The sequence below is a fragment of the Carassius carassius genome, chromosome 3 (assembly GCF_963082965.1).
Source record: "Carassius carassius chromosome 3, fCarCar2.1, whole genome shotgun sequence".
In the NCBI taxonomy this organism is placed as follows: domain Eukaryota; kingdom Metazoa; phylum Chordata; class Actinopteri; order Cypriniformes; family Cyprinidae; genus Carassius; species Carassius carassius.
This window is the reverse complement of record NC_081757.1, coordinates 19,272,101-19,404,798: the sequence shown is the minus strand read 5'-3', so window position 1 is coordinate 19,404,798 and position 132,698 is coordinate 19,272,101. Positions and strand designations below refer to the sequence as shown.

The 132,698-nt window shown below is 38.4% G+C and overlaps 10 protein-coding genes across 24 annotated transcripts; 4 read left to right on the top strand and 6 right to left on the bottom strand.

Moving 5' to 3' along the window:
* The first annotated feature begins 16,191 nt into the window (after positions 1 to 16,191).
* On the top strand, positions 16,192 to 39,797 carry phf21aa (PHD finger protein 21Aa). Of its 8 annotated transcripts, none has more exons than XR_009426385.1 (18): positions 16,192 to 16,465; positions 21,874 to 21,928; positions 22,471 to 22,560; positions 22,734 to 22,766; positions 22,874 to 22,939; positions 25,367 to 25,522; positions 26,608 to 26,853; positions 27,112 to 27,195; positions 28,324 to 28,581; positions 28,753 to 28,911; positions 29,004 to 29,055; positions 29,131 to 29,210; positions 29,320 to 29,377; positions 35,101 to 35,123; positions 35,222 to 35,379; positions 36,133 to 36,208; positions 37,488 to 37,591; positions 37,779 to 37,913. XR_009426385.1 is itself a non-coding variant. In XM_059532712.1 (18 exons), the coding sequence occupies exons 2-18, from the start codon at positions 21,899 to 21,901 to the stop codon at positions 38,355 to 38,357; spliced, it is 2,274 nt and encodes a 757-aa protein (XP_059388695.1). In that variant the 5' UTR covers positions 16,192 to 16,465; positions 21,874 to 21,898; the 3' UTR covers positions 38,358 to 39,797. The 8 variants fall into 8 exon arrangements, 6 of the variants coding, with proteins under 6 accessions (XP_059388695.1, XP_059388701.1, XP_059388706.1 ...); XM_059532712.1 differs by having other exon boundaries at positions 35,200 to 35,379; positions 37,779 to 39,797; XM_059532718.1 differs by lacking the exon at positions 22,874 to 22,939 and having other exon boundaries at positions 35,200 to 35,379; positions 37,779 to 39,797.
* A 1,662-nt stretch (positions 39,798 to 41,459) lies between these two features.
* On the bottom strand, positions 41,460 to 45,885 carry zgc:110699 (uncharacterized protein LOC325371 homolog). 5 transcript variants are annotated; one of them, XM_059532769.1, is made up of 7 exons: positions 45,233 to 45,884; positions 44,949 to 45,026; positions 44,799 to 44,855; positions 44,597 to 44,670; positions 43,536 to 43,683; positions 43,065 to 43,158; positions 41,460 to 42,207 (listed from the first exon to the last, which is right to left on the bottom strand). In XM_059532769.1, coding segments are annotated over exons 1-7 (684 nt in total). In that variant the 5' UTR covers positions 45,234 to 45,884; the 3' UTR covers positions 41,460 to 41,975. The 5 variants fall into 5 exon arrangements, with proteins under 5 accessions (XP_059388752.1, XP_059388780.1, XP_059388770.1 ...); XM_059532797.1 differs by having other exon boundaries at positions 41,460 to 42,188; positions 45,233 to 45,883; XM_059532787.1 differs by having other exon boundaries at positions 41,460 to 42,165; positions 45,233 to 45,879.
* Positions 45,886 to 46,166: 281 nt separating this feature from the next.
* harbi1 (harbinger transposase derived 1) lies at positions 46,167 to 48,951 on the bottom strand. The gene is made up of 4 exons (XM_059520747.1): positions 48,899 to 48,951; positions 46,961 to 47,106; positions 46,755 to 46,925; positions 46,167 to 46,657 (listed from the first exon to the last, which is right to left on the bottom strand). The coding sequence occupies exons 1-4, from the start codon at positions 48,949 to 48,951 to the stop codon at positions 46,281 to 46,283; spliced, it is 747 nt and encodes a 248-aa protein (XP_059376730.1). The 3' UTR covers positions 46,167 to 46,280.
* A 3,466-nt stretch (positions 48,952 to 52,417) lies between these two features.
* atg13 (ATG13 autophagy related 13 homolog (S. cerevisiae)) lies at positions 52,418 to 64,788 on the top strand. Of its 3 annotated transcripts, XM_059532640.1 has the most exons (18): positions 52,418 to 52,609; positions 53,626 to 53,706; positions 53,814 to 53,894; positions 53,997 to 54,116; positions 54,230 to 54,276; positions 54,402 to 54,542; positions 54,661 to 54,701; positions 54,785 to 54,881; positions 58,108 to 58,206; positions 58,901 to 58,994; positions 59,688 to 59,786; positions 60,185 to 60,280; positions 60,467 to 60,606; positions 60,697 to 60,784; positions 61,417 to 61,494; positions 61,621 to 61,734; positions 63,477 to 63,605; positions 63,989 to 64,788. In XM_059532640.1, exons 2-18 carry the CDS (start codon positions 53,638 to 53,640, stop codon positions 64,064 to 64,066), a joined length of 1,611 nt encoding a protein of 536 aa, XP_059388623.1. In that variant the 5' UTR covers positions 52,418 to 52,609; positions 53,626 to 53,637; the 3' UTR covers positions 64,067 to 64,788. The 3 variants fall into 3 exon arrangements, with proteins under 3 accessions (XP_059388623.1, XP_059388641.1, XP_059388632.1); XM_059532658.1 differs by lacking the exon at positions 59,688 to 59,786 and having other exon boundaries at positions 58,901 to 58,955; XM_059532649.1 differs by lacking the exon at positions 59,688 to 59,786.
* Positions 64,789 to 64,956: 168 nt separating this feature from the next.
* si:dkey-23n7.10 (SPRY domain-containing SOCS box protein 3) lies at positions 64,957 to 67,086 on the top strand. 2 transcript variants are annotated; one of them, XM_059532687.1, is made up of 5 exons: positions 64,961 to 65,224; positions 65,483 to 65,649; positions 65,969 to 66,100; positions 66,383 to 66,573; positions 66,666 to 67,086. In XM_059532687.1, the coding sequence occupies exons 2-5, from the start codon at positions 65,490 to 65,492 to the stop codon at positions 66,867 to 66,869; spliced, it is 687 nt and encodes a 228-aa protein (XP_059388670.1). In that variant the 5' UTR covers positions 64,961 to 65,224; positions 65,483 to 65,489; the 3' UTR covers positions 66,870 to 67,086. The 2 variants fall into 2 exon arrangements, with proteins under 2 accessions (XP_059388680.1, XP_059388670.1); XM_059532697.1 differs by lacking the exon at positions 65,969 to 66,100 and having other exon boundaries at positions 64,957 to 65,224.
* Positions 67,087 to 67,220: 134 nt separating this feature from the next.
* arhgap1 (Rho GTPase activating protein 1) lies at positions 67,221 to 88,763 on the bottom strand. Its single transcript, XM_059532672.1, has 13 exons — positions 88,614 to 88,763; positions 74,740 to 74,884; positions 73,596 to 73,688; positions 73,424 to 73,511; positions 72,533 to 72,664; positions 72,360 to 72,446; positions 72,132 to 72,230; positions 71,909 to 72,019; positions 71,640 to 71,716; positions 71,341 to 71,418; positions 71,123 to 71,251; positions 70,806 to 70,909; positions 67,221 to 69,088 (listed from the first exon to the last, which is right to left on the bottom strand). Exons 2-13 carry the CDS (start codon positions 74,873 to 74,875, stop codon positions 68,918 to 68,920), a joined length of 1,305 nt encoding a protein of 434 aa, XP_059388655.1. The 5' UTR covers positions 74,876 to 74,884; positions 88,614 to 88,763; the 3' UTR covers positions 67,221 to 68,917.
* Positions 88,764 to 89,486: 723 nt separating this feature from the next.
* Positions 89,487 to 94,560, bottom strand: f2 (coagulation factor II (thrombin)). Its single transcript, XM_059520735.1, has 14 exons — positions 94,485 to 94,560; positions 94,200 to 94,357; positions 93,890 to 93,896; positions 93,574 to 93,699; positions 93,350 to 93,455; positions 93,036 to 93,166; positions 92,411 to 92,725; positions 91,856 to 91,966; positions 91,622 to 91,748; positions 91,368 to 91,535; positions 91,070 to 91,243; positions 90,014 to 90,192; positions 89,830 to 89,900; positions 89,487 to 89,733 (listed from the first exon to the last, which is right to left on the bottom strand). The coding sequence occupies exons 1-14, from the start codon at positions 94,558 to 94,560 to the stop codon at positions 89,578 to 89,580; spliced, it is 1,905 nt and encodes a 634-aa protein (XP_059376718.1). The 3' UTR covers positions 89,487 to 89,577.
* A 766-nt stretch (positions 94,561 to 95,326) lies between these two features.
* znf408 (zinc finger protein 408) lies at positions 95,327 to 98,989 on the bottom strand. Its single transcript, XM_059532629.1, has 5 exons — positions 98,881 to 98,989; positions 97,927 to 98,114; positions 97,640 to 97,704; positions 97,287 to 97,540; positions 95,327 to 97,184 (listed from the first exon to the last, which is right to left on the bottom strand). Exon 5 carries the CDS (start codon positions 96,806 to 96,808, stop codon positions 95,612 to 95,614), a length of 1,197 nt encoding a protein of 398 aa, XP_059388612.1. The 5' UTR covers positions 96,809 to 97,184; positions 97,287 to 97,540; positions 97,640 to 97,704; positions 97,927 to 98,114; positions 98,881 to 98,989; the 3' UTR covers positions 95,327 to 95,611.
* Positions 98,990 to 108,796: 9,807 nt separating this feature from the next.
* syt13 (synaptotagmin XIII) lies at positions 108,797 to 120,065 on the bottom strand. The gene is made up of 6 exons (XM_059532616.1): positions 119,667 to 120,065; positions 116,699 to 116,903; positions 115,550 to 115,687; positions 113,721 to 114,037; positions 110,829 to 110,952; positions 108,797 to 110,255 (listed from the first exon to the last, which is right to left on the bottom strand). Exons 1-6 carry the CDS (start codon positions 119,838 to 119,840, stop codon positions 109,951 to 109,953), a joined length of 1,263 nt encoding a protein of 420 aa, XP_059388599.1. The 5' UTR covers positions 119,841 to 120,065; the 3' UTR covers positions 108,797 to 109,950.
* Positions 120,066 to 121,695: 1,630 nt separating this feature from the next.
* fbxo3 (F-box protein 3) lies at positions 121,696 to 130,016 on the top strand. Its single transcript, XM_059532604.1, has 11 exons — positions 121,696 to 121,826; positions 122,854 to 122,943; positions 123,078 to 123,241; positions 123,929 to 124,043; positions 124,654 to 124,858; positions 125,920 to 125,965; positions 126,061 to 126,145; positions 126,931 to 127,053; positions 128,453 to 128,568; positions 128,884 to 129,074; positions 129,189 to 130,016. Exons 1-11 carry the CDS (start codon positions 121,735 to 121,737, stop codon positions 129,315 to 129,317), a joined length of 1,356 nt encoding a protein of 451 aa, XP_059388587.1. The 5' UTR covers positions 121,696 to 121,734; the 3' UTR covers positions 129,318 to 130,016.
* Positions 130,017 to 132,698: the final 2,682 nt, after the last annotated feature.

Sequence of the window (132,698 nt, the reverse complement as noted above, 5' to 3'; positions counted from 1 at the left end):
TGTTTTCTTCATTAATCTTCAAGAGAAATTGATTCTATATAAATGACTCATAGAATTATCAGTGAAAGAGTCCCATAGTGGGTGATCAATGACCAATAACCTACCATACTGTCTGTAGTCCTCTAAAATGTGCATGTGATGCAGGTGAAGCTGTGATATTTTGAGCTAAACTGCATCGTCCTTATTTCCACAGATTAAGAATCTCTCTGACGTCAAACAGCCTGTAAACACTGGAGAGATCTCTCTCTCTTTGAGGTTGTCGTGGTAACCCTCACACCTCGTCAGCTCTCCTGTCCGCATTGTTTTTATGGTCATGTGAAGCTTCCGTCCTCCCCCTGTGCAATAAACACACACACATACATCCCATAAACAGTATGTGGAAGGTGACATGCTGGAAAAACACCATAAAGTAAAGCAACCATGAGGTTTCACTTTATTTACTGCCTTGTGTCTCCACATGGTCTGCAAATTCCAACCCCCTATCCACATCCCCACACACTCCTCTCCGATCAGCACCTTTTCAGTCGCGCTGTGATGTTCTCTGTAAACAATACTGTTAAATATTCTATTACGATCTCAAAAGTGTCATACAAACCAGCTCGAATAACAATTCTAGGTAAATCACGGTATCAGAAAGTAAAATAAACCTTTTGGTTAAATAAGGCTAAATACAATAGTGAAATCCCTTTTTGTTTAACTAAAGTTTTGAATAGATTATCTCACTTTTCAACTCTCAAATTTTTACTTGTTTTCCATTTTCACTAGTTTCAAAGCGTGTAATTTTTTTAAGTAATAAAACAAACAAAAATATAATAATCCATGTGACATCAGGGCTTCAACCTTAATTTTAAGAAGCTACAAGAATACTTTCTGCAAAGTTGAAACATTCTTCAAAAGATCTATAACTCCGACCTATAATAAAGGCATGAGGTTGGGTAGAGATTATATTTTCACTCAGCTAGCGGCAGGGGGAAGTGTTTGAAAAATCTGCTTGGGAAACCTGTTTGAAAACCTTTGAAAAAATGTTTTTGTCATTCTGTTTATGTAAAAAAATGTTGCCAAAAATACACACACTTCTCCTTTATCGAAGGATCGATGGAGTTTCGCTATCCTGTTTTCATAAGGGTGATAATGGCATTACAATTGTGTGACGAAAATACCAGTGAATAAGAAAAAGAATAAGGAATCGAAATTCCAATGAGTTGTTGAAAAAGCTTCATTTTCTCTTCTCAGAAAGCAATATCTATGATTTAGGTTAAAATAGTCCACAACAGATGTTTTTATGAACACTCTTCTTGCTTATAACAAACACACTAAAAACAGATTAAACCATCACTGTACTGGTTTAGTTTATCAAGTAAATGTGAGGTGTTTGTGATGTCTGCAGTGCTAATGGGGGACACTGGGAACAGGCAAAAAAAGGAGAACATTCAATGCATAATCCACTCATGCTTTTTTGTCTTAATTAACCAATTAGATGTCTGACTAATATGCTTACTGCTCCAGACCACTAATGCTAATGTAGGCAAGGTGTAAGGTTATGGTTGTGCGCTCTTTGCAGGTCTTTGAGGGGTGTGTTGATGAGAGTACAATACAACTGAGAGTGGCATCAGTGTGTGACATCTCTGCTCTCGGTTCCCACAGCTTCATCTTATTCATTCATTATCTCCACTTCCTCCGTTCTTCATATTCTTCACTAATCAAGCACAGCCATTTACACTCACATGCACTGCTATCCAGAGGGCACGGGTGACACTGCAACGCACACCGCAAAGTGAAGGAAGCAGAGATGATCATCCCTTTTTCAAAAAGCACCATTGAGCCTTCGCTGCATAATTAAAGACTACAGTGCACATTCTGAGTGGGATGTGATTATAGCATTACTCTCTGTGTCTCTGTGTGTGTGTTATGGTTGAGGGCCAAAACTCTTTGCACCTGTGTCACCCTAAACACAGCAGAGTCACTCAGTTATGTAGAAAAACACTAAAATAATTAAGATCTCCTGTCAGGTGAGAGGTTATCCCCCACAGGACTCAAAATGATGATTCAAACGCTAGTTTTGAGCAGTGTAGAGTAGTGCTTGTTGTTTGTCATTTCTCCGATCACAAATGGAGACACGGTTTAATGTTTACGCGGCGTGATGCAACAAATGCGTCATTTTGTAATGGTTTTTTATTGGTTGTGTCTCATTACGCCGGGACAATGTTAAGGGGCATTTCCGTCAAACGCTTGAAGTAGCCGGCCAATCACAATGCACTGAATAGTTGGCCAATCAGAGCACTCCTCACTTTTCAGAAGGATGAGCTTTGTAAAAAACAACCCTTTTCAGAAAGGCGTGGCATAGAGGAGAAACATTATAGCTTGCGGCATTCTGAAAAGTTGAGATGTTTTTAACTCGATGCGGTGGGGATGTCAAGTATGCACATTAAAATAATAGAAGTGCAAATCTTTCACACACTCAAAACAAAAACACTTATGCGATCTAAATGTTCAGAAATGTTCAGTCTCTCCATTCTTTACTTTATGTGAGGTAACATCATAGCCACAGGTGAAGGAGTTTCCATATACCCAATGAAACTGGAGAACTGAGCCTGGGTACTGAAGACAGGAAGGTCAGGACACACAATCAGCGAGCAGCCTCCGAGAACAATCCTTCTGTACTGCCACAGCTTCAGGGCCTCTGACAAAGCAGGCCTGTGAAACCTAGCCTTTCTTGCTGAAACAAGCAGAGCCGATAGCCATCAATGTAGTTCAATATTTCAGTGAGTCGGGTGTGAGTAGCTCATTGAGACCAAAAGAAAGAAATGTCCTACAACACAGGGCAGGTGTGGCTTAGATCAAAACAATCTATAAATATTTCAGTTTCACAGACTTTCAGATGAAATCCATTGAGGATAACACTGAATTTTTGTTTGGGAAAAACAAAGTGCCTCAGTAGTTTTGTGTTGATGTTCTAACATCTCACCCCCACATTTTATATGAAGGCAACATGATTTTTATTGTACATTTTCTGGCTTAGATTTCGTGAAAGTCTGTCAAGGATAGGTACTGAATCCTTTGGCAAAAGCAGCGCTGCATTGCACAGGACTCAGTCAAAGTTAATGAGACCTAACAGGTGCGCTGTTAATAGCTGCACTGGTATGATCTCGCCTCTGAGGCGGCGTTCTGAGATTCCCAGCCTTGTTCAAAATCCATGACATTCTAACTAGCTACTGTATCCATGACGACCACACTCACATTAAAGAACACGGGATCGGTTTGTACCGAGAGGGTCAGAGAAACTGCAGAGCAGTCAACTGCATCGAAACAAGATCAGCCGAGTAAAAAATAATGACAAGAGGAAATGAAAACAAAAGATAATAATTTTGTTCATGTCGAACATATGTTTAATGTACGCTGCATTGATCCTCAGTGTTTCCATGACGTTTGGAAGCAGGTGACACACTGACCGGACCTGAGTCATGATGTCGTGACCATAGCTGCTGGTAGTTTATGAAGCAGTCCAGTGTAAGAAGAGCCAGTGGTACTATGACAACAGCTAGAGCAGGACTGATGAATGAACATTCGAGCATGAAATGAGAAGAAAAATGCACAGAGAGAGAGAGAGAGAGAGAGAGAGAGAAGGAAAGATAGGATGAAATAAAGAAGAAGACAGAACAACAGAGATGATGTGTTAAAGGATCTGAATCAGAATATTCAGACTCACAAAAGAGCTTTATCAAACAAGTGTAACAGTGTGCAAAGAGGAATCAGTTAGCTGCACTAACTTCACAAAAACAGAATTTTCTGAGCTGGTGGGTTGCGACTCAAAAATGTATGACAGCGATAGCAGGGAATAACAATACTGAATACAAATAACCAATCATACAATTACAGATAGGATAACAAAATAAATTACATTTTTTTGCTACTGTTAGGGTTTAGTTTTTATCATATTTTTCATTGTGTCATCATTTAGCCTGTTCCCCTGTGACCTAGTCTCCTATATGCCATTCTGTTCATCTGCGTTTGATTAATTAACTCATCAGTTCCTTTGTTTGCTCCCGTACTTAAACCCTCAGTTCTCTGTTAGTCGGGGTCCGTTCTCATTTATGTTATGTTTGTTAAAGTGCCTGTACTTGTGGATTTGCCTTATTAAAGGACTTTTGTTTGATTTGGTATTGTGATTGTACCATTTGTAGCCTATCACCAACTGTAACAGCTATTTCACTGGCTGAATATACAATAGACTCTCCCTCACTATACAACACTACAGAGTTAATCCTACAGGATTTCAGGTTACATTTTACCAAAAAAAAAGAAAAAAAAATTGATTGCATGAAAATAAATCTACTTTGAGGACCTTGTTTTTTTTTTACTTTAATTTCACCTTATTTCCACACTAAATTTCCCATTAATTCTCACTACTGAAATTGTTATATTCAGAGTCTCATTCTCAAAACATATATAATGCATATATGTAATGCATGAACAAATAGTTATGCTTGAAAAAAATATTGATAACAGAATCGTGTGCCACTGAAGAATGGAATAATGGCTTCTGATAATTCAGCTTTACCATCACAGGAATAAATTACACTAAAACTATTTTAATACAAAACTATTTTACCATTTTAATAAAACTTCAAGACATGCTGTTTTACTGTATGTTGAACACACAAATGTTGATTTGATGAATATTAATAATGTACAAATAAAAATGATACATTACAGTAATATAAACTTTAAACATTACTTAAAATAATAAGACCATAGTACGTAGACATAATACATTATAAATCACTGTGGGGGGTAAAATGTGATAAATTGTGCTAAACAATTGAATCATACAAAATATTCTAAGACTGCTAAATTCTAAGTTTTTCCTTATGCAAAAGATTATACATTACTTCAAAAAGAGTTTATGTTATGCACCCATGCCGTCCATGGCCATTTCAATACATTTCAATGTTTGGTTTTCAGGACATTTTGCAAACTTCTGTATGATAAACAATGCTGGTACTGTTATGGGTGACTTCATCTAAAATCTTGGTTAAAACCAGTTGAGAACCACTCTTCTAATGTAATAAATAGATTGTACGGTTATCTTCAAGTGATAGGGCTAAACATTGAATCACGTTTAAAAATAGACTATCAATCTGCGAAGGGGAAAGAACATACTCTGTTCTGCTGCCTCTGATTAATGCATCTTTTAGCTGGGTTGCAATGTGTGCACAACAGTGAGTCAGTGTGTTAGTCATCACCGGGGAGGTTGTTTTTTTTTCGGGGTAAAACATTGTTCTGGAAGAATCTTGTTTCAGGCAAGCACTCTTATCACAGACAAATTCAGAACAATATGACATTGCTACAAATGTAGTTTCATAAAGGGATGTATTTGTGTATTTGTATGCACACGTAGGGGGTGCTGTGACAAAATAAGTGAGAAAAAAAAAGGAAAGAGTAATGGAGATGACAGCATTGTACATGCCCTAAGCCAGATACTTGGAATATTGTAACGTTTAAACAACATTATGCTGTGACCTAGACACAGTTTAATTTCAGTGCATCTAAACATGTATTCCCACAGGGTAATGCACAGTGACCTGAGATTTCCTGCAGTCCTGTTAGGAGCCTGGAGATATTTGCACATAATCACATTCATACAGAGATGCCATAGAAAACGGCAAACATCATTTTCTCCCATCTCTTCTGTTTGCCTCCTGATTCAGTTCAGACCAGCAATATCCTGCTGACGTCTCTTCACAAAGTGCAGCTTTATAAATTGAAACATCTTGAAAAGTAAACATTCGTTGTGTCTTCTTTGCCCAGTGCTAGTTACCTGGGTTGAAATGTTAGTTTGTCTATGTGATAATTAAGCAGAGGGAAATTCAATGAAATTCAGTCAAGAAACTGAGATGAAATGTTATGGTATGTTTATTGATCGTAAAATATAATGCCATATTAAATGAAATGCTTGCAAATGCATGAACCTGTAACTGAAACTCAGTGGGTTGTATGGCTGCTGTGTACACTAGCATAGAAAAATGTAAGCACTAAATTAAGTGTAGAATTAGTGTAGACATATTTAGTGTGCATTAGAGTAACACTGAGCTGTTTGCCACCTACAGTGCCTACTGTGACTGTGTGGGAACACTTATCGGGTTTGATTCATCCAGAGTAGGGTGAGACAGAGACAGAGCCAGAAGAAAAGTGACAGAAGACAGGCGAATGCATGTTTGTGTATGAATAGTTCATCAAAACATTGGAATAATACAGCAAGAGTTCTGAACTCATGCAGAAACCCATTTTAGCGTGTTTTGCTTTCAACAAAGTGAAAGAAAATTTTTTTTTAACAGAAAATAGTTTTGTGTGTTCGGTACATATATCACTATGTGATATGTTTCTGAGTTTAGTTAGGTGTATGTGTGTGTGTTCAGTATGATCTTTAAATGTAATCATCAGCAGGACAGAGCCAGATCAGACTCAGAGGTCACAGAATGCGCAGTGAGGGGGTGACCTTTTCATGCATGTGTGGATGTGTGATCCTGACATTTTCCTATGATGCCTGTGAGAACAGTGCAGTTTGATAACACATAAACAACATAAACAACACATAAACAACATGGAATATTTTAATGTGACTTTGTTATTGCAGTGGGTGGGATGTATCCTAGAATCAATGGGAAAGGTAACTCATCTTACAGAAACGTCATGTGTTAAAAACACTTGATGTATGTTCCACTTGCCTGATTACCCTTATGTATACAGTATACAGGTGCAATAAAACACACACACACACACACACACATATATTTATATATATATATATATATATATATATATATATATATATATATATATATATATATATATATATATATATATATATATATATATACTCTATGTATATATTACATTTAATATTTTAAATATATTAATATGATCTCTTATTTTATATATAAAATATATATATATATATATATATATATATATATATATATATATATATATATATATATATATATATATATATATATATATATATATATATATATATATATATATATATATATATATATATATATATATATATATATATATATATATATATATATATATATATAATTTATATAGTCAACATTTGAAGTGGATCAAATCAAATATCCTATGACAAGAACACATTTTGATTTTAGGTTTTAGGACAACTTTGATAAAAGGTTCAAATGTTGGCTAGTGTATATATACATTTATAACAACTATTTGTAATGAACAAAATTAATGTTATAAATATGTTTATATATGCATTGTCATAACGGGAATGAATGTTTTTTTTACATTGCAATGTCTCACAAAAGTACTGTTTTTATTGCTTTCTTAATTAAATAAATGCACGCATGCACACACACGTAATAGCATGTCTATATATCTACATTTAGATGATAGATAAACAGACAGACAAATAGTCTGTCTTCAGAGTTTGTGTCCTTTCAGCTAAAGTGAATTCCCTCTTCTTTCTAAATTCTTCATTGTCTCAGACGCACACCTTACATACCCTCTCCTTCTCTCACTCGCTCTCTGTGTCTTTTATTCTCTGAGGTTTACTGGTTATTTCGGTCAAAAGCCAAAATGAGATGCTTCAGGCAGCAACCCCAGAAGCAGCCAGCAATAAGAGGGATATTTATATCAATCCATGGGGTCAGTGTGTCTGCCTGTCTGAGAGAAAGAGAGAAGGGTGTGTCTACTCTCTGCTCCCACAGTCCTGTTCAGCAGCAGGCTACTGCACACTCTTCTGAGGGTGGAGAACAGAGCACACGGCCGCATTGTTCTGATGTGGTGGTGTGTGTGTTGGGGGGGGGGGGGGGGGTAATAGCAGAAGACTGGTGGGCTGGTCTGCATGAGACGGATGGCAGGAGGAGACTGAAACCCCCTCTGAAGCAGCACTGCGCACAGACCGAGAAGCAGTCCACTTCACTCTGAGCTCTGTCATTTTCCTAAGTGATTCACGAACCACACTGTCCACCAACCATGAGAATAATCCTTAAAATAATAAAGCTACAGCTCCCTTTTTAATCAAGGCATTGTGTTCCATTCCTCTTTTAGTTCAGTGATAGTTTTTTCCCTTCATTTCTCAGCGTGAGGAAAGTGGTGTCTGGATTCTGGTAACTTAAATTAGGTTTCTGTCTAGTTTTACTGGACAACACTAGTTACAGTACGGTGTAATAAGACAGAATTTAACTCTTGTCAAATATTTTAATCCCTTTGAAAAATGCCTGCACAAAATCCCTCAGTAACATAAAATTGTAGAAATAGTTTGCACTTGATGAAGCATAGCAAACGCAATCACAGGTCATATGCATATTGACTCTATAAACATGCACAATTTCAAACTGATTAAAATAGATATGATTACAAGTGTTTTGAGTTACAAGAGTTACATTGAGTTACAAGAGTTTCCATGAAAAACCAACATACCACCATTATTCAAACTTCAAATCTCTCATTACAAAGAATTAAATATTCAAACGTTCTACATAAGATCTAAATTACTTTCAACCACAAAAGATGCTTGCCTCTTAGTCAAGGCTGTTTTCCCATTCTTAAAATGGTGAAAAAAGTGCAACAGCTTAGTTTATTCCTCTTTTCCCTGCACACCAATCGGACCACAAAATGACTAGCAGTTAATGCTATTTAGCCTCCCAGAAGCGTCCGATAACATGCGTAACATTGCAATGTGCTGTGAGGAAACACAATTCATCTATTATGACAAATAAACTCCTCTGCGTATGGTGTGTGGGGTCTGGAGATTTTTATTTGAAGTCTGGTCTTGTCTGATCTGGTTTCTTCATCAGTGTTCTGCAAACAAATGTAGATGAACTCAGCACGAGTCTGGGCAACATTTTGGAACAGATGGAGAGATGACTAGTAATAAAGCTATCAGCCCTCTTTACACACACACACACACACACACACACACACACACACACACACACACACACTCACACACAAACTGCACAGATGTACCTGACTATTCTACAATGTTATGATTCAGACTTTCCCTCTTCTTTTCAGGACGGTATGCTACAGTGTCATTTGTGTGAGGCTGTGTATGATTACTCCCAGGATAGACAGATGAACATAACTCACAAAGTGTGCCTGTACACACATGCACATACAACTATACACACAATCTATACCAGAAGCCCCTGCTGGATGTTAGCACACACTGACATGATTTAGTGTGTCACCACTGTAAAATGAGTCAGAAATTACTCCCACAAGAGAAATCCCTGCCTTACTAAGGAAGTCTCAATGCATTTTCCTTAGGGATGGCTAGAGCTCTGTCCAAGTCATCAGGACTGCCTCAGTGCTCTTATATCGTAATTATATTTTCCGAAATCAAAAGGACTGGAGAAATTAAATATTTCTAGAAATACTGCAAATTATAAGTTGTTTCATTTTCTAATGCAGAATGCATGCAGACAAGTTACGGTAAGTAGGCTCAATTATACAAGCACTATTTTGGTCGAGACTGTTCGAACATCTGTACTAAGCATAGTAAAAACACACACAGACACCTAGACATGTACATACAAGCACTAATGGAAAAAGACACAGGAAAAACAATAGACCTAATAACTGAATGTGGAGAAGGGATACAATTTGTTCTAGCAGAAACATGCACAAGTGATGTGTCTGTTTCCAAGTGAATAATTCAAATGATTTCATATTCTGGGGCTTTCGTGCGTTATTCAAAAACCACTTCACAGCAGCCTTTCTTATTTGAGTTTCAAACATACAGCTTGTAAAGAGTTCTGCTATTGAGATTTCTATTCATTAAGTCTGTTGCAAACATTAAGGATGAAATATGAGCAATTTAACTGTGCTCTAAAATTCACACAATTCACACTGGAAAATCTCTGGGGAATTGCTGGCACTTGTGCTGGTAAGAATCCTGTCAGCTACAGTTTTAAAAAATTTTCTGTGGGAGGCTAATTCATACGTTGGCATAGTACAGTTTATGTAGAACTGTTTCCATTTTTCAAGCATTTAGTGCACTGGTCTCAAACTCAGTTCCTTGTGGGCCACAGCTCTGCACAGTTTTGCTCCAACCCTAATCAAACACACTTGATCCAGCTAATCGAGGTCTTCAGGATTACTAGAAACTTCCAAGCAGGTGTGATTTAGAGCTGGCTGGAGCTTGGTCTCAGTCAAAGTCATCATCGGATTGGATGAATTCTACAGGATTTCCGGGAGACATGTGTGCCGTGTTCTTTAATGTTCCGCCTGGAAACAAAGATGACATGCCACCAAACCCCCTCACGAAAGAAAAAAGACATAGTGTTTACAACTGTGACGACGAGCGCTTATCAGGATCAACTAAACACTGGGTTTCAAAAGTATGTGAAATATTTAAAGTTTGCAGTATAGAATATTTAAAATGCGTCCGAGCGTTTTACACACCGGTCTGTTATTGGTGCGACATTTCCTTGCCTTGAAATGTGACGCTGAATGAAACAAACTGTGATTGCCTGTTTGACATGTCAGTCAAACGGCCTCATGGGGGGGCCTTGGCCAATGAAAGCTGCCATGAATTCCAGACCTTCAGCCATCAGTCTGAAGGTCTGACTATGTGAGACTAAGAGCGCTCTGATCCTCCATAAACAGCAACTCATCTACTAAGTTCAAAGCCCAGAAAGGTAGTAAGGACATTGTCATTGGCTACATGAGACTCGTTGGAGCTAAACTCTCAGAGTTGTGGCCCTCCAAGAATTGAGTTTGAGACCAATGAATTTTAGTGTAATAATCCACAGGCTAGACTACTGTAAAAAAAATCTTAGATTAAATAAATATGTATATTTTTTGTCAAATCTGTCAACCCCCCACCCCCCCCCCCCAAAACCCCCAAAGATTTACTTAATATTTTTTTTCTATTCAGAAGTAGTTTTTGTTCATTAAAGGTATAGGGTAGGTGATTTCAGAGAGGCTAGCAATAGCTTTGAAAGCATAAGATCCAACTCTCCCTGCAAATCTCTCTCCAAAGCCTAACCTCCTCCAAAACACATGAATGCGCACAGACAGACCAGAGGCTAACCAGCAACACCATGTTGGTTGAGGGTTGAATGCAACACTGTCAGATTACCTCATGTTTCATTAACCAGTGAGAAATCATTTTAGTACAAAGGACATAATATGTAAGGAATAATTGACCTGTGGTGTGCATTTTTTTGTTGTTGTAATAATTCAGGGTCTGGAGACAATTAGTCTGCTTATACTATGGTTACCACACTCAAGACGTCGGTCAGATGATATATTTATGAGGCATTCGTTCGGTTTTACTTAAAATGCTATTGTGATTCATTTCTTTAATCTCATCCAATGCCTCTGTTGCTAGTTCCATGTCATTTTAGACCTAGTAACCGAGGCTTGAGTCAATGATAGCAGACTAATGCAGGTAATAACTTAGTCATTAGAAAGAGAGAGAGAGAAAAAGCGTGTGAATACCTCTCTAAGTTTGTCTGTCTCTCAAAAGTGTTCAGCATCTCTACTAACAGGTAACAGTTAATTTTCTTCACAAACAGCGCCGTTGTTACCTCGCTAGTGATAAATGTCATGTAGCTTTTAAGTTACTAAATAATTTTACTGATAAAATCTAATAGCTAACAATGTTGGCATGTGTATTATGTTTCTGTATGCATGTCTGTAAGGAAATAAGGGCGGGAGAAATAGAGTATGAGCTTTATGTCCATTATAAAACGTAATTTTGTGGCAAAACATGGGAATGATCTGTTGTTTTTATCCTATTGCTTATTATATTTTTTTGTTTGGCCAGTGTTGTTGTGGGTTTTGTCTCGTTTGCCATTGTAGGCTGTAAGGACCTTTGAAGTAACTGAAATTATAAGAAACCGAAGTGATATGGAACTGTAATGCGGTCAGGAGAGCTGCCTGGAACTACGTTCGTTGTGCGTTTCCCTGAAAATAATTTAATTAACCAATCAGATTCAAGCATTAAACAGCCCCGTAGTACAATACAATTAATTAACTGACCACCAAACGCAACTTTCAGATCCCCTTAATTTTTTTAGCTCAACCGTCACAGAATGGAACGAACAGGATTGTGGGATATCATAGGCAGCGAAGGATAGCCTACATCTATGCTGCCTTCAAAATTCGAACAGAAGACGTCTGCGCAAACAGGGTGCGTGGGTAGGCAAATACATACGTTGACAGCAGGGCTATCGTAGCCCTTGGACCGAGGGGTATGATTGGACGAATATTCCTTCCACAGACGATATAAATGCATTTAAACTTAACTTAATTATCAGGATGTGAAGAGACATTTAACAGGCATAACAATAAATAAATAAATAAATAATACTAATGTTTTTGAACCAAATCGTGCCTTTAAACAGTAAGCACTTCAATTTCCACATATATTTCATAAAGAAGACGTGTGGAGAAGCACATATTAATGAGTCATTTCTTGACAACTAGAATTCCTGAAAATATTTAGAGTTTTTTTGGCTTGCAAACATTTCATGTTTAAAGAATAAATTACCTTAAAATAATTAAGTAAATTAATTCACTTCAATAAAGCTGCAAGCTGTTTCCTTATTTTACAGTGTACCTCATCACCATTCATTCTTGTTTTCTTCTTTACTTTCCTAACTGTTACAGTTTTATTTCTTGTCCAGCGATCATGACAAAATACACTACAAACCATACTTCAGTTGAAAAGAGAATGACTATATATATAAATATATATATAAAGAGAGAAACAAAGCCAGCAAGAAGGCAGACAGTGATTACTGGGTATATAAGAGACAGAAACATACAGTATGCAAAAAGGGCCCTGCGGTAAGAAAGATGGAAGGAAACCATCTCTTTTCCTAATTCTATCTCTCTGTGTGTAGTAAGGTCAGAGGGTTTGGGTCAGTGAATGGAGTTCAGAGTGAAGGATGTGGTCATCCTGATGAGAGGTTTAAGGCAACAGTGGTTCAACTATATAGTATAGTAGCTTCAGCATAGATGTCAGATCACAGCACTCTCCGCAACTGAACAAAGCTTTCCTTACTCTGTGCCACTCAAACTAACACCACGCATTATGTCTCTCTCACTATTGCAGTCTAGCTGTCAGAGGAAAATGTGTATCTGCTTGTTAAGTTGAATACTGCTACTCTGTTTCAAGTGAGAATACTATCTCAACAGCTGTTTATGAGCACTATTCATTTATTGCAAACCTTTAAACCCGAGTGACACCATCCTGTAGATTTCAGCTCCAACCACAATCAAACACATCTGAACCAGCTAATCAAGCTGTGCATTGTTTCTTGATAATTTCAGGCAGGTGTGGTGGAGCAGGGTTGAACTCAAGTCTGCAGGAAGGTAGCTCTCCTGGAAAAACGGTTGAAGATCCCTGCTTTAAGTTTTTTTAATTTTTACTTGTGGTGCACACTAGTCTTCAGGATGAAAGTGTCCTGGACACAAATATTTTAACGATTTTGGAAAAGTTGAATCTCTTTCTGACAAACTGAAATTTTGCTATGGAGATTTTTTGGTAGTATCACAGCACGAGTGTATATGAGCACTGTTTGCGTTTGGGATCTGGAAACTGTAAAGTCATATCAGACTTAACTATCAGAAAAAAATAAAAAAGAATTGAACGGAATAAAATAGAATAGAAAAAGTGGAATAATTACTGCCACATAAACCGTGACAAACAATTGCAGTACCATTCAAAGCTTCTGGGTTTTTAAGATGTTTTTAAATCTTTCCTGCTTACCAAGGCTGCAGTTGATAAAAATACTGTTAAAAATAAGAGTAGAAAGAGTTTTTGTGGAAACGGTCATGCATTGTTAAAAATAATCTTTAATGACTATTTTATTTGCAATTATTTGAAATAGAAAACTTTTGTAACATTATACATGTCTTTACTGTGACTTTTGGTCAATTTAATGCATCTTTGCTGAAGAAAATAAGTAATTTAATCTTTCTGACCTCAAACTTTTCAATGGTAGTGCATATTATACTGTATAATACACTATAATAACGCTATAAAGTATATAACAGCAATCAAACTTCAGCTGACTAAGGCTGTCAGAAAGAAGATCTTGTTTGATTGTAATGTTTTTGTAGTGACTGACCTTTTATTGATCATGTGTATCAGTATTTTGTTTGTTAGGGTGTCATGCGTCAACTGCATAATGACTGTGTAAAATACACCGTTTGGGAAAGAGATGCTAAGCACCTTATCATGCGCCCTTTCATTAACTCTGAGAGTCTCCTTTGCGCTTTACTTTATGTAAACTCATGTTGACAAAAAGAATGTCTGACTCAGTCTCTGGCAGCGTGGGACTTCCGGATAAATGGAGTCTTGATTAGTTCAGTCACCTCGGATTAGTCTGGAGGCGCAGTGCACAAATCAATTTTTATACTTTATCATTGTCTTTCATAAAGATCACAGACGCAGCAGCCAATCACAGTCAGCCAGAGAGGAAACAGCTCAATGATGTCCAATGGCACAAGTGCTGAAGAGGATGAGTCACTGACTAACAGCTGATCTTTCATTGTGTTAGATGAAATAAAAAAGAAGATAAATAGCAGAAGCTACTGAGGATTCTGATGGCTGCCATCATGCACTGCTGTGCAATGGATAGTAGGGTCGAGGAACTTAGCAAGTATTGTGTATTCCTAGCTTCTTGTGTTTACTTTGCTATGAATGTCTTCTGTGAATGTCTGTGTAAAGTAGCCTAAACGCAATCAATCAATATGTATGCATATCCCAAAATAGCAAACAACTACTTTCACTGACCTCCTGGAAATGTTGTGCTTTATTATAAGATCGATGCTACACAGGCGTCCTCAACTCTTCGTGCCTCCAAACCAAGAGTGCTACGAAAAGAAACAGAGGAACATCAGAGCTCTGTAATTTAACACACACGGAAAGCATTGATTTGGTTAAACTCACTTGCACATCAATAGCTTGTTTGACATTATTTTCGGTTCTTTTTGTTTACAATTTAAATCATCACTTTTTATTTTCTTTGAAAAAAGTTATCCTCTCATCTGATATATTAATTTTAACTGCTTCAGCATGTTATGTTTGCACTGTCTCGTCGATGATGTCACTCTTCTGTATTTCATTATTAAATGGATGTAAAAAGGTTGAGGCTTGTACTTCTTGTTCTTTTTATGTAGAGTGATAATTCAAAGCGAACTGCGATGACTCAGTGGTGCTGATGACAGAGAGTGTGGACCAGTTTAGGAGGCAAGGGCCTAGAAAAGAAAACGGTGCTGAAAGCAGGATCGATCTCTCCAAAACACAGCACTCTGTCTCCCCCTTCCGTTCACTGCACGCGACGGGTGCCACGAGAAACCCGGCCACAACATTTCTGACAGTATTTACAAACAAATAAAGAAAGAAAATAAATTTTGGCCGAATTTTGTTTGTATTCACTAATCACTCTTTATATAAAATGACACCATACATAACAATTTCACAGTATGGGTGAACAGTGTTCCACACTAACTGAAAGGAAGTAGGCAGTGGAAATGTATTATATTAAATATAATATTGTATAATGCATAGCAGAGCATTTGTACAAGACTAAATTGTAAAATGCTAAATTACCAGAAATATCCAAAATACATGAGGTAATGCAACACAGCTAGAAATAAAATGCGTTTGAAATGAATTATTAAAACACTTTTGGGTTTATCGCAATGTGAACGTTTGTGTTTGCATGCGTCTAGCAGCTCTGACGGCTTGACGCGACGATATAATAGGTTGACTTAAATTATCATGGATAAACGTTAAAAAAATACCGTCATTCATTGAATTTGTGAGCAAATATATTTCCTAACAATATATCTGGCCCACCCACGCTGGTTCCACATTATTGTAACTTCACTCAACATGAGTTTCACCGAGTTTACATCCGGGGCTTTTCCCTAGGCAATGCGGGGCGCACTTCAACCGTTCCTTAGGCAAAGTGAAATAAATTCGCCGCACCGTTACATAAACTAGTTCTCTACTTCTAAGTATTGTTTCGCGCTCGGCAATAATCATTTCACCCCGGTTTACGACAATATTAAAATTTTTCCCAACGTGACGAAAAATTTATTCTGTTAGACGAGTTATTTTGTGCGTTATACAGCATGGTTTTGCTGTCCCATTATCTCTCCCCTGCGCGCATTGATACGCCGAGCGCACAAGCTGTGGGTGAATGGGATGGAAGAAGAGTTCTTGTTTTGTATATCAGTTTCTGGCTTTTTATGTATTTTTGGTTCAAAATCGCGCGAACAAAGCGAAGATTCCTTCTATTACACTGAACAAAACTTTAAGGCGCTAAAGGGAGTAAATTCATCCGCGGGGCAGGGTTGTAGTGGTGAAATGCTCGGCTATTTGTAGATATATATTTTAATAATTGGTGAGTGTGTGTAAGTGTATGAAGATCGGGGTTTGACTGCTGGAGGAGTGTGTACAAGGGTAAGTGCACCTCGGTTTTTTTCATCTTCATTTTATGAACTTTTGGGAGCGGTGTCTTTGAACTCTTTTCGTGTTCTTTATGTGATTGTGTTGGTAGTGGTTTGGTGGATGTGAAAGCGCAGAGGCAGCGCAGGGGGGTTTTGTTCATTTCTCTTTATTGTAGGAGTTGCTGGAGAGAGAGAGAGTGCGGCTGCAGTCAACGAAACCTTATAACTTACAGCCGTTACACAATAACGCCTCGAACGGCACCGAAACACCCTAAAAACAACACTTGGTCAGCAGAACTGCGCTAATATGGATGAAAATGCGATTCCAGCGCGTGCCGTAGTTTTCACACCAAGCCATCAAACAGTCACGGGATGCCATTATAAATGCACTTTGCGCTTACATTCACAAGACCGAGGGACGAGATCTCGAGCAATAAACCGGATAAAGTGTGTGTGTTTGTGTAGTCTCGATGTGTTGAGCTCGAGCAGCTTGTGCAGTGTTGAGCTACTGTTATTGTTAAGAGCCGCTAGGGCGACAAGACAAGACGTGTGATCGTGAAAGATTTCCCCAGTTCTTGTTCTCGGCACCACGCCTTGACATATCAGCTCAAACGCGAGCTCGCTGTGATAAAGTCTCATTCTATCTGCTCTCTTAAATCTGTAAGGAAAGTTGTAGGCCCTGTGTAGTGAGTTTGATGTGTGATTGTGTGAGTATATAAAGTGATGGTGCTGTTTCCGGTGTGGATGCGCTGGAACGCTAATGCTGCTGCTGCTGCTGCTGCTGCTGATGATGACCTTCTGAAGCTTTCAGATGGCGCTCGCTCCGCTTTCACGACCGGACCGACAACAGCTGCTTTATAACTCTCTCAGTGCGTTTCACTAAATTATGTGTTTTTTTTTGTATTCGTGCTGTTTTAGTGATTAGCTCAGCTGGTACTGAATAGCCGTATGGTTGATTTTCATCAAAATCACACCCTGTTTTTGATCATTTTTATTTTTCTTTCTTTTTGTTTGAGCTTCAAATGGCTACATGTACCAAGTTATTAAAGAATACAGGATTCTCTTCTCTTCAGTTTTGCTATGTTTAATGCATGTGTAGCTGTGCTCTTCCATTATCAACTATGTTGACTGTACAGCCATTTTTTCTTCTCTCCACCTGCTTTTTTCTGCGATGAATTCATCCTGTAAAATACTTGACGTCTCACTGCTCTTCTAGGATGAACTTATCATTTATGTATGCATTATCAAATGATCCAATTTCGTGCTTTTGTTTGAAATAAAGCTTTTATTTTTAGTTTCACAGTTACACACACACACACAGTTGTATTCGTTGTGTCAATAACATGTAAAATGTCAGCTTTTACCTCCATGTTAGTACTCTTCTCACTGCATGCTGCCATCATGTTACTTTAACATAAAGATGGTGAGTGGATGCCAGAGTTTTTTATACCAAGTCACTTGACCCAAATGGTTTCAGGGCCCCCTTTTCAGCATTTTTTTTTCTCAGACATAAGGCCCACACATTCACTGCCCTCCCCCCTCCAACCTCTCAAATGTCTGTTTCCCCCAGGAAACAGAACCCATTTACGGATTAAACATGTCATAGATACTCTCAATATGTTTTCAGTTAAATATGTTCATATTCGCAGCAGTACAGTGACAATGTCCAATCATATATAGACATTAATGAATGTTCTCTCCCAGAGTAAATGTTTACCGCTAAAAAGACGCCCTAAAATTTGTGATTAAATAATTGGATGTTAGTCCTCAAACATTATTGCAGTGTCTCGACTCTCCAGTTACTGGGACAGGCTCCAGCATCCATGGAGAAAGATGTTCTGAAGAGTTGGCTTCTAAACAGATAGACTAATTGATGGAGTGATGCAAAGGTTACAAAGACTTCATTAAATTCCGAACCTGTCAGTTGCAACAATTTCTCTCTTTCACCTCATCTCCATTTTGTTTTGAATATTTTTGCCCTATAGTAATAGAGTCCTGCAGTAATAATGTATTTTGACAAAAACCTGATAGGATTTTTCCATTGGCTTTTGGATTATTGCAGCAAATAAGCTCTGTTAACAACAAAAGTTTATCATAAATAAACACTACCTATATTAATTTTGAAGCCTAAATACAATTGGCAGCAGTAAAAAGCTAAACAGGCTATACGGCTTCCGAATCTTTCGGTCTTAAAAAAAAAAAGTTCAATGTGATGACATTTGATGTCCCTGATAACCTCTGTAGTCCCATTTAGCAACACACCTAAAAGCTTTAAAAAAATCACTAAGGGGCTATTACTGATGTATTTTGTTGTAGAATAAAATGAGATAATATCTTGAGTGTCAACCACAGAACTTAGTTCAGACATTTAATCAAAAATCCATTTAAACAAAATAAATACATGTACTTGAATCCGATTGAACCGGAAGTGCAAAAATACTAACTTATTTCAAGGTTGTGGGCTACAAAAATATATATAATCCCTGCAGCAGTCTTTTAACATATATATTATTATATTAAGCATTCCATTTAAAAAAAATAAAAATTAAAGCAAACCATTCACCTTCATCATGAATGATTACATCAATATGTGAACTTCAGAAATGAAACATAGCCTGCTGGGCATATATGAGTGAATTAAGTGTTACAGTTTTTTACAGACGCTAGGACACATTTCTCAATACTTAGGTCACTTTTGCAAAACTCTTCACACAGTTCTCCTAACCAACTTTCAGCCTGGCAAAGCAGTTCATTTCACATTCAAAATGCACTACAACTACCAAAACACTCTCTTCAGGTCTCAAATCAACTCATTCTTCCAGAACACTAGGAAAGGTTGACAGCCGACAAACACACTTTGTCACCCACAAAACAATGACCTAAAAAACACTAACAACATGTAGCATTATACAATGTTTTCTTGTGTAAAACAAGGACACATCTCTGTTTATAATTCACTGCAACATTTTACTGGAATGAATCAGACATGATGCAGAATTCATCAATATTTTATGTCGTTTATTTATTTATTTTTTGCACTGAGTAATTCCAAAATACAAGAATTTGTATACACACCATCCACTGATCCACTGTTTTTAGAGCATTTAATTTTAAGATTTAAAATATATTTCATTAAAATATTACTGTAGAAATGTAGCAAATTGCTGTCTTATTCAGTTTTGTATTATGTTATGGTTTTGAACATAGGTTTAACAGTTTTGAAAACAGTATGTAAGCATGTGCAAATTGGCCTGTTTGTACAAAGAGTTTTGGCAGTTGTTGTGTCTGAGTGAGAAAAGAATTCATGAAATTTGAGAGATGTAGTCAATGAATGCATTTTGTGCCAAAGCAATGATAATTGATCCTCAGTTTAGCCCACATAGACTTCTGTTGTGCTCACTGTGTGAAGAGTTTTGCAAAAGTGACCTAAGTATTGAGAAATGTGTCCTAGCGTCTGTAAAAAACTAATATACAGTTGTATATGTGAAAGAACACTGCTTTGACCGGAGGCCTTGAAAGTTTGGTTCAGTTTGATTAGGTTTGAGTGCAAGTGTAGGACAGAGAATGAGAATGGGTGTATCATGTTCCTTTTCTCTAAGGAGTAGATCTGAATTACTTGTGCTTCAGCCTGTTTACTGAGCCAGCAGGTGAGGGTTTGGTGCGCCAGTCTGATCAGGCAAGTGTAGTGTGTGTGTGTGTGTGTGTGTGTGTGTGTGTGTAAGTGAGTATGAGTGTTATGATCACTTTGGCTGTTTGCCCTTACTGAATACAGAAGTCCCAGAAAATTGCCCTCTTTTGCTCTGTTGTTCTGCTGTGGACACTTAAAATGCAGGATCTGATGTTCTTCATGGGAAAAATATAATACTTTCTGTGGGTTTCCAAGGTTTGTTATATCCATTTTTTTAATTCCTTCGTCCTGAGGCAGATACATCAGTGACTGGTGGGACTATAGAGGGTGGCACTCTGTAGATGAGTGAGAAGCTCTCAGTGTGTGGAGTGCCCATCTGGTAGTCTCTGCTTTCATTCCGATGAGAAGAGAGTGATGATCTGTGGCAAAGACAGAGACTGATTCTGTGACACACAAGTACTGAGAGCAAAAAATAACAGCTCAAACAAACCAGAGAAAGCAGGAAGTGAGTGAATTTGCTCTGGCATTATTTAATTCACCTCCAAAGATGGAGACAGTCCACTTGTACATCTATGAATGAGGACAAATTACAATGTTCAATATATAGTGCCTGGCTATAGTCCTGTATTAAACATTTTGATGGAGGCATTGCAACTCTCAACATGGCAACTGTTAAATAAGCTAATTGTTTTTTTTTTTAGTAAAGAACGTACTTGTTATTGGCTGGAAAATAAAACTTTGAGTGTGTTGGCCTTAATAAGCACAATTTATAATTATACTTCTGATTCGAATTATGTTATTGAAATATAGATATAGGTCTTTTCCAATACAAGATAATAAAGCTGGAAATAGCCAATATGGCCGTCAAGTGAACTGACTTGTCTTCAAGGGACTATGTTGTGTCTCTGTAAAAATGCTGGCATTGTACTAGCTCCTTATTTTTTTGCAATGATTTACAGTCTGGAGTAGTTGATGCTATTACTGAAAGACAAAGCCAGTCTGAAGATTTGAGTTAAGACAGATTCCATTGAATATCATGTGGTGTATGATGGTAACACACTACAATTTATTTATTTTTTTTAGCTTCAGTCTTTAATTCCATCCAGTCGGAGGAGATCAAACATGTCTGATATTTTGAGCCGATTTTAGAACACATATTGTTTTCATTTGATAGCTTCTCCAAGCAACACTGTGCACATGCTGCGTGAATTTGTTGTGATTCGAACGACTTCAAAGTCTGGTAGTGTATGATTCTCAGTCATTAAGCGTAAGATGGACAGTTTTTCCTCATTGACTATTACAAAGTCGTAAGTTTATGATGCCCAGTGTTTTAAAATCTGTTCTGATTTTAAAAGTAATGTAGTGTATTCCAGCCTTTTAGATGCATGCTTTTTCATAGAAGATTTTCATAGAAGCAATTTATAGTTCTTCCATTTCAGGAACCTTGATTGAAAGGAATAGTTCATGCAAAAATGAAAACACTGTTAAAAAACCAACATGAGGGTATTTATGACAGAATTTTTATTTTGGGGATGAACTATTCCTTTATCAAAGAAAGAAGCATAGTTTTATTTTCCAGTAAGCCTCCAATTTTTGTGTCCTCTCAAGATAGGATTGAATCTTTGCATGCAGCCTGAATCTTTTTTTCCACAAAGCTTCCACTTTACGTGTTCCTGCTGATATCTCTTCTTCAATATTGTTCTGTTGTAGATTTGTCACTAACAGTCACAGAGCGCTGCTGTGTGTGTGTGTGTGTGTGTGTGCTTCTTACCATCCTCTCTTGTCTATTCCAGCTCCACCCCCCACTCTGCCAGTTGGATGGTGTTCAAGACGGCAGACGTTGGGAAGGTATAGAATAAACCATTGTCCTAAGGGGGGCGCACATATTCTGACACAGCTGTGATGGTCAGCTTTATGGTGTTTCACTGGCTAGCTAATTAGCTGAAATGTTTTCCTGAACTACACAGTGTGATTATTATTCAAAATCAGCAGCAAAGCAACACAGTTCAGAGGAGCTTACTTTACAACAGACTCTCAGAGGCTGGGAGAGACGGAAACAGTTAATGCATGCATCAGCATCATTTCCCCCAAAGAAGAATGACAGAGGGAGAGAACAGGATTGTGTATGTGCAAAAGAGCTCTGTTCAGTTTGATCCGTGGTGTTCAGGCAGGATTTGATGAGAGTAGTTCTGATTGAATCAGTACACAGAGATATATCCTACTCACACTGAGCAGATTTACACACACTCGCACAAGCAAACTAACAGATCTGTCATGGCATAGTCAAGCACACTGTGAGACCTAAAAAGTTATTTTCTTTTTTATTTGTAGTCATTCAATGACATCTCAGTTAATTAAAGAATATCTGCTCTCTTCCTCTAATTCGCCAGGCAGCTGTGTTGGGTTTTTGGAAGAAGAGATCGATGATGGAACTGCAAAATTTACAGGAAGCACTCAAAGTGGAAATCCAGATCCATCAGGTATCCCCACAGCCCTCCCCTCACACCATATGGATGGAGTGTGTAATTGTTGAGACTGCAGTACCCTCACCCTCCTCTAGAGGTCACTGCATCGACATGTGTTTCCCACTCTTAAAAATGCTAAAACTTTCTCTCTCTCTCTCTCTCTCTCTCTCTCTCTCTCTTCCTTGCAGAAACTCGTAAGCCAGATGAAGCAAGATCCACAGGTGCGTCTCCCTCACTGAACATTTCCATTACTGTTTGATCGATACGCTCTCATATACAGGCCGCTGGACTAGTGTATCAGGGAGGAGTGTGTGTGTTCTTTGTACAGAATGCAGATCTGAAGCTGCAGCTCCGTGACCTGCAGGCCAAGATCACAGCGCTGAGTGAGCGGCAGGTGAGAGCTGCTCTCTGAGAGAACCCCTGCTGCCGTATCACTGTTCTCTACGAGCTACACGTGTGTCTTGATCAGTTCAATTACTTGGGGTCTGAAAGTCCTTGTGTGTCCCGAGAAAACAAGGCAAACTTGTTAGGTTATGAAACCTGTGTTGCATCATGGCATTGTTTTGTGTCGTATTGTGCATTTGAACATTTGTGGTGTGATTTGTGCGCTGTGGTTTTGTGTTGCCAAATGAACAATTTGTCAACGCACAAATCTATTCTCCCCTCTTTTATTTGACATTTCAGTACCTGATGATTAATGTCTGGGGATGATTACGTGGCATACCGTCCATCACTTGAGCTTACTGTACAGAACCTGAAGTTCTGTGGAGGAGATGGAGAAAAGATGCGTTGTAGACTGCAGGCAGCGGAGAGGAATTTTAATTAGTGTCACAAAGCTTTTTAAAGTAACAGGACAGAGTAAAACACACACCTGAAATCCTTCTGCAGACAAAAAGGAAGAAGTGAAACAGCCCTATAATCACTGTGACCAGCCTGCAGCGCTGTTTAATAAAGTGCGCTGCCTTCCTCGCATTTCTGTGTCCGGTGGAATTCTCCCAGATCTAGGAGTGTGTGAGTCTAACAGATGGTGGAGGGAGCCTGTTAAAGCTGTATTCAGTGAGAGGACTGTGCTGGGGGGGCGGGGGGCTTGTGTTCATATTCATTAATGTATCTGTCATTCTGTCTTCACTGGTTACAGAATCAACACATACTCAGCTGAACACAAACAAGCTGTATTGCACATTTGTAGCTTGCACTGAGTAAAGCCAGGCACTCTTACAGCCATCTGAAAGTTTTAATATCTCCCTCCTTCTGTCCTCACTTTATGATTGTTATAGATCCATACTCTCAATGTTCCTTTGTGTACACACGGCTCATGTGTATGTGTGTATGTGCAAGTTTTTTGATGCCAGACTGTAACCCAGACAGTAAATGGCTTCAAATAAATTGCATTTGGAGTATGTAAGGAATGATTGTGTTCACGATTTTAATTCATATTCTTTTTTTCTGAGTAGAGTTTCTTATTTGCACAAATATAACTGAGCTCAATAAGTGTGTAAGTATGCAGATTGTTTATTTTTCATTCTTCTACATATGACTTCCATTTCTGTCTCGTGCATTGTAAGGTGATTGGTAATCTGTAAAGAACATATTTTTAAAAATGTTTTTCATTAGAGTGTTTTAAGCTTATTATGTAAATGTAGGACTCAGTGTAAATGCTAATGGTCTAGTTCTTATTATGTGGCAATCTTTTTAAAATAGAAAAAGATTAGATGGCATTATAAATATGAACAGATGAATGTTTTAACCTTTAAAGGTGAATGTATGTTCTATTAGCAGAGCCCAATAAAAATGTATAACTTATGATGTTTTCTAACAAGTTAACCAAACACCCGTCCATTTATCATTTAGACCGTGTTAATTAATTAGTTCACCTAAGAATGGAAATTAATTCATCTTCTACTCACCCTCGAAGCATCCTAGTTGTATGTGACTTTACTCTTTCAGAATAATCCAAAAAGTTATCTAAAAAATGTGTAGGGTGTGTAGAAGATGAACTAATTTCCATTCTCGGGTGAACTAACGTTTAAAGTCCACTTAAAAAATTTATAAAAATTTATAAAAAATACTGTTACTCTTGTGAGGAATACAACGGAACAGAAAATATATTTTGAAGAATGTTTCAACTGTTTTTGTTCATACAATTGAAGTAAATAAGGTCCAAATTAACTGAACTCATCGACTTTCATTATACAGACAAAAAAAAAACACACTGAAACTATCTTCAAAATATCTTCTTTAGTGTTCCACTGGAGAAAGTCATACAGGAATAAAATGACAGGAGGGTGAGTGAATGATGACAGAATTTTCACTTCAAAGTGAATGATCCATTTCACAAATATAAGGGTATCTTGATAATGGTCTAGAAAGGCAGAGTTTTAGACACAGTTTTCACAATAATTCAATATATCTTTCCCTAATTACTGAGGTTACGCTTGATTTGAAGAAGCATTGCTTTCAGCTGTGTACTGGACATAGTTCATAGTGACAACTGATGCTAATGGAATAATATATTACTGCTAAATGTTCCTGTTATGCCGTAATCCATTTGTTTTTTTTTAATCACTTTTAAGAGGTTGTTTAAGGCAGAATACTGTTGGCCCTGCCTGAGAGAGAAAGAGACAAAGAGAGTGATGATCAGCTGTAGGGACTCTATGTTCCCTCTTGCTGTCAGTGCAAATGGGCCCAAATCCAACATTACAAACTCTCTTATCAACAGCAGGCAGAAAGAGAGGTTGTGAGTGAGAGAGACTTCATTGCAGGTACGAGACAGAAGACACAAAAAAAATGAACAGGCGCTTGTTCTCTCTTTCTCCCTCAGAAAAAGGTGGTGGAGCAGTTAAGGAGAGATCTACTGGTGAAACAGGAAGATATGAAGCTACAGACACTACAAGCCGATGGGCAAACGTCTACCTTGCTCATCACACAGACACAGACACAGACGCCTCTGCCTGCTGCCAGCCTCATTACTCCACAGGTACCCACACAAAACACAAGAAGGAATACTTCACTCTGTCAGGTACAGTAGGACTCCATACAGGACCCCTCTAAAAGCAATGCCATTTAAAGGATTAGTTCACACAAAACTAAAAGTTCTGGTGTTAGTTACTTGCTTCCATGTTGTTCCAAAACCATATGTCTGAACAAAAAAAGGTTAGCAAGCTCGAAAATTACAAAGACGCATCATAGAAGTTTAAAAAAAAAGGTCCATATAGAAATATTATTCTGAGAAATTTTGGAATATTGTGTTGGTAATGCTTTTTCATGCAGCTGGGCTAAGCAGGGGCACCTAAAAGAGGTCCATGTGACTCCTGAGGCCATATCAAAGCTTGGTGTAAAGAATGGGCTTATAGTTTAATTTTGTTATCCACTTGATATTTGCCCTAATTCTCTTTGACATATTCATGAAAGTCAATGAGAGAGGAATTGGTTGTTTTGAGTCAGCGGTCTGAATTATTTATTCATGAATCAAATTGATCTTGTTTTTGAGACTTAATAGCTACATTTACACACATCCAAGTAATTGCATTAATGGCTCAATTGGACTAAAAAACCTTCATGTAAACACTTCAAATAATCAGACAGTTTTTTCAGAAATACTTTGTGCACAGTTTATATCTTAGGAATGTGTGTATGCTTATTTCCATCTTATGAACAGGACATAAGAGGAGACTGAATATTAACATATTTAAGTATTTGCTAAAAATACTAAAACCTCTGACATATGTCAGCTTTCTTTTTAGATATGGCAAGTACACTCACTGTAGCTTTGGTACCTGTCATCACAGTGGCTTTTTTTTTTCATTATAAAAAGAGTGACCCGAATATTCTGCAGAGCATTATGTTCAGTAAGTAGACTAATAGAAGCCCATTTCGCCACAGGGTAATTGCGTATATCTCGCATTTCTGAATTTATTACAGGTAATTGCAAGTTTCTATCTCTCAATTCTGAGAACCTTTTTTTATTCTTTATTCGGTGGCCTGAAACGGGCTTCCATACCTGACCTATAAAAGGAAAAAGTGGACACGTTGACAACAGCGTATGTGTTTGTGCCCCCGCAGAGCTCTGTGGTCCCTGTCATTGCTTCAAAGACTCTACCTCTGGTGCTAAGAGCGGCCACATCCACCTCACCTATCATCATGACACCAGCACCTACTTTCACCGTGGTTACAACCCTCGGCAGCACACTCCTGGCAAGCACTCCTAGCTCAGATCCTCAGAAGTCCCCAGTAAACTTCCAACCGGTCATCCAAACGACCAATCAGGGAGCAGAGCCGGTGCGGGTCTTACCCAATAGCACCGTTGTTGTAAGTATTTCTCGAGTTGTTTTGACTTGCGTATTAGAACAAGAAGAGTTTTGTGTTCTTATTCTCCCTTGTTTTGCAAGCAGCATGTGAGTTGGGAGGCTGTTTATTTTAGATCAGGATTGGTTTGGTTGATTTTAGACACAATTGTTCCATTGCATCTGCCTCTATTTATGACTTAAGTAGTTAGTTATTTGTTGTAGGATGTGTGTTGGAGAGGTTAGTGAAGTAAGGGTGTCTTAATGGGCGGTCTTGTCACAGGTGCAAGCTGCCTCCCAACCAATCAAAGTTCCTCAGTTTGTCCCACCAATCAGACAGACAACACGACCAGCCACTCTACCGCAGGTTTGTTTCCATAGAAACCCTTCACACCCTACTGTCTGGCTGGACTAGTGAAAACCCCTCACTGCTGAGTGTTAGTGTGCATCTATATGTCTGCAGGTGTTACTTTTATGTGTGATATTTTCTTCATGCTCCACCTTGTTTTCTTGAACTGGATTTAATTTCTTTGTGCTTGCATAGTGGTGACATTTGCAATCCCTGCTTTGGCTGTTGCTTTTGACCCTGCAGTAAACTGATCCTTAACCCTGATCTCTCTCCAGCAGTATTTTGTGCTGTTGTATTCTGTTGTATATGCTATTTGTTTGCGTGTCCATATAATGCCAGGGTTGGTTGGTATAAATCATGCCTCACATAGTATTTTTATATTACATATTGGTATAGAAGTTTGAGGTCTGAATTTTTTTTTTTTTTTAAAGTCTCTTATGCCTAACAATAATGCATTTATTTGATCAAAAAAATAATTCATTAAAATAACTGATTTCTATATATAAAAATGTAATTTATTACAGTCATTACTCCAGTTTTCACTGTGACATGATCCCTTTTTTTTCTTATAAATAGTTCAAAAGAACAGCATTTATTTAAAATAAGAATAATTTGAACATTATAAATATATTTAAAAAGTATTAATAAAAAAAATAAATCTTACTGACCCTAAACTTTAGGTAGTGTACGAATATCACACAGAAATATAGTCACTTGGAAATGTATTGAAAAATGGTTCCTATTATATTAAATAATAAAATGTTTTTTTTTTTTTTTATAATTCAGTACATTACATATTTCACAAATAAATGGTACTTCATTTCATTTGATTAAACTCGATGGATGCAAACTAAAAGATACAAATAATTTCATAAACATTATTATAATTATAATATTATTAAATAATAGACAATAAGTAGACAGCTTTTAATTGTGTCGGAGAGGAGCTGGTGTTAGTGGTATTGTGGAATGTACTGTACTGTAAACTGAAATGTAGATGTGAAAGTGTTGCTGTGTTCGAATGCTGAGTTAAGCATCACTTTGCTGATACCCAAGTCATTTTTTCACTGCTTAGGTCCACCTTTTATTTTCTCCAGTCATTCCACAAATAATCATTCTCTTTTTCCTGTGTGTGTGTGTGAGCAGGTCAGGCCAAAACCTCCAGCATCTTTGTCTCCAGCTGCTGGTCAGGTTTCTGTGCACACCTTACAGTCACCGGTGTTACTGAGCACAGCCCTTCCTTCCTCTGGTCACGTCCAGCAGATGCAAATCCTCAATGGCCTGCCCTTCCCCAACAGCTCTAGCAGCACAAGCATCCTGATCTCCCCATCTATAAACACGCTACCGTCTGCGCAGACACACACACAGCAGTTACCTCACAAAAGCCCAAGCTCTGACAACACGGTGAGAGAAATGTATTTAGCTGTGTTCTTAAACATTCATTAGTATATAAAACGTTTATTGAATTTGTGTAGTCATGGTGAGCACAGGAGACTTCTTTTAGAAACATTTAAAACAACTTTACTGACCACAAACTGTAGTGTATGTATTAATACATCTTTCTTCCTGCTTCAGATATGCGCAGTGGAATATGGGACAGAGCCAAAGACTTCATTGCTCATCTCTCCAGACACACCTACACACACTTCACCTCCACTGTCTTTTTATGCGCCATCTTCACCTGCCCCCACCAACACACACACGCCTTCCTCCAAACATCAGGAGAGCCCTCTGGTAAAATACACTCATGTTTACATCACAGTTTATAATGACGATAATGATAAGTATGGTGATGTAAATTATAATGGCACTCATTCTTTCCACAGAAACTGGCCTTCATGTTGTCTCTGGGACTCGTCACGCGCGACTATTTAGAAGGTCAGGAGAAAAAAACTGTGTGGGTTTGTTTGTATGCATGCATGTGTATTGACCTTTCGTGCTTTGTTTGTGTAGAGATTCAAAGCAGGCGTCAGGAACGCAAAAGACGTACAACAGCAAATCCAATATATAGCGGAGCCATGTTTGAACCAGAGGTAACAAACACCCACATTAAACAAGAGCAGTTCTGTGCAAACTGATTAGAAATATCCAATGGAATGAACCATTATTACATTTACATATCCATGCTTCTGTGTGTTTCAGCGGAAGAAGAGCTCAATGTCATATCTGAGCTCCATAAACCAGTCCAGCAGGAAGAGAGGTGAGCTTTCTGTGCCTATATTAGATACTCTGCTTGCAAAAATCCAAGTGCAGACATCACAAGTTGTTAGATGTGTTTGCTAAGGCAAGCATCACTGTTGCTCTTGCTCATACTTTAGGGATTGAACTTCTCCTCCGTTTGTGCTACTGATATTAAAGGGATAGTCAATGAAAAATGAGAATTCTGTCATTATATTGGCGTTCCAAATCTGTAAGACCTTTGTTCATCTTCGGAACACAAATTTAAATATTTTTGATAAAATTTGAGAGCTTTCTGACCCTTCATAGACAGAGATGTAGGCCCAGAAAGGTAGTAAGGACATTGTTAAAGTAGTCCATGTGACATCAGTGGTTCAACCGTAACTTTATGAAGCTACGACAATACTTAAAAAAAAAAAAAAAAAAAGTCTTTATTTAACAATTTCTTCTCTTCCATGTCAAACTCAGACGCACGTTCACGACATTACCACAACACATTCAGGCCGATATTAACCATTGGGATAGGTACAAGGAGGGGGCCCATGATTGGCTGTGGGGTAAATTGACTGGTGTGCTGATCACCAAAGCCACCACGCCCCCCACTTATTAATGCTGTTATTTAGTTGAGCTTTTCCGTAAATTCCATGCATTACCATTTGAGATTGAAGCCTAGAGACTGAAGTTTTAGTTTGGTTTACCAATCAAATGCATTTATTTTATATTTGACATTTGAACGATATGTGTACAGTCGTGGCCAAAAGTTTTGAGAATTACATAAATATTGGAAATTGGAAAAGTTGCTGCTTAAGTTTTTGTAATAGCAATTTGCATATACTCCAGAATGTTATGAAGAGTGATCAGATGAATTGCATAGTCCTTCTTTGCCATGAAAATTAACTTAATCCCAAAAAACTGCATCCACTGCATTTCATTGCTGTCATTAAAGGACCTACTGAGATCATTTCAGTAATCGTCTTGTTAACACAGGTGAGAATGTTGATGAGCACAAGGCTGGAGATCATTATGTCAGGCTGATTGCGTTAGAATGGCAGACTTGACATGTTAAAAGGAGGGTGATGCTTGAAATTATTGTTCTTCCATTGTTAACCATGGTGACCTGCAAAGAAACGCGCGCAGCCATCATTGCGTTGCATAAAAATGGCTTCACAGGCAAGGATATTGTGGCTACTAAGATTGCACCTAAATCAACAATTTATATGATCATCAAGAACTTCAAGGAAAGAGGTTCAATTCTTGTAAAGAAGGCTTCAGGGCGTCCAAGAAAGTCCAGCAAGCGCCAGGATCGTCTCCTAAAGAGGATTCAGCTGCGGGATCGGAGTGCCACCAGTGCAGATCTTGCTCAGGAATGGCAGCAGGCAGGTGTGAGCGCATCTGCACGCACAGTGAGGCCAAGACTTTTGGAAGATGGCCTGGTGTCAAGAAGGGCAGCAAAGAAGCCACTTCTCTCCAAAAAAAACATCAGGGACAGATTGATCTTCTGCAGAAAGTATAGTGAATGGACTGCTGAGGACTGGGGCAAAGTCATATTCTCCGATGAAGCCCCTTTCCGATTGTTTGGGGCATCTGGAAAAAGGCTTGTCCGGAGAAGAAAAGGTGAGCGCTACCATCAGTCCTGTGTCATGCCAACAGTAAAGCATCCTGACACCATTCATGTGTGGGGTTGCTTCTCATCCAAGGGAGTGGGCTCACTCACAATTCTGCCCAAAAACACAGCCATGAATAAAGAATGGTACCAAAACACCCTCCAACAGCAACTTCTTCCAACAATCCAACAACAGTTTGGTGAAGAACAATGCATTTTCCAGCACGATGGAGCACCGTGCCATAAGGCAAAAGTGATAACTAAGTGGCTCGGGGACCAGAATGTTGAAATTTTGGGTCCATGGCCTGGAAACTCCCCAGATCTTAATCCCATTGAGAACTTGTGGTCAATCCTCAAGAGACGGGTGGACAAACAAAAACCCACTAATTCTGACAAACTCAAGAAGTGATTATGAAAGAATGGGTTGCTATCAGTCAGGATTTGGGCCAGAAGTTGATTGAGAGCATGCCCAGTCGAATTGCAGAGGTCCTGAAAAAGAAGGGCCAACACTGCAAATACTGACTCTGTGCATAAATGTCATGTAATTGTCGATAAAAGCCTTTGAAACGTATGAAGTGCTTGTAATTATATTTCAGTACATCACAGAAACAACTGAAACAAAGATCTAAAAGCAGTTTAGCAGCAAACTTTTTGAAAACTAATATTTATGTAATTCTCAAAACTTTTGGCCACGACTGTACGTATCTATCAGGTGATCGCTGCCCAGTAGCCTATGTCTGCAATCACCTCCACTCTTCACTTCGTTCTGGAGTAATCTGGAAATGGTCGCACAAAGAACAATATTTGATAAGTAGAAAATGTCAGCAATTCTGAGAGAGAGGGGCTCAAAAAATGAAAAACTTTACAAAACAAATACAAACAACAGAAGAAAAAGTCAGTAAAATCCCCAGCTATCTAGGTAAGCTATGCTATTTTACTAAAGCTGATGATGGTGTGGAAATAACTTCAATAAACTGTGTTTTTAGAACAGCAAGTGAATTGGGCACATGGAGCAGAAAACAAACACACAACATCATCTTCTACATAGATTTTAGGTTAGTTTAATTATTAATTGGATGTATATAATTTTTTTGTTTGAACAAACTCTATATATATTCATTTAAAGGATTAGGAGATAATCGGGTAGAAATATATCAGTCGTTTTGCGCGTCATGATGTAGGCTAAACTTGTCATTTAAATGCGTTTTAAACAGGTTTTTAAAACAAATGGTTTAGACCGTTAATGAACATCAAGCAGTGGTAAATACGTGCATTAAGATGGCTTCAGCGCACACCTGCTCATATTGCAACTGACCAAACTTATCGCTTCTTGTGCTTAAATGTTCAAATACACAAATATGTGCCAAAAAATATTGTATTTGCGATTATCCTCGTAAACACAGTTATTTGTGTCTTAAATGAACGTTAATAGTTAAAGTTAAAGCGTGTGTAGTGTTAGGCTAAATGAGATCCTGGATATGATGAAATCTTAAAAGGATAGTTCACCCAAAAATAAAAATCTGTCATCATATACTTAAACTCAAATTCTTCTTAACCTCTATAAAAAAAAAAATTATCCTCCAAGATAAAAGTTTCTGGTCCCCATTGACTCCAGTAGTGTATTTTTTTCATACTATGGAAAGCATGGGGGCCCAGGAACTGTCTGATTACCAGTATTGTTCCAAATATATTATTTTGCTTTCAACAGCAGAAGGAATCTCATACAGGTTTAGAACAACATCAACAGAATTTTAATTATGGGGGGAACTTTTCCTCTAAAGCAGCCTAATATAGCTGCTGTTGCCATTTGTGTCTAATGTAAATCAAACATCAGAAAGAAAATAATTTACTGTCCTGGACTGAATCACTTTTGTAAAATAAATAACAATGAATGTGCATTTCTTATTATCTTTGTTCTGTTGTAGCCTAATTGGTAACTGTTTACTTGTCTCCAGTAAGCTTATTTTTACTCATTTTTACTAGGTAAAAATAATACTTAGTATTTTTTTTTTTATATTGAAATTGGTAACACAAATTATGAAATTTCAGTGCATCAACAATTTTGATATGGGATAAAAATCCTATTTCAAGCTTTATATCATTATTGTGATGGGGGCCTGCAGTAAGTCATAGCCCCAGGGCCTAGTGTAGTCTTAATGCGGCCCTGGATGCATTAATGACAGAATTACATTTTTGAGTGAACTATCCCTTTAAAGTCACAATTCAACTTATGAAGGAAGAAATATTTTCTTCCATATTGTAACACATATCCAAGTATAATGGATTATTGAAAATAAAAAAGAGACTTGGTTCTATGCATTGGTTGTTGAGTGGAGTGGAGGCAGATCTGATTGAGGGTTTGCAGTAGTTTGTAAGAAAGGGGCAGGGTTTAAGCAAAAGAGATCTGTTGTTTCATTGGAAGCACAAATTACAGCATTTGGTTGGAATGTTACAAGGACAAAAAAAGAGAAACATTTAGTCAGAAAATGCAAAAATTTAATTTTGCACGTTTTCAGGTTGAAAACTATATGCAACTGAGCGCATCACAACAGATATTATTCATAACTGTGAAATGTGACTAAACATCCACAATGAATTGTCTAGTTTTATTGCTCTAAAAATCACTAGCCAGCTATTATTCCGTGCTTTAAGCCCCTTTTCTACACCTCTCATTCTGAACTGATCCACTCTGCTTTAGTCCCATCAGTCAGTCTCTCTCGGTCTCACACAAGCACACATTCAGCAGTGATGACTGTTTGATTATGTAATGTGCTTACAGGCACTCTGCTGTGGAGTGGCCCTGGAGTGCATGTGTGAGGCAGAAAGAAATGACCCTGCAGTGTGTTAAGTGGGATAATGACTGTCTTCAGGCTTCTGTAAAAGTGTATACATTAGTAAAAGACTCAGACAATGTTCACAGCCTACTTTATAGATTTACAATTAGACACGTTGTGCACCTCCTTAAGGTGCGACAATCCTGCATCATTAGTGTACCATTAGTACTTGTATAGGACAGACTCGAGTACAGAAACTCAAAACGCAACATTTACAGTTGACCAAAGTTATCTTATTGATACTCTTTGATTTGGCCAGGCTGAATTGTCCACCCAGAAATGAAAGTAGCCATTATTTACGTACCTTTATCATGTTGTTCCAAAATCTGTATGACTTTATTTCTTCTGTGGAACACAAAGATATTTTGAAGAATTTTTCAGTTGTTTTTGTCCATATAATGAAAATTCAGAGATGTCTTAAACAACATTGGACCTCCTGACTTTCAATGTGTGGACAGAAAAAACAGACATTCTTCAAAATTTCTTCTTTTAACACAATGGTGAGTAAATGATGACAGTTTTTTCATCTAATGGTAAACTTTCCCTGTAAGTTATATCCTGAAAGAACCGAAGCTGTAAGTGGCTTGGGACAAACATATGTCAGAAAGTATGTGAGTATTAATGTGATCAAAAGACAGAATCAGAATAACTTTAATTTCAGAATATATTTTTTTTTTTTTCAAATGTATGCTTCTTGGTTTGTTTGAAGGCTGGTTGAAAGCCTCCTTCTCCAGTAACTTTTCTGTGTTTGTTGAGAAGCTAAAGGAAATATTTCTGTTTTGGACTTTTGGCACCAAGTCTCCTGCCAAGTCATATTATCAACTATATTGTTTAGTTGTATTTAGATATTTACGCGTAAAATGATTAGAGCTCACTTCATTTTTTTTTATATGATGTGGAAACTTTGCTACCCTGTGTAATGTAATAGTGCTTTTAGTACCTGTTGATAAAATACATCCATACCTGGTTTGTTATGCCCAGTGCACGCATAAATGTGCAATATCTGTTGATATATGATGCTGCATATTCACTTAAAGCCTCGTCTTAACTGTTGACAGCATCTGTGTTAGCTGTAGATGAAAATAAGCTTCTTGATGCCTGATAAGCTTCTTTTGAATCATTGCCCTCTGATCCTTCTTTGTTATTGGCATTTCTTATCCCCATCTGCCTTTATCAACTGATTTGAGGCCAGCTTTTGCAGAATGTGTTGTTACCCAGCATGCAATGCTTCCTTTTGTGATCTAACGTTGCTCTCTCCCTCCCAAACTCTGTCACACCACCCCCACCCGCTCCTTCCTGCTACCCTAGCCAATGAGGACAGCTTGTCAGAGGTATGCTACACCAATGTTATGTCTGCCTTTTCCTTTTCTTTTGTGTTTTGTTTGTCCTTTGTTCCATCTCACCCAGGTCGCCTTTCTAAAAACTGCAGTATTGTGGAGCGGGGGGCCCCTCCCCCCAACCACCAGCAGCCATCATTCTGCCTCCCCAGACCTTCAGCGGCCCACCACGGGCAGCCCATTCTCCCCTGCCCTTTCACTCACCCTTCCATCACATTCACCCTCACCCAGCCCCAGCTCGGCAGGGGATGTAAGTAGCTGTGATAGTCCTCTACAGTTACTGAGACACAGTTCAGACTCCCTTATCCCAATGTTCACCGTGCTCACCAGCGACACCTAGTGGTAGCGGAGGTGAATTAAAGGTCTCAGGTAACCGAGAGATTCATTGCCGTTCACTCTCGTAACTCATTTCATTTTTTGTACCATGTCATGTTTCACTTCTGTCACTGGTCTTACAAAGTAGACAGTCTTTATAGAGTTTTCTTAACTCTTTCCGGTTACATTCTTTCAATATAGAGGCTATTAATATTAACGGGATTGTAATTTCAGAGCAAAATTAGACAAAAATTGAGGATTTGCTCAGACCAACCAGAAATCTTTAGTTTAGATTGGAGTAGACACTAAGTTTGAGGTTTTGATTGACAAGTGAGTATTTAGTGACTGCTGTGGGCAGAATCTCATGCGATACTTGCTAATCATCTGGGCGTCACGCAGCTCTGCCTAAAATGCCAGAACCAGAAGCAAGAGCCCACAGTTCTGCTGCTTAAGACCTCTGAATGATGCAGGACCTAATGTTTATTACAAATACTGAAAACCAGAAATTTACATCAAGACTGCTCAAAACTTTGTAAGTTTAGGTAGCCTTATTTCTTTCTACTTCATTTGTTTCATTGCTTTAAATTCATTTTCACATTCATTTTGAGTGTTTTTGTGTTTATTGCTTTGAATGTAGACAGTGAACAATTGTGTATTTCAGTATTATTCAGTTGCATGTTTTCTTCAGATTTTGCAGAATGAAGATGCCATTGAGTGGCCAGGGACTCTTGCTATTGTCCATTCCTACATCTCCTATAAAGCAGGTTAGGAGCTTCACATATAACTAATGTTAGACAGTGAACCTGCAATGACAGAATGGTGTAAGATTACTTAAATCTATATTTAGAGTTTAAATTGGAACAAAGTCTCTTTTTACGAGTTTATGAAATGCATCAGGATCTTTGGAAAAACGTAATTCTTAATTCAAGTCATGAGCCAAACTAACCAGCTCTGAGATGAATTATGATATTGCACTCTTTGAGAAAAGCAGAAGTAGTATATGACAATCAGGAGAAAATCTTCTTATGCACTACAATCTTTTGAAGCATTGCAAATTATGTAATCAAATAATAACAGTGGTACATTATAAGACTGTAGATGGCAGTGTATTTCACCACCTGGAATTTAGCAGTTAGCCTAAAGACCATTTGTTAGTCCAAAGTTTGAAATTATATTGACCCAAGGCCTGTCCACACTCAACACCAATTTGAATGTTTAGTTCAAGTCCAATTTTCATATGCAATTTTAATGTTCAGACCAGTGCAAAAAAAAAAAAATGCATTTTCACACTCTGACAGTAGATAGCACTTAGTGAAAAGCTGAAATACAGCCAGAGACATGGACAGAAGTATAAAAATTGGATTTCGTTTTTTTAATTCCTGTTTTTCTCAGTATTTGATTTGCTTTTACTATCATACCTATAATTATGTTCAATATGTTACAACATGCTACAATAAAACAACAAAGGCATGGTAAAAAGTAGCCTACATGTAATATAAAGCTTTGCTTGTAAATATAACTTTTCAATAGCTCTGACTGATTTTGAATTGTAATATTTGTCACCCCTGAAATTGGTCATACCATTTACAGTTGAGTAATTATGCTTGAAAAGACAGCTTTTTCAAGAGCATGCATGGATGCATGGAACGAGAAAAAACATAAGCACTTTTATTTTCACTTTTACTATTAAATATTAATACTTAATTATACTACATTTATAATATGTAGTATTATTAAGAATTAGCATGATCTGACAATGAACAAGAGCATACAGGTATTTATAAATTAACATCAACCAAAATGGACAAATGTGTGAAAAAGATCCCCAACCCATTCTCTGATTCCCCTGACTGTGCCGACTAACAGCTGCTCCAACAGAAGCCTCTACAGCTCCTCTCATGGTAGATCCGTTTCAAAAAGGGTTCTACAGAATTGTTAAAAATCAGTTTCTCTGTGGGGAAAATTAACGAGATTTTTTTTATACTTCCAGAACCCGACTTGTGCGTTCAGTCGAGATTTAAACATGCACTTATTTCCCTACAGCTAAAGAGGGGGAGAAGGATCGTCTGAAAAGATGGAGCACAGAGTTGCGGCAGGAGAGAGAGACGCTGGAGCACAGAATCGGACAACTCAGCAAATCTATAACAGTGAGAGAATTCTTAAGTTCATATCCACTTTTGATCTGCACTATGAGTCATACCACTGAAATTACAAATCTAACTGATGCATTCATGTATTATTCCATACCTCCAGAAGGCCACTATTCCATAACTATATAATGATGAGATTTTGGATGTATGAGTCAGCAACACTGTATCCTCTCTCCCCGCACAGAGATGTATGGACAGCAAGAATAGCGTATTGGCCCAGCAGAGAGAGATGGAGGCTTCGCTTGAGAAAATGAGAGGGCTGGTGCGTCTGATCAGAGGGATCCAGTTCTCTCCCTTCATCTGTCCCGGGGCCATGGCTAACGGAGAAACGTCCCACAACGGAGCTTCCAAACCCAGCAGCTCTAGTGCGGTCACCACAGACACAAACAACAACACAAATGCCCAAACAAGCTCCTCGGAAGCGACAGTGATAATTAGCACCCTCACAAACCCAAGCGATACCTTAAAGCAGATCGCCATAAATAACAACCCAGAGGCTGCAGGTGCAAAGAGCAATGAGGGCAGTGAGGAGAGCGCACAAATTAACAGCATGTCCAGAATCAAAAGCGAACCCACGAATGCAAATGCTGCAGCCTTCAGCAATAACAGCAGCAACCAGGCACTTCTCGGTACCAACGGAACCGTGTCCACAGGAGAGGAGAATACAAAAAAACACAAAAACAACAGCGACCTCAGTGTCATCCCACAGGCCCTCCTCAGCTCAATCGTACCCCGTACAGAAGTGACAGAGGGGGTGAAATAGCATCGACTACCCCGCCGCAGTTGGGGCGTAAAGCGTGCCAGTTAGCAGTGTTGTTGATTTGTGTTGTTGTTTCATCTCTTGTATCTATGAGGGAAAGAAAATCCATAGTGCCATTTACTACATGCAGGAAGGAGGTTCCTAAAGTACCAGCAATGTGTATGCTCACGTGTGCACACAGAAAAGATTTCTACAAAGAATAATGATATAGAAAAGAGTAATAAAATTTTAAGATATCACACCATTGTGTGCCTGATACAGTTGCCATAGCACCTCTGAGTGGGAACGCTTCTGAAGGCTGGATCGGGGTGAAGGTCTCGTCCTGCTAGATGAGTAGTGCAGCTTCCTATCAGGTCCTGTAGCTCAGATCTAAGATACGACGTGTTGAGGAGTTCAGCGTCCGTTTTGTCTGTGAAACGCAACCGAGGTGCAGTTGTTTCGTCTAGTTTTCAGTTGTTGTGTCTCCAGGACGGAACTTGGAGCGCAAACACAGGTTCTTTATCACACACTGACAGAAATACAGGTCTTCCAGGCGTTCTTCTGGGGGTTTGACTAGTATCATTTGCATTTGTCTATCTTGTGGTGTTTTTAAAAACCGAGAAAATAACTTTCTGTAAATATGTTTTGCTATTTTTTACACATTATTTATAATTTTACAATAATATTCCGTAGTTCAGTTCTGCCAAATAATGGATGCCACAGGGAACTCTTCTTTTCGATTACTCTGAACATTAAATAGATATTTAAGAGTAGTAGTGTAGTATTTGTAGTGTCAGTCCTGAAGTGTCTGTGAGGTAAATTCTGACCATGCCTTATCTACTAAACAGATGTGATTTACTGAGAGCGCGGTTCATGCGCCGTCACAGACGGGAATGATCTGAGATGTCTCTCACATCACTCTCGCTCCATTTCCACGTCCAGAGGATTTTTTTATTTCCCCAAACTGTAGCAGGGGTCTCATGCCTTGTCCAACGACTTGGGAGGAATCATGCAGTCAGAAATATCCCATGAAACCGCTATGCCAGTAACGTTATGCTTATGGGCCAATTTAAGGGCTTCTGTTCTGTATCGTTTTAACACACTTTACTACACTGTTCACTGTAAACCTGTCCAAAAGCACAACACGGCAGACGTTTTACGTGCCTAGTGCAACTACTTCTACCAGTGTCTCCTCTGTTAGCGCTTTATTTACCATATCGGAGCTCTCTCACCGCTGTGTATTTCACAGTGTGTGACTGCACACGAACAAGCACAGACAAACACACCAGACCAGTTCTAACACCTGTGCCAAGATGACACTTCCATGGTGTTAAAAAAAAAAGAAGAAAAAAGCACAAGAAATAATCCAGACACACGTTGGTGTCAAATGCTTTTGATAAAAGACAGAAATATCTACAGTGTTTATATCTTCATTTGAGGTTTGTGAGTGTTTTCAATGCTAAACATGCAGCTCTGGCCTGCTGTAGCCTCTGTGTATTGGTTGCCTTAAGTTCTATAGACTATGTTAGGCTGTTTCATCGTAGTGTTATGACTTGTCGGTGTCATAGAGTCAGTTGTCAGCAAAATGAGTGTGTATTTTTCCCTTTTCGGAAACAGAATCTACTTTATCATCTAGTGTGTGATCATTCAGGTTGTGTTAGTGAGGACGGTGGCTGCGCTGCCTATAGTGAATCTGACCACTACACATAAGAATACACTCTAAAGTGCTTGAGTCTTATATCAAAACATGAAATAAATTGCTGGTATGTTCGTTCACCTTTTTATGAAACCGTTTATGAAAAAACTTCCCATCCCAGTATGATGACCCCCTCATATCGCATCTGCATTTCAAAAAGGTTTTCAGCAATCAGAAACATTTTGTCTGATGGAAGCTAATACTGAAACATTTAATCACAATTGCGAAAAATTCCAAAGTGACATGTAGAGAAGCTGCATTCTGTTTGGTGGTTTAATGGTATGTCAGGTTTTCTAATGTATTGAAGAAAAAGAAAAGGGATGAGAGCCCTTACATAAATACTATAATAATAAATCAGATGTGACATTAGCAAATGTCATCTCTCGTCCTTTAGAGCCAAGAATCCTGAGGCCAGATGTGTTTAGTAGGACTGACAGTGCTTCTGTGACAGATGTAATCTGATGAGATAAATAAGAATCTACTGTGTCTCCTCATTCATGTTCCTTACACATGAGAATTGGGTATTGTGTCCTGAAGTGTGTGAAATCTGATCTCCTCAGATATTAATAGTGTTTACCGAGAGCTCAGGCTTTTGTTCATGTTTTCAAGATGCGCATATTAATGCATATGAAGATTCACATTCTTACACCTCATGCTGTTACCTCATTCAGGTTTATGAAACCCTCAAGAAAAATCAAGGATAGATTATAGCAACGTGAAAACAAATCAGTGCTTAATCTAATGTCCTTAACTACAAATTAAGAACACAATTTACATCGATTTGTTGTATAAAAAGTGTCTAGATTCTTTCATATTAGTTTTTAAAAGAGATGTGTATTGCTCTTTTGTTTCATTTTACTTTTCTACATTTTGTACGTTTCGTTTCTTAATCTTGTGTGTTGCCTGATGTCTGTTTACCTTTTCTCATAGAAGTCCATGTGTAAGTTATCTGAATATATAACTTCATGAATTCTTTCTGTTGAGGAGGCTGGATATTACTGGAGCATTTGATCAATTTGTATTTATTTATTTTTACCATTTTTGCTAAATAAAATTGTAAATTTAAGTTGTCTTTTTTTTCTTGCTAGATCTGTTTTAAATTGAAGCAGCAAATGGATATTAACACTTTCGTACTAATGTACATTTAACCAAATACATGCACAATTAATAATACAAAGTTTAGCATTATGATACATTTTGAAAACATTTTACTCCACAGAGTGGACTGTGCACAAAGGCAGGTTGTAAACAGTCTAAAAACAGCTGTGTAAGATAGAAAAACAGCATGTAATTGGTTCTGTTCCCTCCTGACATTTCAATCTCATAGAGGCATATGAGAATGAAATTGGATCAAAAGAGCATCAAAATACCAAGTCAGAAGACAGATCATCTGCCATTTTAAACATGACAAATCACACTAGACAAGCGCAGTCTATCAGAATAAATTTGGTGCCTATAAACAAGCATTTATGACTTCTCACACATAAAATTAATTTTAAATACAGAATGATTATTGCACTGGAATGACATCATTTACAGTGAAATTGATGCAAAATAAGAGGTACACTGATCTCAATTGGTCAAATGGATCCATTTCAATTTTGAAATACTTTATAGTAAAACGGTTTAATGCACACAGAGGTTGGCTTACTGTAGAATCTCAACTTTGTTCTGTTTGTTGGTCCAACATGTCAGCTTCTGGTTCATTCAGTTACAAAAGTTTACGGTGAGACTACCGTTTGTCCAAACAATGAAAGGGAGAGTTTTAAGGGAGCCAGTGCACATTTAAAAACACAGCTTTTGCTGCTTAATGTTTTCTGTCATACACACATAGCAATGTCCATGACACTATTTGGAAATCCATAAGGCACTTGTTCTCCGAAAGGTTGTTACGCCAGGATACAGCACTACGGTAGTCATGTCTGAACTGCGTTTACTCTTTCTGGTCACCACTGCATGGTTTTACTCCTTGTGAGTTTGTTTTTGAGTGCATGTCTCATCTGCAGCATCCGTGAGCGCTTGTCCATAGCCAGCAGGTGGCGCTGAAACTCCTGACGCACTTCACGCACGAGCTGCGCGCACGCGGCCTCCACTGCTGAAACGTCCTCTGCCACAGACAGCTCAAAGAAACTGCACCTGCACCACCAGTCAAACCCTGACTTTAACACACAGCAACGCCTTCAAATTCAAAACATTAACTGATGTGATTCAGGCATTTAAATCAAACTGAAAATCATCTCAGTGCCTTCACAATCTGACGGTTAGTGAGGTGGATAAATCAAAATGTTTGATAAAAATGGATAGTAATAAAATTAGGACAAAATCTTGTAGTAAATAACTGGCTTTTTTTTATTTAAATTTTTTTTGAGTAATCAATGGAGTGTAATGAAGTTCATTATAAATTATTATAATTAAAATGCAGTGATGATCAAAATTATTCGAGCACTAGCATTTTCACAAAAAAAAACTTCTTAGTCAGTTATTTCTATCTTCTGCAGTAGTGTGTCAGTAGGTACCGGTAATATCAGTTTACATGTCTAAACATTAATTTTTCCATTAATCATAATAATGCAGTGAGTTTTTTGTTTGCACAAGGAGTTTGACAACAGCTAGTGCTCCACACAGAGATCTGATCTCATCATCATCAGTCTGTCTGAATTAACATGAAGAAACAGAACAAACTGAGACAGACTCAATCCAGAGGAACTGTGGCAATGTCTCCAAGATGCTTCAAGAAACCTGCCTTCAAAGCTACAGTACTGTTACTAGTTTTAGGCACTTACATAAAAATGCTGTTAAAAATAATGTCATAAATATATTTCATTATTTAATTTACTTCTATTAACTAAATTAAATCAACATTTGGTGTGACCATCCTTTCTGTTTAAAGCAGTTTTTGCCCTTGCTGCACTTGCACATAGTTTTTCAGTATAGCTTTTGCAGGTTTATTGAAGCATCTTGTAACCTATATTTGTATTTATTTCATACTATCACTTATAACTGTGGCGATATCAGTAAGAGCAAAGCATACTGACCTCAGGTCTGAGGCTAAAGCCTGTCCCTCATCTGTCCTCACCACACGGCCGTTCTCCATGTCACATTTGTTGGCAACGATGACTGCTGGAATACCTGGAAGACACATACGCACACACAGACACAGAACGATGTAATGGATGCTGTGGCTGTGAAGAAGAACAGACTGCCATTAAAATGACAGTACCTGGAGATGGATGGCATAATAAAAGACCGCAGTGTTGTGATCCTCTCTCTCTTTATCTCTTTCCACATAATCTATCTGTCATTTTCAAACTTACACTCACAGGCTGTATTGTTCTATATTAAGAGTTCATGCCTGAGGTGAAATCTCTGAACTGAGACCAATTAAGGCAGGCTGAGTCACACTGATGGATAACAGTGCTATTCGCTGGTTGGAGGGGCCAAATACATAAACATGACTACTCGCAGTAGCACTAAGAGCAGAACATCTGATCAAGTCTTAACCTTACCAAGCGTTTGTTTGACGTGGTCAATCAGTCTCTTCAGGCGCGACACAGCCTCAAAACTGCTGCGGTCCATCACGGAGTACATAATGAGAAACCCATCACCCCATTTAATGGAACTCTCCAGAGAGGATGCCGCAGGACCTACACATTCCTAAAAACAAACAGATCTGTGAGGATAGAGCTGATGCACATCTGGACTTTCAAAGATATGATTCTTAAAGCAAATTTGAAGCACAAGGGATGTAAATTAAATCCACAGAACAAAAACATCCTGGTTCTCAAATGCAGTCGTTCTTAATCATGTGTCCTCCAGTCGCAGCACTGCACATTTTGGATGTCTCCATTATTTAAAAGCATAATTTCCCAGCCATAAAATGATTCAGAGTGCTGACAGAAATTATTTTGTGCTCCAGAAAGAAAGAAAGCCATACAGATTTGAAACAGCATGACGATGACAGAATTTTCATTTTTGGGTGAGCTATCCTTTTAACACACCTGATTTATATCATCAGTGCATTAGTACAGGCTCCAAGACGTACACTGGGTGTATCAAAGTCATCCAAAACATCAGAACTGCTAGACTACTGCATTCACACAGATGGTAAAGATTCAGCCAAATCCTATGACTTAACAAGTGCTGCTCTACTGTGTAACATGATCAATAGCAGGCGGGCTGTTAAAGCCGCTCCACCAGCCTGAGATTCAGCACAGCAGACATGAAAGGAATGGAATGGTTCAGAGTCCTGTGTCTCATCAGCTGTATGACAAGGCAAGATCATCCTGCTGTCTTTCTTTGAGTCTGTGGATAAATATGACTGTATAAACAGCACGGCGGCAGATGCACAGCGACAAAGAGATACACAGGGCAACTTTTTTGAGCAATGTTGCTTGAGCACTTTCCCATTGAGAATGGGTAACAAATTTCTGTCTGGATATTTTATATCGGTTGTGGTCCCTGTGTCTCACCTGGTTGCCCATTGACGGCAATATTTGCCAAAACTTCCCGGCAACATTGCTCAAAAAGTTGCCTTGTATATCATCAGCCTAAGATCTAGGCTCTGTACCTTATTAACAGTGTCTAAAATCTCCAGCTCAATCGTCTCCTTGTCCACAATTTTCTGACATCTGTAGGTGACCTCTAAAGACACAAAAGGTATGTGGCATGTCATATGATGCAGATTACTTGACTACAATGCATTTGCACAAATGTTTAGAGCATGAAAACAGCTTTACAGCATCAGTGAGTTTGTATTTCATTTGTTTTACCCCTTTTATGTTCATACTCTCCAATGAAACGTCTGGTGATAAATCTGACACACAGAGCTGGAGTTCAAAAGAGAAAAACAGATAAGTTAAGAGTCATTGAGACCAACCAATAGTTATTAACCCCCCCCAAAAAAAACACAGCAGTGTTACCTGTCTTCCCACAGTTATCTCTTCCCAGCACCACGAGCTTCGCCCTCAACATCTTCCGTACAGATTCTGACATGATCACTGTGGATATTATATCTGAATATAATAATAATAACACTCTTAGAGATAGGGCAAATAAAAGACCGCAGCTACTGTTTGTAACAGGTGTTTTTTCTCGGGATAATCTTGACTGCACTTCCTCGACGATAAAGATGATATATAAATGCGGCGGAGCAGAGATACAACTCTGTAAAAAAAAAAAAAAAAAGTTCCCCGGAAATACTTACTTTGCTCCCCAAAGTTGTTAAAAGTGCGAACAGTGCTTGACTCTATATCACTGTGTTCCAGTGGAGACTCTTGTTGAGTTCATATGCTGCAGACTCTGCTGCTTCTGCGCTCCCCGTCTGTCTGCTTTTAGTAATGACATTAAAAATAGCGCGCGCGCGCGCGCACACACACTCACACTGTGGAAAGCACGTCATTGTTCAGCGTGGTTTCTCTTCTTATTCCACACATTCATATCCGGGTGCGAGACTCATTAATTAAACAACCAGCTGATTTATCGCCTTTGACAGTCGAGCCCCAGGAGCAGCAGAGACAGACCATTCGCTCTTCCGCAAACAAAACCATTAATTAACCCGGACTAAAATTAAAGCTTTATATTTTTGCCCTGATATAGGCCTATCTTTTACTCAGATTACAGCATCAGTGGATACCTGTGAGAAAGAAACTTCTAGTATGTAAGCGTTACTGATGACATGAACTAAACATAATTAACAATGTGAAAGAAGTTCATAAATAGCAAGAGGTTTGCCTTGTTTGGCAAGTCAGTTATTCCTGGCAAATTAAATTTTTGAAACAAATAATGCACTTGGCAGAGATATAAACAGACACATCTACTGCTGAGGTGTTCTTTATTGATTAAATAATTTTACAGGTCTATCCGTTTTCAGTAAAAATATATGCGGTATAAAAAAACAACAAAATTAAAAAGTCAGTAACTTGTAATAAAAGAACCTGTCCATTTTCATGTCTCGTTCCTTTTCTGTGGAACATTAAGATATTTAAAAAAAAATCTCATAGTTTTTATTTATTTATTTACTTGCTTTATGATGACATTGGTGGTGACCAAAATATTCTTCAAAATATTATATTTTATTTTCCACAGTAGAAACTGAGAAGTTGAGGAGACTAAATTATTAAATTATGATTAAATTACAATATTTATTTATTTATTTTTGGTGGAATATTCTTTAACAAAATGTTAGCATCCAGGAAGACAATAGCATTTGTATCTTTAAAATAAAAAATTTAATGTTGAATTCCATTTTCATCTTAGCTGAAATGATTTTCGATGAGTTCCTGTCGAACTCTGAGAGCCTCTGGGTCGACTGTGTCAATGGGAGCAATATCCTCCCCTGATTGGTCTGTGGCCTCAGTCCTCTCAAAAGTCCAGGCATCGAGGCCAGACTGCAGAGAAATATTATGTAGCAAACAGCAGGCCTGGATGATATGTGAGCATTTCTCTGGAGAATACTGCAGGTAACCTTTTGCCCCATCCAGGCACCGGAAACGTGTCTGAATGGCTCTGAATGTGCGGTCCACAATCTCGTGTGTCGTTGTGTGAGCCAGGTTATAGCGGTAGTCAGCAGGGGACTCCGGATTCTGCACTGGGGTCATCAGCCACTGTTTTATAGGGTAACGATTGTCACCTGGATGCGAAAAAAAGAAAACATACTTAAATTTTCAAAGGATTCTTTGGCAGTGTTAAGAAAAGTCACTACGGCAACCAAACTTTGTGTGTCTCACCTAAAAGCCAACCTTCGTCATTGTCTTGCTCTTCAAACAGCTTTGCCACACTGGATTGCTTAAAGACAGTTCTATCTGTCAGACTACCTGGCCAATGTGTCTCAGCGCTCAGCAGCAGTGAACATCTGGGCTGATGGCTCGTGACCTCTGTGTCCGTCTCAACAAGCTGTCCTTCAGCAGTTCCACTAGGTAATAAATGAACTCACGTGGGAAGCCGAATGTTGTCAACAGAAATTCATCCGTCACTGTCTCGATATCAAATCGATCAAGTGTTTTGTGCCCCCGGCCATGCAGCAGCAGATCACAGTCTAGAATAGCAATAGAGATTGCCATTCCACATACTCCAGAGGACCTGTGGGCAAATGGCACATGTGAATGTCACCTAGTGTCATGTAATGCCATGTCAGTAACTAAAACATGATACATCCACATTTTCACATTTCTGGGCTTCTCAGAAGCAGAAGTCATCATAGTTGGGTAAATTTATATAGTGGTGGATGAAAACAACAAATATTATTTTTGCACACATGTACATTGTGCATGTGTGTGTGTGTGTGTGTACCTACATACACTACACACACACACACACACACACACACACACACATACATATATATATATATATATATATATATATATATAATAATTATTATAGTCATTTAGCAAACATTTTTATCCAAAGTAACTTACAAATGAGGACAGTATTAGCAATCAAAACCTCAGTCTCGGTTTGCCCAGCGAGCACGTAGCAAAGTTTTTTGTTGTTAATATATATATATATATATGAAGATGGCTAAGGATCAGACTTGGGCAGGTCATTCCACGGGGAGGGAACAGTTATTGAGAAATTCTGTGAAAGTGATTTTGTGCTTCTTTGGGATGCACAATAATGCGTCATTCACTTGCAAATCGCAGGCTTCTAGAGGGCACATAAGTCTGAAGTAGTGAATTAAGGTAAAGGGGTGCAGAGCCAGTGGTGGTTTTGTATGCAAACATTAATGCCTTGAATTTTATGCGAGCATCTATTGGCAGCCAGTGCAAATTGATAAACAGTGATTTGACGTGCGTTCTTTTCGGCTCATTAAAGATTAATCTTGCAGTTTTGAATTAATTGTAGAGGTTTGATAAAATTGGCTGCAAGAGAGCATTGCAATAGTCCAGTCTGGACAGAACAAGAGCTTGAACAAGGATTTGTGAAGCATGTACCGAAAGTAAGGGTCTGATCTTCTTGATGTTGAATTAAGCAAATCTGCAGGACCGAACAGTTTTAACAATGTGGTCTGAGAAAGTTAGCTGATCATCAATCATAACTCCAAGGTTTCTGGCTGTTTTTGAAGGAGTTATGGTTTATGTGCCTGGATGGTTTTCTGGAACCACAAGCTGTTCTGTCTTGGCATGGTTGAGTTGAAGGTGATGGTCCATCATCCAGCAAGAAATGTCTGTTAGAAAAGCTGAGATGCGAGCAGCTTTCATCGATTCATCAGGATGGATTGAGAGGTAGAGTTGAGTGTCATCAGCATAGCAGTGGTATGAAAAGTCATGTTTCTGAAGGACAGAACCTAATGATGCCATGTAGACAGAGAAGTGGTCCAAGAACTGAGCCCTGAGGCACCCCAGTAAAAAAAAAAGTGAAAGTTGTGACATTTGCCAAGTATGGTAACCCATACTCGGAATTGGTGCCCTGCATTTAACCCATCCAAGTGCACACACAAGCAGTGAGAAGTGAACACACCGTGAACACACACCAGGAGCAGTGGGCAGCTATATATCCAGCACCCGGGGAGTAACTGGGGGTTCAGTGCCTTGCTCAAGGGCACTTCAGCAATGGGTACTGAGGGTGGAAGAGAGAGCTGTTCATTCACTCCCCACCACCTACAACTCCTGCCAGCACAGAGACTCGAACCTGCGACCGAAGTCCCACTCTCTAACCATTAGGCTACAGATGCCCCCAGTAGCTAGATGTTGCAACTTGGACACCTCACCATTCCGAGATACCTTGAAGGACCTATCTGAGAGGTACAACTCAAACCACTGAAGTGCAGTTCCTGAGATGCCCTTTGCCAATAGGGTTGACAGGAGGATCTGGTACAGTGTCAAAAGCAGCAGACAGATCCAGCAAGGTAAGTATTGAAGTCCACTCTTGCCAGTCTTTGGGCTTCAGCAGCTGAGAGCAAGGCAGTCTCGGTCGAATGTCCATTTCGGAAACCAAATTGGTTGCTGTTGAGGAGGTTGTTCTGTGTGACAAAGGCAGAGTTCAAGTGTTTTGCAATCAAATGAAGAAAAAATCTGGGTTAAAAGTGGGTTTCTTAAGAAGTGGGGTTATACATGCCTGTCTAAATGCTGAAGGACAAACTTAAGTGTTAGGAGTTCTGCAGGAGAAATGGCTTGAATGAGATGAGACCGAAAAGGATCAAGCAGAAAAGTAGTAGGATGATTAGAAAGAATGAGTTTGGAGACTTCTGCCTCAGAGAGTGAAGAGAAGGATGTGGACGAGTGTATGTTTGCTGTTAAGATGTGTTTAACAGATTTGGGTGTGGAGAATTGTGCACTGATGGTTTTAATTTCGTCACCTGTTAGAGTATCTTAAATTGGGGGGTCAAAGAGCATGTTAAAGTTAGACGAATTGTTCAATTTATTATGATAGTATGTATTTTTAGCAGTGGAGACTTTAGCAGAGGTATATATGCTAATTGTTTCTGCATGTAACATTACCGCTTAATTGCTTTCCTCAGTGTGTTACAACACAAGGTTAAAACCCTGTTTAGGCCTAGTCACATATTTTTTATTACAGCATTTGTATATCAGTGAATCTGAGCTGGTTATATAATCCAGTTCGTCGGCTGGTAAGCAGCTCAGTAACGTTAAAGTATTTTACACAAAACCGACCGCAACCAATCCTTGAACTAAATTATCTCAAGGTGAAAAAAATATTTGTGTATTCCATAAACACAACGGTAGTGGAATATAACACACTTCTTGATGAATTTTATGACTACATTTACCTGTTTCCTTGAATTTGAACTATCATTCAATATATTAGTTATATTGAATTCCCGGCAACCTACTGCTTGAAGATCTTCCTTAAGAATCCTCCTTTCTTCTTCATATGCTTTACATTCCTTAAAAACATGTTCTACCGTCTCATCTACCAAACAAACCTCACATAAACCTGTGTTGTGCTTCCCTATAATGTGTAAAGTGTAATTTAAATTAGAATGTCCTGTTCGTAAATGTGTAAAAATAATTTGTTCTCTTCTACTTAAATTGAGACTTATTTTGCTTTTCTTTACCGTTTTTTGAATCCTATAAAAATACCGCCCCTTATGACATGTATCCCAATCTGTCTGCCATTTTCTATTGCACGCTTCTAAAATTAACTGTTTACCTTCTGATCTACTGACTGATATGTTTATATTTGGTTCTTCCATTTTTAATGATTCATTTGCTACTTTGTCTACTTCCTCATTCCCTTGAATTCCCACGTGTGCTGGTACCCACATAAATCGAATTATAATTCTCATTTGTTTTAAACTGTACAACCTGATCATGATTTCTATTAAAATGTCAGTTCTATTTGTTTCGAAGGATTGTAGACTGTTAAGAACAGCCATTGAATCAGTACATTTTATTACTTTATCAGGTCTAACTTCATAGACCCACTCAAGTGCCATTAAAATCGCTATCATCTCACCCGTATATATTGATGTACCATTTGTTATTCTTCCAGCCTTTTTCACCTCAAACTCTGAAACATAGAAGGCAGCCCCTGTCCTGCCATTATCTACATTCTTTGATCCGTCTGTGTATATTTGAAGAAATGAATAATGTGTGTTTTTGATATATTCACTTACATATGTAATTAAACTAACAGCTTCACTCATTTCCCTTCTATTCTCGTGTAATTGTGTATCTATTTCAGGTTGTGCTATTAGCCAAGGTGGAATTGGGGACATTATCACTACTGGAGCAAACAATATCAATTCTAAACCACCTTCATTAACCCACCCCTTTATTTTCCAAGCAAATCCTTTACCGGTTACATTTAAAATTTCCCAGCAGTCATTCAGGACTTCCCTTACAGGATGATTATCCCTTTGTCCCTGAAGATTTATCCAGTATGCCATAGCTAATTTCTGTCTTCTTATATATATTGGCATTTGTGATGTTTCTACTTGCAATACTGCAATTGGCGTGGTTTTAACTGCTCCTATAATAAGTCTTAATGCCTTAGCTTGCATGACATCTAGTTTCTTTAGCAACGTTGATGATGCTGACTCATAAACAATGCATCATTAATCTAGTGTTGATCGCATAAGACCAACATAAATGCCCTTTAATTACTGTTTGTCAGCCCCCCAGTCTTGTCCTGCTACTGCCCTCATTAGGTTTAAAACTTTAGCACATTTCTTTAATATATAATCTATTTGATCCTTCCAGGTTAATTTATCATCAAACCACAATCCTAGATACTTAAATTTTGACACCTTAGAAGCCCCATATAATTTTAACCTTTTCTCCCCTTTAATTTTCTTCCTAGTAAATATCTGAATCCCCATTCGACTGAACACTTTTCAACTATTTCTATGGCTTCCTGAATTTTATCTGTATTAAAAGATATATTCCTTCCTCTTTTCCACATGATTCCATCATCTGCGTATAATCCATTGCTGATTCCTGGTGCCACATTTCCAAAAATATCATTTATCATAATATTAAATAATATAGGACTAATTACACTTCCCTGAGGTGTTCCATTTTCCACACTTTTGATCTGAGATACTTCACCACCGACTTGAACTTGAATTGTTCTGTCAAATAAAAAACTTAAAACCCAATTAAACATTCTTCCTTCTATTCCAATTCACTTCATTTTAATAAGTAACCCCTCTTTCCATAACATGTCATATGCCTTTTCCATATCAAAGTAAACTGCCACTAATCCCTCTTTAACTGCTATAGCTTTTTTTATATCCATTTCCAGCTTTACCAAAGCATCTAATGTTGATCGACCTTTCCTAAAACCATATTGATTAGGTGCCAATACTCCCTTACTCTCAAGTATATCATTTTTTCCATTAATTTACATAGATTTGATGTAAGTGCAATTGGCCTGTAATTCCCTGCTATCGATGCATCTTTACCTGGTTTAGCTATAGGAATTATTATTGCATGTTTCCATGACTTCGGCACTCTTCCTTCTACCCATATTTTATTATATAAATCCAATAATACTTTAAGTATTTTATCATTTGCATATTTAATCATAATATAATAAATTCCTTCTTGTCCAGGTGCTGATTGTTTTATTTTGTGTACTACTCTTTTAAGTTCCCATATTTTAAAATCAGTATCCAATGCTCCTTCGCCATCAGGTCGTTTATTATAAATGTCCTGATGTTGATTTAAAATTTCTATGGCGATTGTTTGTGTACGCCGACATTGAAGTGTGACGTCATTCACGTAACAAAATTCCTTTTCAGGGACTGCACTTTCGATTTTTGTAATGGTTGTTTAAAAAAAAAAAATTTGAAAAAAGATGTAACACATATATGCATATAATTTTATTATATCATAATTGCATACACTTCTTCATTCAAATGTAAAAAAATAAAACAACGAAAGTGGCGTGGCTGAATCAGTACAGGCAAAACGTCATCCCTGACCTAGCCAAATAAGCAAAATAAACAAAAATGCGGCGCCTGTCAATGTGTGACGTTGTGGTGCTACGATGTGATTAATTGAAAATACTGGATCGTTTAGGTTGTATTTTATAATTTCACGTAATCGGCCACGGTGTATCGGACACTTCCTCTACGTTACGTGTTAACAGTTGAATCTCCGCTCTGTGATGAGCTGTAAGTATATGCGCATGTTTTGCTAAGGGCTTAGCACTGGCTGCACACACACACAGATAGATAATTGTAAACAATCTGAGATGTTGTGGCTGTGAGAAACAAATGGCAGGTCTACAGTTTTCAGATATTGAGTCGGATAAACTGGCAGCTGTCATTTGACATTGATTGCTATAAAGGTGTTTTAATGTTGTGTTGTGTAACTTGTTGTTTTCTATTCAGAACATGTTTAAATGCTTAGAGGCGAGCTGCCGTAAAGATGTTACAGTACTAATGACACAAAGACGTCAGTAAATTAGTTAATTATTACTATTAATAGAGTAGGATGGTGCAAGATGACACCCACTCTTTTTTTCCCCTCTTGACTATGGAAGCCTCACAAACTCTATAGAATAGTATTTGAATATCGACACTTTTAAGAGTTTGTTAGTCAAAACACTTTTGAGGTTAACTCAAATCTAATTTGGTATCTTTGGTAAATAGTGATCTATGACATTGCATTCTGTTGAATATCAAAGATTTTGTGTCCATTTGTATATTAGGAATTTGTGGACCAAGTTTTTACATCCATCCATCCATCCATCCATCCATCCATCCATCCATCTATCTATCAGTTCTGTAGTGGTTTTGCCCCTAGAATTGGCACAGAAAGTTATAATATAATGGTTATTACTCTGAGTTATATGTACATTTCCGACACCTTTGCTATTCATTCAGTCCTGCTTTGTCTGCCATCAGTCATTCAAATATTCAACAAAATTGTCAAAGTACAATATTATATAGATGATGCAGTATTTTACATTATAACACTCATCTTGTACATGTTGTATCTAAATATGTTACTATTTTAAAATATGTTAAACGTACATTATTATTAAGTGAGCTTTTTCCCCCATCTTATCGTACTAATTGACCTGACTTTCATTTAAGTATATTATGTACTTTTTCAGTCATAGTGTTATTTGTAACTGCTTTTTCACTGTGCGCTGAGGAAACTCTCTTTAATTTGTATATCTTAGGTGCGTGCGGCAATGGATGGTGATCTGAGCCCACAGGACAAGAAAGACTTGGATAAATTCATCAAATTCTTTGCCTTGAAGGTGATTGCATTAAACACTTACAGTACTAAGGGTAACATTGCATGCATGAAATCTGGTATCCCAGGTGACAGGGTGAGTATATCCTTTGCTTTACGTGTTTCTTTCAGACAGTGCAAATTATAGTTCAAGCCCGGCTTGGAGAGAAGATCAGCACTTGCTCTTCTTCATCACCGACAGGGTCAGACTGGGTAAGACACATCCAGGACACTTCACATACAGCGGTCCTGTTTGTTTACATCATAACTAACATGAGCTCTGCGCGTCTGGTTGTTTTCATGATTTTAATTCAGTTTAATCTGGCAATAAAAGACATCCCAGAGGTGACTCATGAAGCAAAAAAAGCTCTCGCTGGACAACTGCCAGGCATCGGCCGATCCATGTGTGTGGAGATCTCCCTCAAAACCTCAGAGGTCTAGTCTTTCTTTCAGTTCATCATCAATATAATAAAAGGATCATGACAAAATGCCCAACTTAATGAAAAGATGTTTACCTGAGTATTAAGAAGTTGTGTTTACCCATGCAGGGAGACTCCATGGAGCTGGAGACGTGGTGTTTGGAAATGAATGAAAAGTGAGCACACACAGTTCCCCTATATAGACAGGAGCTTAAAACTGCTCTGTGTTGAGATTGATACATTATCAGCAAGTCAATATTTACTTTACTGGGGCATAACTCGGGTTTGCATTTTCTTCCAGGTGTGATAAGGACATTAAAGTGTCCTATACAGTTTATAATCGGCTGTCTCTGCTGCTCAAGTCTTTGCTGGCCATCACAAGGGTGACACCTGCTTACAAGCTTTCACGTAAACAAGGGCATGATTATGTCATACTCTACAGGTACTCAACGGACTTTCTTCTACACTCCACAAAGCCTTATATTGCCTGATACATGAGTTCATAGAGGGGGGAAAAGGATATCATGTACAGTCAGATTTGATTAACATCTCTTTGATAGGATCTATTTTGGAGATGTCCAGCTGACAGGTCTCGGGGAAGGTAATAGTTTGAAGGGCTCTCTTCAAAGTACTAAGAAAGGATGTGTAGATGTTCTGTAGTATCTTTTTCTCTTCTCTCTGCAGGGTTCCAGACAGTGCGAGTGGGTATCGTAGGCACTCCCATAGGCTCCATCACTTTGTCCTGCGCATATCGCACTAATTTGGCCCTCATGTCTTCAAGGTATGCATTACGTCTTCCTGTATGCAAGTGCTGGGCGATAAACTGTTTTGAATTACACAACCATTATGACTTTTTAAAAACCAGCATACTGGTAAAAGTGCCTAAACAGCGTTGCAGCATTGTGAATTGAGAGTTGACCAATAACTCAACATGCAAATATTGCAGCAGCCTCGGATAACTGTTGTTTTACATTCACAGCACATTAAAACGTCTTAACTACTTGACCTGGACAAACTGTTTGTCATTAGAAAGATTTCTACTCTTATAGTAGAACATGGTTGCAGTGACAGTAATTGTTCTAAATAAATAAATCTTGATTTATTTCAGGAGTGCAAAATAATGCATGATATTTTGAACAGAATAAAAACACTTATCCATATTCAGTCACATCTGCTGCAATTTATTTGTATTCACATAGCTTCACTGAACAGGATCTATTATTAGGGCTTATAGTCCAAATTGTGCTTACTTGAAGTGTTGATATATTTATACATGTCTACTTCATATTTCTTCATACATAATCATTTTTATTCATTTTCTATTGATTTATGCTAAATTACGTTTTCTACCTATTAGATTTTTTTATTAACGTCTACAGTCGTGGCCAAAAGTTTTGAGAATTACATAAATATTGGAAATTGGAAACGTTGCTGCTTAAGTTTTTATAATAGCAATTTGCATATACTCCAGAATGTTATGAAGAGTGATCAGATGAATTGCATAGTACTTCTTTGCCATGAAAATTAACTTAATCCCAAAAAAAACTTTCCACTGCATTTCATTGCTGTCATTAAAGGACCTGCTGAGATCATTTCAGTAATCGTCTTGTTAACTCAGGTGAGAATGTTGACCAGCACAAGGCTGGAGATCATTATGTCAGGCTGATTGGGTTAGAATGGCAGACTTGACATGTTAAAAGGAGGGTGATGCTTGAAATTATTGTTCTTCCATTGTTAACCATGGTGACCTGCAAAGAAACGCGTGCAGCCATCATTGCGTTGCATAAAAATGGCTTCACAGGCAAGGATATTGTGGCTACTAAGATTGCACCTAAATAAACAATTTATAGGATCATCAAGAACTTCAAGGAAAGAGGTTCAATTCTTGTAAAGAAGGCTTCAGGGCATCCAAGAAAGTCCAGCAAGCGCCAGGATCATCTCCTAAAGAGGATTCAGTTGCGGGATCGGAGTGCCACCAGTGCAGAGCTTGCTCAGGAATGGCAGCAGGCAGGTGTGAGCGCATCTGCACGCACAGTGAGGCCAAGACTTTTGGAAGATGGCCTGGTGTCAAGAAGGGCAGCAAAGAAGCCACTTCTCTCCAAAAAAAACATCAGGGACAGATTGATCTTCTGCAGAAAGTATAGTGAATGGACTGCTGAGGACTGGGGCAAATTCATATTCTCCGATGAAGCCCCTTTCCGATTGTTTGGGGCATCTGGAAAAAGGCTTGTCCGGAGAAGAAAAGGTGAGCGCTACCATCAGTCCTGTGTCATGCCAACAGTAAAGCATCCTGACACCATTCATGTGTGGGGTTGCTTCTCATCCAAGGGAGTGGGCTCACTCACAATTCTGCCCAACACAGCCATGAATAAAGAATGGTACCAAAACACCCTCCAACAGCAACTTCTTCCAACAATCCAACAACAGTTTGGTGAAGAACAATGCATTTTCCAGCACGATGGAGCACCGTGCCATAAGGCAAAAGTGATAACTAAGTGGCCCGGGGACCAGAATGTTGAAATTTTGGGTCCATGGCCTGGAAACTTCCCAGATCTTAATCCCATTGAGAACTTGTGGTCAATCCTCAAGAGGCGGGTGAACAAACAAAAACCCACTAATTCTGACAAACTCCAAGAAGTGATTATGAAAGAATGGGTTGCTATCAGTCAGGATTTGGCTCAGAAGTTGATTGAGAGCATGCCCAGTCGAATTGCAGAGGTCCTGAAAAAGAAGGGCCAACACTGCAAATACTGACTCTGTGCATAAATGTCATGTAATTGTCGATAAAAGCCTTTGAAACGTATGAAGTGCTTGTAATTTTATATTTCAGTACATCACAGAAACAACTGAAACAAAGATCTAAAAGCAGTTTAGCAGCAAACTTTTTGAAAACTAATATTTATGTAATTCTCAAAACTTTTGGCCACGACTGTACACCTACACCAACCCTGAACCTACCCCTTACAATAATACAAAAACAGTAATTATTGTTGTACAGTGTGTTCCCAGTAGCCGCAGCTGTATCTCTTCTAGCCTAGATCCTGCTTCCAGTGCTGTCTGTCTGTGTTTTCTCTTCCACGATCGCTGTTCTGACTCGGAGGAAGCTTCTTCGCTGCTCATAACGTCAGTCATATCAAAGGGACTATGATCATATTATGCGTTCATAACACGCCCTCCCTCTTATGACGAACTTCCACTTGGTGGGTAAATGTAGGGTAAATGTATACTGGGTAATCCATGTAATGCCAGAATAATGGCTGAATAAAAACAAAAGAATAATGATGATTATTCTCATACCTGGCAGGTGTCACACTGTAAAGAGGAGAAAATGCTGTAGCAGGCAGAGCAAGCTCACTGTTCACGATGAATGAAATATTGGAAGATAATCATCAATACTGAATTGGGAGTGGGGGGTTATATGAATGTATTTCTGACATGAGCCTCATTCTTCAGAAAAGTTTAGATGGTATTTTTCTTTTCGTCCTGCCTCCATTTAATGGATATTAAAATAGTTTCATAAAGGCAGCTCTGCTTTGTTAACAGTAGTAACCAGGGAACCGCTAAACTGCTGCTACCCCTTAGCGCCACCTGCTGTCAGAGAGAGAATTTGCATTCCCATGCAGCCCATTTGCTATTTTTGTTTCTTGCAGATATGTTTTATGTAGTACACTTTCAAAAAGCTAAAGTCAGCCCTTTCTATTTTTGCTTTAAATTGTGAAATTATACCTAATATATCTAATTTAGATCAAAAACTGCTCCAGCATCATCTTTGTTTGGATTGTGATTAAAACCCAATGGTTGCATTTCATGCATTCTGATTCATATAAAGGCACATACAAAACCCCATGATAAAATGTAAAACTGCCACAATCCTAAAAAAAAAAAAAACTGTGATACAGATTTTTCGTCAAACTGTCCAGCACTAGTGCAACACATTCAAGCATTCAGATATTCTGGATCGTTTTGGAGTTGTGTTGTAAAGTATATTGTCCTTGTGTGTCTCGCAGGCAATTTGAGAGGACAGGCCCTATCATGGGTATCATCATTGATCATTTTGTGGAGCGTCCCTTCACTAATATGGCACACATGCATCCCTGCAGTTACAGGTGTGTAAACACATAGATAAACACATAGATACTTGTGCTACTATTCAGAGGTTTGGGGTGAGAAAGTGTATTACTTTTTCATTATTATAATTTTTTTTTTTTACAAAAGCACAAATTGATCAAAAGTGAAAATGAATATTTTTACAACGTTACAGAAGAGTTCTATTTAGAATAATTGCTGTTCTTTCTATTCATCAAAGAATATATAAAAAAACCACAATATACAAAATATTCAGTAAGTACTAAACAAAAATAAAATTATAATATGAAATGTTTCTTAGGCACCAAATGGGCATATTAGAATGATTTCTAAAGGAATGGCAACTGAAAATTCAGCTTCATCATCACAGAAATAAATATTTGTATATTAAGATGGAAAAAGTTATTTTAAATGGTAATAATATTTCACTTTATTACTGTTTTAACTGTACATTTGGTCTAATATATTTTGACTAATTTCCAAAACATTTTAAAAATCTTACCAACCCCAAACTGTTGTGTATACCGCAGTATCACCTGTATTGTTATTAAAAGCATAACTAACAATTTTTAGAATTCAGAATAAGTTGGAATTAAACCATTAATAATCATAAAAAAAACAGGTTTGATAGTATTGATGGAACAGGGATTCAAACTGATGACTCCGCTTTCTTGTCCTGGCCTCTAACCAGCTCTTTACTTTTTTCTCTCTTAGAGCGCCTGGAGAAGATGAGGGAGGGACATATGCAGGAATAGAAGACTCTCAGGAGGTGTGCAACACATCTTTTTCCACCTCCCCACCATCGCAGGTAATGCCGTCTCTATCACCTTCCCATCTATCCCATTAAATAGAAGCCTTCAGCACCTTCCCTGTACAAGCCAGGCTTCAGTCCAGGTGCAGTGCAGCCAGTCATTAAGAGGTCAACTTTTAACCTCTCACAGTGGATACGCTGTTTTCATTCACGAGTCTCTTTCAGCAGTTCCCCGATGAACAGCTCTCATTTTTTAATCATGATTTATAGTTTTTATATTCCTCCAGCCATGAATATGATTACAGTACAAGTACAGTACATTTCCTCCCTATACTTAGTTGTCTTTTCATTTTTTTTCTTTTTGCTGTGTTTGGTTAGTCTGCTGTCTTGATCAGTGTTGTTTCTGTTAGCTAAATTCACTAATTTACAAAGCTGAAATAAACGAAGGCAAAATAAAATATAAAATTTTTATATATTTTAAAGTATATAAATAATACTAAAATAATACTGGCCTTGGTGTACTTCCTTTAATACAAAAGTGTTCAAAAATCTTCAGACTAGCGTTAAAATCATTTATCTGAACATAGAATCCGTTTCTCTCTCTCCCCATTATCACTTTCTGTACTAGTGCTCTCATTGCTGTTGCCCTTGTGTTTCTTTCTTTCTTTCTTTCTTTCTTTCTTTCTTTCTTTCTTTCTTTCTTTCTTTCTTTCTTTCTTTCTTTCTTTCTTTCTTTCTGTGTGCACATAGTGTGTATGTACATTAAGTCAGGCACATTTTAAGACACCTAAGTCGACTCTGATGGCCACACTGGAGGTTCCCCTCTTGGGGCTTGGCATCTCACAGCAAGTGAGTCCAGTGTGTGTGTGAGAGAAGTGTGTGTACACGCATGCAGCTGATAGATTAATTAAAATAAAAAGTGTGTGTGGCCTGCACCAGTAACCTACACTCCGTTGCTTACCCTTCATAACCTTGTATAACCTTTTAATGAATAGGGTTATACAGTATCACTCAACCAAAAACTATTTAAGCACTGCTCTGACAAAAGCCCACAATCACAGCTGCCTTCTCCTTGAGCTGACCTGTCTGCTGTTTTACTTGAAGCATTTGTGTGTTTGCTCTGATAACTACTCTAATCCTTCTTGCTCTCTGCTCTGCAGTGAGGTTTATAGAGGACCAGACTTAAAAAGCCCTCTTGTTCTGACATTTGACTCTTATTGTGATCTGAATCTCTCTCTGTCTCTCAGCTGTACAGCTCTCGTCTGTCATATCAGACTCCTGCCCTGGGAACTGTGGATTTGTGCCATCATACGGCTTGTACTGCTGCTGCACATCCTCACCAGGTACAGCACACAACAGTGCTTACGCATTATGCACATGTAAAAGCACCACTTTCCCTATCATAACTTCATGCACCTCATCCCTTCTGATGTAGAACAGCTGCTTGGAATGATTTGCACCTGTTTACAGAAGTGTGTGTTGTTTTGACCTGACCTGAGGTGACCAAGTATGCGTGTCTTTCTAATCAGATGGTTGTGCCCGGCAAAGAAGGTGGAGTCCCACAGGTGCCGGCTCAGCCTACTCATGGCACTGCAGCTGAGCATAGTCGTATCCCTTCATGCCCCACTGGACAGTCCCCTCAGCCGGCACCGCCCACATCTTGTAGTAGGTGAGCGTGTGAGAAGAATCAGACTGTTCAATGCTGATCATTCATTTGACATTTCAGCAAAATGTGATTCCATGTTTGTGTGTGTGGTAGCGAGGTGAAGACTGTGTCCCCCTCTGATGCTCTAGAGTCCAACTTCACCAGGAAAGTTGGAGCTTTTGTCAACAAACCCACCACTCAGGTTAGAATACATTAATAATATATAATAACTTAGAAAACAAAAAATTATCTTCATGTACATTAAAATAGTTCTTACATTCTTATAAAAATCTACATGAACTACTGAGCAGTTAAGCATACAGTTATCATTCAGAAGTTTGCGTTCGGTGAGGTTTTTGAAAAGAGTATCTTATCCTCACAACAGAATTTTCAGCATCATTACTCTTCAGTTTTACATGATGCTTCAGACAACAATCTAATATGCAAGAAAGCTTTCCTCTTATTATCATTATTGTCAGTGTTGAGCCACATAGCACACCTGAATTTTGTGAACATTTCTTTCTGAACTGTTTTAATGAATCAAAAGTGCAAAATAACAGAATTTGTTTGAAATAGAAATCTTTTTGTAACATTTTAAATGTTGTAACTGACATTTGTTAAGCTGAGTGCATTCTTTATGACTACATTTTTTTTTTAATTGTAAAGACCCCAAACCTTTGAAGGGTAGTGTATATATTAAACTTGAATTTGTTAATACTATTAAGTCAACACTTGCTAGTAACTAAGTACATAGTATAAGAAGTATTACTGATAAGTGCAAAGTCACTGTCATGTTCTTTGGGAGGTGAAAATGCATTCTGATGTGTAACTCAGGTGACAACAACCAGTTTGGATCTTCCTTTTGCTGCATTCGCTCCAAGAGCCTGTGACCTGCAGGAGAATGACCCAATGGTATTAAAAGCAAAAAACACCCATACTTAAATATACATTTCAAATGAAGAAACCCCGCTGCATCGTCCCCTGTCTTCTCATGTCTTTTTGTGTGTGTGATTTAGAGGTGTTTTTCTCTGTTTACAGGTGCACCCTCCTCCATCCCCGGCTCCTTCATCTCCTTTGCAAAGCAGCCTGCACTCGAACAGCTCGAGCCACAGCGGGGGGCAGCCACAAGACGACTTTGTCATGGTTGACTTTGTAAGTGCACCAACACATAATAAAAATACACTTATCAAGATCTACTTTCCTCTCCAGATATTGAGAGCTATGAAATATTGAGCATATTGAAAGGCACTGCATCAGTACATTGAGTAAATGGGAACTGCTGAGTACCAGAGTGGTGGGGACTGGTAGGCATTATGTTGTTTTTGATTCCTCTTGTGAGAGGTTTGACAGCAGAAAAGAGTTTTATCAAGCCCTTGACAGAGCATCTAGCAGGGCTTCCTGTTCTCCGGCACCGTGCTGGATTTCCAGCATGCAGCATTTGGCTGCGGAAAAAAATAATCCTACATTAAAAAAGATTGAAATCTTGTTGATTGTTAACACTTTTCGTTCATGCGTTCGCCTACCAATGGTATGAGAGGAACAGCTTTGACTCTCAACCAAACTAACATTACTAGCCAATCAGAATGTTTTGCTCTTATAAACACAAGACGTGCATAATAGTATTCAGTTGCATCCATAGACTGTATAAAAACAGGTCACATCCCTGATGAATGGAAAACACAACAAAAAGCTGCGAGGCGCAATGGTCAAAGATGTCCATCTAGTGCATATTTACATAGAATAGTGAATTTTAAAGCAGTAAAGCTTTGTAAACAGCTCAGAGTAATCATGCCATCTCCATAAGAACCATATGGTTGCCAGAACATATTCACCGGGGTTTTTTTTAAACGGTCCTGTTCACACACGATCTATTAATGGTAACTTACCGGTAATTTACCAGTGAAGACTGTATGTGTGAAAGGGGCTAAACTCTCCTCTGTATACACGCTGAATTTGTATTGCTTAACTTCATCTGGAAAACTGTGTGCATTATCTCACTAGATTTATAATGTAAATCATTGAAAACCTTTGCCAACACAGGAGAATACATCAACCTATGTCTAAATATGCCATGTGTTGTGCATTAGGCTTTCAAAATAAACGTTTCTGCACGTGGCCAAATATGAAAATGTAATGGATAACGCTGTAGAGAAAAATGTCACCAGGCCGTTGGCGCCCTCTCCAGGTATTTGTTTTAATACAGAATGTACTTAAGTTGGTTTTGTTCATGTTATTTATAGGTATATTACATTAGGTCAATTATATATTCATGAAAAACAAAATCATTTTGAATAAAGAAAGCAATAACTTTGCCATAGTATCATGTTAAAGTTTTCACAGTCATTGCATGCTTTACATGTGCTGCCCGGCCCCCGGAAAAAAGTTCTGGCTCAGGATTTTTTTTAGTTAACCTTTGATCTAGTGATCCAGAAAAGTCAAATATTCATCAGAAAAAAGAAACTTAGACTCTGACCTGAGAGAAAGCTACATATGCCTGATGCCTAATGAATCTGAAGAAGACCTTACTTTCCTTTTATTTTTATTTCATAAATGCTGCATTATACAATGCCAATTTGAAGATAGTGAGGTGATGTTGCATAAGAGAGATCCAAAGAGACCTGCTTGATCATGTTATTTTTCTGAATGACAGAGCAGCACTGTTCTGGTGTTGATCAGAGCTCTAATGTTGGGCTAAAATCAATACAAATGTTTCTAGAGAAGTAAAAACAAGAAAAAAACTAGCTCTTAATCAAACAAACATGAAAATCTAACTTAAATCTTCAGAATTGTTTGAAAATTACAAGCAGTTGAATTTGATTAATAAGTGTATGGTAAAAGCGAAATATGGTCCATATTTTGTTTAAAGATCAGTTCTGTGATTGTGTGCCAAACAGAAACCAGCATTCTCTAAGGATGACCTTCTGCCAATGGATCTGGGAACTTTCTATAGAGAGTTTCAAAACCCTCCTCAACTTGCAAGCCTGTCCATCGATGTCAGCGCTCAGTCTATGGCTGAGGATCTGGTGAGAAACATAACAACAAATTCTTGTCAAAGCACATACTGAACATTTTTGCAGTCTATATGGGACAGGTTGACCTTTAAAGTTAGAAAGGCATACAAAGAGAAGAAACACAGAGAGTATTCATATACTGTAGGTATAATTACATTACAGATTTGACAGTTTTTAGCACCAAATCAGGGTTGGTGTTAAAGTCTTAAGTAAAACGTTTTAATGTGTGGATAATAAAATTAAGAACCATTGAAATAAATGCAAGTATTTTTTATATATAGTTGACTTAGACAGAATCTGTGTACAAATTATACATAGGGTGACTTATTCACATTTATGCCATAGTAACATTGTGTTCATTATTAGTTGTAATAATGTGAACATGTACTTTGCAGGACTCTCTTCCAGAGAAACTGGCCATTTATGAGAAGAACATTGACGAGTTTGATGCGTTTGTGGACACGCTACAATAAAACAGAACCGAGATTGCATCCTTCACAACTTCTTTACTCCTCTTGCTTCATTCACTGAAGCATCCCTCACTGGATGTCTACATTAACCATGTTTTGTGTCAGTTTTTCCTTGTGCAATGAGCTATGAAGAGAATCGTCATTCAAGAAAAATAAGTGAACTGTATAAGGAGAAGCAGCATCTGTTACAGAACAGAGGAACATTTAATTTCCAACCCTTGTATTTATTAAAATAGCAGAAGTGTGTAAGTAAAGCTCACTGTAATGAATGTATAAACCTGTACCAGCCTTTATTTTTGTTTTGCTCATCACAACATCATGTGCAGTTCACTGACTTGTCACTGAAGCAGATTTCTCTCATTCTACCATTGGCACCATCTGAATTCTCTCACAATGTTAATTCAAGGGAAAAAACGTGAATTATCTAAGAATATGTCCAGTTTTTGTTTCATAGGTTTAAACATGAACAACAATACAAGTGAACACTGAGCCTGTGCTTACCTGCTTCCTGTATGTGCATTTTACCATAACTTTTCTTTTTTTTTTAGTTAGGGACAGTTTATCATTACTACTCATCAGGTCTTTAAACGCTTTTTTTTAAAAAAGCTTATGCTGGCAAGTCGTTAGGAGCTGGACCTTCTTTTATTATTTTAAGTGTCTTCTTTCTCTCTTCGCTTTGTCAATATGGCATGTAAATGTTGTGTAATAAACTGATTTATTTCAAACGGGCCTTTCTTTGTTTGTTTGTTTCCCCTATATGCTGAACTGGTCTTAAACATTGTGTCTTCTTTAGGCAACCCTTGGAGTTCACAAGCTAATGAATATTCGTTCGCTCGACGTTCGCCCAGCGGATTGGCGAAGGCGTGGCTCATGAATATTAATTAGGGTGCGTTACTGGAAGGCCACCAAGCAGCGTCAGCATTGGCTTTTTTAGAATTCATAAGCGCCGAAATACACGCCTACTTCCATATTTAGATAAATCCAGTGTTGTTTTGACAGCAGTTGTGAAATGTTTTTCTATCCTCCAGCTGTCTGAACACCCACATATAAAACTGACTGTGCCGTCTTTATTTCTTTTTAAAAGCGGATTTCAAGTGCCTAAAAGAAAGTTTTGGGTTCTTCTTCATTACATATCGGATTACATAACTTAGTGTACACTTGGTAAGTCACGTATGTTTTCTTTGTAGTACATGTGATGTGTACGTCGTGCTCACTCGTCTGAATGATCTCCGCGCTTTGAAATATCAAGAAATAGGTTAGAGTTTTGTAATAACTTATGCATATTAACTTGGAAATATTCAAATGATAGCAAACTAGTTTCTTCTTTTGGTAATGGGGATATTGGGTAACTGAAAGGTTTTGTTGTTGTTGTTTAACTGTAAAGTTACACTGATATGTATGGTATGCTGTGTGTTGTAGAGAGCAAATGTTGCGCTCTTTTAGAGGTCACTCTTGGGAGAGTTGGGAGTGGGATCCGGACAGTAAATCTCCTGATGCTCATCTGTCTCTGTGCCGACAAGCCGTCTATTTTCATATCAGTCCTCTGCTGGACAGTCAAGGGACTGCTGGGGTCAGAGGCACCAAAGGTGAGACTAGCGAGAAAACAGCGCTGCTTTTGTTGTCCATAAGTCAGATAGTTTTATTATTGTCAAATACAGTGTTACATTTAATCAGGCTGATACTGTTTTAGGAGTATAGTGATAAGTAGTTGTACATTAAGTGCTAGGTTCCTTTGCATCAAGCCTGGTTCAAGTTAATTTTTAACCAGCAATTGTAATGTTAGTAAGGCTTTTATAATTCTCTAGTAGAGTATTGTTCAGTAGTCCTGAGGATAACTATCATGTTGTGATAGAATGTTCTCATAATAATTGATTACCACAGGATAACTCATATTTCTGTGTAAAGGTTTCACTCATGGTGAGCATTACTGGGAGATTGAGTTCCTTGAGCCTCCATATGGAAGCTCTGTGATGGTGGGGGTCGGTACCCAAAATGCACTTCTGCACACAGGGGATCAAAAATTTGTTAACCTTATAGGTGAGTCATGTTCCTGTTAGGAATGCTCATATTCTTCTTCAACCAAATCAGCCCAGCCCAGCTCCACTCAGCACACACATAAACTCCCTCAGGTTGATTGTACTTGGCAACCTAAAAATGAATGTCTAATTATCAAACAGGAATTTTGTCCCATCAACGCTGCATAGATAAACAAAGGAGGAAAAGAACAGAACAAGCAGACCGCACAAAAGCACACTAAGTTTTTCTTTGAATCGTTGAAACTTTGTTATTGTTCTGATTGTCCTGTTTCTCTCTTCAAAGGCATCGACAGTGAGAGTTGGGGTCTATCATACAAAGGCTTCACCTGGCATAATGGGAGGAGTCGAAAATACACAGAGCCTTTTTATGAAAGAAATACAGTGCTTGGGGTTTTGCTGGACTTGAGCGCTGGAACACTGACGTTCTTCCGGAACGGAGTGAACCTCGGGGTGGCCTTCACTGGCCTGGAGCAGGTAAATATCACTGCACTGAGGATGTGGAAGCAGTGCATGTAAGTTATATGTGGGGTTTTAGAATGCTCCTGGAACTTCTGTGTTCCCTGCAGGTCAGCGAGGCTCTGTATCCTCTGGTGAGCTCTACAGCCCCTGAAACTGAGCTTCAGCTGGGTGTGAGGAGCCAGAGAATCTCCTCTCTACAGGAACAGTGCATTCACATCATCACACAGTCCCTCTCACATTATAGACATGCACATGAATTACCATTACCCACATCTCTGCTCTGTCAAATACACACACATTCACATTTATAAGCACGACCTGTTTCTCCAACTTCAAATAACACATAAATTATTGCTTAAGTTGAACAAAAACAGCATGTATGACCTTTAATGTAATCATGTTGGCGTTTGTATTCTTAATATGCCATTTCTGCTCTTGCTAGATGTCGTTGGCAATTGTTGTGTTCCAAAATAAGATATAATTACTTGTATGTATAATTAGTTTTTTTATACTCACAGGGCAGTTATTTTGGAGACAATTATGTAAAATATATAATTAAATATATCTTCTTGCTTTTATAAGAAAACTGTGGTAACGTTTTAATTTCCTCCCCACAACCAGGGGATGTTCTGAAGCTTATGAAACAAACCCACAGAGGGACATTTTTTTTTACACTGTCTCTAACAATTTTATTACTTATGAAATCACAACATGATATACAAAAGTAAAGATTGCAAAAGCACAGAATACACTTTAAAAGCCAAAATGGAAGAACCTTCACAAAAGAAGAAATGCAAAGTTTCACCTGCAACCCAGAAATACACCACAGTACAGGTAAACAGGTAGATGTTTGGATACAGGTACAACAAAATGGCACAAAGTTCACAGATCTGTCCAGAGAATGGGAATTTAACAGCTAATATCATCGCCAGTTCACTCCATTAAGGCACACAGACAGTTGGGTGTGAGGGAGCTTGTCTAAAACTATTTAAGCCACTGGTCCACATGTCAATGCTCGGATGGATTGACATGAACAGGAGGTTAACATGACACAGTAAACAGTTACAATTTGATATCAAGGCATATGACACTTAACTTATTAGTGCTAAAGAATTTGTGCCCAAGTACCTGCTTTATGGTTCTTTTGGAATTCAGACCCATGAAACAGACTCAATTCCGTACGCTTCAAATCCATTAATCATAAAATGAAAGCGAACACGTACAGAGCCCTGGGGTACAACTAAAATGTTGCTGTACTTGGATTTAATGCACTTCAGTAATATTTAATTGCACTATGATATGGTTCTTCATAGATAAAACCACAGTTTTACTGAGACGACAAAATTACATCAAATTGTTCTTTGCTATTTCTGTCTTCTGGCTTTTGTTTCAAATGTGCCCATGTGTAATGGCACCATCCCCAACAGGCAGTACATCTTCTGGTAACAAATAAAGTTGATCACACAAACATTTTAACCATATAATCTTTGGCCAAAATAAATATGTACGGGGTAGAATAATTCAACAGAATTACTGAACAGACCACACACACAAATTACACACAACTCCACACACACAGATAGAAGAAGCGGAGGTTTTGATCAGAAAAATAACTTTTCTTCTCTGTTTCAGCATCAGGAAATTTGTGCTGGCCATAAAGCATCTGCCCTGTTTCTGGAATCACTGAGATGCCACAAAAAGACGAAAAGATTCTAGAAAAAATAATATAATGATATGATAATATAAACTGAATGAAAGTTCTTTGAGACAATACATAATACCATATATTTTATGTAATAAGCATGTGTAAAATAAGTGTTTCAAGTTTGAGTAGTAGTGCTTTATACTTGTCCATAAGCTTGTGCCAACTATGGCTTACAAAAATGAGGACATGTGCATGTACTCTAATTTTACTTCTTGGAAAAATAAACTGAAATGAATTTGGTCATGTGGAACAAACAATATCCAAACCAAGCTGATGAGCTACCAAAACATACAAACTAATGCAGCTACCTGTACACTGTTGCTTTATTGATTTAGACCACTGCTAACAGACCATATAAAAACTCTTGTGCCTATGCAGCACCATTACGTCTGACAACAGCTACATGACTTCAGCAGGAGAGAAAAGGAAACGATTGTCAGAATTTGATCACAGCCTAAACCTATGTGACAGCTTGACCGCTCTGTGCCCTCTAGTATCGTTTTTTTTTTTCATAGCATCAACCTGTTAAAATACTCATGCATTTGGCAATACTGAGAGAGACAGAAAGGACGGGACACAGCAACAGAGGAGCAAAGCTATGGACCGGGGAGGGACAATAAACGGAGAAGTTCTCGTGAAGAGTTCTCCCGCTCCTCACTGGGTGAAGACCTCCTGATGTACGTCGAGCAGGATGCGGGTGAAGTTGTTGATTGGTCCGATCGCGCTGAGTGTCATGGAAGCATCCTGCCCCCACAACAAGTTGGGCCCAAACACCACAGCCAGGTTGGCATTGGTCATCTTATTGACTTCACTCTCTGCAGACACCTGTACATCAATAACAATGAAGATCAGAAATAAAACTTAAGGGCTTGAAGGAGAAAGTAGGAAAGAAATACTCAGCTACAACAATTAGAAGGGCTATTTATTGCTGCCTTGGGGTTTCCTGAATAATTATCAGCTATTATTGCTTTCTTTTTAAAGCAAAATAAATACAAATAAATGTTAAACAATAGGGGTGTAACAATTAATCATGAGCCGGTTGAAAATTGAAGTATGTGACGATTCAAAATTTTTATGAGATGCTAAACAAAATCAATTCATTTAGGGGTGGGAGTTTATATAAATGCATGTCTGAGGGGAACTTACTGTCTTTAGAAAAGTTTAGATGGTATTTTTTTCTTTCATCTTGCCTCTGTATAATGCACATTAAAGTTCATAAGTGCAGCTCTGCTTTGTATACAGCGGAAACAAAGGAAATGTTTTAAGCGCCAACTGATGGCAGAGACTTCATCTGCGTCTCGTTCAGCTCATCCGCTGTTTCATGCAGATAAATGTGTAGTTTCACAAAACAGACAAAGCCTGTTTGTTTATACATTACATTTACATTTACTCACTTAGCTGACGCTTTTATCCAAAGCGATTTACATTTGCCACATATGTCAGAGGTCGCACACCTCTGGAGCAACTAGGGGTTAAGTGTCTTGCTCAGGAACACATTGGTGTCTCACAGTGGATTCGAACCCCGGTCTCTCACACCAAAGACATGTGTCTTATCCACTGCGCTAGCATCACCCCTTTATATGAAGAGATTTCTTTTATTTGTGTTATTTTTTTATTTGGGGTTTGTTTTAAAATTTCTATTTAGTTTTGTTATTTACATTTACACTATTTAAATTTTGTCACTTAGCAGTGCTTTTATCCAAAGCAACTTATAAATGAGGAAAATAGAAGCAATCAAAACCAACAAAAGAGCAATAATATGTAAGTACTGTATTAGAATATTATTATAGTTATATTTCAATTTCACGAAGAAATGTACAACATTTTGTAAAAGGCAATACATTTAGAATAAAATAAATGTAAAATAAAATTTATTAAAATAAAAGGACACATTTAATTCATAATTTGTCTAAAATATAATTTTGTTAAAAAAAACTCTGAATCGAATCGTGAGTTTTCGTGAGAAACAATAACAAGTTACATTAAAAAATTTGATGTAAATATATAGAAATATATGTAAATATAGATACAGTGCTGTTCAAAAGTTGGGGAAAATATTATTGCAATTTAAAATAACAGTTTTCTATTTTAATATACTTTAAAATATATTTTATTCCTGTGATGCAAAGCTGAATTTTCAGCATCAATACTCCAGTCTTTAGTGTCACATGATCCTACAGAAGTCATTCTAATATATTTCTATATTGAATAAATGCTGTTCTTTTTAACTTTTTATTTATCAAAGAATCAAAGAAAAAAGTATCAGAAGCTCCATAAAATATTAAGCAGCACAAAGTTTCAACACTGATAATAAATCAACATATGAGAATGATTTCTGAAGGATCATGTCACACACACACACACACACACACACACACACACACACACACACACACATATATATATATATATATATATATATATATATATATAAAATGATATGTAAATACTAAAAATATGTATGAATTTAAAAAAAAAAAGTTAATACATTTTAAAGTAAAAATTCTTATTGTTGCACATTGCCGGTTATGTTGAGTGTTACCTGAGCAAGAAACTGTATGAGGAAGCGCAGTGATGTATAGTTCTCCTCAGGAAGTGACATCAGCATGTTTTGAATCCTTTCTGCCTGTGACTCTTTGTCAACATCTGATAACACAACACACAAGGAATGCAAATTAAGGTTGTGTGAATGTGTGTGTGGCCGTGTCACTTTCAAGGCTCATTGTAAACAGTCCACATGCAAAAACTGTGGTTTTAACAATTGATTAACAAATGTCAGTATAGTAGGCGGACAGACGTGTGTGTGTGAGCTTTCTGGAAGCTGCTGGTGTTTGCTATGCAAGTGCGTTGTGTTCTCACTGTGGAAGTTGACAATGTCGTTGTAGAGCTGATAGGTGAGCAGCGGCTCTGGCAGTTCTCTGAGGAACATCTTTAAGATCACAGCTGCCAAGTGAACATCGTCCAGCTGAGAGAAACTCACCTCCACTCCTACAGACACACACAACTAATGCCAATCATTCTTGTGAACAGGAAATGTGTGAGAATTCTTCCGCATACAGAGCATCACACAACTTTACCTGAGTTATATTTCTGCTTAACTTCCTTAACCAAAGAAACATTAGCAGAACGCCGGAATATTCCCTCTGTCTTAAGACCTACAATAAAGAAGGAAATAAAATTCACGTTCTCAAGTTCACACTATTCTACAATAATATTGGCCAAGTACTACTACTCTACTACAACCCACTGCTGAGGCTAAACAAAAAGACTACTATTAGTATATCCACCCTTATGTGGATAGATACAATACATTCATGTTTAGAGGTACGTAAAAGGTTTGATTGAGCCATAAATCTGACTTGACTAAAAGACCTACCATTCTCTTGCAGGAATGCAATCGTGTCAAGCATGACTAGTGGAATTTCCTCGGGTTCTGCCGCTCTGTGTCTCAATCTGATTGCAAACAACAATATAAAACAGCTCATATCTAAATATGAGTTTCTCATAGTGCACAATCGAAATGTACAATTGTTCCTATAAACTATAAACGAGATCGTAGTCTTCAACTACATTAAGTCCAAATCTTAATTTCATGCTTTCAGTCAGTAACAGATTGTAGCTGTGTGAGATATGAGAGGAACTTACTCTGACAGTGAGACCCCAAACTGCTGGAAGGGAAGAGGAGGACTATGAGCAGGAGAGATCGGTCCGGAGACGACAGACGGCTTCAGGGACAGACGGATCTTATCATCATACCTACACAAAGAAAACTCTTGAATGCGCCTCAAAAGAACTGTTTATCTGGGCTGAGAATAACAGTGTGATCCGAGCACATGTATAACTGCATACAGTATATAGAATTTCTTACTCTCGGACTCTGTGGGGGATCACCAGCTGATCACATTTCACAATCTCCTCCAGCTCACTCAAATAATTGATGTAGTTTATCTTACGGCCGAACTTAAAGCTGAAAACGGAACATGAGCACATCGGTCTGTTGTGTATTATGAAGTACAGAATAAAGGCTGTAAGATTCAGATTACACTCTACACTCAATGTGAGAATAAAATAATATTGAGCATAGCGTGGCACTGACCTGATGATGGGTTTGAAGAGAATAAGGATGGTTCTGATTAACATGGTGGGATGGACAATGTACAGCGCCTTGATATTTTTCTTATACCTGCAACAGACACAGCGATACTGAAGCTTGACAACCAATGAGGTTTGCACTCTGAGCCTCTTACTAACAACAACACCATCACTCACTTCCTGTCAAACTCTCGATAGGCATCTCGAAGCCAGCTTAGAGAGGGCTTGTTCTCGGCGGTCAGACCATGATGGAAGTAGATGAGGGTATAATCACTCTCCACATACTTATCAAGAGTCTGCTTCATATACCTGCACACAAATATCAATAAATGCAGACCAAATCAAAACTCTCACTTTAGACACTAAAACAGACAGAAGGTGCATCTGCACTTAATCAGTCACTTAGACATTCGGTCAAGACACATGTTCTAGATTTCATTACACAAGCCATACTCTTTTCAGACAACAATAAGGAACTAAACTAAGTCTTGATTTCACTTCATTAAAAACTTCATTGTCTTAGGACACTGTCTTATGGTGCTTTGACTCACTGAACACAAGATGTGGTTGGCATTCAAGCAAAAGAATTGAGGAAGGAAAACCTTGAGAATATGACATATCATACATTTAGATAAAAAGGCAAAACGACAATTATTTTCAACAATTATTAAAATATTATTCTAAAATGGACATACCCTTGTATATTTTTACATTGAACTGAACAAAAAAAATAGGATGTAAGAATGTAATCAATATTTCAAACATAAATTAAAAACTAAATATATTATTAACCAAATAAACTGCACAAATAGAAAAAACATCAGCTGATATGACAAAAGCGCTTCTCTCCTTGGATCATTATCAATGTTTTTTTTTGTTCCCTGCACTTGACCTTGATCTTTAAAGTGTCTTGTGCTCATCTGCGTATGTTAGTCAAACCAGGTCAACTAAAACACCCATATAAGGCGATGCAGAATTATTAAAAACATAGCCGATACAGTGTATTGAGCCCAGCTTAATATATTTATTAATGAACCACATAAATGAAGTAAGAGCAGCGATGCCTACATGAGAAGTTTATGATGGTCCAGCTGATGATGGGGAGGCATGCGGCAAGCATTAAAAACGATGACCTTCCGACCAAAGTTATCATCACCTACAAAGAAAGGGAAATATCAGAAGACTTCAGAATTAGAATAAACACTAGCTGGTGATGCTTATGCGTTTCATAACATCTCACCTGCCACCTCCACAATCTGATGTCTGGCAATGTCATAGAAGGGGTCATCCCAGGACAGATGTGAAGTGCCACCAAGGCTTTTGATATCGGAAGCTGCAGGAAAGAATAGAATGAATGCTACATTGCAAACAAAAATGTAAAAAAATGTCCTCCAAACAGGAGCCTTTAACATCAAAACAAAACATAACATAAAGAAGGCTGCACACAGGAAAAGATCAATTTACATACACTGGTGACACATATGAAATATAATAATAATAATATGGATGATCCTCTCTCTTTCACCTTGCTGCCATAAACTTGTGAACAAGAGTACAGAATGACGCATCCACTGTGGGATACCTGCTTCTCGTTCAGTGTGCGACTGAACCCTCAGGACACAAAACCACTTTTTCTGAACCATTCTCACTTTTCTTTTTTCATGTAAATAGAGGAATACATTCAGTGTGCTGACTTTTGTGATATAATCTGACAGTCTGCTAGTCTTTATAACATATACCACCAAACATTCACTCTGGAGTGAGCTATAATTGGAAATTACAACAAATGACTCAGAATCAGGCTTAATTACTAAATGTTTTCAAATCCAAGCAGTGATTCTGATTTTTATTTATTTCTGTTTATTTCTGATATTTTTGTTTCAGCTAGCAGAAATTCTGAATGACCAGGATCTTAATTTAGTGGCCAAACTGTCAAAAATAAAAACAAATAAAAACAAAAATAAAAGTTATTTTCAAGTTAATTACAAGTTAATTTTCAAGTTTAAAAGTTAATTACACTGGACTCCACCCACGACCGCCCAGTCACAGTCATCATCTGTAAGAGTGGTAAAGTGTGTCGTAAGCGTGTATGTATCTGTGTGTGTGTGTGTGGTGTATGAGTAATGCTGCATGACTCTTTGAGTTCTCTGCTGTGTCTTAAATAGACCATGACAATTATGTCAACTGGAAGGTTTCGGCTTCACTTGTCTCTAAAAATATAGCAAGCATATGATTGGTATTCATGAAAAAATGGTAGCGTTCTCGGCAATTACTTCCTTTTTCTTTCACTGCTTTATTCTTTGAAAAGATCAGTACGATTCTGCAAACTGAAACTAGATTCTATTTATGAATAACACGCAGTATTCCCACCCCCATGCACTCACCAGATTTGCTCAAGCTAACAGGGTCATCTGGTAGCCACTGTTTGTCCTGTACCAGTTTGAGCTGGTCCAGGGCAGCGCTAGGAGAGTCGTCTCCTCCCAGATCATCGTGAAGGTCCACCAGCAGGTCAGAGGACATGATGGTCCTCTAAAACAACACAATTCACACACAACAGTTAGACACAGAACTGCACATTATAATAACACACAATTTTCTGCTGAGATCTGTGGAAGCTCCGCTGCCTTCGCATTGGGTCTGTCCAGCATAAGCCTGGGTAGATGTAGCCTTTTCACACGTGCACGCTTGCATGTTCAGTGAATGACTGACTCACATGAGTGACCACAATGACAAATGCTAAACAGGTCATTTGAGTTTGTTTCCTAATCTTGCAAACTATGAATCTGCTCCCATGAGAACTGTTAAACACAAGATCTTTTCACAATACAGCACATTACTGACATAACACATCACTACAAATGGGCTAATATTAGCTTTATTTTCTGGCTTAGATACCGGTTTATACTTTATATACTGTATAATTTATAATAATGCAAATATGTGTGTACACGATCATTTAATCCTTTTGTGATAGTGAAACCAGCATATAAATGAATAATATCTGTATTTTTTAGGATAATTCTTTATTCATAAATGTCACAGCTAACAGGCTAGGAAGCATCTGCAGAATTAAGTGGGGGGGGGGCGGGTATTTGCTTTAAAAATATCTTCTTCATTGCAACAATGTCACATTCAAAAAATCAGGTAAATTGTTGCATTGAATTTGTTTTAAATTAGCAAACTGGGTACGATAAAAAATGATTAATTTCCAGATCACATAATCTGCTCTTCCATGTGCACTCCATCGTAAACAAACCACCACCAAAAGTTAATGAACATTTGTTCTTTCTAAAGCAGTACATAATGCATTCATTTGAAAGCTTGCCAGTAGATATCATTGAGAAAATCGTGTAGTGCAGTGGTTTTCAACCTGTGGGCCGCGGCCCCCTAGTGGGTCGAGGTGGTATTGCAGGTGGGCCGCCAATTACTAATAAAATAAATAATATATTTCATAAAATTAAATAACAAAAAATAAATATTAAACTGTAACTATGCTTCCACTATTCGAGCTCGCTGATTGGTTTAAGAATAAACCGCCAATTTATCTTAGATATTTTAGCTGCATATGCTACAGAACAACAAATTCAAACATGCATAAATGATGTCAACATGTCTACCTGCTACCGAGCTCTGCCTGGATCTGGTTTTCCCGTTTTGCTGAGCGGTACAGCCCGAGTTATTTTCTGTTCATTTCTAGTTCATTCTAGGGCTGTGCGTTTAATAGAAATCGTCATAAAATAACGATTTGAGCCTGCGCGATTTCTAAATCGCTTTATAGCACGATGATTTTCCGCGGCCCTGACCTCCCGCAGTATGCTATCCGAGCCAATCAGAATGCATTGCGCCTAGTGCGAGAACAGAACAGACTGGGCATATGCGTAACTCCAGGTTCCCTTATCGAGTCGGTCTCTCGACATTACGTATGGGGAAATCCATTTCCTCGAAATTATGAAGTCTGATTGAATAACTCTTTTGCTTGCAAATAGCCAATGGCGCCCTCGCCCTCACCTGATTGGCTGACAGCCATCAATATAGGTGACGGCGGGCGCAAAAAACCTCAGAATCTTTTTTCTTCACTTGAGTCTGGTTTCGCCGTGGATTCACGCATACAGAGCGGAAAATTGTGGAAAATTATCCCCTCTCGCGTTCCGGTGATTTTTCTCTTATAATGTCTCTTTGCCGCATGTGTGGTGGGCCCATTGATTTCCCGGACGCACACGAGCAGTGTGTGCTGTGCCTGGGTCGGGCTCACGCAGAGGCGGCATTCGAAGGTTCGGGATGTCGTGCCTGTGAGGAGCTTCCCATCAAGATCCTTCGTGCAAGGCTGGCCGTTACCCGCAACGGTGGCCCTGTATCTCCTGCCTCTCCCCCGTCCGCCGCCGTCGAGCCGCGAACCGGGAGACTGCAGAGAGCTCCGTCGACAGATTCTGTCGAGGTACTGGCGTCGGCCCAATGCCCACGCCACCCTCACGTGGAAGATCCCCTCTCATACTCTGAGGCTAGTTACCGCCCTCCACTTGAAGCGCGGGAAATGGTCTCGTTTGGATATGACGAGGACGACGCCATGTCTACTAATGCCTCAGACCCGGGAGCGTGGTCCGAGGCCCCGTCTGAAGCTGCCCCCACATCGCTGGATGCCGAGCTTATGGCGATCCTCACGGAGGCGGTGGCAGATATGGAATTGGAGTGGATGGCCCCCAAGGAGCTGCCGTCTAAGAGATGGATGGACGGTTCCTTCCTCGGCGCGGGCCGCCAGGCTGAAGCCCCACAGAGACCCACGCCTTTTTTCTCTGAGGTCCACGAGGAACTCACCCGGTCATGGCGCTCCCCTTACTCAGCCCGAGCCCATGCACAGGGGACCCAGCTGCTGACGACGGTGGAAGGGGCGGAGAAATTGGGATATGCGCGACCGCCTCCCGTCGAGGATGCTATCGCGGCCCACCTGGCGTCTTCTCCCGGCTGGAAAACCGCCTCTTTGCCTTCTAGACCATGTCGAGAAGGCTTACATATCGGCTGGACATGCAGCATCTGCCCTCCACACGATGGCAATCCTGCAGGTCTTCCAAACTCGGCTCCTGGGGTCCCTGGACGAGGGAAGCCCGGACCCAGAGTCGCTCAGGAAGCTGCGCACGGCGGCGGATCTAGCACTCGCGGCGTCGAAGAAGGTCGCGCAGGGAATCGGCCGCAATACGAGCAGCATTGTGGTCCTGCATCGCCATCTGTGGCTGACGCTGTCTGGCATGCGCGATGCCGAAAAGAGGCAGTTCCTAGATGCACCGGTGAGCCCCACCAGTCTTTTCGGTGTCGCGGTGGAATCGCTGTCGGAGAAATACGCCGAGACCGTCAAGCAGTCTAAGATGATGCCTCATCTCCTGCCGAAACGGTCTCAAGCCCCCCCTGCAGCGAGGTCCAGGTCTTCTTCAGCGCAGCGCCCGGCGGGATATACCAGGCGTGCGCTCCCGAGCGCGGTAGAGCGTCGTGAGCCAGAGCCACCGTTCCGCCAGAGGCAGCCCAGGAAGCCCCGTTTTGGCGCTAAACCGGCCTCTAGCAGCCAAGAGCGCCCGGCGGGCAAGAAGGAGCAGCGTTCCTGATGCTCGTGCCAGGGGGAAGAGAGCGCGGGACTTGTTCGTCGGACCCGCAGCGAAGAGGGCGTGTTCCCGCCCAGAGTTCTTCAATGATGTGAATGTTGTGATAATGAAACCGCTGTGTTCTGTTTCAATAAACATGCATTACATGCCTCTGCAAAAGAGCTTTCTTCCTCCCTCTACTATTACCCGCTACATAAGCGAAGCCTCTCCCCCGAGAGACGTTTCGCAAAGCGGATGCTCGGGGAAACCCGAGGAGGTGGCTTTGTATGCTCCCGTGCAAGAAGCCGCGGACGAGTCACCTGCCATTCATATAGCGGTCAATGCTTCCCCGGTGGCTGGCGCGCAGCCCCCGCCGCAGCATGCATTAATACCATCTGTATTGAGTCATCTGAGCGCGTGGGCCACGCTTCCCGCGGCATCTTATTGGGTGATCAACACGATAAAACGCGGCTACACGCTCCAGTTCGCTCGCAGACCACCCCGCTTCGGCGGTGTGATTATGACAGAAGTATCAGAACAGAGCGCCCCGCTGCTACGAGCAGAAATATCCTCTCTCCTGGCCAAACAAGCAGTAGAGATAGTGCCCGAGGAACGGAGAAATTCAGGGTTCTACAGCCGTTATTTTCTAGTTCCGAAAAAGGACGGAGGTATGCGCCCCATCTTAGATCTGAGATTACTGAACAAAGCGCTCGCGAAACGCACGTTCAAGATGATAACTGTGAAGCAGATCCTCGCGCACATTCAGCCCGACGATTACTTCATTGCAGTGGATCTAAAGGATGCATACTTCTACATCCAGATAGCCCCACATCACAGGCGCTTCCTGCGTTTTGCATTCGAGGGGGTGGCGTTCCAGTTCAAAGTGTTGCCGTTTGGGCTCGCTTTGGCTCCCCGTGTATTTACAATGTGCATGAATACAGCGCTCGCTCCCCTGAAGCTCAGTGGAATGCGCATACTGAACTATCTCGACGACTGGTTAGTCATCGCACGGTCGAGAAGCACTCTCGAGGAACACAAACACAGACTCCTCGCCCATCTGACAGGTTTGGGGCTGTCTGTGAACATTCAGAAGAGCACGCTGCAGCCGCGCCAATATATCACATTCCTGGGTATGATACTGGACTCGCGCACTATGATCGCGAAGCTGTCAGAGCCGAGAATCCAGTCGTTTCACAATACACTAGCCCTCTTCGTTCAAGGCAGAGCTATCCCCTTAAGAACGTTTCAGAGGCTGCTCGGTCTGATGGCGGCCGCAGCCTCCGTCTGCAGACTGGGCTTGTTGCACATGAGACCGCTTCAACACTGGTTACAGAGCCGAGTGAAGCCGCGGGCGTGGAGAGCGGGAACGGAACGCATTATAATAACGCGTTCATGTAGTGGTCACCACGGATGCTTCAATATCAGGCTGGGGAGCCCTATGCGATGGCAGACCAGCATTCGGTACGTGGACAGGGGACCAGACGCGCTGGCACATAAACTGCTTGGAGATGGAAGCGGTTCATCTAGCGCTGCAGAGTTTCCTTCCATTTGTGAAACACCGTCATGTTCTCATCAGAACGGACAACACGGCGGTGGTGGCGTACATCAATCGCCAGGGAGGTTTACGTTCGCGATCCCTGCAGGGATTAGCGAGACAGCTGCTGTTATGGACAGACAGGGTACTTCTGTCGATTCGAGCAGTGCACGTACCGGGCAGTTTGAATTGCGGCGGTGACATGCTGTCCAGGGACGGCATTGTACACGGAGAATGGAGGCTCCATCCGCAAACGATAAATATGATCTGGAATCTGTTTGGCAAAGCGGAGATCGACCTCTTTGCGTCGCAAGAGAACGCCCACTGCCCTCTGTACTTCTCGCTGACAGCATCCCCCCTGGGGGGAGACGCGCTGTCGAGCCGCTGGCCCAAGGGACGGAAGTATGGTTTTCCCCCAGTCAAGTTAATGCCGCTGGTGCTGCAAAAGATCAGGGAGGAGAGATGTGCGTTGATCCTGGTAGCACCCAAATGGCCCAACCAGCCGTGGTTCCCGGAACTGGTGAACATGTCGCGGCTTCCCCCGTGGCGGATCCCGCCGAGAAGGGACCTCTTGTCCCAGGCGAGGGGCACCATATGGCACCCCAACCCAGAGCTTTGGGACCTGCATGTGTGGCAGATCAGCGTGGAGTATATCAGCGAGTGCTGCAGACAATAGCAGAGGGTAGAGCCCCTTCCACGAAGCATTTATACACTCTGAAGTGGAAAGTATTTGCTAACTGGTGTGTTGACAAAAATGAAGACCCCAGCAGTTGCGATATCTCCATTATTCTGACCTTCCTACAGGAACGTCTGGATGCTGGCAGTACCCCATCTACAGTGAAAGTCTACGTGGCCGCTATCGCCATTTTTCGTGACTTGCTAGACGGCCATTCAGTGGGGAGGCACCCCCTGATAACGAGTTTTCTTAGGGGAGCTAGGCGGCTTAATCCACCCCGCCTTCGTCAGATGCCGGTCTGGGACCTGTCGTTAGTGCTTAGTGCGCTGTCCGACCCACCTTTTGAACCAGCCGAGTTTAGCGACCTTAAAGTGCTCTCATTTAAGACGGCGCTACTGCTCGCGCTAGCTTGCGGGAAACGAGTGGGAGACTTGCATGCCCTGTCAGTGAACAGCGCGTGTATGCAGTTTGGACCGGACGATTGTATGGTCAGACTTTTACCCAAACGCGGCTATTCCCCTAAAGTACTCTCAACGCCGTTCAGAGCTCAGATAGTTACAATTCAAGCATTTCGCCCCGAGGAGGACAGTAATTGAGTGTCTCAGAAGTGCGATTTGTGCCCCGTGCGTGCCCTACGTGCTTATGTGAACAGAACTAGCCAGTTTCGAACTTCAGACCAGCTTTTCGTCTGCTACGCGGGTGCCAAGAAGGGCAGCGCGCTGTCGAAGCAGAGGCTATCACACTGGATAGTGGAGGCTGTGCGACAAGCTTATGTTTCCCGGGGAACCGCCTGCCCAATCGGAGTGCACGCCCACTCCACAAGGAGTTTGGCGTAGTCATGGAGTTGGGCGAAAGGCATGTCTATTCAGGACATTTGTTTCGCAGCGGGCTGGTCGTCTCGCAACACGTTTGCGAGATTCTATAAATTGGACATTCCCTCGTTCGCATCACATGTGCTGTCAGTGCAGGAGGAGGGAGTTGAGCAGTCATTGGACTAGGTTATGGCACGCCTTGCCTGGCGCGTGCACTAGCCATGGCTTCGACCAGGTCATATAGACAGCGTCAGTTGTTTTAGCAATAGCTGCGGTTAAGGTATTCATTCACTATCTAGTGTGAAACCTTTATTATGCCCGCATTATAAGCCGGCAGTGTATTCCCAAGCACCAACATATTGCTGCATTTTCCCCATATCACACCAGTGTTGTTTATCTGGGTGCACTGGGTTACGATGGTGTAAGAGCTGATTTGGCTCTGTGCCAAAAGGGGTTTCAACCAGGTCCGGTACCCGATCTAGAGCTAATGCGCTGTAGGAACTAGTGTATGCTCTTCTGTGGCTCGATGTGAGCTGGGCCGGACAGTATTTCCCACACGGCAGGGGTTTTATTGTTCCCCATACGTAATGTAGAGAGACCGACTCGATAAGGGAACGTCTCCGGTTACTCACGTAACCTTAGTTCCCTGAGAGGAGGGAACGAGACATTACGTAACCTGCCATGTGGAAAACCTTCCAGCCTCATAACTCTTGTTCAGTCGAAGATTCTGAGGTTTTTGGCGCCCGCCGTCACCTATATTGATGGCTGTCAGCCAATCAGGTGAGGGCGAGGGCACCATTGGCTATTTGCAAGCAAAAGAGTTATTCAATCAGACTTCATAATTTCGAGGAAATGGATTTCCCCATACGTAATGTCTCGTTCCCTCCTCTCAGGGAACTAATGCTTGGTTCACATGGGACGATTTTAAAATTGTCGGCCGATTTTCCAAACCTGAGAGACCCCACACACCGCGATAAAAAATCACGGGTCTAACAGTGTTGATCATACAGTGTGTGGTGTGCAGCCACACGGCAAAATCAACACATCACACACGAACCGATTTGACTCCCGAGCATTCCCAGGTCAGACGGGAAATCTCGCAAAATCCCTCGAGATCTAACGTGACTTCAGAGTAAACAATCATGGCGGACGAAGAGGATGCAGTGGCCATAGTTTGTCCTTTGTTTGTAACCGAAAAAAAAACATAAGAAAAAAAAGAAAAGGCGATTGTCAAAGAAGCGGAGACAAAGTCCTCCATCTCCGACGTCCACCGGACTTTCTGGTGCGCCATGCCGCCGGCTGTTTTGATTTTGTTTCCCGGTACTTCCTCGCCGCCTCGTCACCTCGCTTTCTGATTGGCTACACGCCACAGTCCACAGGCTGCGTGATCGTTTGTCCTCGGGGGACACCACACACGAGAAGAAATCGGGCCAAATAAATCCAACATGTTGGATATCCCCGATTTGAGATCGGAGCGGTCCCAACGTCCTTCCGAGCAGAGGAGAGCAGTCTTAACACACCACACACGGCAGGAATATCTGATCAGATTATTTTACGATAATCGGAGCATCCTTAAGATGTCGGAAGGTGTCAATCGGGGCTAAAATCGGCCTAATTATCCTGCCGTGTGAACCAGCCTTAAGGTTACGTGAGTAACCGGAGACGTTCACACACTGTCTGTGATGCTCCTTTTTTCCGAGCCCATGTTGACGGATCAGAGCGTTCACACTGCACGCGGTAAAAGGCTAGAAATAAAAACATGCGAAAATAATTAATATCTAGCACATGAGCATAGAGAGAGTTGTGAGTGCACAGGATGCAGTTTAAGTGAGAGGAGACACTTTTAAGTGCGCACTCTCTCACCGGGTGAGAGCAGCGTGTATCTGAGCAATCACGTCTGGTTTTGTGACAGAGCAAAAGGAAATCTGCGTGCGAGCGGAGAGATTCGCGCTCGTGCATTATTTTAATGTGCTTTCGCGTTACAATAATGCGCTCTCTCTGCTGCTTCTGCACCGCACACACATACTGTATATAGGGATGGGACGATAACCGGTTTTATCGATAACCGTGATAAAATGTGCTGAAGGTTAGTAATATCGTTTAAAAATGAATTATCATTAAAACCGTGTTTGATTATCGCGGTTTTAATAACTCGCTATTAAATCATGTCCAGCCAGCAACAGTCTGATGCAAGCGCAGCGCACAATGTTTTTTTGTTTTTTTTCCGAGAAGGAATGGCGAGTCAGTGACTTTTCTATGCTTTTCTATGCTTCTACACTTTTCATTAGGGATGGGACGATAACCGTTTTTATTGATAACCGTGATAAAATGTGCTGAAGGTTAGTAATATCGTTTAAAAATGAATTATCATTAAAACCGTGTTTGATTATCGCGGTTTTAATAACTCACTATTAAATCATGTCCAGCCAGCAACAGTCTGACGCAAGCGCAGCGCACAATGTTTTTTTTGTTTTTTTTCGAGAAGGAATGGCGAAAGTCAGTGACTTTTCTATGCTTTTCTATGCTTCTACACTTTTCATTGTAAGGAAGGAAATGCCACAGAATTTAATCTTTCTTTAAATTAAGTGCATAGAGTTGCTTGTTTTATTAGTTGTTTGTTGATTATTAAATATAAAACTTGCTGAAATGTTTTCAGTGTGAGCATCAACTATTTTTGAACACTTTCATCTCGTTTCAACAAAACCGTGATAATATTGATAATCGTGATAATTTTAGTCACTATAATCGTGATATTAAATTTTCATACCGTCCCATCCCTACTTTTCATTGTAAGGAAGGAAATGCCACAGAATTTAATCTTTTTTTAAATTAAGTGCATAGAGTTGCTTGTTGATTATTAAATATAAAACTTGCAGAAATGTTTTCAGTGTGAGCATCAACTATTTTTGAACCCTTTCATCTCGTTTCAACAAAACCGTGATAATATTGATAATCATGATAATTTTAGTCACTATTAGGGATGGGCGTTTTCCACAAATATCACATTCGAATATTTGAGCTCACAAAAAACGAATATTCGAATATTCGTTTATTTAAATTAAGTTTAATGAGTCAGACGTTATTTTTCAGCAACATTTGTTTTCGTCATTTTGAACAAGCTTACAATAAGCTTGAACATTACACATCGTGTTTTGTAGCTGAAAACCTTTAACAATGCGTGCAAACAAACAAAAGTACAGATTAAAAGCAAAAAAAAAAAAGTGAACAAAGAAAAAACGTAAAGCAGCCTGCAGCAATTAGGCTATTGTACAGAATGTAGCTTACACTTAACTTTTAAACTGTCAGCAAATCTTTTTTGCTTTTTTTCTAGTTAAGAAATACGGGCATGTAAACATGATTGGGGGAAAGTCGGCTCCTTAGTCTGTTAACAATAAGGCCGGCCGCGGAGAAAACACACTCTGACGACACAGACGTTGGCGGGACTCACAACGGTGTGCTAAGCGAATATGTTTTGTGAAGCGCTTCGTGTTTTCGTTTCACCACTGAATGGGATCCTCATCTGGTGGAATACATGGCTCCAGCAAGAACTGTTCCCACTCGTCTCGGCTGGACTCTCTGTAATCATTGCTGGAGAACTGGCTCAGCCTTTTCGGACGAGTGGGCATTGCATCTTCTTCATCGTTGGTGACAGCGGCTGCATCCGCACCACTCGCATCAAGGAAAATGTTCTGATAATGTTCAAAAAAGTTTTTTTTTCTTACTTCTCTCATGTTTTCATCGAGAAACCTGAGATGTTTGTGCCGAGGGTCTAGGGCAGACGCGAGAAGAGGAGTTTTCACTGCATTCTCCAAGTTAGCGGTGTTTATTCGTTGCTTGAGAGATGCTGCAACAATGTTCTTGGATCACTTTCTGTGATTCTCCACGGCATATTTGAAGTACTAGAAGACCGCAGTTCTTTTAGGGGGCGTTCACATATCGCGTCTTTTGCATGCTCAAGTTCGTTATTTCCAATGTAGGCACGCGGTATGCGTGCTCATAATGGAAGCGACGCTGTCCCGTTTTTTCCAGGCGCGTCCGAACAGCATCGAGTTAAAAACATCTCAACTTTCAGAATGCCGCAAGCGCACCGCAGGTCATGTGGCAAGAACTAAACATTCAGCTTCATCCTTTCCTGTAACAACGTTGAAAGCTCAGCCAAGATGAAGGAACAGCTGATCATAGCTGTATATGGATTGCCATTTTGAAATAAATTTAGTAGCAGAGCTACTGAAAGCGATTTTTTTTGTGCTGCAAATCCATTTATCCTTTGCTGAAATTTCCACGTCTTCATGGAGAGAACGCGTCGCCTCAGGAGCGCTTCTGCCCGAGCGCTTTGAAAAGAAGGAGAAAGCGGAGCGCATAGCCTTTTCCACGCCTTATTAGGCGCGATATGTGAATGGCCCCTTAATTATTCATTAATTATTTTTTGCTTGCATACACCTTCAAATATGCCGTGGAGAATCACAAAAAGTGACCAAATTAGGTTTTATTGTGAATTTTTTTTTTTTTTTTTTTTTTTTTTTGCGAAATTCGAATATCATTTTATTTATCGAATAATTAGAGCAGAACGAATATTCGAATGTTCAACTATCCGTGCACATCCCTAGTCACTATAATCGTGATATTAAATTTTCATACCATCCCATCCTTAACTGTATATATTTATATTTTATTTATTTTTTGCCATAAGTCTATAAATGTTGTTACACCTTTACTATAGTGATTATTTTGACTAATGTCTGTTGTAGAGACGTTACAACTTTTTGATAAAGCTCTAATTGGTTTTCTTTTGGAAATATGTTTCAAATTTATCCTGAATGCATTTATGACTGTAAAGCATATATGTGTGCGTCAAAATTGTGATTAAAATCGAAATAGCAAAATTGATCAAAGAAATAGCGAGTTTTTTTTTTTTTTTTGTCCATATCGCACAGCCCTAGTTCATTCAATAAATAGGCCTACAGTTAACAATCTAGCTTCTGAGAACGAAGTTATTAACCCAACAATAGCGGGGTCAGTTATTTATTATTTTTTTTGCAGTGGGCCGCGCAAACATATACGTTTGGTTGTGTGGGCCGCGAGTTGAAAAAGGTTTTGAACCACTGGTGTAGTGGATTATTGAAGCAGCAAAAACACAGCCAATCTTTACGCTTCTGTGGTCATGTGATGAGCTGTGTATGTGTGTCAATCATTACGTCAATCAAGCTTTGTGGAACTAAATTCTTAATAATATTATTGTTTCTTATGCTACATTCTGTACTTAACCTTTTAGTAGTAAAATATTGTGGCATATTTTTTAATCTGTGGGTGTGTAGCCGCAGGGCTCCTAGTGCAGGCATCAGTGGGGATCAGACAGTGATATGCTGTGACAGTACCTCGCGGCAATGTGGCCCTCCAGCCGTATACTCACAACAATTCCTCAGTTTTACCCTTTGCTCTTATTTATATCCTCAACCCTAGAAGAGCCAGTTTCACATTTACTACCATCTGTGACAGCCTTTATTCTGCTATGACATCCACATCCATATCTCTAATTAAAGTGATAACAGCCTTCAGGTGAAGTAACCCGGGTCATTATTCTGTCGCTCGGATTAAAAACATCTCTGTTATCTACCCTGGTTTCTGACAACAATCTTTGTATAGATTGCTTACAGTCGAAGAAATCATATGAAGCAGCTTTCATCATTCTTAGATTGTTAGTTGGACTATCATTGAGGTCAATACTTGATGACACATCTTTTGGTTCTAACCAAACATAACCTATCCAATATCATTCCTCTTCCACTCTACAGTACCATTTAATTCATTAACCAGTTCAAAAGATCAGCAGCAAAAACAATGAATGTGTCTCATTCACAGTTGTGTTTCAGTGAATCAAGACAGAAACAAAGACCCTAAAGAGAGCTGCAGAAACCCCAACACCTCCAAAATAAACTATACGCTTTCTAAAATATAAAGATCACGATACAAAGCAATAATCGCCTTTAAAAAATCACTAGTGTTTTTCTCATGTACTAATGAGTTTGTAATTCTTAAACACGGTACAATCAAGATTTCACTTTCATTTACAATCTTATAAACAATACTACATGAAAAAATATAGATCTGTGCTCATAACTTGATTTCTGTCCATACACATAGTAGTTTAGCTGTGGTGTGCTCATGCTCATTGCTCATGCTGCCAGCTGTAACATTCCTCATTCAAAAATCAAAAGTGACTAAATGTCTGCTAAAAAAAAAGAAAAAAAAAAGAATATGTACATGTGATAATTATCAGTTCTGTTTCAAGTTGAGGCAGATGGTTCAGATGTGCTCAGCTGACAAACACAATGAGATGCCACAGAATCATCTGAAGAATGAAGCAGATGAAAGTAAAACTGAGTGTGTGGTGGTCTGGAGCTCAGTGGTGTCATGTGAATCTGCTGATCTCTCTGCAGTGTCACCATCCACACACTGATGAAGGGAGAGAAAAACAGAAACGATCTCTGCATGCCTCAGATCAGCACATTAGCAAATGGGTAGATTAACTGTGATAAGGTCATTTGCGAGAAGTTAATTTGTAAAAAAAATATTAAGGTACTTGATAAATTGTGAGGGTAGGATGAATATATATATATATATATATATATATATATATATATATATATATATATATATATATATATATATATATATAGTACAGTAGTCAGCATTTGAAGTGTATTAATATCTTATCAAACTTGTCCTAAAACCAAAACAATACCCGTTCTTGTCTTATGACAACTTTGATTAACTTTTTTGATCCACTTCAAATGTTGACTACTATATATATATATATATATATATATATATATATAAAATTGTGCACACAGGATTTAATTGAGATATATATATATATATATATATATATATCAATTAAATCCTGTATGCACAATTAAAATGTAAAGCGAAAGGTTTTAGATGAAGTACTGTTACACTGCAATACGTCAACAACCCAAAACCCAATTTTTGTTAACTGGTACTTGTGACTCCATATACTTTAAACAACCACGGTACAGCCATGATTTTGCTATACTTATTTAATAAACAATACTACAGTATAAAACTATCGACAATGGTATCAGTGTTCAGAGTTGAGTTCTGCCCATAGACGACATATGCTAGTCTTTGTGCGATGTATCAGCGGCAGGTCAGTAATCTTCTGTCAGCATAATCGCTTGTGTTCTTCCAACTTTTAGAGCATTATAGTAATATGGCAAACGTTTACACTCTCTTTCATTTTCTTATGTACTGACAGCTCTAGTCTCCAGCTCAGGGCAGACAGTGACGGATTCCCCAGTGTTTCTAGGGAAACGAAACGAAACACCTGGACGCGTAACCGCGCGTTTTCCAGCAAAAACTGAGTCAACTTGAGGCCGTGTGATTTAAATAAGACGCAATAGTGCAGGTCTCAGTCATGTCGTTAAAGCAAACAGCCACATGTCGCACATATTTGCTCGTTATGATCAGTCGACAGTCCGCTATGCTAACTAACGCTAGCTGCAACCCTGTTTCATCTTGACGCAACAGAACGGAAATTCTAGCAAGTGTTGCCCTGCCGTATGAATACAGGCGCATGCGGATCAAAGAGCGAAATGCTGAGCAAATATACTACAGATGTTATGAATCAAATATGGAAAAATGAATTTACCTATTTTTCAGCGCTCCCTATTGAAGTCTTCACAAGTCTGCCAATCTTGCAAATTTCACGCAGGACTTCCGGTTTGCGATGCGTGTAGTTCGGTGTAAACGGCCCGGATGCAGAAGAACGTATGACCACGCCCCCGAGAATGTGCTGTTGTCATGACGATTGGTTGAAAGACATATGAAATGCACCACATAAAATAAATGATCTAAAACTTAAACACTTGTGTGTTCTGCTCTTTGTGTGTTCATTCAAGAGACATAAATGTCAGATGTCTCCATCTGTGTCAACACCATTTCATTTAGGGACCCCTGAATCTGAGTAACCACTATTGAATTACAATTTCATTATAACCTTTAATTTAAATGAGTTTGATTTGTGGGTATTATATTAAGTCGTGGTTGCACGGAAACTGCTTTACATTTACTTTATTGCAAGACATTTTGATGTGAAATAGCCTACAGAAATTAATTGATGAGAGTATTTACTGATCATTGCACGGCTTCACAAATTCTCTTGGAAGATGAGAAAAATTCAACTAATCTTAATAATCATTTATTTAGTCTGCCTTCCAATTTATGTGAATTTACTAAAAGGAGACTTTATGACCCTTAAATTGTCCTGAACATTTTTCTTCCTTCAAAGCATCTCAACAGCAAAAAAATATTAAATAGTCGTCTTGACAACTATGAAATAAAATAATAGCCACTTTGGTGTTGTATCAGTCTCATCATTGTTCCTTCTCTAGTTCTGTATGGCAAAACCCCGATAGTTAATTTCATAATTCAACCAGAATTACATCTGTTTCATTCTAAACAAGAAGCCTGCCCATTATCCCTCTCAATACACGGACAGAAACTCATGCTCAGACACTGTGAGCAATATACAAAGAATTCAGATTTATTTATCCATTTACAGGTTTGATCACATTTGACCAAAGTGTTCATTTATTGTGTGGCAGCTTGGAAGATCACTCCTCATCTTCTGAGCCTGTTTTTTCAATGACTTTCTTCATCCAGAGACGCATACGGAACAAGTGTGTGTAGAATCCATATTTGCCATCGCGGTCGCAGCCCTCGCCCCACGACACAATGCCAATCTGATACCAGCGTTTATCTGTAGGACTCTGTGGGCGGTAATGGGTTTTAAAATAACAAGAACTTCATAGGGCACTGGAAAGTCAAACTTGTTTGAGAAGAGAAAAGCATAAACATTATTATACCTTCATCACAAAAGGTCCGCCACTGTCTCCTTCACAAGCATCGCCTCTTTTTGTATCATCTGGCTTGTAGCCTACAAAACAAAGGATGACCTTGTTGTGACACCTGAGTGCAAAAGCATCTCACAAGCTCTCAGCAACTGAATAGTCTAGGGTCTAAAGGCCATGAAAATATGAAGTGTATTACCGGCACAGAACATGTTATCAGTGATGATGACCGAGGTGGAATCGCGACAGATGCTCTGATCCACAATGGGCAAATGAATCTGTTGCAGCACTGATGGAAGATTGGTTGGGTTTGAGGACCACGACTCCCTCAGGTTCCCCCAGCCAGTCACACGGCCCTTGTAACCTGCAAACATCAAACTTCAGAGAGAAAATCTGTCAATTACAGCTTTATGCATACTGCCAGTTTTTTCTAAAGCGAAAGGGATTCTCCACCCCAAACTGAAAATTGTCATTAAACAATTACCCCCATGTCGTTCCAAACCCGTAAAAGCTTTGTTGGTCTTCAGAACACAATTTAAGATATTTTGGATGAAAACTGGGAGGCTTGTGACTGTCCCATAGAATGCCAAGCAAATTACACTGTCAAGGTCCAGGCAATTATGAAAGACATCGTCAGAATAGTCCACATGCTATCAGTGGTTCAACTGTAACGTTATGAAGTGATGAGAAAGTCATTATTTTTGTTTTCTTCTCGCTCAAAAGTATTCTCGTCTCTTCATTGACAGTGTAATCTACTTCTCAGTCTCAGTCTATTAAAAATATCTTAAATTGTGTTCCGAAGACGAATGAAGCTTTTATGGGTTTGGAACGACATGGGGTTAAGTGATTAATGACAGTTTTCATTTTGGGGTTTCATTTTCTTTTTTCCATAAATCGTTGTTCCCCAAGAAATGTGTTCTTAAGTTTAATCAAAAATAGAGGTAACATTTAAAAAAAATGAAGAGTTTAGGCATGAAAATATTTTTCTATAAGCATGTAAATAATTGTATTGTGAATGATTCATCCATGATTCATCTGACTTCTGGAATCATTTAGTCGGCTGAAACGCTACCAGTTTCTTAAAGTTGACTGCAAACTCACTTTCAGATATACCTCCATTCAATTAAACACTGATGAACAGAACCAGGTCCAATAGGATGTTCTTTTCCAATAATGTATTTACTCAGAAAATCTGACACTACTTCCATTTCATTGTGATTAAATATCTACATTGAACTATTGAACATCTTCTTACTTCTTTGCAATGCTCTTGGTGGGCAGACAAACAGGGTGGATCTCACTTGTAAAGACAACAGGCTTCTTCAGGTGTAAAAGAGCAATGTCTCGGTTCAGGTTTTCCTTCCAGTTATATTTTGGGTGGACAATGATTTCATCAATGGCCACAATCTTCTCAGTGCCCCTCTCATACCTGAGAGAAACAGGAAAGGGTTTAAAACAGCTGTAAACTTATATTTCTAAATAACTTAGCATACATAAAGAATGTATTAGCGAAACGAAATATGCGGTTTCCTAGAATTTTTTAAAGGGCCCACTTGGTACGAGAGTGTTTTCCGAGGCGGACGATGATATCATTGGTGGTGAAGTTCTTGTTCCACGGTGGATAGAGAATGCAGTGGGCAGCAGTGAGGATCCATTCATCACTGATCAGACTGGCTCCACACAGCAGCTCCTGAGGACTACGCTTATACAGCATCACCTGCCTGCAAATGACATCAAACACAACATTAGCACTCCACATGATCAATCATGCCAAGATATTTGAAAACAGCCCCTGTGCTGTATTTACCATGGAGCACTTGCCACTTCAGCCTCATCTCCTCCCACTATTCTGCTTCCAGAGTAAGACATCAGTAGCTCCTTCTCATTCTTATCTTCTTTGTTGACCTTCTCAAACATGGGCCGCACTCCACACTCTGACGAAAGACCGTTTGATCATCTTAATTATGAGTTGATTATACAAGAAGTCAAACTTCTAGTGATAACATCTGCAAAAGAGATGGTGAAGGTATCAGACGGTTACCTTGCTCTCCATTACCAAAGCTACGAGGATTAAAGAAAGCTTTCCTTTTGTCTTCAAGAGTTGTTCTCTCTCGACCACCCGATTCATCTGCAAACTTGTCCAAAGGGGCATCTGAGAGTGAATATCAAAGACAGAATGATGTTCAGTGTGGGATCAGTGGAGTGTTGATGATTTATGTCTGATGCACCTGGGCTTTCTTAACATTTGAAAGAGACATTTAATCCTAATTTAAATACTTTGGTCCAGATGTCACTTTTAATGGAGCTCCAAGGTTCAGGAGAAGAAATTTATATTTTTGTTGTTAAAGGGAGTTTTCAGACAAAAATGTAAATTCGGTCACATATTTTCAAAGAAAAAGATTTTGACTTCCATCATTTTTTTTCATACTTTGAAATTCAATAGCTATGAGCAGCAGTTTGGTTACTTCATACTTTTTGTGTTCAACAAAAGAAATGAATTCAAACAGGTTTGTTACAACATGAGGGTGAGTAAATGATTTACATTTTGGGTAAACTATCCCTTTAATGTATGTGTGTTTTTGTATTGTTCACTCACCACACAACTCCAAGTCACAGTAATCAATGGTAATGTTTCCACTTGCTTCCTTTACATAGCACCAGGGACCCTCCATATCGCCATCTGGGTTTCTGCAGTGGTTCTTTGCCATCTGAACTTGAGGCAGTAACTCTTTCCTCTTTATTAAGGACTGCACTTCTGCTGCGCCCCACTGCAAGCATGTGTGACCCCCCAGAGTCACAGACAAATCCCCCGTGTAGGTCTCCCCATTTCCATCCAGACAGTCTTTAGACTTCAGATAACGCTCTTCAGGTTTCACAGTGGGTGGTCGAGGAGGGGGAAGAACAGCCTCACCTGAGGAGGAACATGTGAGCATAAATTGATGGAATGAAACATGTACATGTACACAGAAGCATAAAACGTGCCATGAGAATATGGGCACAATATGTGTCAGTTGCATTGTAATATGCATGTTGCATATGCATCAGCAGTCATTTAGCAGATCCAAAACAACATCCAGTATACTTATTACAGTGACAATTTCTTCTCAGCAACTAGGAACAATTGCACAATGGTGATGGTTCAACTTTCTGGTTGCCAGCACAGAGCTTTAGTTATTTCAACACAGGATGTTTTACTGTAATGTTTTAGTGATTTTCTCTACCGCATTTCGGCACTCTGCAGGACTCTCTCCTGACTGTCGGGTCTCTTGTAAAACACCAAGGGCCTTGATCACTCTTATCTGGGTTTCTGCAAAAGTTCTCCGGTAGCTTCAGCTGTGTCACATTAACTTCGCTAGGTGGGAACAAGACAGTCATAAGACTGAAGAGCTGCTTCAACATCAATGAAGGTTTGCTAAATACATAAAACAACCTTTTCTTTACTAAAATAATTTGTGTTGTTTTCTAATCAGTCAATATAAAATGATTATAAAAGTTGGTTAAACACAAGAACAATAAAAAGTGCAGAAGTACATACTGAATCTTGTGGGGGAAGTTGCTTTTCCAGTACTGACATGGCTTTCCAGACTTGGTGACAGACACACTACCAGTGTAGCTTTCACCCTTGTCAATGTAACAGTCTCCTGTCAATCAAACATCCAACTTAGAGTTGTTAAACATCATAGAAACTAAAGCTTTGACCAAAAATGTCTCATTTTAGTTTTATAGACATATTCTGTGTTAAGTATGCCTCATCCTTACCCACTGTATTCACACATAATCTCAATTTTTTTATGCTTGCTGGTGTTCTGGGTTTGTTTCCACCACATCCTATGAAAAGATGATTTAAAAAAACACACACACACACACACACACCTTGTAACAAAACTAACAGAGGAGCCAGGTCAAACAATTTCTTAAAGCAATTAATATTTAGAAATAGCTAAAAAATAAAGGATTACCACTCCAACCAATGATTTTTATAAGGGTTTGTTTATAATTGTATTGCTACTGTTTTAACCTGATACTAATCTTTCTAATTTGTAAATTAAGCACAGAACAGTCAGTGAAAACGCACTTTGTCCCTGGTTCAATAGAAAATGTTTACACAGAATTTTGTCACTGTTTACACTGAAACTTTCCGTAATGTGATATATACTCACACATATATATATTCTTACCCAAATATTTCACCCAAAAAGTTTCCTGTGAGGCAATGGAAGAAAAAAATCATCAGCATAAATACATAAAATTAATTATACCACACTTTAAATATATGTATTTATAAAGATATATATGACTGAAAAAAATTAATAAATTCACTGATAGAAAATGTAAACATTTTCATTTCCAACTGCAGCTAAATTGTCCACAAGGCCATTGCTCACCGTTTTATCAACTTTCTCGAACACTTCTCGAGCTTCCTCGTGATCACAAATCTCTTCCACACACTCTCTCTCCAGATTCCCTGGTTTTAACTCCTCCAAAAAAGTGTTAGCCCTCTTTGCTCGAATTATCTGAGAGGCTTCTTTGTTGTCGATAAACACTGAGGCACAAAAATCAAGGTTTCTCCAAAAACATCTAGACTCGCATACTACACGTAGAATCATCACATTATAATTTAGTCCTTAGCGTAATTAGCCAAAAAGCCAGAGAAATCTGTTAACACTTACCATCATTACAAAATGTGATGTGGAGAACTTGTCCAAGAAGTAGGGACAGTAGAAGAGGTGCTGCTTTTGCTCCCATTCTCGAGGATGACTGAGCCTGTTATCCTGAAAAAACGTGGAGCATCTCATGGAATGTAATCGCCCACAGCTTGACTTACTGGAGTCACAAAGTTAATGTTGAACTACCAGAGTTCAAAGAAAACAAAGTGAACTTTTTCACTCAAAAAAGCTACTCTTCTGTATCAGATCACCCTCATATCAATGTGGAACATTCTGTGCTTTCGGAGTAACATGAATCACAGAGACACTGAATGAAAACAAGATGATGAAGCTTCATTTCTCCATGCTATGTGAATTCATAATATTTCTAACAAAACTACTCAACAATATTTCCTAAAACAACTCTTTTTAAAAACATTTTGAAAATATATTTATTTAAGTTCGATGCATTTGTTACATGTTATCAGAAACAGCTTCCATCGTGAAATGATGATCTTATCTATGTAGCTGAAGAGCTCTGTTAGTACTGTGCTTATCCTTTCATTTATCAGTAATCAGCATGTTCTTGATGTATAAAAGTACAAACGTGGCATTTCAATTTTACTCTTAATGCATAAATGACGTGATAATTTTAACGTCAACGCAATAGATATATCATAAAATATCCTCTTGTATTAACTCATTTGCCAACACAGCTGTGTTTGCTGATGTACTTGTACGATGTCTGTATAAACAGTGATGAAACAAGGTCCACTGAACACAGCAGTCAGTGTTTACTGATATGTGCCCTAAACCCCCCTAAAAAAAGTCAAAGAACAGCAAGACTTAAACATTTATTTCACAAAGGTGTGAGACATGATATATATTTGTAATGGAAAAACTTAAGTGTCACGGTCCTGTCTCTATTTCTACAGTATGTGCCACTGAACTTAAACCATCCGGACCTTGTAAAATGACCAAACAACTGTTAGCATCCTGCTCTGGAACTATAATACAGCCACTGCTGGCATCATTTTCCTGCACAACTAGGCATTTAGCATTTGCTTCCTGTTTCTGAAGCTCTATACACTTAGAAGGCTGTTCTTGCACTACTATACACTTGGTATTTTCATCTGAGACGATAATCTCAATCATATCCTCACTGAGCTCAATGCGTTCAAATCCCTTCTCCACTCCTTTTTCCAAAACAATTGTGCCACGGTAGTATACTCCAGAGTCCAAAATGACCCCTTCTGGGTGAGACACCACAGTGAAATCTTCTGAGGCTTGGACATATGCCACAGCCTGTCCCTCCTCCAAACTACTGCATTCAGTCCTACCCCCTGCTCATCCTCTGCTTTCTGGCCCGAGCTTTTGGGTCGAGCTCGTGTCGGCAATGCATGAACCGAGTCTGAGTGATGTTTGTGAGACTGCAGATGCCGCTGCAGACTCTGCATCATTGTGTATTTGGCTCCGCACACCTGGCAAACATGTGGCTTCTCCTCTAGGTGAGACTTCATGTGTCGCCGTAGCTTGGTTGCCATCGTGTACCCTTTCCCACATTGTTCGCATTTATAGGGCCTGTCTCCCGTATGCAGTCGTTCATGGGCCCGCAATGTGTGCGGGTCCCATAGAGCCTTACCACACACAGGACACAAATACACCTCACCCGTGTGTGAAATCAGATGCCGGCGCAGTTCAGGCACTTGGGAAAAACGCAACTCGCAATGGTCACACTGGTAGGGTTTCTCCACCGTGTGGGTGCGCATGTGTCCCAGCAGATTGCCACGTTGGCGAAAGCTCTTGTTGCAGTGCCGGCAGACGTACGGCCGTTCTCCGGTGTGCAGGCGCATGTGGTTCCTCAAAGAAAAAGAATTGGCCAGTTCTTTATTGCACTCTGGACACTTGACTTTGGGAGCCTGGTAGTCCGGCTCTTTCGGCCGGTGGACTTCCCTGTGGACACGAAGCAAGGGCCGGCGAGCGAAATCTTTTCCACAGATGTCACAGACGAACGGTTTCTCGCCTGAGTGAAGAACCTGGTGCTCCTTGAGGTCCCGTTTCAAGCCGTAGCTTTTGTCACAGTGCTGGCACTGAAAGGGCCTCTGACCGCGATGCATCAGTAAGTGGGCTTGGAAGCTCTCCTGCGAACTGTATGTTTTCCCACACTCTGTGCACACGTAAGGCTTCTGATTCTGATGTGTGAATTTGTGTTTCATCAGATGGCACAGCTGGAAGAAGCTCTTGTCACACTCCTCGCATTTGTACTTCCTCTCTCGGATAACAAAATGAAGAATATCATGCTCATTTTGCTCTGTGCTGGTATCCTCATTAGTATACAACTTTTGCATTGTGTCATTTTTGTTATCTGAGGGCTTGTTCTTGCTGCTGAAGTCTGACCTGTTTTTTGGATCTTGTCGTCTGTAGATACGGATGGCTGACGAGTGCACTTTTCGAGGTTTAGCAGCAAGGGAGAGCTGGCTCTCAGGCTTCTCTCTGGCTTCAGATGTTCTGCTGAACTCTGTGCTTGCGATGTACTATCACTGATGCTCTGGAGCTTATCTCTAGCAGGATGTTCATCACTTTGCTGACCTTCACCCTCCCCATGGGCCTCATCTACCCCATTCTGCGCCAGGAAACTGGAATCACATGCTCTAGACTCCCGCACGAAATTTTCCCCCTTGATTGAAGCATTTGTATCCTCTTGGGAGGCACTTTGAACAGGATCTGTTAAAATATAAAAAGTTTCCACATTTTAAGAAGAACAACATCACATCATGGACCTCTTACACAGTGCAGATATTAAGTATATATTAAGTATAAACTCACCTGCACAGCCGGAGAGGTGATCTAATGTGATGGCCTCTAAAGCACCTTCTTGTTCTCTGTTCGGAGTGCTACTAATTTCACAGGCTTTTAGTTGCATTACTTCTTTTTCAAGAGGGGCTTCTTGTTCTTGTTCTTTCCAGAGGAGCAGTTCTGTCCCCGGTTGAATGTCTCGACAGACCCTAAGGCCTAACTTTCCATCCACCTCAAGCACACTGACATTGCTCTCTTCCTAACTTGGAGCACTGCAGGCAAACCTGTGAAGGCAATTAAACAAGTCTCATTCTGTGGTGTCTTGATAGGTAACTTAAAAGCTCTACTAAATATAATAGTTCAAGATTTCTGGGTAAATTTACCTCATCCAGAAGAGATCATCTGAGATTTCATTTTTTAACACATTTTGGCATGTTTGTTGAATCCCCTGGATAATAAGAACATGCATTTACTTCTTACTTGGGGTTCTTATTCAACTAAACACACTATGACAATGCTATTGAAAGTATAGCGTACTTGCAGTATTATTAGGTGAGAAGTAAATGTGAAGGCCGCTATTGTGTTTTAACACATTTGCTGTAGTTGTACTAAACAAGGCTTTGTCTCAGCTGTACGATGCAAAATGAAATTTGAAACACACTATGCATACCTCAGCTTTGTCCTTCCTGTTTATTTTGTCAGGCTCCTCCAGACCTAGCAGAGTGCCTTTCTCTAGCACTCGTCCAACACACCACAGACCCAGCTGTCCATCCTCTGCCAGAGAAGGACCCAGGGTCAGCCCTCGTGGTACTGATCTCAGCACGCTGTGGATGGAGTCCCTCTCAATGCCTGAAGCCACTAGATAAAAACACACCGCAGTTAAACAAGGTGGTACTCCCAAACTTTCATCTTGAAAACTGTAGCTTAGACAATTTAGTGATCAAAATTTGACCTTTTTTTATTATTAAATGCAGATATAAATGTACAGCACTTACAAAACAAACTCCACTAATTCTTGATGAATGATTGTCATTGGGCGGTTTTCATTTTTAGATTAACTTAATTTTTCTTTCTATTTGTTTTTCTCAGATACATCAGAAAGATTTATTTCTATATATCTTATTTCTTTCTGTTTGAAGGAAAGTCTGTTTTAATTTATTATGGTTTTTCAGTAATAACAACAATGGTTGTAACTACAGTCATTACTTTTACTGTGAATCTCATGGTTAGATGCAACACGAATTAATGCAGTTCTTAATTGTTAAATGCACTATTTTTTTGTACAATATTGTAAATGTAAGAATTTAATTCTGTTTGTAAGTTTATAAAGCAATGTGCAGTTAGTAAACTATAAAGTATTATGGGACAGATGCACATGATGACCAAATATATTCGAAGCTGAGTATCATTGTCCAATGCATTCAACATCTTTCGTAAGTGAAATAAAACATTATGGAATAAAGCGCAATGTCCTATTCAGTAGATCACCAGCAAATATTTTTTATGCTGTGTATCTTTAAAGCTTCTTCATGGATACAGATTTGCTAAAAAAAACAGCGGTCATCTAGTAGGTGACTGGTTGAATATGAAAACATAAGCATGAGCATAAACACTTTCAATCCACTCAGGGCTATATTTCCTCTGCGCATTGGCCACTCGACGACGGTCTTGTGTATCCAGCCAAAACTCCGGGAAAATCATCGTTCTCCAGCAAACGGAAGCATGAGCGGAAGCATGAGCGGAAGTCAGGTACCGGACTGTTACAGAGAAACGGTTCCCTCTAGAAACAGCTACCGCTACACTCACCCTTAACAAAGAAAGATGAAAATCATATTTGTTCGAAATGTATGTTAAATAAAATGTTTCATGGGTGTATTATAAAGGCTTTTAGCAGAGGTTTTCTAACAAGTGTCGTATATACAGGTATATAGATGCTCCTTGACTTGCCGTTTATGTTTTTTTTTTAAATAAACGTTACTAGGAGAACTAGGAGAAACGTGAACTAGGAGAACCCTTATTTAATATCTTTAAATGTATTTTACTGAGCTATATTTTAATATTTAATTTTAAATTAAATTCAAGGTTTTAATCTTTTAACATTTAAACAGGCTTTCAAAACAATCATTCTAGCACAAGGTGGCGCTAGAGACACATTTCTGTTTGACTCGCCTTCAGTTTCTAGAGGAGCTCAGCCAGGACACGCTTTGTGAACGTTTTGACAAAAACAATGGGTATAAGTATACTTGAGAGTATAAAACACCACCACACATTCTGATGTAGAGTTTGCCCACAGTGAGTACAAATGTGAGACATATCGTAACACTTAAATGACAGCTTTATCATTCTGCATGTTTCAGTTCTACAAGTTATAAATTGCATAACATTTATTTAATTAGAAATGCACAATATAACAGCACAATAAATTTTCAATGCCATTAGAGCCTATCAGAAACTGAACTACATACATTTTTGCAATGCCATTAGAGCAGAAAGCTCTTATAAATAAATAGATACACAAAAGTTTTTGAATGGAAACATTTAATTTTTTTATTTACTTTATTTTTTTTAAGAATTCTCTGCTGCTCACCAAGCTTGCATTTATTTGATCCAAAATACTCCAAACGCATTAGCTAATATTGTGAAGTATTTTTGCTAGGCCTATTTTAAATTACTGCTTTCTATATGAATATATTTTAAAATGTAATTTATTTCTTTGAACAAAGCATCATAACTCCAGTCTTCGGTGTCACTTGATTCTTCAGAAATGATTCTGATATCCTGATTTGATGATCTGAACATCTTTTATTATTATTTGAAAAAATAATGGATTGCATAGTCGATATAAAAAACTGGATGACGAGTAATTTCTTACTGCTAAATTCTGAAAAAACAGAGGTGTTAATTATAGGACCTAAAAACTCTGCTTGTAATAACCTAGAACACTGTCTAAGACTTGATGGTTGCTCTGTCAATTCTTCGTCATCAGTTAGGAACCTAGGTGTGCTATTTGATCGCAATCTTTCCTTAGAAAGCCACGTTTCTAGGATTTGTAAAACTGCACTTTTCCATCTCAAAAATATATCTAAATTACGGCCTATGCTGTCAATGTCAAATGCAGAAATGTTAATCCATGCATTTATGATCTCAAGGTTAGATTATTGTAATGCTTTAGTAGGTGGTTGTTCTGCACGCTTAGTAAACAAACTACAGCTAGTCCAAAATGCAGCATCAAGAGTTCTTACTAGAACCAGGAAGTATGACCATATTAGCCCGGTCCTGTCAACACTGCACTGGCTCCCTGTCAAACATCGTATAGATTTTAAAATATTGCTTATAACTTATAAAGCCCTGAATGGTTTTGCACCTCAGTATTTGAATGAGCTCCTTTTACATTATAATCCTCTACGTCTGCTACGCTCTCAAAACTCAGGCAATTTGATAATACTTAGAATATCAAAATCAACTGCGGGCAGCAGATCATTTTCCTAATTGGCACCTAAACTCTGGAATAACCTACCTAACATTGTTCGGGAGGCAGACACACTCTTGCAGTTTAAATCTAGATTAAAGACCCATCTCTTTAACCTGGCTTACACATAACATACTAATATGCTTTTAATATCCAAATCCGGTAAAGGATTTTTAGGCTGCATTAATTAGGTAAACCGGAACCGGAAACACTTCCCATAACACCCTATGTACGTGCTACATCATTAGAAGAATGGCATCTACGCTAATATTAGTCTGTTTATCTCTTATTCCGAGATCACCATAGCCAACAGATCCAGTCTGTATCCAGATCAGAGGGTCACTGCAGTCACCCGGATCCAGTACGTATTCAGACCAGATGGTGGATCAGCACCTAGAAAGGGCCTCTACTGCCCTGAAAGACAGCGGAGACCAGGACAACTAGAGGCCCAGATACAGATCCCCTGTAAAGACCTTGTACCTTGCAAATAAATGCACAGACACTATTAACTGAACAGAGATGACATCACTGAATTCAATGATGAACTGTCTTTAACTATCATTTTGCATTATTGACACTGTTTTCCTAATGAATGTTGTTCAGTTGCTTTGACGCAATGTATTATGTTTAAAGTGCTATATAAATAAAGGTGACTTGACTTGACTTGATTATTATTATTATCATCATCATCATCATCATCATCATCAATATTTAAAACAGTTGTGTACATTTCTTTTCAGGATTCTTTGATAAATAGAAAGATTCAAAGATCAGCATTCATTTGATATAAAAAGCTTTTTTAACACATCCATTCAAAAGCATGAAGTCAGTATAACTTTCTATACTTCAAAAAAATAAAAAATAAAATACAAATTCTAATTCTGCTTTTTTCAACATAATAATAATAGTGTTCAGCAAATCAGAATATTTGAATAATTTCTGAAGGATCATGCTGACAGTAATGATGCTAAAAATTCAGCTTTGGAGTATTCACTGGAGTAAATTACATTTAAAAATATATTCAAATATAAAGCAGTTATTTTAAAATAGTAAAAATATTTCACAATATTACTGCTTTTGCTGTATTTTGGGTCAAATAAATGAAGTCTTGGTGAGCAGAAGAGACTTCTTTAAAGGGGTCATCGGATGCCCATTTTCCACAAGCTGATATGATTCTTTAGAGTATTGATAAAAAGTCTGTAACAGCTTTATTAAAATGTCTCAATGGTAGTGTAGAAAACACATTTTTTCTTTTTTTCCTTTAAATGTTAATGAGCTCTGCTGACCCCGCCCATCTCTTTCAAGCTGCTCTTTGAAGGACTGTTTATTTTAGCCGCATTCATCGTGAAACTTGCTAATTAGCACATTATTAGGAAAGGCAATTTGCAAAGATTCATTAAAAAACCTTACACTCACTTCTGTAGCTGAAGATGGATCACAAATGATTTACGTGAACATAGATGCATTTAGGTAGATCAAGGGCTCATTCTGCTGCTCAGATGTCAGGAGTAATTGACGACTGCTATATTCTTTATTACATCTAACAACAGAACATCTCAGTCGCTTAGGAGTCATTCTTGTCTACATCTGCTCCAGCGGTGAAACAATGGTGGACTGAAGTCAGCTCACTACTGTCAATCAAACTATTGTGGGAGGGGCCTGTCATTGTGACGTCTCAAAGACCGGCTTGATTTGAGAAAGGGAAAAAGATTTTAGTAGATTAAATAAAAAGTTCTGGGTGGATTTTTATCATTATGGTGTTACTGCTAACACTTTTCAGTTCAAACAACATGTAACAGTGCATGTAGCATCCGATGACCCCTTTAAAGAAACATTAAAAACCTTACTGTTCTCTTGATCTTTTGACTGCTAGTGTACATACATACATAAAGTCTTTTTCATTTTAATAAAAAGTGTTTTCCTTCATCCTCCTCCCAGTACTTCTTTCTAGCTGAGATTATAGTGTAGGTTTAGTATATAGCTACATCAAAGAGGCAATTTCAGATTATTTTGCTATTTGCTACTTTAGTATCAATAGTTTTAAAGGGTGTATTGAGCATATGCTATATGCATTTCAAAGATTTCAAGAAAGTGAACTGAAAGTCATAGACTTTTAGATTATGTGAGCTGGCCTGGTTTGTTATTATGAATGTAATTCTGTAATGGACAGACCTGAGCAGAGGAGTAGGCTAATGCAAGAAACATATTGCAGAAATATACGTTACAATAGCTTGATATCCCTGAACAAGTTGCTAGAGCAAACCTTTCCTTTTGTGATGCTACCTGAAACAGATGTTGCAGTGTGATTCGTAAAGTCACAGCAGCATGACACTTACAATGGAAATGGATTTGAGATCTTTTTTTTTCACATGCCTAAAGCTATTTGAAGTTTCTAAACATATTTGAGAATGTGTTCGTAGGGAAAAGTTCACATGAAATCTCATCGCACAACAATTATTTATGAGTGGAACTTGTAAACAGTGGATGTTACATTTTCATCAGTCAAACAGAAGAGCAAGAAGAGCTCTTCTTTTAATTTTATATATACGTATATAATTTATTTATTTTTTTGTTTTAAAGTAGAGAAGCTTATAGAGCCGGAAGACAAATCCAGTCACAGTGAGTGTCCTAAGCAGCTAATTCTCTACTTGCTTCCTCTGTGTTTGTCTCTGCATCAGTTTGTTTTCTTGAAGATCAATCTGTTTCAGTTTTTTTCCCCCTCTTCATTAGTTCTGCTACTTTCCTCATATCCTGTTATCCTCTTATCTCTGTCTCTTTGTCCCAGTTATTGATCTCTCTACTCTGCTAAAATTGACTGTTGAATTGTTACTGTTAACATTGTTGAGTCGATTGTTACGGAGATGATCTGAACTAATGTTTCTAAACCATGATATTGTTCAGCAGTCACTCCTCTCTAAATTACCAACCAGCCCTCGTGATGAATGCAGAAAGGATCTCGATCACTCAGCCTTCTCGTCACCGTGGCAACATGGATCAGTCTAACCCAGGAGAGGCTCAGAGGGCAGATTGAATGCAACACATGCACACACACACACACACACACACACACACACACACACACACACACACACACACACACACACACACACACACACACACACACACATGACCCGGTCACTTCAAGCTGTGATTTGTAAAACTAGTAGCAACCTTCATTCACAGGTTTTATGGTTGAATTGGTCATGGTAATTGGATGAATGGAGAACACATTCTCATTAATCAGCACCTCTTTCTGTACATTTGAAAAGAAGAAAAGGGGTGCGCACCTGATTTAATTTTTTTTTTTTTTTTTTTTTAATCAGAGTTCATTATCATCTGAATGGACGTGCAATCATGTTGGGAATCAAGATTATGTCCATGCATGTTTGTGTGATGGACATGTTATTAAAGTTATAGTTAAGCCCGAAATTAAAAAATTCTCACTCCTAGGCCATTTTAAGATTCAAGAAATTTGAAGATATTTAATAATACATCATTTGCTCACCGGTGGGTATTTTGGCTGGAAGCAATGGGTTAAAGTTAAAATGCCTTAATGGTGGATTTGTTAATTGATGGACGGGGTTGTGAGTCTGTCATACACTCTCAGAAATAAAGGTACAACAGCTGTCGAGTTTAATTTATTTGGGTGTGATGAGAAACATTCTTTTTTAGGTGCCCAACTGGGAAAACTAACTATGGAAGAGAGTGGAAGGAGAGCACAGTGTGAGAAACTAGTGCTATCTTAGGGCAGCAGATGTCAAGGGCCTCTACACGTCCTACTCATTTCTGACAGCTGTAACTCTCAAAAATGTTAGTTGTAATCATCTTTTGTGCTACAGTCGTTAATGTTCTCTAATTCTGATCACTGTGTCTTCCACAAAAACTAGGTTGTTGTTGAAATGCCTTGGTTATTTTGTCAAACACGTTACCAGAACAGTGGTATATACCTACAGCTAATATACCTTCAAATTTTGAGCAATTAAGATTAACAGAAAAATCAAATATTCATAGATTGTTCTCTAATTTTGAACTCCACTGTGTAATATATACTGTGTGTGTGTGTGTCTATATATAAACAAAAGATGTTTTGTCAGCAGTACAATCCATTGGACGCACTGTATTTCTATCCCTCACAGTCTCATTTTCATTCCTGTCAAAAATTAAATATATCACTATCAATAGAATGAAACATTTTTCCTCAGGTTAGACATTGACTATTAATAACTGCAGTTCAACATATTATTCTTTGGCACACTAACTGGCTTTGAATGAATCGGATTAATTAATGTTTCAATGACTCATAAAAATTGTCAGGTAATGTTACTGAATCCCAGAAAAAGATCCCCACCACCAATAGACTGATGGAGTCTGTGAGGAACACACAGATACAGAAAACATTTCATTACAATTTTTTAAAACATTTCTTATTAATTCAAGGTTTAAATCAGATTTTGAATGCCAGATTTTCATTAAATCTCACTGCACATGGTAGTGAGTTAAGAGTGTTTGTGTGTGTTCAAGATGTTCTGCTCCTCTTCCTCTGTTTCTGATACCACAGTAATTCAGCAATGTTAAACAGACCACGCAGAGGGGAGAAACACAAAAGATTATAAAAAGCAGTATAGGTTGCTCAATGCGGGAGCCTTTTCTCTCCTTTTGTCTGAGAGCAAAATTTCACTCAGCTCAGCATCAGAAAGAAAGATTTTCTAGGGCAGCGTTTGCCTCTATCTATATTTCATGTGTTGTTTCTTTGGGAAGAACTCCTCCCAGTGTGAAGGGGGATTTCAGATGGGTTTCTTCAAAGCAGTGTTGTGTTCAGTGTGAATGAGGACAGTGTTTTTCATGCTGTCCGTGCTGGCCAAAGAAAGTAATGAGGTGTAATTTTGTGGTTTTCACACAGAACACCATAATGAGAGCTTTAATGAGCTCTCTCTCGGTACATTTAAATATGTGTGTATAATTAGGAAGAGTGATGAAAATCCTTTCCACAGGACATTCTTTCCACTTGACCAATAAGCCTGTTATCAGTGGTCAGCTATAATTTTCCACTCAGTCCTCCTGAAATAAGGACAGAAACAGACAAAAGACATTTGTCATGTGACGTGTAGTTTTTCTAATTCATTCACACAAACACACAAACAAACACAGCTCCTCCGGGAAGAGCGAGCCAGCAAAATCATTTTTAGCTCTGGCAGGGCAATATCTAGCAAGTGGGAGTGTTTTTTTTTTTTTTTTTTTATCAGCGGGATTATGTAAGAAGCTCATCAGTGATGCATTACAGTTACTGCTGGTATCCTGTGTGTCATTTTCAAGGCTGCTGAGCAGACAGACAGTGGACTCGTCCATTCTGATGGTACAAACTATAATGACTATAACATCATGGTGCCAGGACAACTGTCTCTCTCTGAATGTGAGCAAAACTAAAGAGCTGATTGTGGACTTCAGGAAGAGACAGCAGCAGCCCTATACTCCTCTTATGATCAGCGGGACCCCTGTGGAGAGGGTGAGCAGCTTAAAGTACCTTGGTGTAAACATCTCAGAGGACCTGACTTGGACTACTCACATTCAAACACAGGTTAATAAAGCCAGGCAAAGACTGTACCATCTGCGACAGCTGAGGAAATTCAGGGTCTCACCAGCAATCCTGAAAACTTTCTATTCTGGGGCTATAGAAAGTGTATTGACTCAGTGCATCTCAGTGTGGTATGGGAACAGCTCCAGTCAAGACTGCAAAGCCCTGCAGAGAGTTGTGCGCTTAGCTGAGCGCATTTCAGGGTCTGCTCTCCCCTCTCTGCAGGACATCTACCTCAAACGCAGCAGAAGTAGAGCTGCTAAAATCATCAAAGACTCCACCCACCCCAGTAACCATCTTTTCACTTTGCTGCCATCTGGTAAGCGCTACCGTAGCCTGATGGCAAAAACCGAGAGACTCAGGAGGAGTTTCTTCCCCCAGGCCATCAGGCTCCTAAACTCTAAACCAGCCTCTTAACATCTTCATGCCTCCACTTAATGTTCACTTTATCAGTAAGATATTCATCATTCACTACCTCACATAGACACACTGACAGTGTCACCCTGTTTGCACATTTGCTTCTTGTACATTCCTGTGTATCTTAATATTTAAGACTACAGTAAAATGCACATATGCACATTGTACATCCAAGTATATCTTAATATTTAAGACTACAGTTTACTTTCATGCACATTATTTTGCGTTCTATATTTAATTCTACAATATACTTCTTTTTTATATTTTTTCTTATATTTTGATTGTTTACTTTTATCTCATTCTTACATAGCTATATTTATGTATATTTTCATCTGTGTTGTTTTCTTTAATAATTGCACTGTCCATGGAGCGGACCTGACTCACATTTCACTGCTGGTTATATATGCTATATATAATTTTGTATGTGACGAATAAAAATCTTGAATCTTGAATCATGAGACATACTGTGCCCTGTCATGCCCTGCACCAAAAACCACACGAAAACACATTAACATGTCACCTGTTATACAAGACACAATTTATTTTGAAGATGAGAGGGAGAAATACAAGGTAAAAGAAAGATGACTTTAATATGCTGTGATCCATTTTGTTTTCCATTCTCACTCTCTCTCTTTCTATTTCTCTGATATATTTCTCTCAGTGTGTGTTCATTTGTCGCTGATTGTGGGAGGTGCTGTTGGTCTGGATATCTGGCACTTCCTGTTATTGCTCATCTGTGTGTCATCTATCAAGTGTGACCAATTCTATAAATAGATTTGTCAATTCTCTGACATCAAACAAACACACGTGAAAAATAACCCAATTGAGAAAGATATATATTTATTTCACACCAACACACGGCATTTATCTCTGGGTTAAAAATACATTGCTGTCCGTATGAAATCGTGAGTGTTGTGCAAAGTCATAGGCTATAGATGGATCATATTGCAGTGGTTAACATTCCACTGGTCATCCCTCACTGGAAAAGTCTCAGGCACAGAAAATATGTTAATTCAATAACCATTACAACCGTAAATCTTCAAACGTGACTGAAGGGCAAACTGAGATTGTTATCTAATGTATTTACCCAGAAGACGGGGGATTTCACTGCTTCTAACTGCTACCCAAAGAACCTCTACAAATATATTTACAGCTAAATTTATCAAAATAATTACACATGTGACATAAACATATTAATGATCTAATGATCAACTGGATTATTAATCATTAAAACATTGCTTTTAATTTGATGATATTAAAAAGTTTAAATAATGGAAGTCTGAAGAATAATTTATGATAGTTGGAGATTGTATTGTAATTAGGTCATGCAAAACAGATTAAGTCTAAAAAACACACAATAAATCTATATCGTTTGTGACTTATTTTAATATTTGCCTGCAGCTGATTGACTGGTTTGACAATTTGGCTGAATGACACAGTGTTGGTTATAGCACAAAATATCCTTTCCAGATAGATGCACAATACACTATATTTGATTTTAGTGGCATTTGGCATGTCACCTAGAATGTGCGCTCCTGGTGATACTCTAATGATACTTTTTTATTTCTTTTGCTACAATTTGAATTGGAATTGGAAAGAAGTAAGCATATACTAACTTGGGTTTAAGTTCATACGTTAAGGTTGAAAAAAGTCCATACTTTTACATGGGACCAATTTCTTTAATGAATCGAAATTTCAACATTTTACAACATTGAGCTATAGATCTGTAGTTTGATAAGTGAAATATATGGAAGCTCATTTTTGCCACAGAATAAAGGAATAAAAAAGGTAATTGTGACTTTATCTCACAATTCTGAGTTATAACAATTGCAGGAAAAAAAGATCAGAAGGGCAAAATGTTAACTTATAATTGCAAGTTTTTATCAGAGAGGGAGAATTGTGAGATATAAAGAATTGTGAGATGAAAATTTGGAATAACAAGAAATAAATTCTGAATTCAAAGTTAATGTCTCGCAATCGTTTTCTAAGATTTGTTAGATTATATCTCGCAATTATGTGTCTGTACTTTTTATTAACAATTCAGATTTTGATTTCCCAAAGCTATGAGAAAAAAAATCTGAATTGCAACATTTGCAATTACCTTTATTATAATTATGATTAAAAATAAAAATAAAATACAATAAAAAAACAGACTTTCAAAGGTCTCCAAACGGAGTAATTTTCACTCCAGTTAGCAGTTCAAAATGTCCTTAAGTATAGTAATGGTAGAAAGCATCATCCTCCATTACACTCAAGTGAATAATGATGATAAATGATAAACTTCATGGAGCCAGGCAGCACCTGTTGTGATCTATCATCCTACTAATACACATATAGTATGCATATTCTGCTGTTTATATATATTTACATTTTTCAAATTAGAAGACAGTGGTAGATTTACATTTTTTTCTGTATACATGCATCTTGAAAAGAGTAAAGCTGCCCTATTGAGACCCTGTATATTTATCTAGTGTGTTACTGGTTACTAAGAGGATCCATAAGCCTTCATAACAGGAAAACCAAAACTACTTGCTATTAAACTTAAAAATTTATTATTTATATTTAAATGTGTTTTTTAAACTCTGTAAGTGTTCCCAACCACAATAAACTGACAATAAAACTCTGCCTGCAGATCATATAAGGGCTACAACTGACAAAGATTGTTTTACCCTAATATTATGAGGAACATCCGTTCTGCCAAACCTGGTTAGATACAATAGTTTAACATTTGTCCTGATCTGATCCAGTCAGGCTTTACACTCTACAGTGTATAAGATCAGAGCCGTTTGCTTCTCTCTCCCATCAGTCACTATGATATTGACTGGGTGGGCTGTTCAGTCATATTTTATATCTGACAAGTATTAGGAGATGAGGATGGCTCCAAGTCGGACCAGTGTAAAATAGCATTGAGTAATTTGAAGACACATTAACAAACAACACCAAAGGTAAATGCAGCACTGTGTACATTAAAATACTCTAAACTACTGTGTAACAATATTAGTACTGTACTGTATGTGACTGTCTCCCACAGCTTTTACCTTCAGAGAAAATAGTTTCATGATACTTAACGATAACAACTGCATTCACTCATTATATCTAGTAAAATATTTATTATATTGGAGTACTACATATTTCTACACAGGAATAGAGTACTATCATAAAACTCCAACCAACCATGTTTAACCAATCATTGCATGTACTGTAGGTGGTGATTTGTAGAACATTAACCTGTATTCTTAGGTGTAAAGTGGATGCCACATTGCAATTTGCTTGCGTGGATTATCTAGCATCTGTTTCCAGTGCTGCAGGCCGGTGCCGGAGGTGTGAAGCCCCAGCATGCAGCGGCCCAGAGGGAGCAGGGTCCCGGGACTGGCCAGGTTCAGTACCTCCAACTCCACGCTGGATTTAGCCAAAAGCTCACTGGGCAGCTCCAACATCATCATCTCATTCCAGACCGGATTCATCTTGTGCTTCACTCGCCGCGTCTGCTTCTTCTTCAGCTTGGCATTTTGGTGTTTCAAGGTCAGCTTTACCGATAAATCTATCGGAAAACATACAGGAAACAGTGTTCTCTTTATTACACCTATTGACATTAATATTGTATGTATCATATTTATTTATTTAGAACCAGTTTTTTGAATGACATTTGAATGTTTTTTTTACGTTATTACCTAGGCTGCATTTACAGTATTGTGAAATATTATTTCAGTTTTAAAAGAACTGCTTTCTATTTGAATATATAATGTCTTCCTGTGACCTTCCAGTCTTCAATGGAACAAGTTCCATTTGAAAATATAATAAAATAGAAAATAATTCTTTTAAATTGTAATAATACTTCACAATATTACAGTTTTTTATTGTATTTATTGTATCAAATAAATGCAGCCTGGGTGAGAATGAGACATCTTTAAAAAAAAATCCAGACTTTTGATTGGTAGTGTATTTAATTTAATTTAATTTAATTCCTAAATGCATTGTTTTGAGCTGCTGTAGTTCACTTTACATCTTAGAATACAGATAATACAGATGATAATGTAATAGTTGACTTTGGATTATTTTTAATGTTCACACATTAATTTAAGTGTTGATATGGTCATATGTTGGTAGTAAATACCTATGTTGTCTTTCAGTTTGTCTGAATGAAGTCCTCTAGCCTTCATTACCACCACCCCAAGTCTATTGGCTGCTGGCAGATAACTGAGCGACAGTAGTAGTTCTCCAGCTGATGATGCCACTTCCTGCAGAAAAAGACAAAGAAACCCTTGGTTAAAGCTTTTTTTCAATAAAAGCATTGACCTGAAAAAAATAAATAAATAAATAATAATAATAAAAAATATTAATAATAAATAAATAAATAAATAAATAAATATATGTATTTATTTATTTATTTATTTATTATTATTTTTTATTTTATATATATATATATATATATATATATATATATATATAGGCTCATGATATTTTACTTTTTAACTCTCTGTTCACATAAATATAGCTTTTAGAATTTGCATATTCATAAAGATCTTTCTAATGAATTTGGCTTTTGACTGCATAAATAATCATTTCATGCAAATGTTCTGGTAATTTGTGAGGCAGACTGAATGTGGCCAGCTCCTTCCTCAGGGTAAAAGTTGCGGATTTAAAATTGTCATTTTGTCAACACAGTCCTCACATTAAACGCTCTGAATGATGGGATTTCATTAGCATTATGACCTTATACTAATCTGCCTCTGCCTCTGCCTTCACTCTGCCCCATAATCAGCTGCATGAGCAGAACATGGCATTTTCTTTATATAATTTATATAATTTAAATATTATTCAAATGAACAATATGCAATCATTATTTTGATTAACATTCTTGTAATTGAGTCAAATTAGCACAGTAATATTCAAACTGATAAAGTTTGGACATGAATTGAAATCACATTCAGTGCATGCAGACATCTGCCCATATACGACAGTACATAAGTTTCTGTATCATTTCCTCATTCATCAATGATATTTAGCTGCAAGAATGAAATTAGAAGGTAGAAAATAAAAGAGTCCAAGGTCTTCATAAGCCAAAGCCCTATCCTGAATAATCAAACATGAATCATATGGTAAATAAGGGCACTCAAAAGAATAAAGAGTATGTGAACAAATGAGCAAATAATATATTTTTAATAGTGCTTATACAACCCAGTTCAACCTGCGTCATCATTTTCATCACAGGCCTGGACCGTTACATACAGTACATGCAAAATACACAAACACACACACACCAAATACTTCCAGGCCCGCTCAGGCATTACTTCCTCCCTCTCCCTCTCTCTCTCTCTCTCTCTCTCTCTCTCTCTCTCTCTCTCTCTCTCTCTGTCTCTTTCTCTCTCTTGCTCTCTGCAGTCCAGTGGTAGTTAGTAATTCTTGGCATGTCTGTGTGTGTGTCTGTTAGAACCGGATCTCCTCTGGGAGGTGTGATGACGCAGATAAAGATCTTTTGCTCTAGGACTATGAAATCGTCAACAGATCACACAGCAGTGGGGGTGGACTGCATGTGTGTGTGTGCATGCATGCATGTGTGTGTGTGTGTGTGTGTGTGTGTGTGTACGGTTTGGGACCCAGGAGGTTGATTCGAAGCGAACAAGGTGTAGAGGCAGCACAATATCTTAAAATAAAGTCTCAGATCAATTCTTCTTCCACCTTTTATGAGTAATGACCCTCACATATATGGATGTCCAAAAGAAATGTCTGAGCTATTTGTAAACTGTCAATATGTGCACTTTGTACTTGTGGAGACTGAGAAACACATAATCACATGGTCAGCATCCCATAATAAAGTCATAATAAAGTAAGAAGAATATTACCTACTGCTGTACTAATATTGTAATATTTTTACTTTTTTATATTGTATTTTTATATTTTGTAATATTGTTACAAAACATTGGAGTCATCATAATTAAAATAGCTTTAAAAATGTACAAAAAAATGTTTGTTAACACTTTACAATACATTATTCAAGTAGTTCCAATACATGATTAATGCCTTGTAATGCACTTTTAATGCATTTTATGATCTCATGGATAATTGTAATCACAGTTTTAAAACAAATGACAAACAAACCTTCAAATATTATAATACATTTTAACTTTGGTTATACTTATTTATGAAAAGATATAATGCATTACAACACATTATGAATATCTTTATAAAGCATTATACATAAAATTAAAAAATGCACCAAATGTACACAGTTTGTACAGTAAAGAAGCCATTACGCCTGGAGAGTCCCCATAAAACATAAAAACCAACATGTGTGCATGGGTGCATCAGTAACAATCCAACACAAAACACCAGCATGATTCACTGACTGACTTTTCCACCTCTCTAACCTAGAAATCAGGTTTAAAGGTCATGCATGCTAATGGGGTCTCGGTCAGGCTGAACACTGTTTAAAGTTCAATAAATATGTAGTACAAACTGTACAAATTTCCTTTGAACAGTCCATTGATATATTTCACTGCATCTACAAGTACATACTGTAGGCATTGTCCACACCAATGTGGTTTTATTATCCACTAAGTTAAATTCCTATTTATTACATAGCTTACTGGAGCACTATATTCTGATTGGTCAAATGGCAATCAGTGGGTGTATATTTGTGTAATTGTTTATTTGTGATGGCAAGTTGTGTCTCTCTATTTTGCAGCAGTTTATAAAATGTTAAATACCAATAAATCATAAAATGTTTGCATATTTGTATTCTGAAGAAGTTTTTGTTTTGAGAATGTAAATTATATTTAACAAGAAAATATTTTTTCGCTCTAATCAGTATTTTACATCCATGTATGTATTATTAGCACACAGTAAACCCCAAAAGGAATTATGATGAGGATCATCAAATACCACAGCGATGAAGTTTACTTTGTGATACATCCAGCTGACAAAGTTGATATTAACTGTATCACTCAGCTGAAATGAACAGCGCTGAATGTTGCAGTCGTGGACATATTAAGCAATGATTCCTCACCTGTTTGGGTGGCTGTAAATCAACCCAGCAATCAGCATCCAACATCATGCTTATATCAGCCAGCTTAAAGCGCATCGTGCCCAGAGTGGAATTATGGGAGAATCGATCACAGCAGTGAAGTGAGAGAGCCACCTCTCCATCTAGACTGTCTGTGTCTTCTGTGCCCTCCATGGGAAGAGCGAACACCAGCTCCTCTCCCCACTGCACATGCGCTGCCAGCTTGTGGACGGCTGTGTGAGCGTGCTTCTGCTCTTCAGAGATGCTCACACACCCTGATATATATCCCTCACATCCGGCCTCCACTGATATATTCTCAGCTGTGGAAAAAAGAGAATATGAGTCATATTATAACAAGGGGCAGGATGACAAATTAGGCCACATGAAGCTGCTCCAAGCCACCGAAGCACCAAGCGTCACTTGCTCTCTTTTTTATGACTCCTCACTTTCATTCATTTCTACATCTCAGCCGGCATGACTGATCCTCTCCCTTTTTCCTGTTTAGATGAGCAGAATAGAGGTTTTGAGTTTAAAGCAGATTTACACTAATTACCAATAATGATGTGTATCAATCACGGCTGCTACTATTGAAATGGTAATTATGTGATTAAGAGGCTTTAAGCTGCCTGAAAGAGGCTTTTATTTCTCTCAAACATTGGTTTAATCACAGAGAGTTTGAATATCAAAACCTCCCTCTGTTCCAGCCTTGAAAGCAGAGCAAAACCACTGTACAGTGACACCTCTATCCCACTAACACAAAACACCTGGCTGAGCCATAAATGATTACAAGAACAACACCAAAGCCTGCTTTTTAAAGATATCTGCTCATGTTGTGTGACCTTGAAAAAATGCTCCTAGAGCATAGCTAGGGGATGAGTGCAGAATTGCTTGTATCTGCATCTGATGTGTTTGTTACTGCCTTTGCATTGATATTTTGGCCTTATTTGCAGTGAGCACAGACTCCAGACATTTTTTTTAAGCTTAAGACTCAGCATCTAAAGGATATCAGTTCGCTTGAGCTACATACATTAAGCTGAATTTAAAACACATATTGTCTTTAATTGACACAAACTTCTTGAGACATGTTTTTGTGCGAGCTTGTTTGTTCATTTGAATAAATCTGTTGATCCAGTTCAGTGTGAATTATTATTTTGAGAAACAATCTAACTCGGTTGTCAAGTTTTACTAAATTCACTGAATCAATGATTTGGTAGCAGCAGCCAAATTATCTGTAAATAACTTAAATTAGTATTATTTTAGTATTATTTATATAATGTTATAGTATGTATTAATATTCTTTTGGGTTATGTTTTATTTTTTTTATTTTAAAGTTTTTTTCAATATTTACATTCAATATTTATATTCAGCACTAATTTATTTAATTTCAGTTTTGTTTTTTGTGATTTTAGTACTTCAGCTTAAACTTAGCTCTACATTTAACTCAAAGATTTTTCTTTTTCAAACAACTGTGTATTTTTGTTTATTTCTTTTGAAAATGATCCTGGTGGTACAGTGATTCCTGTGGAAATGCTTTCTGACTTTTGTGTATTTTTGTGTTTATGTGTGTAATCACATTTCTGAAGTTAAAAAGATGAAACTGTGAATTTGTGATTGCAGACAGTGTCTGAGTGAAGTGCTGATAAATTAGTCTTGTTACAACTTGACAGCATTTCCACAGGAATCCAGATATTGACACTTATTGTATGTATCCTTTGAAACACTAGTTGGTAAATTATCTTCAAAGGCATGCTACACAATGTAGTCTGAGTTTCACCTGCAATTCACAGGTGCCCCAATATATTTCTAGAAACATGTAGATGAATGTTTATTACCTTCTACAATGCTGATGTGTAGCTCTCCATTTTCTTTGTGCAGGCTGATGGAGAAGTGCAGTTTGGGATATAGGATGGAGCTACTTGTCGTCATGGCACCAGTTTGCTCAGATGTACATGGAGTTTCATCTGTGGAAACTAATATGAAGAAAATTAATATAAGTGAGATTCAACTCTGGGTAAATAAAGGCTATTTTAGGTGCACAATTTCTTATTCAAATCCTTTGGATTCTTAAATCCAGAAAAGCAATACAGACTATAGTTACTCCTGGTTCTCCTGGGACTTTTCACTGTTTGTATGCATTAGTGGTGAGGATTGTTCAGTGACTTTTTCTGCAGCTTACATTGACGAGCCAGTAAGGTGGCGACAAGTAACTATCTTTTTAAAGTGAGTCATGGAATCAGTGACATAACTGAATCAATCAATAACATTGATTAAGTTAGGATTCATTCATTCGTGAGTGCTGCTTGAAGACACACAGCATCATAAATACACAATGTAAGCAACAACAATGCATATAAAATGTTCCTATGCAAGCAATCATACGTGATATCACGCTGTTGGTCTGCCAACGCAGCACAGCATTGAGAAAAACAGTACACATGCTTTTACATTTTTCAAAAAAGTTAGCACTTATCTTTCTTTTTCTGCATCCGCTAGTGGGCGGATAAACGTCAAGTGTTGCTCAGAAAGGAAGGTCTTGATCATGAATTATTATATTGTATGTAACCTTCACATGGAGTGATTTAACTGTGAGTCAGATCAATGCATGTCAACCAACAGTCATGATTATAGTAGCAGGTTTTATTACTTTAATGCGAGAGGTTATCAACTGTCTCTGTGGCATATATGCACAGATTTTAACAGCAGCAGCAAATGACACTAGTTTCTAACATGTTAATGGTATTTAATGGCTGAAATTCCAGTTTGCATCTTATGCCTTAAGGGGTGAGATGAATTTTTCAGCCTCATAAATAGTCAACTCGGATTTTCCTGAATTCAGACTGGCTGAAATTAGCAGGTCTCTCTCCCTGGCTGGAATGCATTGGAAGTCTGGATTGCACAGAAAACCTCGTCACACAAACACACCCGCACACATACAGCCTCCCCCATTAAGTTCAATTAGATTTTAGCTGTCATTTCCTTACCTTGCCGCGGGAGGGAGAAGACCTCCTCACGTTCGGTTGCCTGGTTACAGGTGTCGAGCTCAGCAGCAGACGTGTCATTGGCAGCTCCATGTTCTTTGTAGTTTACTACCTCTTGAGAAGTAACAGAAGGTTTGGGGCGGTAGATTTGAGGAAACTTCAAAGATGCTTGAGGCTGGATGGGTTCTGTGCATTTCTGCACACTGAACTAAAACATGTGCATAAAGAAGAAAGAGAAAAAAACATGATTGGTTATGAGAATAGACAGGTAAAAAAATTGTATTTTACTCTAACCGTCAGGCTTTCACCCTGCTGAGAATTAGTTTTTAATTATGATGGAATATCTAGAAAACATTGATCATGCCAGGTATTATCTTTACAGTGCCAATCCAGCAAAGAATATATGCAATAAAATTAGACTATCAGCCCAATGATAAAAAAAGTAATATTGGCTCAGCGTGAATGAATCATTTCCATATTCAAACCTTATATTACACAGACATATTCTGTACTCTGCATTATTTTTAACCACCTTGACATGAAACAGGGGCATTTAAAAGTGACGAGAAATACAGGGACATTAATCCATCCCTTGTGAAATCAACTATTTCCCCTTCAAATTCTGTTTGTTCTTTTAATGATAATATAATCATTTATGAACCTTTTAACAATAATAGTGCTATACGAAATGTTTTTTGTTTTTGTTTTATGTTTTTAATGTTTTATCATGTAATACAAATACAATAAAAAAACTGTAGTAATCAAATGAATGCATAAAACATTAACAGTTCAGTTATTTAAAATTTCAATATACATATATCGTTTTTGATGCTGAAAACACCGCAAGGGTCACGAGTGCTTGAGTATGTGGGGCAGATGAACCTGAGCTATTCATTCACACAGAGACATGCAGAATGTACAGAGATATTTCATTAGCAGTCTTTTTGTGGAGGTATATTCACAGACACTTGTCCGTATCTCAATGGGATTAGGTGCAGAGCCCTACCATTTGATTTCTTCATCCAAATTTAGCTAAATACTGTAACTTTCCATGTAATAACGTTAATTCAATTTTTATGACTGGAATATGTGAAATCAAAAATCCCTACAATCCCACAATCATTCTCTCCATTTAAGAAAGAGATGGCACAGATTGTAATAGGATAGATTTCCCTCTGAGATATTTCAGCCTCTTTTGATATGCCCAATTAAAATGTAATCTGAGGCAGACATTAGCGAAAACTGATTAGTTAATTTGCTGACTGTGTCTAAAAAACACCACACTGAAGAATAATGTGATTGTGTGTGCATGTGTATCAGTATACAGTATATATTTAGCATTAGGTCAATCTCATATTGGATTTTAAAGCAGGCGGGCACTGTCTCACTGCACCAGTATTTATTATTAATAAAGTGGGAGATGTAGGAAGATGAGAGGTGTATAAGAATATCCTCTCTCGCTCCTTTCTCTGTGCACTCTATTTCAGCATGATAACAGCCCACCTGAGGGAAATGGAGTGTTCTGGTATTGATTTTTTCATTCATGCTTTCCTGTTTTTTTCAGGCTCTAGACTTCAAAACCTCAATGAAACATACAGTCATAAGAAAGCCCCTAAGTTAATAAAGATATTTTGCTTTTGATAAATTTTGATGCTTTGTTTGTGTGACGTCTATTTTTGATATCCCTATTGGTCTTCCTTCAGCAATCCGCAAGGGATTATTACTGACTGCATCAATATACAAAGATATTAATATATAAAGGCTATGAAAGGAAGTGTGTGTGTGGAGGGGTCAGTTTTTGCAAACATCATGACAACCAAAGTGTCCCCAAAAGGATAGTAAAATCTGAAATCATGTACATTGTGAGACGATGGTCCCTATGAGAAAAACATCTTAATAAACATTAAAGAAAAAAAAACATAAAATGTTCAAATGCAAAAATGTTTCAGTAAGGTTTACATTTACAGGCAGTGGATGGGAAATATAATTAGCTCAAGATAAACAATACAAGTCAATAGAAAGACATGACAGAAGTCATGAGAGAAGAACAATTGTGTGTGTGAGTCGTGACTCTAGACTGTTTCAGGGAAAGCTCAGGAGATACCCAACAACACCAGCGTGTGAGTATGTACACGAGTGTGTGCACATACTGTATACAAAATCACAGACAGACAAATCATTTCTAAACTAATTACCTTTATATAAAGGCACTCTGGAGAAGATTCTAATAATAAAACACTAGTCCCTCACCATTCTTAACTTGCCTGTTACAGGATGAACTCAATGTTCTTTGAAATCATCAAGAGTTCTGTGAGAGAACTGATCTGATTTGAGAACACAGATGGTTGGTTTTGATATTTCTATTTTGATTTGCAGCACTGATATTAATAAAAAATATTTTTTAGGAAAATAAGTAAGCATGAATGCCCACCCCTAACATAACTGTCATATGGGGAGTGAGCAAATCATATGAAAAGGCATGAATGAGATCATACAAATTAACCAACAGTTCATCAAATTATGAAATACAAATTGACATTAGATTGTTTTGGTTTTTCTGCTCCTACTACACCAAGCACCAGTAATATGAAATAAGGTGACATATACACAAATACAGCAGCCATTAAATTTAATTTACAATGTATGTACTATGTAATCATAGAGTAGAACATAAATTTTAGTACATTTACACCATAATGTTATATTATGAGCAGGCATGATGACACAGTCATCCAGTAAAGAGTTTTCAGATGCATGCAAAAAAATCATTTTTAGTAAAGTATCATTGTTTCTGCCTCAGTGAGCTAACCTGTGTTATGTAAGTGCCACTTCCATCCTTCCACTCAGGTGAGTCAGAACATTTCGCTCGTTGCATACCCCAGCCTGTGTTCTCATCTCTGTTTGTTCATGTACAAGCTCTTGTCTGTGTCTGCATTTAAAACCAAACCTGGTCCATGAGTATTGGTCTTACCTGTGTCAGAGTATGCAGGATACTGGGTTTGGCTTTCTCTGGGTCAGTCTCGTCCCCTCTCTGAAGTTTCCCCTTTTTACAGCTCTTGCAAAGCAGGGAGAGACCACACAGAGTCAACACTCCAGACACGGTTCCCAGCGTAGCCCCCAACAGCGCTGTCGCAGACACGAGCATTCCCACCTTGAAACAGACACCCAAACACACCGAATCAAGTGCAGAGGAGAGAAGAGGAGCAAACAGGAGGAACAATGCACTCTTCAGTGATGTGACTCCATGGTGAGAGAGGAAGAGAAGGAGGAGGAGAGAGGAGATGAGTGGAGAGCTGCTAGAGACATAGAGTGGCACGTGTATGTGTGTGTGTGTTCGTGATGCAATGTCTGAAACTCAGCCTGGCAGACAGAGCAAAAGGGAGATAATCAAAGGGGAGGGCTTAGATGGCTGGCACTGGCAACCCCTCCTCAATAAGGAGAAGTCTGTCACTGCAGCCCACCCTCTTCATCACCAAAGTGGCTGTACGTCAGCCTTTACGTCAGAGCTGCATGAACTCACCTTCACACACTGGGTGTGCTGTAGCAGATCTTTATATATACACTCACAGTATAGAGAGATTCTTAAAATAATGATGTATGTAGTGTAGGAGTGTCGTAATGAAGAAAGGCTGTTTTATTGATGCATTTGGCAGATGCTTTTATCCAATGCACCTTACATCGCAATTGATCAGTTCATGAATTTGCTGGGAATCCATGACCTTGGCGTTGCTAGCACTATGTGCTGCTGTTTGAGCTAAAAAGTTAAACAACATCAAAGACAGGGATTTGATAAATATGGTTATTTTTACATTTACGTTTCTGATATCTAGGCCTTTATTTTTTGTGATTTTGCCTGGTGCCACCAAGCTTGTGCTCCTTGGGCACTAGGTTTGTTCATACACTTCTCTCACTTTCTTGTGTGCCAGTAGTGCATATGGTAAAAAAATAAATAAAATATTCTCACATTCTTACTGACACATTAATTTGTACACTTTTTTTTTACTTACAATAATAACACAAAATGACTTTTCACTGATTTTATTACAAGATAAGATTTAGACAGATGTCTCTGCATTTGTCCTGAGGAAAGCATAAGTGAAGAATCTGAGATTAGAGGAGAGATGTTTTCTTGTACAGAGGAACAGCACCTCAGGACAGGCGTCCATCATAGGCTACTAATAATGACAATGGTATGACTGTAGGATTAGTCAATATTATTTGGTCAGGTCATTTTTTCTAACTGCTTTAGTAATATCTTTAAGGTTTGGAACTCGTTCCTTTTAAAGCATGGAGCTCTCTGTGATTCATGAAGCGGCAATGTTTGACGGCTTTGACCTTGAGAACACCAGAGAGAAAATGGACCTGTGACGCCATCTTCAGGTGATATAAAACAGGTGGTAAACACATTATTTCAGCCTTATAAATTACTTGAATAAATGCCAAAGTTGTATTAAAATAGAAGAACTGAATGATTTAATGTTCGGCTCTGTTAAGGCTTGTTAAACCACTCTCACAAATGTTTCACACTTTAGCAACATAACTACTGAAAATACAGCGAGCAGCGACTGCCGTGAGCCGGGTCCTTTTAGCGAATTATTTATGAATTAGTCAGATATTCCGCAGTTTATCAATCTTATTATGTTTGGCTCTAAATTAAACTGATGACAATTTTTCATACGACAATTAAATATAGGCTGGAGATTATTCGTTTTTTTGTGTTCTGTGGTTTAGACCTATATAAACAAGACTTATTAATTAATAAATTATTAATATATGTACACGTGTGTGTGTGTGTGTGTGTGTGTGTGTATAATAAATTAAAAAAGAAAAAAGAAAAGACAAAAGGAAGGAGTCAGGAACGTTAAGTGAAATCGAAAACAAAATCTTTAGATACCTACGGCTCATATCGTACATTTTCGCTTGGTTAATCGTTAGTTTGGCGACATGTGCGCAATATTTGATAACAGAGCAGCGTGCGGACACGCCCTCTTGTCGTCGCAGTGAAGGGGCGGGGCTTCGGTTCTGCATTAGCAACAAAAATGGCAACGTCCATAGTGCTCAGCCTGGATAACTTACCGTCTGATCCCTTACTGCTGGTGCTGTCATTTCTGGACTTCCGTGATTTGATAAGGTAGTTATTCAACTTGAGCCATTCTGTCAGCCTCTGCATTAAAACTGCATTAAAAGTTTCTTGAATACGCTTGAAAAATAATATTTCCCGCATAGTTAGCTATCAATGCTAACAGCATAGGTTGTGATGTTACTCAGACAGATAACTTACTGTTGATAGACAAATACAATAATACTGCGATAATGTTCATTTCAAGTCGCTATGAAAGGACACGCATCTGTGTCAGCTGTTACACTTGATCATCTCATGCATCTTATGTTTGAAGATAGAAGTGCACGACTTCATGTAAGTTGACAGTCTAGTGCGATAAGCGGCAAAGCAAAAGCTTTATTTCTGCTGCAGCCGCACGGTGAAGGCAACTGTTTGCGCTTTGGGGATGTTACATCGAGTTATGCTTTGATGATAAATATTTTTATATTTCTCGGAAATGGGCAGTGATGATCACGTGACGCTGGTCATCTGGAATTTTGAGTGACATAGCCAGTAATGTTACTAAGTTTTCCCTCGGTGTTTAAAGCAGCTACCTTAAAGTACTTTACATATTTTCATCATTTTAAAGGATACATTATTACGTTTACATTGATGTATTTGGTTGATACTTTTATCCAAAGTGACTTCCGTTGCACTCAAGGTCTTCAACCCATAGTAAATTTATTTAGGTACTTAAAATTTTACAAAATCTAACGTTACCTTAACTTTGAACTACATTTGCCCCTCTTGAAAACCTAAATAATTTTTTGTTCAATTAATTTTAAGTATAAGTGGGAACCTTTAAGAATGATATGTTTAATTTTGGGGTCAACTATCCCTTTAACTTTAAGATTTGTACTTAATAGTTTGAGAATAATAAGTCACAATCATAATTGCACTTTGTATTATACAAAAATCCAGTTGAAGATTGATCAAGGCAATGATCAGATATTTATGTTTTAACATATGATGCATTGCCTGAATAGTCTGTGTTTCCAGCATCTCAAGTAGTTCAAGTTGAAAGTGTGGTTGTTGATCTGTCTTGTTCTTTTCTCAGCTGCAGTTTTGTCAGTCGTCGACTCAGTGAGCTGACAGGCCATAACCCTCTGTGGAAGAGACTTTGTCAGAAGCACTGGCTCCTTAAAGAGTAAGCTCACTCCTCGTGCCCTCAGAACTTGAATCATTTATGGCATATGCATTTTTCTGTTTTTTTGTTACATTTTAAATTTGTTGTAATCAAAATACAGTGTAGATGACTGTTTTTTTTTTTTTTTTTTAAAGGGCAGACAAAACCCACAAAGGCCTGTCATGGAGGGAGCTGTTTCGGGAATATTATGCTGATCTTGGCCGTTACATTGACTATTACAGCACTCTCAAGAAAGCCTGGGATGACCTGAAGAACTACCTGAATCAGAAATGTCCCCGAATGATAGCTTCACTTAAAGGTACGATATTTGCAGTAAAATATCCAAAAACCACTAGGATAGTGTTATATATTTTGTCCAGTTGATTACTAACAATATCTTTAATGTTTTCAACTACTTGTAAATCATGAGAAAATTCCCATTCTAAACAGTGACGCGGGGCAGTGCAGTCGCCTGTCAATGACGTTAGTTACCCTTTGTTACCGCCTTTACTGATGTAGAAACCACATGACAATAGTGTCGTGGACAAATGCGGAAGTAGTATCTAGCGTCCAGCAAACCACTAGCTTGCTTCAAGTAGTTCCTTATTTACTTCTTGCACGTTTTATGGTGGATTGTGTTACTTATTTATGTATCCATCCAAATATCCATAGCCTGATCGTGTCTTTGCATTGACTTTGTATGTAATCTACTCACCCAAATCGTTGAACTCGCATTAAATCCATGATTTATCTTTCCGTCTGATTGATGACCGTCAGCGGTTGGGTAGAAGACAACAAATCCCATCATTCCACACTCTTCCTTAGCGTCATCAAACCACGCGATTGTTATTGTTTTGGTAGTGCGTCCTCTAGTGGCAGGTCCTACAACCTGTACCTTTAATGGTCTGTCTACAGTGTCACTCTCTCAACCATATTTTGAAAACCTGTGGGTTTTTTATTAGTGTAAGTGTTGTCCACTGAATATTTTTTTTCCTTTCCCTTGTAGAGGGAGTGAGGGAGGAAGAGCTAGACACCATTGAGGCCCAGATTGGTTGCAAGCTCCCTAATGACTACCGTTGCTCCTATAGGATACACAATGGACAGAAACTGGTGGTCCCTGGGTAAGACTTCTGAGAATATGATGTTGATCATTTCAAAATCCTATTTAGATTTTTTTTTTTATTTACTTGTCAGTCATTGTAACATGATTAGAAAATTAAAGTAATTATTTAAATGGTCATAACTGATTTGAAAAACATTGATTGTACACAAGAAAGCAGACAAACTTAAATTATCGTCATCAGCCTCTGGTCTAAAAAACTGCCACAGTATCTTTTGTTGTACAAACAACTAACTGTAAGAAATTACCAGTAGTCACTGCGCTCAGTTCATTTATACACAATATTCTAAAGGACATTCCTGAATCACACGAGTTGGTTCAAATGAAAATCCACTGATATGTTTCTCACAGTCCAATATCTCTTATATATATATTAGATTAAATTGTGTTGGTAGTACTCTCAGGAAACTAGCAAACACTTTAAGAAACTCTTAAATTCCAATCCAGAATCTGACTTTTTATCTAAAGTAAACTTTAAAAACCTCAAAAAGGTTTTTAAATTACACTCTTACTCACATTGTAAATAACCAAGGAAGCTGGCATGGAGTTAAAATGCCAATAATCCTTTAACATTATCATAACCGATCTTTGCACGATCTCCCCCTCCACAGGCTGATGGGCAGCATGGCTTTGTCCAATCACTATCGCTCAGAGGACCTGTTGGACATTGAGACCGCAGCGGGGGGATTTCAGCAGAGGAAGGGAATGCGGCAGTGTCTTCCACTCACATTTTGCTTCCACACTGGCCTCAGCCAGTACATGGCCTTGGAGAGCACAGAGGGACGAACACGCAGTGAGATCTTCTATCAGTGCCCGGTTAGATCACCACCCTCAGACCACAACAATCTTCCATGCATAAACATGCATTTATGTAGGGCTTGCGGACAGTTATGAAAAGTGAAACTCTGATACAAACCATATCTTTGCTGGAGACTAAATGGTAATATTACAGGAATGGTTTACTCAAAAATGAAAAATTTGCATAACATTTACTCACCCTCAGGTCATCTATGATGTAGGTGAGCTTGTTTCCTCATCGGAACAGCCTCGGAGAAATGTAACATTACATCACTTGTTCTTCAGTAAATGCTCTGCAGTCAATGGGTGCTGTCAGAATAAATAACATCTGATTTAAAAAAAACATCACAATAATCACAGAGGTCTATCCATTCATTTAATGTGAATTGAGAATCTTCTTGTTTGTAATAAACCCATAATTTAGACGTTTTTACTTTAAACCATTTCTTCAGTAAAGTATGAGTCCTATTTGTATTATGCGACCCTGGACCACAAAACCAGACATTAAAAGAAAAATCTATAATTTTGACCCATACAATGTATTTTTGGCTATTGCTACAAATATACCCCAACGACTTAAGGTTTTGTGGTCCAGTGTCACATATTGGGTTCTCCAACAAAAAAGTGACCTTGTCTGTATCTGGAGAGAAAAAAGTACAGATCAATCACCACTTAAAAGTGAAAACAGTCCTAAACAGTTCTTTGATTATCTTTCTGATGGCACCCATTCACTGCAGAGGTTCCTTTGGTGAAGAAGTGATGATAAAGAGTAATGATAAATTCCTCAAATCTGACGAGGAAACAAATTCACCTACCGGTACTTGGATGTCCTGGAGGTAAGAGTACATTTCAATATATTTAAATTTTTTGGTCGAATTACTTCTTTAAAAGGCCTCTCAACTCCATTGTAGCAGACAGGAGGTGACTTAGTTCACCACATCAAGTACAACTCTGCTTCAGCACTAGATAAAAGAGGGGTATCTTTTCTAGCGCTGTTGCAGTTTGACCAGTAGGAGGTGTTCTTGTCTTTTGTATTACAGTCCTTCTTGCTAGCTCTCATTTATGTATTTTCTTCACAGGATCAACTGGCACAAGATCCCTCAGCGATTGACATGTTCATTACGGGTAACAAAATGCAAAAGCCTTCATTACTGCATTGCAGTTTTATAAACCGTCTCAGATTATATCAACTCTTCTCTCTCCTGTTTTCTCTTTATCAGGTCCTAATTTTACTGAGTGGTTTACTTCCTATGTTGACAATGTTGTAACAGGAGAATACCCCATCATTCGAGACCAGATCTTCAGGTGGTCCATATTTCGTTATCTTACATTTAAAGACTGTCAGTCCAAATCCAATTTTTGTACATATCTGATTGGAATCCGATCATATTTAGCAAGTCTGAAAAACAAAAAAAATCATGTGAAACACAGTTTCTTCAAATCCATTTCAAGCTCCATCCATATGTATAAACCGCTTTTCTGGAAATCAGTTTCAGATCAGATTTACCGTAGCTTTTTTGCTTGTTTCACTTTCTCACACCACATATAATGTAAATGCGTCATGCGTTGTTTGTAGAATGCATGCTTAATTTCTTTGCAGAAACAAGGTTGTGTTGTTGCGAAGTGCAAGTCAAGTGGGAAATGAAAATGTACTGCTGGTCTACCCACCTCTTTGAGTTTTGAGTTCGGCGGAGACCGCAGACCTGCACATTTGAGCTGTCTTATAAGATGCTAATGATCCAGAGCCATTGCAATATGTTGTCACAATGTAAGACAACATCTGTTTTGCAAACGACATTGCTGTCATGGTGGTTTTTAGCATATGCACACCAAATGCAACGTCATTTCCTCAAAAACCAATACAGATAGTAAAAACGAAAAAGCACCATGGGGGCACAAAGCATATCTGAACATATACAATGCACAGTGTGGACAGTCAAACATTTAAAGCAGATTACTATCAGATATGCAAAAAATCAGATTTGGACTGAAAGTCTGAACAAGGCTTTAGTGACTAATATCAGCATTTAAAACTACAAAAGCATATTATAAGTGCCCCATTACATTTTATCCCCTTTATGTTTGTTCAGGTATGTTCATGACAAGCGCTGTGTAGCAACCACTGGTGACATCACCGTATCAGTCTCTACCTCCTTCCTGCCAGAGCTCAGTTCAGTCCATCCACCACACCTTTTCTTCACCTATAGAATCAGGTACTACATAAATCCACACATTCATTTGGCTTTGTTATCTGAATATTTAAGAGCTGAGCTGTGCATGAATGCATTCCCAGGCTTCTGCTGATGGTGATGAAAGATACACTGTGATATTTTTGACTTTGATAAAGTGAAGAACATTTTGCCTTTTTTTTTTTTTGTTGTTTTTCTTTTGGTGTGTAGCGTGCAATTTTCTGAGATTTTGTCTATGATGATCACAGCCATGACGGGATTAAGTTTTCTGTTGAGACAATATTAGTCCCCTTAATCTGATTTCAAAGCAAGTTTTACCTTTTATTAGGGCATTTCTTATCTTATTAAATGTATGCATGTTTTTTTTTTATTGAACTGCTATATTTAACCAATAAATTCAATTCAATTTTTTTTTTTTTTACTGAAATACTGTGACCAAGTTTCTTATTTGCTAATATTTTCTTAGAAATATCCCAAGTTTAAGGTACATAAAATAAAAATCACAAAAAAAAAACCTACATAGATAATTAGAAAAAAATTTATCTAAAAATGGATCAAAATGAGCTTTCTGGACTAAAATAAATGAGGGTCACTTTAAACCTTTGGGTCATTTTGACCTGCAAGGGACAATTTTGTTACAGGTACAGGAGGTACAGGAGGTGCACAAAGGTAAAAAAAATTGCATTCGGAAAAACAATGCTATGTGTTTAATTGTATATTTAACTATGAAATTAGATTTAATCCCAGTTACCAGCAAGTCGCTGTCTTTGAGTTAATTCATTAAGTTATTTAAATGGCTTGTTTAAACGGCAAATTAATTCAGTCATTGAGTCATTTATTAAACTGATTGGTTCAGACAGCGGATTCATTTGGTTGCTGAATTATTCATTAAACTGATCATTCTCTATGTAGATTCATTCAGTAATAAAGCACCTATATGTGTTACTCTAAAAAAGCAAAACAGTTCTGCCTGTTGTTTCAGTTATTTAATTGTGTCTAAATTGTAACGTGCAGTATTTATTTGACTGCTTTATAAATTCACTATGAATTTTGCAATTATGCTTTTATTTGGTAGAGAACAGCATTGTTGCTTATGTGACATTGCTTTACTATATCCTTTGGTGTAAATAGAAGACAAAAACTCTAAAACGAAAAGTTTTTGTTTGATTTTGGCAAACCAAGTTATATTGTTAAATCCATTTAGTTATTATCATAGATAATGCATTTCACACATGTGGCACACTTCCTCTGTTTATTCTCCCAGTGTCTTACTAAAAAGTAGAGATCTCAGTGCTTAATTTTTACACGTAGTTCTTACTAAAATGATCGAGCTGCTTTCTGCTGTAATTTGCTATAATGCAACACAGCTATACTAAGACTTGACATAGGATGATACAATGAGCTGTACCATCTTATGCATCAGGATTGAAATGGCAAAGTCGGCCCTGCCAGAGAATGCATGCCAGCTAGACAGTCGGTACTGGAAGATCACAAATGCAAACGGAAATGTGGAGGAGGTCCGTGGACCTGGTGTTGTGGGTAAGAGCACATCCCTGTAAGTTAAGAGTAAATCAGAACATTTTGCATCGGTAACAGAGTTATCAAGATACACAGGGCAACTTTTTGAGCTATGTTGCCAGGTGAGACACAGGGCCTACAACCGCTCTAAAATATCCAGATAGAAATTTGTTACCCATTCTCAATGTGAAAGTGCTCAAGCAATATTGTTTAAAAAATGTTGCCCATGTATCATCAGCCTAACTGTATCTTTCTGTCCATATAATTCATTGTGACAGCTACTCTACTTCCTAAAGAATCTCCTGCATCTGTTTTTTGCATATGGTGTACATGCAGGTGAGTTTCCAGTGATGACACCCGGTAAAGCTCACGAGTACGCCAGCTGCACCACGTTTTCCACCACCTCTGAGTTCATGGAAGGCCACTACACATTCCACCGGCTCAAGAACAAAGAGGAAGTGTTTGATGTGTCAATCCCACGCTTCCACATGATGTGCCCACCATTCCGTGAATCAATGATGCGGTCGGTAAGTCGCTATTTATGTCTTTGTTATGTCCAAGAAAAACAAATATCCAGGATGCTAATGTGTGTACATTTGTCATTTTAAATCCCTCATTCTGTGTTTGCCTCTCTCGTTTAGAGCTCAGTCAGTGAGGTTTCTGCTCCTTATGATGATGAGAACTCATCGGACACAGACGACTACGAGGAGGGAGAAATGCGTGGCATGAACATGGCTGACCCAGGAGGACGCTGCCCTCGGCATATCTGATGCACTTTTACATGCCCCGGCCAACACCGGCCCACAGATACTGACGCACAGACACACTCACACAAACAGGAGAGCAGGAGGACAAACAGAGCTTTTAGGCCTCCATTGTTTATTGTGCCGTGCTCTTGTGCCTGTCACCTCTTGAGCGTTTTCTCCAGTTTCTGAGGGCATGTGTCTGGTTGTGGCATATCTGTGTCTCGTGTGAGATCATTGTACGATTGTTTTTGAGTCTGCAAGTGTGTTTTGTGATTGAGAGTGAGGGAGTTTATTGAATGTGTGTGAGATTCTGTGAGATTGACCTGCCAGGTAGCTAAAGAAATAGTTCAGCCAAAAATTTTAATGTACTCATCTTCGTTCCAAAACTGTATGGAGTATGGTCCTGTGGAACACAAAAGAATATTTGAGTGTATTTTGTCCATGCAGTGAAAGTCCAGTGTTGTTTTGGGCTTATTGGTCAAAAACAGACAAGACATATTCAACAGAAGTAAGACATTCATTCAGGTTTGGGACGACATGGTGACATTGTTATTTTTGTTGAACTATCCCTTTAAGTCCTTACAATTACAAAGCACGAGGAGAAATTATAATACTACTATTAGCATAAAAGTACACACACACTGTATCACTGTGTGTGTTTATATATTTATAGATATATAGATTGACTATGTAACAGAAAGGCTAAAATAAATTGATTCCATTCATTTCCTCCACAAGGCCTCAGGTATTGTGTAGCGTGTATGTGCTTGTGTACACATGTTTGTTCAGGGACAAGCTGAGGTCCAGATCTTGAGTAGTGAGAAAGATTTATTTAAAGAGGAGTAAAAAGCACATAGTCCAAAACCAGCTAACCTGTTCAAGCAATCATTTAACCTTGGTTTTATTTTCGTTGCTTGCTCTAGTTCTCTACTCGTTCAGAGGTGTTCAGGGGTGATTTTGGCCTGTTTTTGAGAAACACTGGATGGGGATGTAAAATGAAGGTCAGCCAGAATACACTGATGTAGTGTAAAGGATCTTTTTAGCTCTGGTTATCTTAAGGGCTGGAGGTTACACAGACTGGTGTGAATAACAAAATAAGTTAATTTAAGTTTATGGCATTATTGTGACTTTCCACATTTTTTTCTTCTTTAAATCCTGTGCAAGACGGATTGATCAGAAAAAGTCTTTGTTGTACAGTTCAGTTTTTCCGAACGAAATCTAGGCCGACTTTAAGAAATTCTCAGATTTTTTTCTTCCCTTTCCCTTCCTAATGGGGATAAGCTAATCTTGCCTAGAGATATGTACGATTTTGATTTTCATGTTTATGACTGCAGCTATATGTTGTCATCTTTGTAAAATAATGCTGTGCAGTGAGATATTTTAACAGTTTGCTAATATGTTCTGTTTAGGCCTATTGAATCTCTCAGATTAGTTAACTTCTGTTTTTTATTTTGTATGTGTGGGGTTTTTTGTATTTATTTTTTATGTGGAGTAAATAAAAAGGTAATGGTGTATCAATACCGTGTTTCACTACTACATTTTTTTTTTTTTTTTTTTTTTTTTACATTTATGTTGTGATCAGGATTCTTTCTACGATCTCAGCACAAAGAGGCCGTTGATCTATTTTTCACCAGCCAGTCTCAGTACTCAGTACGCTCTGGGATATCTCGAAAAACACTTATTGTTCTCACAACACAAAACGTAGTCATTTCTGCCACTCCGACCCGAACCCCTAACCCTATCCCACTCTGATAGTATCAGTTGTCATGGAAACATGTTGAAGAGGCCTTGTTGTGGTCAGACTGATGTTCCTTTGTTAAGCCGTTTTGTTTTCTGGCACACATCTCTTTACTCATTCATTTCAACTATTCTGAAAGAGAGAAAGTGCTAAATTTCTGTAACGTATCTTAAGTACTTTGACAAACTATTCATTTTGAAGTGCCCACACTAGGGCCAATACATCAGACATGTAGGCTTTTCGTGCCAGATCACTTCAAATCACATTTCGTGGCACATCAGTGTAAATTTAATGGTACTTTATTCCTACATGTGAGTAATTTTGATCAGTAATTTTTTTTTATTGCATATACATAATCTCTCAAGACCCTGCGGCCTCATATGAGCACATTATATTTTAGTGAATTTCTCTGAGACTGTACATGACACAGTTTTAAGTCTAGATGCACACAGCATCTAAGTAATACACATATTCTAAGCATAAGTACAGATCACATTCAGGGCTTTTCAGAGATACCAAATGATTGGATGTTTCACCGTGACCACTCCCTCTCCTTGGTCCTCAAAATATTTATTTAGTGACACTCTTATGGAAATTTGATATTATTTTGTAATTATCATTTAAATCTGTCTAATTTTATCTATAATTTAAATCTGTCTAATTGAGTTGTTATAAATCAACATCTCAGGAAAATGTTATGGGGTTTCAAATCAAAATATGACTTTCTGTTATGAAACAGGAGGTTGATTTCATACTTGTTCATATTAGGACACCGGGAATAAAAGCATGTTTATTACGCATTTTGGGAGACATAACAAATGAACAGGGAAAGAAATTATATTTCAATATTCTATGAAATATTAAATATTATTATAAATTTTTTTGTCAATTATTACTCCCATTCTTAGGCTTCTATTTTCATTACATGTTGCCCCAAAAAAACACATTAATATGCAAATTAGATTTAGTTTATAGATACATTGAATATAATGAGTAAACCTAACCTAAAAATTTTCATTTAACACATACACATTTTGCAGAAAGAAAAATAGTATATTGAATCATTCCGTTATAACATAGTTGAGAATCATCTTTATACAAAGTGGTAAAAAAAAAAGCATAGCATAGTTTATGAATGAAATATCTTGATTGATTGATTTTTTTTCTTTGATTGTTAATGCTCTAAAGTAAACAATGTAAGACATGGGGGAAAAAATCGGTTGCAATTTATTTTACAGTACGTGTACTAACATGTACTTATAGTGTACTTACAGTGTATTTATATAAGAAAGTTCTGGTAATACAAGGTAACTACATGGGGTAGGGTTAGGTTTAGGGGTAGGTTCAAGGTTAGTACCTAATTATTACATAGTTATTGTAATTATTATAATAAGTACATAGTATGTACATGAGAAACAGGACTGTAAAATACAGTGCTACCAAAAAATCATAAAAAAATTATCTGGTCTTATGTGACTCTTATATTGCTTTAGCATTTTATAAGGAAAAAAATCTTGAAGAGGTACTGAGCATATGTGCATGTAGCATAAAGTCAGGAGTGCTGATCAACAGGAATAAATGGCTCCAGCCAGAAAAGGTTAATAACAAGAATTTTTAAGAGAGACAAATGACATTAATGTGTCTTGTTTATGCATGTAAGATTATAA

What these genes read in the sequence shown, in the direction of transcription:
- phf21aa (XM_059532712.1), top strand. Translation starts at nt 21,899, where the DNA reads ATGGTGTTCAAGACGGCAGACGTTGGGAAG. An exon ending in GACCAGCCACTCTACCGCAG is followed by an intron (nt 27,196 to 28,323) that starts GTTTGTTTCCAT and finishes GTGTGTGAGCAG; the next exon opens with GTCAGGCCAAAACCTCCAGC. An exon ending in AACATCAGGAGAGCCCTCTG is followed by an intron (nt 28,912 to 29,003) that starts GTAAAATACACT and finishes TTCTTTCCACAG; the next exon opens with AAACTGGCCTTCATGTTGTC.
- zgc:110699 (XM_059532769.1), bottom strand. An exon ending in AGAGTATGAACATAAAAGGG is followed by an intron (nt 44,671 to 44,798) that starts GTAAAACAAATG and finishes TTGTGTCTTTAG; the next exon opens with AGGTCACCTACAGATGTCAG. An exon ending in CCACGTCAAACAAACGCTTG is followed by an intron (nt 43,159 to 43,535) that starts GTAAGGTTAAGA and finishes TGTGTCTTCCAG; the next exon opens with GTATTCCAGCAGTCATCGTT.
- harbi1 (XM_059520747.1), bottom strand. Translation starts at nt 48,951, where the DNA reads ATGGACATTCGACCGAGACTGCCTTGCTCTCAGCTGCTGAAGCCCAAA. An exon ending in CTGCTGAAGCCCAAAGACTG is followed by an intron (nt 47,107 to 48,898) that starts GCAAGAGTGGAC and finishes ATTTGCCCACAG; the next exon opens with GTCCTCTGGAGTATGTGGAA. An exon ending in GACAACATTCGGCTTCCCAC is followed by an intron (nt 46,926 to 46,960) that starts GTGAGTTCATTT and finishes GAACTGCTGAAG; the next exon opens with GACAGCTTGTTGAGACGGAC.
- atg13 (XM_059532640.1), top strand. Translation starts at nt 53,638, where the DNA reads ATGGATGGTGATCTGAGCCCACAGGACAAGAAAGACTTGGATAAATTC. An exon ending in GCTGACAGGTCTCGGGGAAG is followed by an intron (nt 54,702 to 54,784) that starts GTAATAGTTTGA and finishes TTCTCTCTGCAG; the next exon opens with GGTTCCAGACAGTGCGAGTG. An exon ending in AGTCTATGGCTGAGGATCTG is followed by an intron (nt 63,606 to 63,988) that starts GTGAGAAACATA and finishes TGTACTTTGCAG; the next exon opens with GACTCTCTTCCAGAGAAACT.
- si:dkey-23n7.10 (XM_059532687.1), top strand. Translation starts at nt 65,490, where the DNA reads ATGTTGCGCTCTTTTAGAGGTCACTCTTGGGAGAGTTGGGAGTGGGAT. An exon ending in TGGGGTCAGAGGCACCAAAG is followed by an intron (nt 65,650 to 65,968) that starts GTGAGACTAGCG and finishes TTCTGTGTAAAG; the next exon opens with GTTTCACTCATGGTGAGCAT. An exon ending in AAAATTTGTTAACCTTATAG is followed by an intron (nt 66,101 to 66,382) that starts GTGAGTCATGTT and finishes CTCTCTTCAAAG; the next exon opens with GCATCGACAGTGAGAGTTGG.
- arhgap1 (XM_059532672.1), bottom strand. Translation starts at nt 74,875, where the DNA reads ATGTCCTCTGACCTGCTGGTGGACCTTCACGATGATCTGGGAGGAGAC. An exon ending in TATCGAGAGTTTGACAGGAA is followed by an intron (nt 72,447 to 72,532) that starts GTGAGTGATGGT and finishes TGTCTGTTGCAG; the next exon opens with GTATAAGAAAAATATCAAGG. An exon ending in TCATACAGTTTCTTGCTCAG is followed by an intron (nt 69,089 to 70,805) that starts GTAACACTCAAC and finishes ATTGATGTACAG; the next exon opens with GTGTCTGCAGAGAGTGAAGT.
- f2 (XM_059520735.1), bottom strand. Translation starts at nt 94,560, where the DNA reads ATGGGAGCAAAAGCAGCACCTCTTCTACTGTCCCTACTTCTTGGACAA. An exon ending in AACTTCCCCCACAAGATTCA is followed by an intron (nt 93,167 to 93,349) that starts GTATGTACTTCT and finishes GTTCCCACCTAG; the next exon opens with CGAAGTTAATGTGACACAGC. An exon ending in CTGTGACTTGGAGTTGTGTG is followed by an intron (nt 91,967 to 92,410) that starts GTGAGTGAACAA and finishes ATTCACTCTCAG; the next exon opens with ATGCCCCTTTGGACAAGTTT.
- znf408 (XM_059532629.1), bottom strand. Translation starts at nt 96,808, where the DNA reads ATGCAAAAGTTGTATACTAATGAGGATACCAGCACAGAGCAAAATGAG.
- syt13 (XM_059532616.1), bottom strand. Translation starts at nt 119,840, where the DNA reads ATGCTCGTGTCTGCGACAGCGCTGTTGGGGGCTACGCTGGGAACCGTG. An exon ending in ATTTACAGCCACCCAAACAG is followed by an intron (nt 110,953 to 113,720) that starts GTGAGGAATCAT and finishes CTTTTTCTGCAG; the next exon opens with GAAGTGGCATCATCAGCTGG. An exon ending in CAAACTGAAAGACAACATAG is followed by an intron (nt 110,256 to 110,828) that starts GTATTTACTACC and finishes GTTTTCCGATAG; the next exon opens with ATTTATCGGTAAAGCTGACC.
- fbxo3 (XM_059532604.1), top strand. Translation starts at nt 121,735, where the DNA reads ATGGCAACGTCCATAGTGCTCAGCCTGGATAACTTACCGTCTGATCCC. An exon ending in AATGATAGCTTCACTTAAAG is followed by an intron (nt 123,242 to 123,928) that starts GTACGATATTTG and finishes TTTCCCTTGTAG; the next exon opens with AGGGAGTGAGGGAGGAAGAG. An exon ending in GTGAATCAATGATGCGGTCG is followed by an intron (nt 129,075 to 129,188) that starts GTAAGTCGCTAT and finishes TCTCTCGTTTAG; the next exon opens with AGCTCAGTCAGTGAGGTTTC.